General features: G+C 46.8%; 17 protein-coding genes and 7 non-coding genes across 25 annotated transcripts in view; 10 read left to right on the plus strand and 14 right to left on the minus strand.

The window, feature by feature from the left end:
* Positions 1–2,922, minus strand: part of LOC128272367 (anosmin-1) — a 4,273-nt gene extending 1,351 nt beyond the window's left edge. Inside the window, exons 1-4 of the mRNA XM_053010163.1 lie at positions 2,499–2,922; positions 903–1,061; positions 208–763; position 1 (exon numbers count right to left, since the gene is read on the minus strand). The exon at position 1 is cut by the window's left edge and continues 217 nt beyond it. Coding sequence (XP_052866123.1) covers position 1; positions 208–763; positions 903–1,061 — 716 coding nt within the window. The 5' untranslated portion in view covers positions 2,499–2,922. The remainder of the gene's footprint in view (positions 2–207; positions 764–902; positions 1,062–2,498) is intronic.
* An 11,358-nt stretch (positions 2,923–14,280) lies between these two features.
* Positions 14,281–14,911, minus strand: LOC128273782 (uncharacterized). Its single transcript, XM_053011820.1, has 2 exons — positions 14,747–14,911; positions 14,281–14,665 (listed from the first exon to the last, which is right to left on the minus strand). The coding sequence occupies exons 1-2, from the start codon at positions 14,831–14,833 to the stop codon at positions 14,351–14,353; spliced, it is 402 nt and encodes a 133-aa protein (XP_052867780.1). The 5' UTR covers positions 14,834–14,911; the 3' UTR covers positions 14,281–14,350.
* A 3,371-nt stretch (positions 14,912–18,282) lies between these two features.
* Positions 18,283–23,237, minus strand: LOC128272729 (hamartin). The gene is made up of 5 exons (XM_053010595.1): positions 23,116–23,237; positions 19,166–22,543; positions 18,943–19,100; positions 18,758–18,872; positions 18,283–18,665 (listed from the first exon to the last, which is right to left on the minus strand). Exons 1-5 carry the CDS (start codon positions 23,207–23,209, stop codon positions 18,391–18,393), a joined length of 4,020 nt encoding a protein of 1,339 aa, XP_052866555.1. The 5' UTR covers positions 23,210–23,237; the 3' UTR covers positions 18,283–18,390.
* Positions 23,238–24,209: 972 nt separating this feature from the next.
* LOC128273187 (zinc finger protein Xfin-like) lies at positions 24,210–27,650 on the minus strand. The gene is made up of 4 exons (XM_053011114.1): positions 27,601–27,650; positions 27,229–27,527; positions 24,994–27,051; positions 24,210–24,912 (listed from the first exon to the last, which is right to left on the minus strand). Exons 1-4 carry the CDS (start codon positions 27,648–27,650, stop codon positions 24,542–24,544), a joined length of 2,778 nt encoding a protein of 925 aa, XP_052867074.1. The 3' UTR covers positions 24,210–24,541.
* A 474-nt stretch (positions 27,651–28,124) lies between these two features.
* On the minus strand, positions 28,125–28,877 carry LOC128273421 (ADP-ribosylation factor-like protein 6-interacting protein 4). The gene has a single exon (XM_053011377.1). It carries the CDS (start codon positions 28,844–28,846, stop codon positions 28,181–28,183), a length of 666 nt encoding a protein of 221 aa, XP_052867337.1. The 5' UTR covers positions 28,847–28,877; the 3' UTR covers positions 28,125–28,180.
* Positions 28,878–29,292: 415 nt separating this feature from the next.
* On the minus strand, positions 29,293–29,364 carry Trnah-gug (transfer RNA histidin (anticodon GUG)). Its single transcript has one exon. It is a non-coding gene; the product is annotated as a tRNA-His (tRNA).
* Positions 29,365–29,581: 217 nt separating this feature from the next.
* On the minus strand, positions 29,582–45,196 carry LOC128272353 (rootletin). Its single transcript, XM_053010144.1, has 11 exons — positions 44,582–45,196; positions 37,440–38,185; positions 37,186–37,351; positions 36,563–36,772; positions 35,780–36,499; positions 35,544–35,695; positions 34,111–34,792; positions 33,068–33,938; positions 32,802–32,987; positions 30,228–32,709; positions 29,582–30,151 (listed from the first exon to the last, which is right to left on the minus strand). The coding sequence occupies exons 1-11, from the start codon at positions 45,179–45,181 to the stop codon at positions 30,070–30,072; spliced, it is 6,897 nt and encodes a 2,298-aa protein (XP_052866104.1). The 5' UTR covers positions 45,182–45,196; the 3' UTR covers positions 29,582–30,069.
* Positions 34,006–34,077, plus strand: Trnag-ucc (transfer RNA glycine (anticodon UCC)). The gene has a single exon. It is a non-coding gene; the product is annotated as a tRNA-Gly (tRNA).
* On the plus strand, positions 34,922–34,993 carry Trnah-gug (transfer RNA histidin (anticodon GUG)). The gene has a single exon. It is a non-coding gene; the product is annotated as a tRNA-His (tRNA).
* On the minus strand, positions 38,762–38,868 carry LOC128275801 (U6 spliceosomal RNA). Its single transcript, XR_008269339.1, has one exon. It is a non-coding gene; the product is annotated as a U6 spliceosomal RNA (small nuclear RNA).
* Positions 45,197–48,819: 3,623 nt separating the features above from the next.
* LOC128274106 (uncharacterized) lies at positions 48,820–50,589 on the plus strand. The gene has a single exon (XM_053012194.1). It carries the CDS (start codon positions 48,820–48,822, stop codon positions 50,587–50,589), a length of 1,770 nt encoding a protein of 589 aa, XP_052868154.1.
* A 1,421-nt stretch (positions 50,590–52,010) lies between these two features.
* On the minus strand, positions 52,011–53,528 carry LOC128273514 (zinc finger and SCAN domain-containing protein 5C-like). Its single transcript, XM_053011494.1, has 2 exons — positions 53,410–53,528; positions 52,011–53,329 (listed from the first exon to the last, which is right to left on the minus strand). The coding sequence occupies exons 1-2, from the start codon at positions 53,433–53,435 to the stop codon at positions 52,204–52,206; spliced, it is 1,152 nt and encodes a 383-aa protein (XP_052867454.1). The 5' UTR covers positions 53,436–53,528; the 3' UTR covers positions 52,011–52,203.
* Positions 53,529–58,128: 4,600 nt separating this feature from the next.
* Positions 58,129–58,200, plus strand: Trnag-ucc (transfer RNA glycine (anticodon UCC)). Its single transcript has one exon. It is a non-coding gene; the product is annotated as a tRNA-Gly (tRNA).
* A 512-nt stretch (positions 58,201–58,712) lies between these two features.
* On the plus strand, positions 58,713–58,784 carry Trnah-gug (transfer RNA histidin (anticodon GUG)). Its single transcript has one exon. It is a non-coding gene; the product is annotated as a tRNA-His (tRNA).
* A 1,619-nt stretch (positions 58,785–60,403) lies between these two features.
* Positions 60,404–60,486, plus strand: Trnal-cag (transfer RNA leucine (anticodon CAG)). The gene has a single exon. It is a non-coding gene; the product is annotated as a tRNA-Leu (tRNA).
* Positions 60,487–60,933: 447 nt separating this feature from the next.
* On the minus strand, positions 60,934–86,784 carry LOC128269648 (cytadherence high molecular weight protein 2). The gene is made up of 6 exons (XM_053007027.1): positions 86,596–86,784; positions 83,190–83,330; positions 65,339–67,892; positions 65,057–65,260; positions 61,631–61,906; positions 60,934–61,537 (listed from the first exon to the last, which is right to left on the minus strand). Exons 1-6 carry the CDS (start codon positions 86,782–86,784, stop codon positions 61,212–61,214), a joined length of 3,690 nt encoding a protein of 1,229 aa, XP_052862987.1. The 3' UTR covers positions 60,934–61,211.
* A 716-nt stretch (positions 86,785–87,500) lies between these two features.
* LOC128274166 (ADP-ribosylation factor-like protein 2-binding protein) lies at positions 87,501–88,006 on the plus strand. The gene is made up of 2 exons (XM_053012273.1): positions 87,501–87,602; positions 87,668–88,006. The coding sequence occupies exons 1-2, from the start codon at positions 87,501–87,503 to the stop codon at positions 88,004–88,006; spliced, it is 441 nt and encodes a 146-aa protein (XP_052868233.1).
* Positions 88,007–88,105: 99 nt separating this feature from the next.
* Positions 88,106–90,883, minus strand: LOC128272720 (nuclear pore complex protein Nup93-1). Its single transcript, XM_053010586.1, has 5 exons — positions 90,723–90,883; positions 90,466–90,646; positions 90,096–90,392; positions 88,327–90,015; positions 88,106–88,242 (listed from the first exon to the last, which is right to left on the minus strand). The coding sequence occupies exons 1-5, from the start codon at positions 90,881–90,883 to the stop codon at positions 88,123–88,125; spliced, it is 2,448 nt and encodes an 815-aa protein (XP_052866546.1). The 3' UTR covers positions 88,106–88,122.
* Positions 90,884–91,323: 440 nt separating this feature from the next.
* LOC128273079 (mRNA cap guanine-N7 methyltransferase) lies at positions 91,324–92,713 on the plus strand. The gene is made up of 2 exons (XM_053010993.1): positions 91,324–92,492; positions 92,564–92,713. Exons 1-2 carry the CDS (start codon positions 91,415–91,417, stop codon positions 92,635–92,637), a joined length of 1,152 nt encoding a protein of 383 aa, XP_052866953.1. The 5' UTR covers positions 91,324–91,414; the 3' UTR covers positions 92,638–92,713.
* Positions 92,714–92,826: 113 nt separating this feature from the next.
* Positions 92,827–93,508, minus strand: LOC128273412 (UDP-N-acetylglucosamine transferase subunit ALG14 homolog). Its single transcript, XM_053011367.1, has one exon. The coding sequence runs from the start codon at positions 93,495–93,497 to the stop codon at positions 92,829–92,831; it is 669 nt and encodes a 222-aa protein (XP_052867327.1). The 5' UTR covers positions 93,498–93,508; the 3' UTR covers positions 92,827–92,828.
* A 476-nt stretch (positions 93,509–93,984) lies between these two features.
* LOC128272113 (protein arginine N-methyltransferase 1) lies at positions 93,985–96,276 on the plus strand. Of its 2 annotated transcripts, none has more exons than XM_053009850.1 (3): positions 93,985–94,277; positions 94,521–94,999; positions 95,088–96,276. In XM_053009850.1, the coding sequence occupies exons 1-3, from the start codon at positions 94,275–94,277 to the stop codon at positions 95,710–95,712; spliced, it is 1,107 nt and encodes a 368-aa protein (XP_052865810.1). In that variant the 5' UTR covers positions 93,985–94,274; the 3' UTR covers positions 95,713–96,276. The 2 variants fall into 2 exon arrangements, with proteins under 2 accessions (XP_052865810.1, XP_052865811.1); XM_053009851.1 differs by lacking the exon at positions 93,985–94,277 and adding an exon at positions 94,310–94,441.
* On the minus strand, positions 96,277–97,548 carry LOC128272114 (uncharacterized protein C18orf19 homolog A). Its single transcript, XM_053009852.1, has 2 exons — positions 96,721–97,548; positions 96,277–96,651 (listed from the first exon to the last, which is right to left on the minus strand). The coding sequence occupies exons 1-2, from the start codon at positions 97,316–97,318 to the stop codon at positions 96,407–96,409; spliced, it is 843 nt and encodes a 280-aa protein (XP_052865812.1). The 5' UTR covers positions 97,319–97,548; the 3' UTR covers positions 96,277–96,406.
* A 339-nt stretch (positions 97,549–97,887) lies between these two features.
* Positions 97,888–100,099, plus strand: LOC128272574 (glycerol kinase). The gene is made up of 4 exons (XM_053010403.1): positions 97,888–98,020; positions 98,137–98,823; positions 98,885–99,698; positions 99,766–100,099. Exons 1-4 carry the CDS (start codon positions 97,937–97,939, stop codon positions 99,975–99,977), a joined length of 1,797 nt encoding a protein of 598 aa, XP_052866363.1. The 5' UTR covers positions 97,888–97,936; the 3' UTR covers positions 99,978–100,099.
* Positions 100,100–101,165: 1,066 nt separating this feature from the next.
* LOC128274609 (major royal jelly protein 1-like) lies at positions 101,166–102,929 on the minus strand. Its single transcript, XM_053012852.1, has 3 exons — positions 102,106–102,929; positions 101,837–102,031; positions 101,166–101,763 (listed from the first exon to the last, which is right to left on the minus strand). The coding sequence occupies exons 1-3, from the start codon at positions 102,927–102,929 to the stop codon at positions 101,166–101,168; spliced, it is 1,617 nt and encodes a 538-aa protein (XP_052868812.1).
* Positions 102,930–114,221: the final 11,292 nt, after the last annotated feature.

Consider the following 114,221-nt stretch of genomic DNA (forward strand, 5'->3'; position numbering starts at 1 on the left):
TCTTTAAATATATGAAATAAAAAAAAGGTAAGTAGAATCTCGCAGTCATGCTCAAGAACATCGAATGAATTGTGTCGCAGGAATCAGATTTTGAGAATTTTAAAATACACCATAACCAAAAACTCGCTGCATAGACTAGTTTGACAACAACGGTATTTTATGATGGGTGGCGAAATTTAAAGGATACTAAAAAATATTGCTGCATACTTTTACTAAGCTGGAAAGGCCTTGAATGTAACGAGTATCCACGGGTTCCCATGGCATTGACAGCTGCGACGCGCACCTGATACCAGCGGCCTGGTTTGAGCTTGAGGTCACCGATGTAGCGTTTGAGGTTTCCTAAGTCATCCTGGATGAAGCTGCCAGGTCTGTGAAGTTGCCAGTCGTTTTCCATTTTGTGCTCTGCATATATCGTACCGATGTGGAATCTCGATTCGACGACGTAGTATGTGGGACTGTTTTCTTCCTCCATCTTCATGTCCCAACTAATTTGGGCGGCACGATAGTTTTTTCCCTTCTCCAGCAGCAGCACGTGTACGGGTATTGGCGGCAACCCTTTGATCTTATCTAAATCGTGTGGGCTTTGACAGCTTTGCCCACAGGAATGCGCACAGCACTTCTCCACTCCAGGACACTTATAGTCTAAACCATCACACGTGTTAAGACATAGACTATCGAGAGTGCTTGGAGGGTTTGGAGGGCAGTCTCCATACTTTTTGTAAGCCGAATTCTCCAAATAGTTACGCAAACACTTGTTGTGGCACTAGATCATAAAAGAACATATACAGTTGTAAGTTAAACATCTGCGTACATGAAAAGTTAGTAAATGTGGTTAGTACATCTCATTTGTAATGTTCTATTGTTTATGTTGAATTACATCCAAATGAAGTTTCATCCTGTACCTGTTTGTCGTAAGTACAATTTGATCGACATCGTGCTATCAGTAGGTAGTCGGTTCCATTTGTGCTGGTCAAACTTGCTGCCAGCACGGCGAGTGTTATGTACACAAAACAATGTTGAAATATTGCTAGTTTTAGCAGATAGATCTTACTTCGGCTCATCTGGAAGGATGGGAAAAGAACCACTAAAATAAATGAACGATAAAGAACACTAAATTACCACAGCAAGTTCGCATTTATTGTTTTATGGTTGAGATATTTATAACTATGGCTTCATATGCCGCGTTTGCAAAGACCATAAGGGGAAATTAACCTAAAATGCACATTGTACAATAACCGCTTTATGCATTATTAATATCAAATTATGCCACATTGATCATTGTAATCTTAAACAATTTTGTGTAAGATTATAATTTTCGAGTAGTGCCCATGGTCACTTGGCTGACAGCTCATGTTGGGGTATCTTCGCTTCACAGAATTAACTTAAGCCGAACTTAAATATGAAAAATACTTTGTAAATATTGCAAGCATGTACTTTACGTTGTGTCGTCATACACTAATGTTTTCTGATTAGCTCAGCTTCATGAGTTCAACACGTTAACCGTATTGCAGTTTGTTGCAGTTGTAAACTCCTCTTTTCTAACGAACTTTCAAACGCATTTTTTTGTCGATGCCAGAAAAGTTGCTGTGGGTTTTCTGTTACGGGAGTTGCTTTATTTTTCAAAATCAGCGTAACGTAACGGACTGGGAAGGTAACGAGTTATGATGAAAAAACCAATTCGTTCGAAAGAATACAAAACAAAAATATACTGCTTTAAATAAACCAAAACACAATGGCTGCGGAAAACTCTTTAAATTTAAAAATAAAACATCCAACTCCAGCACAACGGTAAATGTCAAGCGTAAGGTGAAACGGTACAAAGGTTAACTTCAATAGCCACCGGGTTTTCCATCATTCGTCAATGACTAACCGTCTGCCCCTCTTAAATAAATTCTTAAAACGGAACTGTGCCTTCGCTTATCGTTACTCCGACTCCAATATGTTCTTCCGGGTTGTGGCTCTCGTGTGTGTTACGTGCATGACGAAGTTCACAGGATTATAAAAATAAACAAACAAGTCGCTAAAACTGAAGCCATTGAAACCCGTACTAATGTTAAACAGGGTTAAACAGGGTTGCGCGTGGTTGAATTTTTTGCTACCGATGCATTGGCACGAGCAAAGTACCAGTTTTGCGCGAAATTGACTAAATACAATGCAAGCAATTGCGACATGCTTTGAAACCAACGCGTCACGCATCGTTACTGACGATAAGGCACTTGATATCGTTTGGTGCTGTACAATTAAATGTATCATTGTTTCACACATTTGATATCATTTACACAAAGATATCAGTACTAATTCAATAGGCTTCAAAATGATTTTATTGAACACAAGACTGAAGAAAAAGAGCAAATAAACATTTGTAACTATTTACTGTATTCTAAAAGTGTTGCGTTTTGCTTTTAAAACTTTTCCGAATGCCAAAGCTTTTAAGTATTAAGCCAAACCAAAAGAATGCGAGTGCTAGAAGGTCGAATGAAAAGAAAGCCATCACTTACCTTGACCTACTAAACAACGACAAGCGCCCCGTTACGATTCAACGGTAGTAGTGCTGCGTTAAGCAACGACTATCGAAGGATGAAGAGCAGCTTTCTTTCGTCCTGAAGTGTGTGCCTCGTTGGCATCGGATTGGCCTTAACACCACGTTCGGCAGCAGCAATTCAGATGTACGATGTTGCAAGTTTGCGGCGTCGATCAATTTCCAATCTTCACAATCTTCGACCGTGGACGATTTCGGTGTTGACAACGTTTACCTCTTTTTAGCACTGGTGTGTTATATGGCAAAACTTACACGTAAAATAATTTAAATTCTTTCGATCGTCACCTACGTTCAATTATTGCACATGAACACTCGGCAAGCATCACAATCACAAATCAGTGCAGTGTGACCGATAACCACTTTGGTGGGTGCATCGCAACTCACGGCATAACGGAATCTCTAATTAATCGAACACAAACAATACTTCCACTCACTGTACACTTCGGCATGTGCATTTGCTGTGCGTGTGGATTTTGTAGTAGAAGATATGCTGTGCGGAAGACCAACACCAGAGATGGCTCTTCAAATATTGAAGAAGTTCGGGGTGAAGGATTGCCGATGCATCGAGCAGGTTTTGGTTTTTTTCATGCACTAGCGTGAAGTGCATACTTGCAGCGCATTGTACGTAGCGATGATGGTGGCTTTGGACTTTGGTTTCACTGTTCACACTTTTATGCTAAGATCACGTCGATGGACTCTCTGGATAGCGCAGACACTGTATGCAGAGTAGCTCCTGGCAAGGCGCCGGTTTCAGCTGCCCACAGCCAACAGCAGGATCCCGTAGAAGCTGCATAAGCACGATGGAAGCAGTCTCTCGACACGCCGCTGAGAGGTTCGTTCGATCGTTATCTGCATCGCAACTGGAACCTAATTACTCATCACTCGATGGCGCGGTGTCCCCAGCCGCCTGCTAGCGAGCCGTTCGGTCACGCATGCTTTCGGCGATGCAGTACACACCCCACCGAGAAACACACGGCTTAACACGCACGCCGCCGACCGAGCTAGGATGCAGAAGTGGCGACCAGAAAGAAAGGGGTAAAAGCGGATCTCCACAGATTCCACTGCACACCGAACTGCACCACGACGACGGGACCGCGAGCGCACACCGCACAACCGACCGACAGCCGTGCCGATTGCGGAATGAAGCCTTTTCCCTCGAACGCCGAGCTTTGGTGCGCCGCTGCACTCAACTGCACTCAAACGCAGTGTTCGGTAGAAAACGCGAGAACACGGGTTCGCTACTCTCCGCGCCTGGCATCGGGGTGTCCTGTGACGGCCTCTACACGAAACGAGGGCGACGGCTCGATCGTTTACGCAAACATGCGTGTGGTGTGTGGTTTATGTGCAGCACATTTCGCTACGCTGGCGATCTCCAGCGTGCCAGCGTGGTGTCTGGCTTTGGCGGCGCGGATAATATGTCAACGCGTCTCGCACTCGTCAGGAGCGAGAGTGCAATCGGGAATCGGGACTAGGTTTGGAACCAGAACCGGAAAGGAGGTTCGTGAGTTCTCGTGTATCGTTCAGCAGCTTCGCGGAATTTTGCTCTAAATTTAATATGCCTAGCCGGCCCCAGCATTCTTGACTCTGACGCAAAGTTTAACGAGAGTACGGTTCTGTTTGAAAACAAAAACAACCTCCTTTAAACGTGAAAGTTCAGCTGTACCGCTGTAATGAACTAAGCATAAATCTCAACCTTTATCCATGGATTCGCCATGTGTACGATAAATTACGTCTCGTTCGATTGCCACTAGCCAACGGAACCTACACCCGAAGAAGAATTTACAAACTTCTACTACTTCTACACTTTGTTTGGTATTATTCGCAAGAAGCTGATGTGCTATCGCACCCCGAAGCCGTCTTTTAAGATGGAGTAGACCAACGACGAGAACCAGCAATTCTACCAACCTGCGGGCAAGCTCAATTGCAATTTGTCTAGGAACAGGGTGGCATGCTGCTTAATCGATTCCGTGGCTGGTGAATAGTCGTTGACCGGCAGGACAAAGTGATACTTCAGCGTTCTGCATTGTACAGCAACCTTGTTACAGTTTGAATAAAATCATATCAATATGGTGTTGCCATGTTTAACAAACCAACTGGAAAATTCAGTACACATTCGTCATCATTGCGGCACAATGACTCTCTTTAACCCATGCCAGGGCCGTCGTGGCAGGAGTAAGAAAAAGCAAACACCTCTGAGTCCGTGAGACGTTACTTTGCGGTTATAGGGCGTTACGTCAAGTCGTATAAATCAAACACGTTTCTGACCCGACACGTCTTGTCACTGCATCTTGTTCGTTCGTCAGCACTAAGATCGAATCAAGTAGCCGCAATAGGAGCGGGCTACGGGCAAGAGGCCCTTCCGCCGTGGGTCCCTGTCCACTGCTGCTCGTCAGGCTGCAGCTTTCGTGTGGCTTAGCTGCTACAAAACTAGGCGAAGCGAAGTCCACTCCGTATTCGCTTAGTTACGAAGTCCGCCCCTTTGACGGCGCCGTATTAGCTTTCGATTTGTTGGTCATTGACAGCTTCATCACGCGGGAATGCTCAAACATGGCACATGGTCGGTGCATGCAACACACGGAGCCATTACCGTGCAATTGGCAGAAAATCAACAAAGTATGTTCCATCCAGTATGCACTTATTGTTTATAGCGCTTCCCGCTTAACTAAGTGCACGCAGTACTTTGGCAGACGGTTTTCGATAAGTATAAATAAAATCGTCCTTCGTGGGAGGATTTTATTATTGAAAATTAATAAACAATAAAGCATAATGTTTAGCAATCAAATGAATTCACACAAAACAGAATATTTTTTTTTCCGTAATATGTAGCAAATTTTTCTGTTAGATTAAAGCATCTGAACATGTGGCTTTAAAAAGTACAGATATTATTTCTCTCTCGTATTTATAGCAACTTATGAGGGCGGGATTCGGGATCACTTGCACGCATTTATTTCAACTCACCAGGGAGATGAACTAGCGATGCTTGAAGGTCTAGCTACCGGTCCGGCCAATCGTCAAACGAAATTGCTTTTCAATCAAAATCCTTCCGATGCCTGTACATCTGGGCAGAGAAGTTGGTTCTGGCCGTTCGACCTGCGCATATGCCTCTAGGTAAGGAACCGGGTCACCGGAATGGTTTATTTGTGTGCATAAGGAAATTAAACGATTCCGAAATGAATGAGCATAAATTACCGAGTACCTTCGGAGAACGTTATTATTGACCACAGCGAATGCGTCGGGCACCGAGAGATACGGCCAGCAGTCCTCGGCAACTTATGGATTCCATTTCAGTTTATGTTTTGCTGGCATTCATGATACCAGAACCGATGACCGTGATATTGATGATGATGGTGCGATTTGTGCAATGAAATGGATATGATTGGTATGTGAGATTGTAGTTTCTGTTGCGGTTTTGCGGCAATGACAAATATGAACCTTCTTTCACCAGTGCTTTATCGGTCGTTCGGTCACAGAAAATGTTAGAACGAATACGGAGCAAAGGATAAATGGAGGCGATGGAGATTCCTGCCAAACTAGGACGCCAACCGGCTGTTTTTGTTTGGTTTGTTTTCGTATCTGCATCATCTGAAAACGTGGCCACCCCAGGCGTCGATGCCAACTAACGTTCGACATAAGGCTTGCATGGTGGGTGCACCGTCTGCATTATGCTACGTAAAGCATCTCTGTTTGTTCTATATGTCTGTCGCAATATTGAACTAATGTCATGTGATCGCTTTTATTGGTTTTTCCAAACAACGTTTTTATTTGCAGTTTTTGCACCATATTATTTTATCGCAGGCCAGCACATAGTGGACTGTCAGCGCGTCACGATGATGATACCGTAAATCTTACGTTTTTTTTCAATTTGGGACCAGTTTCCAGAAAATGGAACAAGTTACCGGACAGTATCTCTCTACACATTATTTTAAACAAGTTCACTAGCGAGTGAGGATCAGTATGTTCTATAATGCTGCCAGCAATTTTTGTATTGCATTGTATTTAATAGAACCATAGAGGCCTAGACCTTTGTTACATTTCTTAATCATCTAACATTTGTGAAGCGCCCCCAATAACTACTTGTCCATCTTGAGAAACTGTCATGAAGTGATAACTTATCAGTAATAATGTTTTAAAAACGCGCTATACAGGGTCTGCCAACCAACATGGGCTCGTTCTGGTGTCCAGACGAAAATTTTAGAAAATGAAAAGATGAAGAGAAAAAAGATGAAAAATCGCTATAGCGAGTTTGAGGTTCATTTACTCAAAAATTCATTTACTCATGGAACGGGAATTCGGTTTATGAACAATTTGACAAAAACAGAGCCTTGTGCTACCTGTTGTTGATTCTAAAACAAATAAAGTCGCAATCTATAATATTACTCTCATGGTATAGTCTGCTTAATTTGTTGTGGTTCAATTTGTTATCACCCGGACCGGAACAATTTGTCGTTGCGGTGTGTCCTGCTCCGAGTATTCCGATGCTGCAATGTGCTAAGTGTAGTTCACCTCTAGGCGTAATCCATTTGAACATTTTGCATAACGTTGATGGATTCTAAAACGACGATCTTGCCAAAGATCTTACTTTTGCGATTCGTAGAAACGTTGCATCGTGTGCTTTTTGAAGTGTCCTCCGCGTGGCAGGTAAGTTTTGCTGATGGACGTCGGGTCAGGTTAAATTACTAGTGGCTAGTGGTCACACGATATTCTTGTCAGCACTACGCCAGCCAAAAATAGTAATTAGCTGTACAGCAAATTAGAGAACATCGGAACCGCTTAGAAGCAAAAAAAGAAACCAGAGCAAAGAGTAAGAGACAGATGAAAAGTGGTGACAGAGAGTGAGTGCGAGACACACAGGGGAGAAAAAAGTCAAGAAAAAGAGCCATGCAAAGAATCGGGACAAGACAAAGCGCAAGGATCGAGAAGATCAAGCGGAAGAACCACCACCACAGTGCGAAGATATTAGAGAGTTAGAAGATAGTTAGCCTTGAACCCGAAACCCTGCTGCACCGCAACGGTTTGGGGGCTTTTGATCGAGCATTGCCACCAGAGGAAATAAAGGAGAGCGTGGAAGGATCCGCCGTGCGCCGTGCTGAACCTGCGTGTGCAGTCCGCCGCTGGGATCAAACCGAAAGCTCTGCCGTGAGCGCCACATTCCAGCGCTCGGCTTTTTAAAAGTTCGCTACGAAAATGGACCCTTTGCTCTGTTTCGATCTCTATTAACTGTTCGCTATGGCCCGCATGATCAGAGATTGTATTTGAATGCAGTTGTGTGGCCGGGCTGGCGCTGCCCTACGCGCTTAGAGAATGGGGCGCCCTCCCTGTCAAGACAGTGTCGAATTGTGGCGGACAACGTCCGTCAGTGGTCAGTGTATGATATGCATCCGTTGCAATCTCGCATACTCTGTCTCGTGTTCTTTTTGGGTTTCTGCTCCGCCAGTTTTTGCTTTGTCTTCGGTTTCTGTCGTTTTTGCTTGTACTGCTCAGAAACGCTTGCAAGTTGACGCGCGATGATGAAGGACACGGTCAAGTTGCAACAGACCAGATACAAACGGGCATTAAAAAAAGAAAAGGGATTTTAAAGAAAGGAGAGGGGCAGAGGCCACGAAAGAGAAAGAGATGGACAGTATATATGGATAGAGAGAGGAACTAGAGTAATGCGAGGTAAAAGGAAATATTTTGAAATATGAAATTTTTTCCAAACTTATTTATTTTTATTTGGTTAAGCAGTGTACAAGAGAGTAGGTCGATAATGAATAGACTGTGTCGAGAATAAAACTATTTGCTTGATCTTGTACTAAGGTTGATTTGGGGTTTCGAAACTTTGATTCATAAACTATGTCTTGTTGTTCTACCGCCTCATGCCGAACACCGGTTACTAATAAATTAAAAAATATTAAATATGAGGTGACGATCTGCTCATGTTACTACTACTGTAAGGTACCCTAAGAATTAAAACATTCATAATATGGCTTACAACATTTGGAAAAACATTTGGGAAAAAGAATTATATGTTGAATTCCTTTGCTCCACCAAAGAAGTATACAGGTGCTCTGTGTTCCGATAGGAATGTATGAAAAGCTTTGCTTCCTGACTTGCCTGGCTTTGCTTAGGGATATTCGTCGATGTTCAATAAAAAAACACAAAAGTCTTTGACAAAAGTCGTGAAAAAGTCTTTGCAGAACGAATACAATACTTTTCTGTGCGTAGCCCAGACCAAAATCCCGGCGGCGAGCACTTTAGGATGTGCTGCAAAGGAAGTATGAACTACATTTTAGAATTAATAATGACTTATTTCGTCTTATGGAAGTGCTCATGGTCAGAAGCTGCCCCGATGTCCGAGGTCCGGACCCGATGTATTTCTTCAGTGGATCTTCTGTTGCGGTTGCCGGTATCTCTCCTCCTTCGATCGGCCACGGTCCACCGTTGTCGTACGGTAGACGCAATCGAACGATCGCTAGGGCTTTTTTTTGTCTACTCTACCATGATGCTGTGCTCTTGTCGTTCGGTTTGGGCAACACATCCTTATACAGAATTAGCACCCGTTTCTCATGTTGGTGTGGCTCAGGCAAAGTGAACCGCATCGAAAATACAGAAAACAACCCAAAATAAAATGCAGGCTATTCACCTTTGTTGCGCTCTTGCCAGTTTCCAAGACGATTAGGAAGACGCATTTCGGAGGCCGTACGGTGTCGTGCACCTTTTGGCGAACTTGGCGCGCTGGCACCAAAACGCCAAAACGAGTTACAACAAATTCGTTGCCTTCTCTTGGTTGTCTTTGTGACATGTTTTATTTAGTTGTTGAACGCCCACCCATGCAAAGTAACGTTAGCACATATTTTCACAGAAACCATTGAGCTTTCTAAATGCCACTTATCATCAAGGTATGCTAAAGTTCTGTCAGTCGATAAAAATTCAGATCCGCTGTAATATTTAGTTCGCAGGTTTTGCTTTCCCAGATTCCCAGTTTTGTACTGCATCTCTATATCTTCGTTTGTAGATTACTGGTAAAATGACATACCGACCAATATACGACGTTTTTTCAAACAATTAACATTTGGAAATTAACACATTATTTCTAGCTTTATTTTAAGTTAAGGATATACAATTGACTGCTAGTGAACGACGTTGACAGTAGTTGTAATGTGTTTTAGACCTTCAAAATTCAAATACTAGTTTTGCTTCTCTTGCAAATAGTTGTTGCTATCGACACCAACACTTCTTTCAAATACTGGTAATATAAAGTGCACGTCCACAGAAAAGATAAAGTTACAGTCTTTTGTACGTATCGAAACTAACCCTTAACCCACGCTGCAAAATACAGGGCGTGCTGAATAAATGTGCAAATAGCAGTTCAACAAAGTTTGGTAATCTGTTTTTTTTTGCGGTTTTTGGGGGCTTGGGGGGTTTTCAAATTCTTGCAATGCAGTGAAAGGCTCGTATACTTTTCTTCGCACTTAATCCTACTAACGGAACCCTAACGGCCCCATACCCCATACCTGGAGTTATCATATTGCAAATTTAGTTTTTTGGGCGAACATTAAACGGAACATTGGCAATGCCCGCACCGTTTCACGCGGAGCTTTAGAAGGTGTCTCGGTCACCTACTATTAGGCGGTGTTGTTTCTTATGTTCTTATTGCCTTTTTGCACATATTTATGAAATGTAACACGCACAGTTTCGGTAAAAGGATCGTTGGGTGAACGTGGTTCATATTGCTGCATTCAGGGAAAGGTGCCAACGTGCAGCCACACGAGCGCGGTGGCGTTACGATGTGCCAATGTTCATTTGAACGCGGTTAATGCTTGACAGAATCAGAAGAAGCCCACGGAAATCAAACCTGTGCGGTCTTCGTGAAGCATCGCCATGAAGTGGCAAGAAGGGAACGAACGGGGGCTCATTCTTGCCAGTTCCCTAGTGACATGAGAACTGCTTTTCTTGCATATGTGCAGAATGCAGAATGTACTCTACAACAGTTTTTAATAATTTATATACGGATTCAAATTGCGTTCATATGTTTTTACCTTCCTTATGGTAAAATATATTAAAATGCTTAAGAAGTGTAGTTCTACAACGTAAAGTAAAAACAAGCATAAATAAATTCAACAGGCTCTTCAATGTGAAGTATAACGTTTCAAGCTACGAATTCTGGAAGTGTAATTCTAAAAAAAACTCACACGTAAATAATATTGAAACAAATCGTGTCAAGGCTGTTAGGTTCGGTGCACAAACTAGCCCACACTGATTTCAATACTTCTTTTTGCGTAGTAATATGAGATCATATCGTATGTTTTCTCTCCTTTTTTTTCTTCCAGCATAAAAATCCATCAGCCGTAATACATCAGAAAACATCGAACGAAGCTGCCAAAGAAAAGAATCAAAACCACAATCGGCAGCCGCCTCTTGGCACAAGGCGCCGCACATTTAAATAAGACCGCCTTTTTTCCAACGCAGGAACACGGCGTAAGTGTTCCTATAACGCCATTCCATCCATTTTCGGTGCGTACTGGTTCGGCCTAAGTTCAGGTTTGTGTTCGTTTCGGAACGGTTTTTCATGTCCTTCTCTCTTGTTCGGCGGGAAGAGATTTTCGCTGTCCCCTATCACAACCCAATCAGCAGCGACGGCTATTGTGACACAACACAGGAACGCGGCAATGCGGAGTTGTCTTCGAACTACTGAACAGGCATCCTCGAAAGCAAAACGAATGTCCAAAAAATCTTACTACGTACGAAATAAGAAAGAAAATACGGAAAAGCCGGTCCCGAATGAGTGTTCGATCTCGTAAAAAACCGGCATAAATCAAAAGCATACTACGATCATGGCGTTTGTTAAGTTCTCGTTTGCGAAGCGCAAGAAAAATGGGAGGATGCGGAGTATATGAAGCGCAACGAAGGAATGGGTGAGAGAAAACAAGCGAAAGAGACAATGAAAGAAATGAGTGTGAGACAAGGATCGACATACAGGAAGATATAGATAGTGAACCGTAATACAAAAACAACAAAAACACATCGATGCATTTATGCACTGATCGGCAAATTTACATGCAATCACAGCCACTTTTAATTCCAGGAAACGAAACAGAATGCAACGAAATGCAGCGGCGTTGGACGAACTGCTTGGTTTGCTTTGGACGCTTTGACCGTTACGGTGCGTGAAGTAGTGCGTGCAGGAGTGGCTCTGATGTATTAATGTGCTCTGCTCTGTAACGGTGCGAGGGCTTCGGCGGAAGGCCGAAGCAGTTGACATTGGCAGTTGTTTGAACCTACGGAATAGAACACTAGTTTAACATATAATTTACGGCCAGGTCTTAGTTTTACGTTGTTGGTTGGTGTCTTGCATTGTTCGAAATTTGAATCAATATTTGAAAACGAAAAACAAAAGCCTTTGTAAAATATGTGAAAAATACAGTTTTTCTTTAAGTGGCTTCATTTTTGTTTTTTATCTATTGAAATGGGTTCCTTAAAAAAGTAACTTTCTATTTTTTCGTTCAGGCGGATAATACGCGGAAGACGGAAGTTGGGATTATTTGAAAAGTATGTTTATGTTTAAATATCACATTATTTTTGAAATCTCTATCTTCAATTTTCATACCATCTTTACGATATTGCGCCCTTTTTCGTTCGTTCATTAAGCGAACTTAATAAACTTTTTTTATATTTTATTTATTGGTGTCATTGGGAATGTTGCTTACATAAAAACATTTATACAAACATTGTCTTGGTTGGCTTGTGACGCACGAATAAATTCATTTCGTTGTAATTACCACAGTTGATAATATTTTAAGTGGATTATCATAGGACGACCACACCGCGTATTGTTATAAATATTATGTTAAAAAAACTTCATCTAAGAAACCATTTAATTGATATTACAATAATTATTCTGTGCTTTTGTTAAACCAATTTATTTTGTTTCATAAAGAAAATAGACATTCTTATCTATTTCTCTTTTGTCCTTACACATAGAAATTTGAATTCATCCCGAAGGTTAATGATAACATAAAATGTTTAGTAAACAGCTCCGCAAAAAGGCAGTTTTGTTGTCACGTCGCTACTGGTTTGGAACACTGCTTGAGTTTATGCGCAGAAGATCAACTAAATACATGTTTTTCGACCCATATGATCTTCCATCGGTGTTGCTGTTGTTCCGCTGTGAATTGAACTGCTTCTGTGCCACAAAATCCAGAAACAAATTCCAGCTTAGCTGATATTTGATACAAAGTCGCAAAGAATCGCTATCAGTACGATACGACAACCGTGCAGCCATCAGACGATAAAACTCTACTTACCTTCCAGCTAACCGAAACGTCGAGCCAATTTGCTGCAGTGGCAGTATGGCCACAGAGGAGCCATCCAAGTGCAATGAAAGTAAACCACTTTTGCGTGCTGTTCATTGTTGCTACTGAAATAGGGAATCTCTGGACTAGGGCAGGTTAAGCACGACGTGGTACGCTACTTCAGTTTGAGTACTATGATTTGTCAACCGGGTCACCCCTTATAACCGTCTTCACCAAGTTTATCGGAGCTTCGAGCTTGCGACTAAGGTTGATGAGTAACGCAACACCATCGTTCATAAAACTGAATGATTACTCATCGTTTGTTCTGTCTTTTGCCAAAATAAAGTACGAAGAACACTTCTTTGTTCGTTGTGGAAAAGCAATCATAGAGTGACAATAATATATGCTTTTTAAATTGTGATGAACTTGATGATCAACTACAAAGTGTACATAATACTTGCTCTAGATTCAGTATCTTCGAAGGCTGAGAGCCACTGAACGAATAGAACTTCGGCAATAATCAAGAAATCCAGAAAAGCAATCCAGATTAATTTAATTGTGCTGGAATTTTGACATATGGCCACTAGCAATAGCATCTAGTCACAGCTTCTGTTTCCAGTGAGTTATTTAAAGCGTTATGTTACTTCTCTTGTGTGTTACTTATCTCATGACCATATGATCTATTTTTGCATATGTAAAGTACTTATGGCCAAATAACGAGCTAATGCTTTGTTATTGCGAAGAATAATTAAAACTATTAATTTTAATCAATACCTTATTGCACTAAACCAGTCTACATGTTGTTAAAATTATAAAAAATTTCAAGATAAAGCATTCATAAACCTCCAAAGCTAGACAAATTTTTCAAAACATCGAATACTGTTGCTTGAAAACGCTTTAAGAATTGGAACGATATATTAAGTTAAGAAGAAGTTAATACCGTGTACCATAGGAAGTCCCTGCCAGATTATTTCCACTTCATGCAACACACGCCCAGTTTAAGCAGATGATACTGACTGACAACGCTTTAGCTTGGGTCTTGGTATCCAAACCGGCTTTGCTCGATGATGTCAGGGAGCGAAGGACGACATTTCATATTTGTAGTATATCTTCTATTTACGCTTAATTTATGATTCCGGCTCTTCTACCCATTTCGTTTACGCAGGGCGGACCGGTAGTGCTTGTGCGCCTGTCAACGAGAACAGGCGCCGCTAGCAAACCCATATACAAATGCAGTTGCATGATTATTCCCTTATTGAGAAGGTGCAGTCGATGCATTCCGAATCGGCACCTTTGTGTTGATGGACGGATGACACATTCCGACGTGCTAATGGCGCAAAATGGAAACCAACATTGCCTCATCATGGTACGCTATCTATAAATCGCTGCTGGGAAAGTTGGGAAATTGTTTTGTGGATAATAAAAGAATCAACACTTTTCGGATTTTTTAGTTAGGTTAAGCTTGCTTGTTTTTAAAGAAACAACACTTTAATGTTTTCTCAAATCGTTTAGTTGAAGAAATAGGAAGCTGCTTGTTATACTAGACGGTGGTAGGGTTATCACTATTGACAGTGGTACTAGTGGCATTAGTATTTGATATAGTAGCCGTAGTAGCGCTAACAGTTGTGCTACCAGCCTTATTTCCGTTGGGAGAACTCGATGGAGCACTAGTGGTGGAATGTGATGATCCTGGGTCGCTCATAGTCATTTTGATACAGTTGTTGCACATCACATTCAGCGTACAGGGTACATTGACGCAATCAATTTTAATAGTTGCATTTTTGTTGTGAACTTGCACCATCTCTGTCGAGTCGTTTTCCTCCGAATCTTCGAAGAACAACGATAAAAGATCATCCTTAGAAGGGAAGTAATGAGTATTATAAAATGTTTTTCAGTAGTTTACACGAACATGTGAATCACTTTTCGTTCAACTTACTAAAATGTCGCCAAATGCAACCACTTTCTGTACTGTAACTAGTGACAGCATCAAAACCAATACTACAGCTCTAAATGGTTGCGCCATTTCGAACAAAAGACTTCACTTTGAGCGACGAACTCGATTGTTGCAGAAAGATGCAGCAAACGAAACTAGCACAGAACTGATTAGGTTCCCCCAAAGCGTTGCCTTATATCGGCTTACGGTTGCAGCACGCCTGAGCCGCAGTAGGTCATTAAAATACTATCACGCGTTCGCACGGTAACCTATCCGGAAAGTGTCAGAGTGCCTCCTCTCTGGTCAATAATGATGGTGTGCGCGCATAAAGAAGTGTACAAGGTTAAGTAGACAATCGTCAATGAAAGCGAAACGTGCTGACAACAAAACGGTTCTGAGCTTTGTTTTTACAAGCACTTCGAGTAAGACTTTCCGGCGAATAAGGTTCGAGGTTTTTTTAAGCATTGCTGCAACCAATATCTATAAGTCATTCTAGAGACCTGACCTGACATATTGGTTCTGCATCCATAAAACGGTTGATGACAACAAGTTGACATGTTAGGCGCCGTGCAGTTGGTATTAGGAGCATCACCGGCTAGTACACAACTGCATAAACACCCAGGAAGGTTGATCAAGTTAATGAGGACGAATTATGCAAAGCGAGAATCGACTGCCTACGAACGCCTCATGGTAAAGCGTTTGGAATAAGTTCGATGCAAATTATGTAGCTTAACCGGATTCAATAGCTGCTTCGTGCGGCCGGACTAGCAGTGTGAAGAAATATGCAAATGATCACACAGTCACAGACGCTTGCGCATTAATTAGCAGCAGTTTTTTTTACTTATTTCAAAAAGTAATTTCCAGATTTATGATAAAGCCACAGTAACATTCAACAATCAAAATGTGTCAACAATTAAAAAAAAAAAACGATAAGTAAACTATGTTACAAAGTGTGAAACAAAGTGTGAGCAGACTTGTTGTTTGCAGCTTTCAGGAGAGCATCTATAGCAGCAGCACCATTATGATGGAGAGAAAGATGACGAACGCCGATTGGGATATAATTTAATTACTGTACGTTATGAAGATTATGCTGACTTAATTGATCAAATTACGCTAATCGTTATCATTTGGCAGTTTAAGTTAACGGCTATCTATGCTTAGTATTAAAAGTAAAGCAAGTATTCTTGGACAAATTTGAGGTATTTTTTATGACATCCTCATAAAATTCACATATTTGCCATCATAACTACCCTTCAAGTACGAAAGTTTTACGAAGAAAAAAAATATATCGCTCATCTAGTATATTATCTTATTTTAGCCTTTCTAATGAATCGTTCCGGCCGCCAAGTTCCATAAATGCTTATTGGCCTTATGAGTCAGCTTGCATAGGGTATCACTTATTTTATAGTTTTATTAACTGCACATTGCATGACTTCGTTCCACCAAACGCCCATCTCGGCAGAGCGTCGTTTTCCATTTCGGGTTTCATGACGCTATAGCGTATCGGGAACCGTTGTGATCACCTTTGGCACTGCCAACTATAGCATGTTGTTACAGTCCTTCAATGAAGTGATGAAATGGGCCGCGAAACTCGTGTCGAGAATAGGTTAGACCTGGTCGGTTAAAGACCAGTACATAAAATCGCTTGCTTGTGCGTTTAACGTTCAATTTTATATCACGGAAGGGCGGACCGTAAACAGTTGTAAGAAAACGCAATTGAGCACGGTTCGACCCGCGCAGGATACACTTGACTATGAGACTAGTTTGAACCTCGAACCATTCGACCTTACCGGCGCAGGATGGTAGCTCTATTTACCCGTTAAAATGGGCACTATTAGATAAGCCTCTGCACTGCTACGGCCGTGTGTTTGTTAATCGGTAGGGAGCGAGCCGACGATGGAGATTTACGCAGCTGCAACTTGCAGCAGCAGAAATCATACCGGCAATCCACATACTGCTTTTTCGATATTCCTATAAAAGCACAGCACAACATGAAACATCCCTTCGATAGCCCGTTGTGGGTTACGAACCGAGATGGGCAATAGAAAATAAAGAAAATGACAATCAAGGCAAGTGACTAATCAAAAACCGAACAAGGAAAGGGACAAGTGCTACGAATCGCACAACATTCACATTAGTCCGGTAGCAGATACCAAGATGGAAGAGGTCGAGAACTCGGAAGAATTTAAAGAATTTCTTTAAATACAATGTATGACGGTAAAATCAGAACACGAAAGAATAAGCCATCAAGAATAACGATTTGGGCTTGTTTCGATAAATGAATTCGGCCTTAAGTGCCATTCCAACAGCGCGATTGTATATCTTCGCCCAGTTACAGCCCAGTCGTAATTTGGTGCTGTCCGGCATTCTACTGGGAGCGGTTCAGGGGCGCGTCTGGGAAAGACTTGCGGTCGAACCGTTGCTCGGGCGTGTTCCAGTTTTGGTTTTTGGTGTATTTCCTTATGAGGACCACATGTCGGGAGTAAAATCGAAGCTGAAAAAGATTCCCAAAAATGATGGCAGATGAAGTTAATGTTTTATAACCGTGAGAAACAGACACCTTGCATGGGAATCCTGGGCAAGGGCTTAGCATCGATCGATGGCCTTTCTTGAGCGCCTTGAGCGAGGAATGTAACGACACGATTCGACAAATGCAAATCCAGTTTGGTCCACATCACATGGTAATCCTCAATCTTTATTGTTCATTATTGTGGTTATCATTTTTCGCACGAGCCCTCGTTTCATAAGATTTACCCGTGTACTATACCAGGGATCTAGCTAACGTTACCGATGCCTCAACGCAATCAATTTATCGCATTTAAATTTAGTTTCTTCTACTTTATCTCCTTCTTATATCTTCGTTTTTGTTGTGTTTTGTTAATTCCGTTCTAATGTTCATTGATGTGATTTGCTTCATTCTTCGTGTATCCATAAATAAAATGTTTCTCGTTCGAGAATGCCAGTCTCATAAAGAATGATGTTGATCGCTTCTTATTTGCAGCATTCCAACGAACATAGGTGTGTAAGCATTTTTGCTCCGCTTTCTGCCAATTTGAATGCCACCGTGTACTTGCCAAAAGTATGCTAAACCCTAGAGTGTACAAACATTTACGTGCTCATATATATTTGTTGTTCTTTTCAATGTTATTCTATCCTCTTTTACTTTTTACTAAAACCTTTTCTTTACTAAAACCTTTTTCCAAAATTTGAACCGAAATGTTGAACAGAACGAGCAAACAGACAAACTATAACTATCATCATTGACTGCCATTGTTAACATTAATAGGCCTTTCGTATATTCGCCCTGCACGGTTTGCTTTGAAAAAAAATCGTAAGACTACAATAATCCACGGCAGCAATGAGGAAAACCCTGCCAATATAACCCCCTCCGGGCAGAGTAATCGCAGCGCACACAAGAACTGGTTACAATCGTTTAAGCGTGTTTCGAGCCGCTGTCCAATGTAAAACTATCAACAAAAGCAACACTTTAACGCAAAACGTTTCAACAAAAAAAAAACCAATGCCAAGGACGACCGACCGACGAGAGACAACCAACAAACCGTCACGGTAAAAACTTACTCTGTCGCCGCCGATGTTTATCTCAAACAAAACCAAAGTCCTCGGCGAACCTGTGTTTCAGGACAATGTTATGGATCCGGCCTTAAGTTACCTCCTGGCGGGCCGCTGCCACCGACGGCATGGCCGCTAGTCATCGGTATCGGGTGGTTCAAGTCATGATTATCTGTGCTGCTGACAGTGCTGTTAACCATGCTGGACAGTACATTCCCACCACTCATCTGAGCTCCAAGACCTGCCGAGTTCGGAGCAACCAGAGCCGAGAGGTTACGGATTTCCGACAAACCCTCGCTGGAGGCCAAAGAAATCGATAGCGGTGAGGTGTGGTCTAGCGAACCGACAGCATCTGCGATTAAAGTAAGGCCATTGTACACGGTTAGTTGGGTTGATACTTCTTTTGGTAATAATATTTTTGTATTGCGAAAAGAATCAGCGTACCAGTTCGATCGGAATCCGGTGATTTCGCCGCACAGTTGTTCCCCCGCAGCTCCTCAATGCTGTCCTCCATTCGAATAATGATCGCTTTTTGTGATTCGTACTTGTTCTCCAATGCCTACAATTCAAGAAAATCGGCGTGTTGACGCGATCAAAACGAAACAACTATTTACGGGCGAGTACCGTACTTTAAACTTTTCCTGGTATTCTTCTTTGACCGTTTTCAGCGTACGCTTCTGGTGGGTGATCGTTTCTTCGCGCTTTATAAGCTGTTGCTCCAATTCTGCTTGTCGCTCTTTGGCTGTGTCGAGCTGGGCCGACTTTTGCTGCAGTGCAAACTTCAGTTCTGCAATAACGGAACAGGGGGACAGTTAGGGGCAATTTTAGTTCTCCATTCTCACATTGTTTTACCTTTCCACTCCTCGTGGTAGTTTGCTTTCATAAGCGTTATCTCCGCTTCCCGGGCACGCAATCGATCTAACTCGGATAGCTTTTCTTTAGTTCGGAGCTGCACCTCACCCATCATGATGAGCTCCGATTGCAGCCGTGTTAGCTCATCGCGATACTGCTGCCCAAGGTCGGCTTTCCCGAGTGCCTGTCGCAATTCGCTCCGCAAATCGAACAGGTCGCCCTGCGCCTGCTCGAGATGCGCGCCAACGTCACGCCGCTGGCGCGTTTCGTCATCGATCGCCACTTGCAGAGCTTCAATCTTCAGCGTCAGTTCCTTGCCACGTTCCTGCTCCATGTACAGTGACTCCTTCCAGCGCACACACTTACGCGACGTATCCTGCAGCTCGAGGTTCGTCTTTCGCCGGACCGCACTGAGCTCTGCGTTCAATTTAGCGATCTCCGTCGTTAACCGGGCCACCTGATCCTTGAGGGCCTCGTTATTTTGCTCGAGAGCGCGAATTTTGCGGCTCTTACCTAGCAGTCGTCGATTTCGCTCGGCGTGTATTTCGCGACGATGCCGCTCGTACTGCAGCTGCAGATGAAGCAATCGAATGTGATCCTGATAGTACGATTCAGGCAAACGACCCCCGCCGGCTGCGGCACTCTCGGCTAGTGTGGCACGCTTTTTGGCACACATTTCAATGTACTGATCGAGCAGCACGTAAGGGTCCATTCGACCGCCGTATCGCTGCGTTTGCTGATCGCTCTGCTGCTGGGACGCGTTGTTCTTGAAGCGCAACTCTTCCTGCAGTATACCGTAGAATATCTGTTCGTACGGTTGCGGCCAACTAATCACCGTCTGTGTTGCCGTGGAAGTCCTTTCTTGTTGGTTGCTTGCACCATACGCAGTTATTTCCTGGCGATCGCCACCATAATCCGTTGTGCGGGCAGCAAGGCGTGAGACCCCCACCGATGTTGAACCTTGAAACTGTGAAGCTGTTTGGTGACGAAGCACGGAGGGCGGATGGTGATGATGGTAAAAATTGGTCGCCGTAACGGGTACCAGATTGGACCGGAGCTGCTGAAAGAGATGCCGATTGCGTGCCACTTGTTCCTCGTTGGATCGTTGCTCTTGCTTTCGGTGAAAATGAGTCGCCGCCGAAATAGCTTCCTCCTCCGAGGGGCTACTGTCGGCATTGCTACCGTCCGTCGAGGAGCCCGCTATTCCTGGGCCACCGCCGCCATTCGCTTCGGCATTTGACTGATCACGGCCGCTGACAAAAGTTGATTGGCGCTGCTTGGCGATCAAACCTAGCAGCAACTTTGGTTCCACCTTTAGCGTGTAATGTTTCAAGTCTGGCAGCGAGTGGCGTCGCTGTCCCTGTTGATACACACCATGATGATGATGATGGTGATGGTGATGATGGTAATTATGCTGTTGGTGCAGATGGATCTGATGCTGACACTGATGGTGGTAGTGGTTAAATTGTTGGTGCTGCTGCGGCTGGCAGACTTGAACCGGAACCTGGTGCTGGACGGTGCCGTTATCACCATCGCCAGCAAACACGCTACATGGCGAAGTTGATGTAACTGCAACTAGCTGGGTGGCCAAGGTGGACCCGTTCCGCATAAAATTGCCACTAGTGTCGGCGGGAGAGGTCCCGGTGCTGTAGTAAGGGTCCGAGTCAACCAAACAGTGACTGTGCAATCGCCGGCGCGTATAGTTGATGACCGACTGGGAGTTCTTAAAGTGCAATCCTCCAGCCGAACAGGGCGAACCTTCGCCCTGCTCATGATCGTCATCTCCGCACAAATCGCGTATGGGTACGGCCGTACCGACCGGGAGGGACTGAGAGTGATGCATGTGCGGGGCGTTGATGTCGTTCACTTCCTGATCCTCTTGGCTAAGATCGTTAGTACGTGGGCCACCCGCACCGACTATTGGTACCATGGGCGACTCATTGCGATTGATGTGAGGTGTCGCAGCGAGCTGCTGTAGCTGCAGTGGCTGATCGATGGGCAGTGGGCTAGACGGGACACTGTTGCTAGTAGTCGAAGTTGCCGTGGTGGTCGCCGTGGTGGCCCCTGTAGCCGTGGTATTTGTATTTGAAAGCTGCAGTATCGACTGATTGCGATCGTTCACTACCCGCAGTAACTTCTTCGAAGTAACAACCGTGAGAGGAAAATCGTAATTGAAATGTGATTGACCGGCCGGGTCCTTCTTTACTGGCGACGCAGGCTGCGACGGAGTCCAGATGGCACGGGCCGTAAGGGGCTTTACTGTCGTCGGATAGGCGCGGCTTGGGGCCAGTTTAAGGTCCTTCATTGGAGTCGTTTCGGGTGTGGCTTCTACTGCCGCTTCAGGTGGCGATGCACCATCCGCCGCCGGTGGCAACGGTGCCGGATGCTGGGGGATCGTATAGTTTGGTGTCGGTATTGAGGTGTGCGGCATGGTGCTGGTTGGCGGTGGTGTTGGTTGCATAAGATTGTTGTTTGGCGACCAGAAAGAGTTTTGTGCCGCGATCGTACACAGTTGCTGATCAAGCGACAGCGTATTGAAGAAGTTCACGTTCGCCTTCCAAGGGAACTCAAGTGCGCCGCCCGCCGTGTATTCGTACGGTTTGATCGGTGTCATGTAACATGGACACTCGCTATTACTACCACCGGATACCATCAACTGCGAGTGCGAATCGAGCGGCTGCGGATCTTGAGTCTCCAGCGACATCCGCGAACACTCGTTTACCACATCGTGTGGTTCCATGTTTTTCCAGCGTTGTTGACTCGTTTCACTATCTCGATCGGAGAGCACCAACCGTGGATGAATTTTTACGGTATCGAGCAGGGGTTTTATCGTGTGCTGAAACACGGCCTGCCGTCCACCTGATGCGTACTCTTGCTTCAAAAAGGCAACAAAATTGCACGGATACATGCCGTACAACCGGGTGAACAGCTCGTACAAACCGAACTGTAGGTGAATCAACTGATATTCGGGTAGCTGAGCTTCATTCTGTTTCCATGTGGCAAGATAGTTAAACACGTCGAAAAGATCCTGCACGAAGCTGCCCATTGCCAGTGGTATGACCGGCAGCAAATCGATAATGCAGAGTACCGCGTTGATCAGGGACGTAATGTCCTTTTCCAGCTTCGATAGCTTCAATACGTCTTTTACCAACTGATGGTTGCCGACTTTGTATAGCCATAGCGGACGCTTCTGAATGATGTGTCCAAACAGGGTAAGTCCGAGTACCTTCGTGCCTCCACTGCGAATCCACTCCGAGAGTTTGTCGAAAATGTATTTATCGTGCGGCTGCTGAACCTTCACCAAAATGTCTACTATTCGTACCGAAGACGTTTGGCCAAAGTACTCCATCATGTTGTACGCCAGCCATGATTCTTTTGCTGAAAGAAACAAAATAGAGGTTTGAAAAATTGACCGAATATTTCCTCTGAACTAAGGTGTCAATCTAAGCACAAAGCTTATTTATGATCGTTAAGTTCGATTCCTTCCTAGACAATGTTTTAGTTTATCTTTGCATTGAAAAATGCATTACACAAAACCTAGCATAAATCACACTCTCTCAACACATATTCGCACTAGACGCACATACACTAGACGCAGGTTGAACGATAAGAAACAAATAAAAGCTAATCGCATCGCGTTTACCGGCGCTTTCACTTTCATTTGCGACCATTCACTGCCGCACCTAGTGCCGCTCTCTCTGATGCAATGGATTCGCTGTCAGAGAATCGGTATCACTGGGTATTCGTTTAATGTACTCGCGCGAATATGTAGCAAATGATTCATTACTATAGAAAAAATGACATAAAGTGACCAAATCCCGGTAAAGTGATAAATGAAGGCATAGAATGATCAAACAAAAAATTTTTTTTAATATCATATAACGTGTCTCCCAAAAGTCAAATCTTTAGCAAGCTTTGAGTGAGGTGTATGGCCAAACGTGTTCACTTACTGGAGGTAAATATCTCCTGAAACTTTCGTTTCACCTCATCGACCCGTTCCAGGTTGTTCGACTCGAGGTCATCGAACAGCTTGCCCACGTCCATCGTGGTCTTTGCTTCAGCTTTGTGCAGAGCTTCAAAGGGTCACAGCAACTGGCGTGTAGCTTGCACAGATTTTCACAAAGCAGTTTCTTCTATTGCACGTGGTTTGGGGAAATCACTTTTCGCAAACCACAAACGCTGCAGTCCTTCAGCAGTAAGGTTAGGGGCGAACACACTTTCCTATCGCTGTTCGTCGTCTTCGTCGCTGAGGCTGTAGATCGCGATTAACCTGTAAAATGTTGCGCACATTGTGCTCGACTAAGAGTCAGGTTCAGAGCTATTTGGTAATTGCGTTAAGAGAACACCTACCGGATAGACATCTACAGCCGAATAGCTTCCTTGTTATCGCTCGCGATGTGAAGGAAATTTCGTTAACCTAACATTCAACTCTGCCGACATTGACCGGACAGGTGACTTTCTACTTAGGCGATCGAACCGAACACAACCTACATTACATGGTACAACAACTTTTGATTGGTTTTCTAACACCAGGAACATTCCATTATGAGAGTGTTTTTAAGTTTTCATCACCGGATGATATTGAACCCCTTGTGTCGCACCATCAAATGCACACGCACGCATGCAAAGTTACAGTAAATCACTTTTGACGTTTCGGTGGTTTGTTGCACCGATACGTTTGGTCAATCAGTTACCATTACATTACATTACGGCAGGACACTTTTTAACGCGATGTGTCCGAGTACCTTTACATTTACATTGCGGACCCAGTGGAACGTAATAATCCGGGTCGATTCGGGTCTCGCACCATCGTAAACAAAGCCCTTCCACGATAAAAAGATCGTACGTGCGGCATGGAAAACTGACAGCAGTAAAACGGATGGTGTATAGCTTTTTCTTCGGGCGCTTGCATAAACGGTGATAAGAAGGCCGTTGTCCAACGATAGAAAATATAGATAGTTCCAATTTTAATGTGGCGATCTTACCACAACAGAATTCGGGTAATTATTTAAACACCATTCTTTACTATTTAAAATACTTTTTAATTTTGTTATTATAATTAAACACAAATCGTTGAAATTAATGGCAATGTACAATCTTGGCAACTAAACTTGACGGAAACGCGTTGTTAAATTTGAAATCCGTTTTCTAAGCTCTAATCGTGATAATAATTTAATCCGAATAGTTCCGTATGATGATACTGCTAACATCACTAGTTTCATGTACGTATCGGCCGTACGTGCTCGTTGAATTACTGACGTTCGGTTGCAACTACTGCCTAGTGCAACGTACATTATTAAGGATAATTACGTATTGACAATTAGATCGAAAACAGAAATGTTTCTACGCATGATAAACTCATAAGTCTTCTGTGGCTCAACTGGAAGGAAATTCTTGCTTGATGTTTGCCTTGTGCGCCAAATCGTTACAATTGCTGTTGAGAAGCATCTCCGAAAGACTACCAAACTCGTGGGAGAACAGGTCCTGTTCATCTGTCGTGGGTTCTCTGTCCTGTCCTTCTCCCAGCTCCTGTATGGCCTGGGTGGATTGATCTGCGTGTACTGAAACCTGATGAAAGTTAACATCGCGCAAGCGTGTAAACATTCGTGGACAGTAAGAACACTTATGCAATCCTGCCTGGGGCGCCGCGGATGCATCCTCCGAATGGTAGCGAAGTTTGTGCATTGCCAAATAACGGTACCGATCGTACATAACACCGCACTCGTTGCACGGAAAGCGTAGCTGCTGCGTATGGATGCGAAGATGTGACTTCAGAGTAGTACTGTGAATGAAGACTTTCGGACAGTACGTACACTTGTGCATTTTCTTCCGGATAAACTTTTTTCGTCGCTTCAAGCACTGTTCGCAGTGATGTGGTTTAATGTTCGCATGCTCTCGCAGATGTTCGAGCCAGTCCTCACGCTTCTTCCAAATCGCCGTGCAAATGTTACAGCGACAAAGTTTAACCGGTTTCATTGCCTGCTCGCCGCCGGCACCAACGCTCCCGTCCTGGCCATGTGCTTGGAGAATGTGGCGCTCGCATTTGCTGTGCCGCTCGAACGAGCTGGCACAAACCTGGCACCAGTACTCCTTCCGTTTACTTTTTTTACGCTGTTCCAATGAGGGCGATACGCCGTCATTAGCGAATACCTCCGCCGCCCGATCGCGCCTGTGAACCATGAAGTAATGGCTGGCAAGATCTTGCTTACGCAGAAAAATCCGGGGACAATAATCACAGCTATAGCGATTTACTATCGTCGGTGCGCTGTCACCATGGTACCGTGCCTTATGGAAGGAAAGCTGTCCCGGACGCATAAACTGCACCCCACACTCGTCGCACCGAAACGGAAGCTCTCCGGTGTGGTACATTGAGTGCTTCCGCAGGGCCTGCCGCGTTTTAAATACTTTGGGGCAGTTGCCGCAAGGATGCAGCTTAATGCCAAGTTTGGTGCGTTGTGTTAGGGCCACGTCACCATCAGTCTCGTGTGGCGGATTCGGCGTAGTACTGTTTTCTTCCTCCTTTGGCACGATTTCGATCAATTGCTCCGTCTCAGGTGCCACCTCAGGCGTCGTGTGATAGTACTCATCCAATTGCCATTGGTAGGATGCAAGCACTTCCTCTGGCAGCCGGTCCAAAACTACCACAAGCCGTGCAGGACAAAGCTCATCAATCAAAGCATCATTGCTGATTGCGTCATTCGATACGCTCGACAAGTTTGCTTCAAAATTTGCTGTGCCGGTCCCGGCATCTGTGTCCATATCACTTTCCGATTTGGTTCCTTCCGGTAGCACCTCACCGCGCTTCAGGTGGGTCATGCGTTCATGTACCTTCCGATACCGCACCTTGTCGAATTGTCGTGGACAAAATCGGCACTTGTGTGCACCCATCACGCTTTGGTACTCTCGCGGATGCACCCGCAACATATGTGCGTTCAAATAGCCGACTCGACTGAAACAGGACGAACAATACTGGCAGTATAGTTTTTTCGCCCGGTTGTGGTGCATCATTGGGTGCTGTATTTCGGAGGCAGGAGGATTCACTGAACCCTGCTCAGGAAACGTGTGTTGATCATCAATGTGCTCCGCGTACATATCCTCCGTATCAAATCCCATTGCACACGACTCACAGTAAAGTGTGGGATTTGGTTTAACTGAGCCACTTTGACCACTTCGCTCCGAAGCCATTTCCGAGCATGGTTCCTCCTCCTTTATCACCATCATCGGTTCGTGTACGTTCGGCGGCAGTAGTTCCGGATCGGTCAATCCCTCGCTGTCAGCCGGTGGGCAGTCTTCTAGTAATCCTGGTACGTCATTCTCATCATTAGTACCGTCGTACTCGGGAGGGTAGTTTGGATGCATTTGTTTCATGTGGCATGTGCGATCACACTTCCGCAGAAAAGTCCGTGGACAATATCGACAAGACACCCTTTCGTTGAGCGCTACCTCGACGGCGTTCGGTCCATGATAGCGTGCTTTGTGCGCAGTCAGATAGTTGACATTGTAGAAACCGCTACTACAAACGTCGCACACGAACGGAAGCTGGCCACGATGGTTAAGTAGGTGCATACGAAGGGAGTAGCGATACTTGAAAGATTTCGAACATTCGGGACAAACGAACGCACTCGGTTCATTCTTGTTCTTGATGGTCCTCTTTGGATGCTCCCGTTTTTCGTGTACCGTTCGTCGTACTCGCGTACTGAAGGAACGCGGACAGTGGAGGCATTGGAATGGTTTTTCCTTCCGCTCGCTGTCCGGTTCATGCGTCTTCAAATGCTGAATGTAGTACATGTTGCGCGTAAACTTGCGCGGACAGTATGCACAGCTTATGTTGCGTTCTCCGGATGCGGAATACTTTACTCCATTGAACGTCCGTCGATCGGGGGCCTCTTCTGAAGGAACTCCATTCGTCGTGGAACGGCCGTTTACGTCGGTGATTTGCTGCAAACGCCGATGTGATGTGAGGTGCTGATTAAGGTACTTTTTCCGCTTAAACTGCCGCGGACAGTATTGGCACTCGAACACGAGATCGTCTAATGGCGCACAGGTTTCCACATGATTGCTACCATTCTCCAGCTTGGGGGATAGCAGCTCTACCACGGGCTTCGAATCTTGCCTGCATCGACGAACGACTGCGTCGTATTTAAGGCAGCGATTTCGAAAACACTGAAAGTCCCCCAACATAAGCGAACACATGGAGCAGATACTGCTCGGATAGTCGTCATTTCGGGTCAAGGTTAATCCTATGCACTCGGATAAACGGGCCAGCAGATCAGTCTTTGTATTGTTTTCCTCCGAAAACAGTGACTGAACGTCTATTTCCGAAAAGCAGAAACGACAATACACTTCAGGGTTCTGGTTCGGACTGAAAGGACGGTAATTAGAAAGGTAAATCAGCTTGGTAGAGAACTAACCATTTGTAAGTGGCTGTAACTTACACCTCTGTCGGATCACCACTGACGATCGGTTCATCATCGGCATCCATCATTGGGATGCAAGCGATCGAATACTATCCTTCCCCGACGCACTATTGTTGTTGTAACCAAAGAGCAGTTCACAAAGAGCCACCTTCGAAAATTCAGCCGAAATATCGAGGATTGGTCGTAAAGCTTGACGCCTTGCGTCTCCCTCGTTTGCCGGCCGAATCAATTTATACCTGTAAAACTGTAGAACTTCACCGAATTTCACACTGTTCATTGTACTCAAACCCTCCACCACAACAGAAACTTTGCTCTTTTCATGCCGCTTGCAATAACCATCCCTTATTTTGTGTTTATTTTCTGGAACTTATGCTAATGATGGTTGGCACAGTGCTTTCACGCAGCATCTTTCTGCACGCTGTCAAGTCGTTGCGTTGTATGTAGTGGTGTGGTGCTGCGTCCAAGGATGTGTTTTCTTACGTATTTTTACACCTGTCAAAAGCGATGTCAAGGAGCCGGAGACAGAGCGGGATAACGTGATGTTTTTTTTGTTTTTATTAGTTTACAGTCAACTATGGAATATCGTTGCGATGAACGATCATGGAACATTAAATCCCACCGTGCGCCGCTGAAAGTCAGCTCCGTCAGCTGCCGTCGCTTGTCGATTTATTTCTTGGCGGCGTTCTCGGCTTGCAAATTCTTCAATGATTTCTCCATCACCCTTTATCAGCCGAGCGCGTCCAGTTACTGGATCCACAACTCGTCTTATAATGGATTGTCGAGCTTCGTACTCTTCTTTCGTTTCCGGAGCCCTAGCCTTTCGATTCATCAGGCCCAGTGGTACGCCGCAATCTGGCGTTGGAACATCGGCATGCTCGTTTACTGTCCGGCTGCTTGTCGGAGCCGATTGCGATTGTTTCGCGCTTCGAGCTGCTGCCTTTCGTTCTTCCTTCAGTTTGCGCTTGGCGTATTTTTTCTCTAACTTTTCCTGCAATCGCCTGGCCTTTTTCTCCTTCTTCAGTGCCTTCTTACGAGCTTTTTCGTCCTTTTTCTGTTGTTTCAAAAGCTTTTTCTTCGTTTGCTTTTTTCTACGCTTGCGTTCAGAGTCGGTACTACTGCCACTACTGGAAGATGCATCCTGCTTCCTTTTTGCACGAGAAGGATTGTTTTTGCAGCTACTACTGGAACTACTGCTGCTACTGGAGCTGGACGAGGATGACGAACTGTCGCGTCTGGATTTCCTGTGTTTCTTGCTTATTTTCATAGCATTCACTTAGAGCACTTTGTTTACGTTTTGGTATTGATGCCAAAAAGCATTTGACAGCTGTTTGTTGACAAGAGGCGATTGAACTTTTAACACGCGAGATAGAAAACGTGTTTTCTATCTATTTTTCTTTTGCATTTCGTTCTAACATGCTAAATGGGCGGATGTATGATATTGGCGAAAAACAATGGATGAGATAAAATTGCAGGCACCAAGAGCAAGTAACAAGTTAGCGCTTCTACTGATAACTAGTCGTCACTATGGATGCTATATGAAGGTAATGTGCATTTCAACACAAATTATATCTAGTTCTTGAAATATATTTTACTTTAAGTTTGAGAAGAGCAGGAGGTAAAATAACACAATGTTAGACAAAATTGGTATTAGAAAATATAAAAAATCACACTCTTCCGTGACAGTGTTTATCCTCTCTCTGAGGCGTACACTGCCGTGACCAGGATTCGAACCTGGGTTACTACGGCCACAACGTAGGGTCCTAACCACTAGACGATCACGGCTATCGAGTGTTGGTGTTAAAAGCGTGTTTAAAGTACTACATAAAAGAGTACACATTTAAAACGTTAAAACCTTTTGTAACGTCTAAATTTTGCTTCAAAATTGCTGATCTAGCTTATTCTCAGTTTAGTAATTTTATTAACAACGCCGTAATACTTTAAATTGTACCATCAAATTTTTATTTGAAATGATTGATAAACCATGGTTGGTTTCGTCATACTTAAGCGAGTTATTCTTATACGACCACGGGACATCTCTTTCTATTAGTTTGATCTAAGATAAGCAGTGGTGCTGCGGTGTTTTGTTTTCCAATATTATGCGTTTGTACACCAAACTATGACGTTCTTGGTGGAGTTCCAAAATGACATGTTCGTACACTGTCGTATCAAACATTTTTTCTTAATTATTTCGATTGCAGAAGTACGTGTCTATTGACTTTAGTTCACAACAATGTTTTTAATCTAATGACTTTCTGAATAATGATTAGGCTGGTTAAGGCAACTGGATGTTGACCTAAGACGTAAAACCCTATCAACAAACTCCGTGCTACTGTAAATCCAATTCCTTACGTACAATGGGGTAAGCGGTGGAATTCGCATGTGATGCTGTGGGAATCAAAAATCCATATCTAGTTCTAATTCCTAAAAATGGCAGATTCACTGTCCTGTACGTGGCAGTCGTCACCCTGGCAGTGTGGAACATTTGCCTTAACGATAGGTTGGGCTAAGGCTGCGGTCATAGTCGCGCCCTGTAGCCGGAGGAAGGCTCATCGAGACGGCACTATCGAGTCTGTTAAATAGAAAAGAATTTCACGGTTAACCTAACGCATTAGCACCATTTCCTGGCCATGGCCCTGTGTACTCACCGACGCGCTTCACTTTCCAACAAACTCGTATCGAGCGGATCCTGGGCCACGTTGCGCAACGAATCGCCGATAGTTTGTCGGAGCTGCTGCATTTCGCGCCCTGCACGTGAGCTCCGTAGAATGTATTGTTGTCGCCGTTTTGCCTCCTGTGCCAGTTGCTCCCGTAGCATCGATACTTGGTTCTCAAGCCGAGTCACTTGTTGTCGGTGCGATTGTTCGCGAGCATCGAGTAACCGTTCCGCTTGAACCTGTGCGCTGCGAAAGCGTTCAATATCACCGGCACCACCCAGACTACTGCTTTTACTAGGCGATTCGAGCAGCTTGGCCTTAGATCTCGCCAGTTCGGCTTCCTTTTCGGCAAGCATTGTCTCGAGACGACGAACTTTCATGCGCAATTCGCGGCCCTCTTGCTCGATCTGTGCGTGGTCAAGGCCACAGTTGAACCGAACCGTTGCACTCGATTCCAGGTTGGTGGTCGAGTCTAGTCGGTTGGAATCGTACTCTCCGCTCTTTTTCTCCGACCGGTCGTACAAGGAATGGCTGGCAAATTTGCTGCCGCCGTTAGAGGTACGCTTTTCGTGCTCCAGAGTGCGAATCTTCTCACTAAGCGCTTCCACCTTGTTACGTAGCTCGGTGCGCTCGCGTTGCATACTAAGCATTTGACGGGCGAGTTCTGTGTCTCCGCCAACTGCACCAGACCCAGAACCAAGGCCACCGGTGGCTGCTAGTTGATCACTGGTTTCTTGATTCCACTTTGCCAACCGCAGTTGACTTTCGAGGGTAGACTTTTGCACCTCACATTCGGTCAGCTGCTCTTGCAGCCGTGTGGTGCTGTCCTGGGCGGATTGATGATTTCGACGCAACTCGTTGATCGAATGCTGAGCAGCATCTAACCGTTCAGCTAGCACGCGCCGCTCGTTGTCGCTCTTTGTAAGCGTTTTCTGTAACTGCTTCAGTTTGTCTTGTTCGAGCGCGACCGTTTGCCCTTGGTTGGAATGCTGACGGTGTAAGCCAGCAATCTCGCCCCGAAGTTCCGTCTCCGTGATGGCAGCCGCCTGTAGGCGCTCCTTCAGTTGATCGACGGTACTCTTTAGAGCTACACAGCGATCTTCCAGCTGTGTCAACGATCTTTGCTGATTCTCCAGGCGCTCTTGCTGATTGCGTATCGTGCAGTCCTTCTCCTGCATGGCCATTTGCAAACGCTGGATGTCTCCCTCAAGTGCGACCCGTTGCAGATCAAGCTTAGAGGCGCGACCCTCGGTGCGACTCACTTCGTCCTGCAAGTGGCGCTTGTCCGACTCGAGACGGGCACCTGTTTGGCGACATTTTTCCAGTCGTTCTTCAAGATGCGCCTTTTCCTCGGTCGTGCTACCGAGCGATTGTTCTAACTGGGCGGCCTTTTCACGCACCGCCGTTAACTCTTCCGACTTTTGTCGCAACGTTTCCTCCACCGATTGGAGTGTGGTGGCTTTCTGTGCCAACTGTGCCTCTAGGTTGGTTTTAGCTTCGTGAATTGCACGATTGTGTTGTTGCAGTTTGTTGATTTTCGTTTCCAGGCGCAACTGGCCATCGCTAGCCTCCTGCAGCTGGTTACGTGCAGTGCACAACTGAGCCTTGTAATCATCTCGTTCGCGCTCAATGTGTGCAATTTGTTGCATTAGCGTACGTATACCCTTGCGAACCATCTCCGGATCGACATCGATCAGCACATTTTCGCCGGATAAACTTCGCGTATCGTGCTGCTGTCCGTGGTGTTGATGGTGGTGATGATGATGATGGTGATGGTGCGGCGGATACTCATCACGATCCGAACGGCTACCCCGGGCGGGACTGTAGCGCCGCGAAGGGCTCATCAACCGGTACGGCTGACTCACTGATCCGTCCATCTGTATGCCAGCGATCCGGCGTAACGTGTGACCGATCGAGCTGAGCTTGTTTTCAACTTCCTTCTTTTGCCCTTCGAGCTGCACCAACTGCTCATCCAGTGCTCGAACACGCCCCTCCGCTCCGCCCAGCCGTGCTTTCAACTCCTGTATCTGCTGTGTGGCGTCGGCCAAACAGACTTCCAGGTTGTGCTTCTGATCTTCAAGGCGTTTTTCACGACCGCGTCCTTCTTCCAAGCGAGTGCACAGGTCTTGCTCTCGCTGATGGAAGCGATGCTCGTCTTGATTCGCCTTGCAGCGAGCACGGCCCAGCTCCTGGCGGGTGGCACACAGAGTGCTCTCAAGATCGGCCATCTGCTTCTTGATCTGATGCAACTCCGCCAAAACGCGCTCCTTCTCCTCGTTCTCGTTCGTCAGCCGTGCCTGCAGTTCCTTTTCGCAGGCATCTTTTTGGCTAGTGTCCGTTTGGAACTTTTGTATGTCCGTTTGAGCCGTCGATAGTTCTTGGTTCAGTTTGCTCATGTTGTTGTCAGTTTCCTTCAGTATCGTTTGGAGACGTACCTTATCTTGCTCGAGTGCGTTACGAGTTTCCTCCAGTGCTGTTGGACGGGGAAGTTACAGTAATGATTCATCAATAATTTCCGTACAACATTCAGCATAACTGAAGGCAGCTTCCCGTTCGTGTACTTACACGAAATCTTTGCAACAGCATCCTCTATAGTGCGTGCCTGCTGCCGTCGCTGTTCTTCAACGCGCTTCACATGATCTCTTAGTTCCTTGTTACTGTCGGCGTACTTGTCGCGTTCAATGTTGCTGTCAGCCAGAGTGCGCCTCGTATCGGTCAATTCTTTACGAGTACCATCGGTGTGATTTTCGGCTACAATAAGAAACAAAATAATAGTCGATAAGAAAATATTTGGGATTTAGTAGAAAGTGCGTCTTCATGCAATTCCTCACATTCTTTCAATTTTCTCTGCGTATCCTGCAGCTGATGGTTTAGGCTATCGCAGCGATCTTCCGAAAGGCGTAACTGTACCTTCAACTCGTCGCCATCCTTTATTAGTGTATCCTTTTCCTCCCGTAGTGCTCCTGCAACAACCTCGAGACGATTAAGCTCCTCTTCTGCCCGTATACGCGCCTCCTCCATCTTAGTGCGCATCTTGCCAATCTCGTCCCGCAAGCACCCGATCGTTGTGCGATCTTTGTCCTGTCTGGCAGCCATCTCTCGCTTCAAACGATCACCATTTTCCAGTTCGTTCTTCAGCTCACGGGCGGTGGATTCCAGTTTCTCAATAACTGCCTGCTTGTCACGGTGGGCCATCAACAAGGACTGCTGTTTATCGTTTTCCGCCCGCAGAATTACTTCTTCATGCTGCTGGTTCAACGCTTCCAGGTGCAGCTGCAGCGTTTCGAACTGTTCGCGCAGCTGCTGAATTTCCACATCCTTGGCATTTTCCAATCCCTGTAGCGCCTGTTGCATGCGCTTCTCGAGAGTTTGGCGAATTTGTTCCTTTTCTTCGTTTAATTTCTTGATGTTTTCCTCACTGAACGTGCGCAGGTTTGACAGCTTCTGCAGGAATTCAGCTTCTTGGTTGGCCGCCGCGTTGGTGAGCTGTATTTTGATATCTTGAGCGCGCCGCTCAGCATTTTCAAGATCTTTGTTGAGGCGAGCAATTAGTGCCTTATGTGATTCCTGCTTTATCAAAAGATCCTGGTTTTCGCGTTCTAAAACTTCTTTTTTGGCTTCAGATTCTTCCAGTGACGTGTTGGTGTCGAAGAGTACGGCTTCAAGCGATTCCTTTTCACTGCGAAGAGAAGCTAATTGTTCCTGTAAAGTAAGCACAGGGCAGGGTTAGTTAGTCTTAGATTATATTTTAAACATGCGTCACACGAGCGCGTCGGTGGTGTAATGGTCAGCATAGTTGCCTTCCAAGCAGTTGATCCGGGTTCGATTCCCGGCCGACGCACAGAAACTTTTTTCCTTAACGCTAGTCGTTTACCTGCAATCTCTGCAACTCTTTTTCGTGTCCTTCAATTGACACCGTCTTCTCTTCACTTTCCTTTACTAGCTCTTCCAGAGACCGATTCAATCGACCGTTCATCTCGTTGGACTGTTCGAGCCGTTGTCTCAAGCGCATCACTTCTTCGCCGATAGTTTCCTTTTTACGAGAAATGGCCGCCAGTTGGTTGCTGAGCTCGTTTCGTTCTCGTGCAATGCAGCTTAATTCCTGTTCGATTTTATCCTTCTCCATTTCAAGACACTTTAGACGCTCGCTAATGGCTAGCTTTTCCGAGTCCATATCCAAACGCGCCTGCTCTGCACTGATAAGCTCTTTTTTAAGCGACGCCAAATCGGCACCTTGGTCTCCGGTCTGTGCTCGTAGTTTACCGCGTTCCTCGTCTAACTGAGTTAGCGTGGTTTTCAGTTGGCGTATTTCTTGCTCTAAATGTTCGTTCGAGCAATTACGCTTTTCCAGCACAGTCTGTAACTCGTTGCGCTCTCCGGTGACACGGTCCAGATCGAATTCCAAGTCCATTTTCTGTTTTTCCAGAATACTCAAAAGACCGTCTGACTCAATACGCTGCTGCTCGAGCAGGTCGCGCGAAAGGTACAGTTTATTCAGTTCCTCACGCAAAGTAATTGTTTCTTCACGTAGTCGGCTGCACCGCTCCTCTTCCGCTCTAAAATGTGAAGACGTAACGTAAAATATCAGTATGCAAACATTTAAAATTTTCTTAAGATAAAAAGCAACAAAAGTGTACTTGTGATATATAGCTCTTTAAGCACGCGAATTAGAAGGAAGCCTCGTAGCCGTGATCGTCTAGTGGTTAGGACCCTACGTTGTGGCCGTAGTAACCCAGGTTCGAATCCTGGTCACGGCAGTGTTTCTACGCATACGCGTATGCAAAAAACACTGTCACGGAGGGGCCAATCGTTCCGCGAACATCTTTTTCCCAGACTCTTTTTACGTTTTTTTACAATTTTGCAAGCATTTTAATAGGCAATACTTTCTCAAATAGTATTTTACCATGAGTTGATCAGCTAAAATGCTTTTAATGCCCCCTTTATGTATTTCTCTAATTCTTCCGTAACGAGTTCTGTCAAAAAACTTACCAGCCAAATGAAATGCCTTTTTGAAATGAACACAACTTTGAATTGTGGTAAATGCGGAATTTAATAAGTGTTATCTTTTGCCTTCAAATGAGCAACTTTGCAGAGCAATCTATACAACTACAATCATAATCATGAATCATTATGATTGGCTTGTAGAAGAACAAAGCCAGTAGCTGTTTTAAATAGGTGTTTGGAGCTGAGTTTTCCGAACGACCGTGTGGAAGATATTAAGGATTTTGACTATGAGCCCCCACTGGGAAGTGAATTGCCGATAATCTCCAACAATACTGAAATGTTGAACAGTTACATTGGTCTTACCTTAAGGTTAACTCTTGTAAATCTTTATCTTTGTGAACACGTTGTAGTTCCATTTCGATCATTTTCTTCTCTTCCTCCAGCGCATCGTACATTTTTTGCAGTTTGCTGTTGACGTTTTGCAACTTTTCGTAATCCGTATTCAAACTATCAACCTGTACCAATAATGTAGAGGGGCAAATAATGAGTATCACTTCTAACGAAAATGTAGCTTTCCCAGACGGGTGACCAAGGCTTACGATTGAGTTTAGTTCCGCTTTGCCGCGCTCCACCGTATGCTTGTCGGACCGCAATCCATCCAGCGTCTTCTGCAGACTGTCCCGCTCTTTGTACAGCTCCGAGAGCTGGTGGTTGGCCGAGTCCAGTTTTTCGCTCAGCTCGGAAACCTTAGCCGAAAGCACACCGCGCGTATGCTCGCAGTTCTCGAACTGCTTCTTCGTTGCCTTCAAGGCTTCGTTGTTTGTCTGCAGCTTCACCTGCAGATCGTGTATCGCCAATTGGTACTTATGCAGGGCAGCCTGGACTGCCGAGATAGTGCCTTCGGCGAACGCTTGTGACGTTCGCAAACCGGTGCTGCCCCCGATCCGCTTGGGAGACCGAGGGGCACTCGGTGCCACACCCGAACTGACCGGCTGCGATAGGTGCAGATGCTGGTGTCCTTCGCTCAGCTCTGCCGTTGCCGCGGCATTCGTTTCTGAATCCTGCACAACCGCATGAGCAATATCGCGCAGGGCGGTCTGAAGTCGCTCCAGCTCTTCATTCATCCGATGTGCTTGGGCCGCCTGATTGTCGGCCTGCGAGTAGCGTTCGTCTAGTAGCTTCAGCTCCTGCGCCATCTGCTGGAGGCGCTGGTCGCGGTGGCCTAGCTCCTGCTTGGCGGCTTCGTGCTGGAGCCGCAGCTCGCTAAGCTGTGATTTGAGATCCAAATTTTCCCGCTCGATATGCATCTGCTGCGCTTCCTACAATGCGTTACTAGAACCATTAGCCACTTTTAACGGGCCAGCCGGCGAAGAAAGGTTTACCTCGAATTTGGACGATTGCTTCAGATTCACCGCAACGCCACTGCAGGCACCCGAGGCCTCGCGACACGTGCCGGACAGCTCGAGATGCATACGGCCGAGTTCCACCTTGGTCGTAGTGGTCATCTCGTTGAACATACGGCGCACCTGCACGACTTCGCGCCACATCTTCAACAACCGCGTGTGCTCGTTATTGTAGTAATCGTTGAATGCCTAAAGCAGGGTGAGTTGAACGTAATGTGCGGAAATATCCTATTATACACCTGTTGCCGTTGTTGAGAGCGCCCATGGTACTGTGAAAAGCGGGTTCGTAACCAGGATCAGATTTTACCCAAACCGACCACAAAAGTCGTAACAGTTGGGTTGGCTGGCCGGAATCAAGCATCGAGCGCTTGGGCGTACCAATCATCACTTCCCGTTTTTTGAACCTAGCGAAAATGAGGTTTGTTCGCCGTTTTTAACCCCTTGCGTACGCGTTTCTTTAGCGATGTTTAAAAATGGCCAACTTGTTTCCAACCCTGAGATACATAAACACTTGCTGTGCTTCGCTTTCATGCGGAGTGTGTGTCTATAAATAGAACTCCCCTTTGCTTCGGCACGGTGTTCCATGCGGTTCCTGCACTTACCTGCTCCTCTTCCTTCCATTCGTCCTCCTTGCTCAACAACTCGTCGCGTAAACATTCCCAATCATTCGTCAGCTTCTGCAGATCGTTCGTTAGGGCTTCGTTGGTACGATGAGACTCTTCCAACTGCTGGCGCAGGCAGGAGTTCTCGACCAGAAGTTTTTCGCATCTACGATTGCCAGAATGACACACAGTACGGATTGTTGAAAGAACAGAACAAGAAACAATGCACACCGCGTGTGTGTGTATTCTCTTACCGCCTTCGTTCCTCGTCTAGCTGGTGTCTAACCTCGTCGTGCGAACCGTCCGAGTACTTCCGGCAGGGAGACTGCGACCGGGAACGCGATCGGGCGCGCTCCCGCGCAATCACGGGACAGGCCGTAGTCGGCAGACTCATTGGACCGCCAGCGTCGATGGACGGGCATACTCCACCGCCGCCGCCGCCACCAGCCTGTGGTGGAGACGGTGGCCCGTAATGATGGCGCGAGGACGGTGATGCGTCCCTGCTTGCCGCGCTATGATATCGACCACCAGCACCAACACCACCGCCACTTCCAGAACAAACGGCCACAGGCGGTGACGACTGCTCCAGATCCGTGCAGCGCTGTTTGTACTGCAGCACCTTCGCCTGTAAGCGACTGACGAGGGCCGCCTGATTGTTCTGCGCCTGTTTGTACGTATCCAGCCGTCGCCGGTAGTTGTTCGCTTCCTCCTGCAGCCGGTGGCGCAGTTCGTTGTTCTGCCGAATCAGAGCACTAGTGTCAGCCACACTAGGACCCGTCCCGACGCTGCCGCTGCTGGACGTCATCCTTGGAGCCGTTGATGTTGGTGGACCCGCAACGGCCGCACCGACAGCGGACGTGTCCAGGCGGCTTTTGTTGAACGGTCTTGAGAACGGTTTTTTCGCTCGATCACTCGAACTACCGAACCCGGCACTGGTTCCTCCTCCGCCGCCTTCCAAATGTCGCAGGCCTACACTCGGAGCACAATCCTTACCGCTCAACTGCAACAAAGCGAGACAAGATGGTGAAAGTACTTGATGAGATCCATCTTCCTATCTAGCGGAATATCGATGAACGATCGCCAGGGAACAACCTTGAACGAAACAACTTTCTTCATTCTAAAATAGACCACCGAATGATAGAAAAAACACGACCATCCTTTACACTACGACCACGCTCGACTGAGCGCTCACCGTGAGGCTGAGGTCGGAACTGCGGCAACCAGAAGTCTAATCAAAACTAAGCTCACAGAGAACGGTCAGTTGTTGGGCAGAAAATCGATATCCAGGACCCTTCCGAATGGGGGGGACGCGGTCCCCTATGCGGTGGTGCACACCGGCCTGTGGTCAGGTGAATAATTACGACAACATGAAACACGCCGTCGGCGAAGGGGTGCCGAATGCCACACGCTGTAAATCCTGCCAAGTACGGAGGAGGGCACATGGTTGAATGACCACCTGTCTGTGGATTGTGTCACGTGGCGTGAACATTTTCACGTGAGAAAATGGTCACTGTCCCACTTGAAACAAAAAGCTAAACGTAGGTAACAACGAAAAGGATTGATAAAATTGAAGGAAAAAAATGTGGAACGCTTCACGATTTTGCGTGTCATCCTTGCGCAGGGGCCATGCTAATCTTCTCTGTATCGTTCCAATTTTAGTATATGTCCAGCCGAAGCTAGGACGAAGAACATGCTACGGCATATCGTATATATACAACCGACCGCTTATTTCTGTTCTAGTGATGCATAAGCGATATTGATTTATAGCAGCGCCATCTAACGAGCATTTGGTAGCAGCTCGACGATTGGGCGTTGACGTTGTAGGGTTCCGTGTTTTGTGTGAAGAGATGCCGTTAAATGTATGAAATCAATTCTTTCCGCTTCTTAATTCTATTTCCATTGAACGACGCATGGCCGGGAAGGGAAAGCCTTTGAATCAACAAACTCGAAATTGCCATGGTTGTCACTTCAATTTGCTTCGTTTGATTATTTAGATGTTTCAGGAAAATAGGCGCACATCAATCATCACAGAACACTAATGGAACGCTAACTTGACGACAAAAGTATGTTTCCTTACAAGAAAGTTTTAAGAAAGAAAGTTTTGTTGTAAATAGCAAAGCAGAAACGCTTTTTCTACGATCGATATGTTGCCAAGCTAAGGTCAGAACATTAGTTCCATATACTGGTTTAGTAAACAACGCTACGAGATTTTTTCTTCGAGCAACATCGCATTCAGTTCAAGAATTAGTTCATATAATTTCCCTCTGACGCTAAAACCAATGGCAGTTTATAGCGGCATTGAGAATCATTCTTTCAGTCATTCCTTCTTACATACTGTAATGGAGTCGTAGTGATGGAAAATGAGAAAAGTTATGCTTTTACGTAGCAATTATATTTTAATGGTAATCATTACCTGTGCGGGAGACACAAGGGGGACTTGCTATAGTTTGGGATGGTGCCATTTTTCCCCCTAGTTTCTGCATCTTGTCCCAATAAAACAAACAACGATTATTCATCGCCAAGTGCATAAATAAGCGTTACCGTAGTAAATAAACTTACATTAAAACCATCCCCCCTATTTGGGTTTATTTGCTGGCCGCAAACACGATCGAATCGCGGTTTGCATGAGGGAAGTATCCAATTTAAAGATACGGAAGTAGAAACAACATAAATAGAACACGCTGCTCAATGAAGGCATATCGTCATGGTTGATTTGAAAATGAAAAAAGAAAGATTTTTATCGAATACGCTGAACAAATTCCTCTTCCTTATGACCACAGCCGTGTTTCGTGGCACGATTGACGATATTTACGAAAACCATCGCTCCCGTTCACGAGGCTTTTGCTGGATGTGGGGGACGGCGAGTTAACGGAACCCGGTAGGCTCGCGGTTCGCACAATTTTCCACTTATTTATTCACTTGTTTACGGGCTTTATTGAAAGGCACGCTAGAATGTTTATGATTATTTATGACAGGCGCGACTCGTTCGTGCATGGTTTCTGCTGGCGGTCTTTTGGGGGTTACACCCGATACTGAGGCATACGCAGGATGGCACTAGGATGATGTTTGTGCCCCTTTTGTGTGCGTCTGTCTCGTTTAGTCATTTTGTCCCAACCATTTTCAAGAAAATATTTGCAAACCCAATGTAGTAGCTTAGGGCAACGGGTCCTGGGAAGCTATTGATGGTTTCCAGCGACGGAACCTACACGGGAACCGTATGCTTCCGTGCTACCACCGCAGTCAACAGTCAGCAGCCAGCGCTGGGACGGTTTTGATTTATTGCCACCAAGCACTGTAGCTTCGCGGCCCTTTTGCCTGTATTAACTGAAAGAGTAGTAAAAGTTTTGCGGGATCGAAATTTGTAGTAAACAAAAATCGGTATATAGGCCAATCGCGACCACCAGTTCCGGTTAGTACGTTTGTGAGTGTGGTGGTGGTTTTGTGGACGAATTGGTTGCAAAATTTGATCGATAGAATAGAAAGGAAGCAAAGCAGCGTGGCATCGTAAGCCATCGAGTAGTCCGAAGCCTAGAAGCAGAATTGTTCTTTTACCAATACCCCAAAATGACGTCAACCGTAGATCATTACCGATTGCACAGATTGATCGGCTCCAACAATAAAGATGTCAGTGGCAGTGCATAATGTTGCGTGCTAAAGTTTAAGTTGATGTTAATACGGTTCTGGCAGATTAAAACATTATGTAGATTGCTTTCTAGCAGATTGAACAACAACAAAATCGTTCTGCTACATATTGAATGATTGCATGATTCGCACATGATATATCTGGTTTAAAAGTCGAATCAGGCATTGAAATACATTATGTAAAAAAAAATATTTGAAATCTCCTAAACAACAACTAATCAAAATTATTCATACCATTGTTTTTATCACCTTCAAGAACCTTTCGGAGATCATAAGTGGCAAAGGTTATCGAATTTAGAGCCTCGTTCAGTCATCAATAACAAAACGGCGAGACCATCTAGTTGCTTATCGCCAAAAACAATGTTAATTCGATGATTTGGGCTGCCTATTGCAAAGCACTCCGACGTCCCGAGTAGAGCAGTAACCCTGCTAGAAACAGGAGCACATACCCGAACGGCACCGATTACGATGCGTCTGCAAAGTTTTATGAATGTGCTTAACCACACAGTGGCCAAAGACCCGCGCAATCGTTACGATGCCAAGAACATGCCCTATTGACGGGTGTTCCGGACTCTTTGTATATAACGAACCCAGATTTGCGGTCAAACCGGATGTAGCCCCATGGTACGCTGAAACAGCGATTGACGTTGCTGTCTTCTTTAATTAGCGCACCAGTACATCGCGTGCCAGCTCGGCGAAAGCAATCATCGCCAATCAAAACTATACCTCGCACAAGCGCCAGCGCCCTCGGCTTCAACAGTCCTGTTTCCCCGTCCCCGTGGGAATGCTCCGCCCGTTCCGCCACTAGAGTCACGGACCATCCATCGGAGGCCCCGGCATTCTAGACCAGACCAAATGGAAGGATTATTTTTGACAGTTTACTGACAGCATTCCCGGGGACGAGCAACAGGTAGCAGCAGCACGTTGGAAAAAAGTCGATTTTTTCTCTTTCGCTCGCACCATTGCTGGGTTTTTGCAAAGGACCAGATTGGCTGGCGCCTACGGCTGTGTCGGTCGCGGGGAATAGCGTTGCTTTGATTTCTCATCGGATGGTTCGCTGCCGACTCAGTGCGCGGACGGTATTGGAATGGCGAAAACGAGGAAAGTGTAGCAACAGAGAGGCAGTGGCCACGCTTATCAGCAAATCGAAGAAACCACATTTAACCGGTTCTACTGCGTTGTGCTCGGCAGTTTGTTCGCAGCGCAGACGATCATCAAATCATCTCCCGCCTATCCGGCAACCGCGCGAATCATTAACCCTAGCGGGGGTAAAAGTTAGTTCAGCATGTTTCAGCATCGAACTACGGACTTTGAACTTTGCGCTGGGTAGTCCATGGTTGCTGCGATGGAATTTGTATTGTTTTGGAATTTCCTAACTTACAGCTAACATGCTTGCCCATCCTCTCCAAGCAAGTGTTCCAAAAGGTGATGCAACATTAGATTCGCTGGTTGTTTGCTTAATTAGAACGCTCAATCGAATTCCCATGGGAATTAGGTATTGGAGCATTTGATTATTTTTGGTTAATTGGGTGATTGGATGAATATTTACAATTACACGTAGTTTATGGAGATGTATAGAAAAGTATTTGCTGTACAATGTCTATCCAAGCTAGCAAGGTAATCAGAGTTTGTTCTTTGGAAAGCTTAGTACTCCTTATACTGAGAGTCTGAGTATAATTACTGGCTTTTTACTTACCAGAGTAACAGTGAGCGCAACATTGAGGTTTTAAACCTTCACAATCTAACAGCGCTAGTTTGAATGTTCATTTCAATCAAACAAAATATCCACAAATATGATTTCTGTAGGGTTTTTTGTATACTTTAAGTGTCAAATTACAGGTTTCCACACCGCATACCGCATGCATCTTTAAAGGAAAAAGATGCATTCAAGATGGTACCCGTCTAAGAACCATTCCCGGAACGATTGTGCCTAATTAGAGTTATTACTACGGATCTGTCAGTAGCCAACATTTGTGTGGTCGTACTGCAGGCGATCTTGGTCGGAATCTCTGCTCCACGAACGGCCGTTCGGGCCAATCTGTTAGTGATGCAATTTTACCTTGGAAAACGACTAGCTCGTACTATGACAGGCTTATCTGGAAGGAGTAGCAACAAAATAAAACAAAAAAAAACCGTTCCAACCGCGATGAGTCCAAAGTGTATATGTTTTGTTACGTGCAGCCGCTCAAGTGGAGCTCCAAAGAGTGGACCAAGCCTTGGGCCGGCCACGGTGCTCCGGTGGCATTGAGAAGAAGGAGCTCGCGGTCCGCGCGATTTCATCAGCTTTCGCGTCTGCGTAGCAACAAGAATCTCTCCACCAGGATGCGCGCCACCCGCTCTTGATGGGCTTGGCTCGATCGGAGAAAATCTTGGCTCAAAAGCCGGAAGAAACAAGATTCGCTTATCGTCGCGCCACGCGCACTTCGCACCGTGTGAACAGTGCCGCCAACATCTCGTTCTCGTCGCCATCTCGTCACTCTCTATCATCATCGCCATCGTGTCATCATCGCCGCCCGCATGGCGATCACGTGCTGGTGGCGGCGTTGGTGTGTGCGCCGCCCATCGGCAGCATCGTTTAGCGCCACCCTACAGAACATTACGAACATGGCGACCATGGGGCTCCTGGGACATGCGAAGGAAGCTGGTACACCGAGAGGTTTAGCAGCATCCGCGACAGCTCCGGAACCGGACCACCTCTCATAGGCATGGCTTACTGATAGCTGCTGCTGTGAGTGTTCGAATTTTGTCAGTGATCCGACGCTCGATCGATTCCTTCACTGCCGAGAACGTCCAGCGTGTTTCGGGTCCGGTTCGCACTGTAGTGCACACCGAGCAGCAACAGGAACACCCAGAGATAAGGGATCGGTGCATGTTCTTCGGACCTGCTTCATTTGCTGTGTTTGCCGCCAATGGTCGCGGGAGGACGGCACCTAGCACGTACGGTCACTTATCAGGAGGATTTTGCAGTCATGCAATCGAGAGCTGATTTGGTAGACCGAACAGGATCCTGCATTGACACACATCGCCTACTAGGCACATGTGGCTGTGTACGCTGACATTGGTTTGTTGCCATCAATAACCAGCGACCAACTTCCCGGTCACTCCCGCCACTGGCCTCCGTCTAGAGTGGGGACCGCACCCATGTGCCACGCTAAAACAAAATAAATCACCTGCGTGGAACCGTGGAACCCACCCCACCTCGAACCTGGTCCCTCTCCCGTTGGGTCCCGACGTCAATGCTGGGAAAATAATAAAAGGTTACTACGATCACGCTACTCCTCGCACTGGCTGACGCCCAGTAACATTTGTCAACCCGCATGAAACGCCTACACGGGGTCCGGTGGGGTGTCTTGCAGGATAAAACGGAGTGTTTCTGGTCCCATTTTGACAACGTACCACACAGCACAACATAAATTCGACTTTGAGTTCGAGTTGATAATCGATACACCGACGAAATCGACGCGGTGCTTGGTTTCGTGGACAGGTCGGTTCGGTTCGTGTTAGATGGTCATTGGGAGTGGTCCATTTGGAGTGGTCGCTTCGTTCTCGTACGCAGATGGAAGAGCCACAGTCACTCTCGTCCCGGCAAGATTAAGATCGGTCATCTGGCATGCCAAGAGTTTGTCTCTGCAAGCGTGATGTGTGACGTAACCCGCGTGGGGATGGTTTGCTTGACGTTTAACATTAGAAGCGCCCCGGGTTTCCGTGACAAATCCACCGATCGACACCCGCAAAAAACCAATCAATAACTTACGCGCGACATCACGCTGACGTTGTTGCGAAACTTTTGGAAATGCTCCAGCAGATACACTCGGCACTTGACACAGAACTGCTCGAAATGCTGCACGCCACCACCGGCAGGGACGGCTTGCGTCGACGGAGAACGTTCGAAGATGAGTCTAACCGTGGCCTGTTCGTCGCGGTCGGTCGTCGCACTGGCCGCTGGCCGAAGAAAGCGAGATGCCGCGGTCGGCTTCAGCGTGGCCGCACCACTACGGCCCGCTGCAACCGGCGGAAGCTTCCGGTTCCGGTCGTGGGGCACTCTCAGCCAGCCCTGACCATCGGCCGCGAGAAACAGATAGTCCAACAGCTCACTATTATCGACACCAACCGCGGCCACAATACGCTGCTCTGCCTGCGCTTGCTTTCGGTCCGCTCCGGATGACAACTGACGAGGAACTGAACGGTGCGAAGATACATCGGCCCCTTTTCTAACGGGCACCCCGTTACGTGCGAGGAGCGACTGTTGGTGGTTGTTGTTGCAGAAGATAATTTGTTTATCGTTCACCTTGGTAGCGAAGCACAGATCGCCGATTTCGACAAACGACACCTTCACAGCGCTACTTCCTGACATGCGCCGTTCCAGCGCCACGGCCTGCTCGAGCAATTCCAGGCAGCGGCTTCCGGCCACCGCGGATGTTTGGCGCGCTGTTGACAACCTCGCCGGGGCTCGGTTCTCGCTGGCCCGCCCCTCGCCATTGGCCGTCGGTCGCGGTAGTGAAGATTCCGGCGTTGTACGTTCGTGTTGCATTGCGGACGAGACACGACCCAAACCGGGGCCGAAGGAACGGTTAAAAAAGTTCACACAAGCCGTGCTTTGAAAGTAATTTGAAAACTTTCAACCGTCACTGTGTACAACACAGACCGACCCAAATGTTGCAGCGGTGAAGAACACGGCCACTGGACGCGAAACAGACTCTCAGGAATCCACTTGAACTAGCGCTGGCCGGAAAGGATATGTGAACAGCTATGAATCCCGTCGGGCCTGAAGGTTCGAAAGTCCACCTAAGACTGATGCATTGGAATGAACCTATGAATTGGGTCACCAGGGCCATCGCCTACGCGGCCAACGGTGGCCTACCGCTGCCGGAAGCGCGGGAACTCCAAGGTGATGATGATGAATCAGCAGATAACACATTCGCTCTGCACGCTCGCCGCCACACTCCGATACTCCGATGGTCGTCCCTGGAGGACTTCACACCATTTCGCTTGTACGCGACGGCGCGCCACATATGTCCTGACACATATGGTCAATATGCTGCTCTGAAGTCTTATCAGTTCCATACGGGTGCCGGGGATGTGTAACATTACGTTTAAACATCCCCTTCGCTGGCGGAACAACGCGCTGGCCTCTAGCATCAACAAAACAACCGTGCGGAGAGCGGTGAACAACAACGGCCGTGCCTTCGGAAGTTGGCTTCCGTTCCTCGCCTGGTATCTGGTACTACCGCGTACATCAGTTTTACTTCCATTTTTGTTTTCTTTGTAAACCACTGATAATCCAAATATAGACAATATAGACAAGAGCGACACGCTTCCAACCGGGGACTTTATGCCACAAACAACCAATTTGGCTGCGAAATAAGTCCCGCAGCATAACAAACGGTCCGGTTGAAAGTTCAACGACTCTTAGAGTCACTCGTCTGTCGGAACGATGTTGCCGTGATGCAGATGAGGAGTACAGTGAAGCTTAGACAAGCATATTTTCCTGCCAGTGGCACTAATTGCGGTAATAGTAGACATTGGAAAAGTTACGTCTAAAGGTATAAGTTACTCAGGCAGATAAGAACCAACCAGAAGCAATTGAAGCTAAACGATCTAAAAATCGCCCTTTATTTACTTTCTGCGACGACCGAAAAAGGTTCCAATGCCTTGTAGAGGTCATGGATGGTCAAAAATGTGCTGTAAAGATGTTATTCAAGTTCCTACGCGTTTCCAACTGATTTCCGTGAAGAAATATCGTTAGCTTCCGCAGCTTTTTGGTGTCTTCTTCCATGATTCGATGATTCGTTAAAGGGCTAGATTTAGGAACTTTCTTGGGGCTGCGCTAACTACCAAAAGTCACATTAGTACGTAATTGTAGGCAAGAAATGCAAATAATTGTTTCGACCGGTCCGTTGCCAGTACAATCGGCTAGAGCCTTTATAAGAAAGTAATAGAAAATGATCGAACCGAAAATGGAAACCGAACCACATACGCCCTCAAAGGGAGGGGAGGCACTGAAAGTGTAGGGGTTTCGTTTGAGCCGTTACCACGCACGCAATAAGAACATAAAAAGCAAACAAACGCGCTCAATCCGCGCGCAAATAACCCACGTCCCACGAAATGATGTTGATGGTACTGGCGCTCTGTCGTGCACATGCAAAGTTTTTCAACCACAACCCAGAACCACCACACCGGAACTGGCGGGAACTCCTTCGGGCGCTTCCGTTTGCCGGAGCGCGGAGAACCGCACAGAAAGCGCACTGCCGGTGAGGCATTGCCACACCGAATTCTGGCATTACCTACGTCAGTTTATGGCGCTACGAAGAGAATGGATTCGGCTCCCCGCTATCAATCGACTGTCCTACGCAGTACCGCACGTCGAGGGGTCGCTCGCTTGTCAGCTCGAACATCAGCCCCAAACACACATGATGATAACCTTCGAGGCCGATCCTTGAGACACACTGTTGGGGACGTTTCTCCAAAGAATCCCGGAACGGTTTGCGCTAATAACTGGTACATGATGGCACCAAACGCATCGTAATGCCGCACGATAAATGAGGCTGGTGTGCCGCCAGTAAACAATCACCGACGTCGGTTCACCGGGACGGAACGGTTCTTCGCGTGGGCACGATTGAGCAATCCGCTGTCCAATGACGCAGATAACGGCAGCGGCAACTGCAACTGCTGCACGAGGCTTCTCAGAACACGAAAATCTGGCCACAGGCGGCGCCGTTTTCGAACCGTTCCTTCTTCCGGTCCGGGACGATAACGGGCGGGTGGGGGGTGTCCGGGTAAGATTCTTGCAACGCCCCAACCTCATTCCGTCGAAACTGTGAAATGTTTTCATAAATCGAACGGCCGTTTTTTTTCGACTTATTTTTTGACTCGGCCAACCGACCAACGGCCAAAGCATCGAGAAACGATGGATGGTGGACAAAGAGGGTAATCTTTATTTTTTGTAAACTTTAGACCTGCTCTCACACGATAAGCGCACGGAATTGATTATTCACCTTCTGGTATGTAAACACCGGCGCACCGAGAAGCGGGGGAAAATGTATGTCCCGCTCGCTCGATCGCCGTTGTATGTTGTTGCCGCCGGTGACCCACGAGACCTGGCTCCCGGGCTCCTATCCATTCCGTCCATCTATTCGAGGCTTTACGGTCACTGCCAAGGACAACGCAAGCCGTGCAGAGCCACCGTGCCGGGCGGTGCTCAAAACAAGTCTAAATCGGGCACTAGTAAACTATCTTCTGGGCCGGCGGAGGACCGGACCGGACCGAATCGGCGGCCCCGGCACCGATCTCCGTCCAAGGGTCAATCCGGGGCCTCACGCTCGCGGTGGCAACGACCACGATCGCGGGGCGTGATCGAAACTGTCTATTATTATGTCACCGGCCAGCAATCGCCGGCCAAAAACAAATCAATAACTTCTGGGATTTGCTCCCGACGGCGGCGGCGGCGGTGGTGGCTGCTGCAGGAGCATGCAGATGGCCGCTGGTTACTCATACACACGTAGCCGGTAGTGATAGGTCGGCGGTACCTGTGGGACCGCTACACGCGGGGCTCTACCACTCTACAGCCGCTCCCGCGGACCGATTTGTGATAACGGCCGCCGCGTACGCCGCGTGAAGTAGGCAGCGAGTAGCGCAGTCGTTGAGGATCGGGCGCTGGGATGTGATTCCGTGTGCTCGCCCAGCCAGTCCGGCCAGAGTCTCGCCTATCATCCGCGGACGAAGGGAGCGTTTTTAAATAGACTTGGCGATTCCTGGTGCCCACTCAGTGTAGGTTCGAACGTTGCCGAAGAACTTTGTGGAAACGGACGCAGGACGAATCGGGCCATCGCTAGTGCCCTTTGCCCAGGGGTGAGGCTGTTGCTGCTACTGCTACTGCTACGGTGTAGCTGAGCCGTTTCCGTTCCGTAATGTACGTTTGAAGTGACCATTTCGAAGAGGATAGCTACCGCCGGCTACCGGTGAACTCTCTCTCAGTGCGCGCTCGGTGTGACCATGCCGTCCGCGAACAAGGACAAAATATTCGGCGCATGGAGCCGTAGTGACAGCACGGGAAACGTGTACTTATCGAACAACAACAGTGCGGACAGTTTGGCGAAAATGTTCTCCCGCACGGCTCCCTCGAGCCCACGATGGACACCGTACGGTTCGAGGCACAACTCGCCCCCGATGCCGAGCTCTCCGCTGTCGTCCTCCCCGCCGACGACACTGCGGCGGAACTATTCGAGCACCTTCACGCTTATCCCCGAGGACCGGGCCATCGATCCGGTTTCGCCAACTGTTCCCATCCGGCCCGCCTCGGGAGCGGCGCCGGCACCACAGCATCGCACGTCCAACGGGCGTATTCTGGTGCGGCTGGTGCTGTGGTGGCCGCTGCTGCTGATTACCATCGCCCAGCGTGTCCTCGGTTTCTGCATGCACCTGGCCTGGAAGCCGTTCCTGATGGCGGCCCCAGCCTTCTGGCTGTCGGCCTGCCTGTGGATGTTCTGGAAGCTGATCACGCTGCCGCTGGCCGGGCTGAAGTGGGCCCTCGTCTCGCTGCACACACCGGCGCACGAGCGAAACCGCAAGAAACGCACCATCCTGCTCAGCTGTGGCAGCACGATCCAGACGCTTCATCTGGCCCGCAACTTTTACAAATCCGGTGCCCGGGTTGTGGTGTTCGAGTTCGAAGGCCTGTTCGCGCTGGCCCGCTTCTCGACCGCCGTGAGCAAGTTCTACACCATCCAGCGCCCGACTCCGGAAACGGTCAACGAGTACATCGCGGCTCTGTGCGAGATCGTCGAGAAGGAGCAACCGACCCACTTCATCCCGGTGTGCGCCACCAGCCCGGCGCACTACGATTCGCTGGCTAAACCACACCTGGAGCTGCGCGGCTGCTCCAGCTTCATACCGGGCGCCCAGGAGACGTACGTCCTAGACGACATCCTGCAGGTGATGCGCAAGTGTGACGCGAATGATATCGTGCTGCCACCGCACCAGGTCGTGAGCTCGAAAGAGGAACTGCACCGGCTGTACGACAGTGGCTGGCTGTCCGGGTTCCGGAACGTGATGATTGCGTCCGGCATGCTGGGTCTGCTGGAGCGCAGCAAGTACGTACTGCCGGTCAACCGGCGCGACCTCAAGCTCGGCTACGAGGTGAGCGAGGGCCAGAAGTGGGTCGTCATCCGGGATGTGCTCGGTTCGCACTACGTCACGTGCACCACCGTGAAGGACTCGACGGTGATCGCGAACGTCACGTGCGCCATCCAGAGCGACACCCGCAGCCTCGTGCCGGAGGAAAATGCCGCGATCGAGCAGTGGCTGAACGAGTTCTTCCGCCGGATCCGACTGCAGCGCCCCATCAACGGTCACATCAGCTTCCGGTTGGTGAAGTGCCAGTGCAGCGGTCAGATTCTACCGCTCGGTATCCGGGTCGGCGTGTCGCTGCCCTACATCTGCTACACCGGCGTCCACTCGCGCGTGCTCTGCAAACCCTGTCCGCACTTTAGTCGCCAGAACTCGGGACCACTGGTGCAGGAGGGTGGCCGCTACTGGATCCACGAGACGGTCATGAACGTTCTGCGGCAGCCGAGTGTAGACACGGTCCAGCAACTCATCGGCACCGTGATTGACCAGCGGGAGGCTCTGTTCGTTTACTGGGACCCCCTACCATATTGCGCCTATTACCACTTTCAGCTACCCTTCAATTCCGTCAAACGGTTCCTGCACAAACGGCAAGCCTCGCGGACGTCCGTGCCAGCAATGGCCGCACCGGTGCAATGAGCTGTGCTCGCCATGTGCCACGTGTGTGTGTGTTTGTGAGTGTGAGTGAGGACCGATGGAGACGCACAGAAACGTGCTGGCGAAAACGAAGCCTGTGGAAATATGTGGACCACGGATCTGCGGCGTGACAGACCGATCAATGCTTGGGTTCGAAGCTTGAACTGGAGAGATCACGCTGGAAAGCACGTGTACTGTTACCAGTGGCTAGCCCTTAGTGGCCGTGGAGGCAAAATTCAACCACGTTGGATTGCGGTGATCTTGTGAAAATAAACAATCGATACTGCGGCGAGGGGCACCACCGCCAAGCGAACCGGAACCTCTCCGTCGGGCCACGATGACGGGCTCAGCGGTGATGAAAATCAGCAACAGTGATGAAAACAAGTTAAACGAAAACACACCCATGGAGAGAGAATTACTAGACTTTGATCACACAATCTGCTGCGGGACGGGACGTCGAAGGAAGGGGCCCCCGGAAGGTGAAGCAAAGGAGATAGTCGGGCACGGTCCCGGCCACGGCGGGTGCGCAAGGTCTTATGCTGCGGGATGTTTGGGCGCGTGTTAAACTTGAAGATCAAGACGTGCGGAAGGTATTTGGGCCGCATGACCAAATGGATCAGCAGCAGCTAGTAGAGTTAAGTGAAGAGTGCGACGAAATGTGCCGATATAAAGACAGACACCAGAGGACAGTTTGAGGCCCACATTGCTGCGCAATGTTGGCTGGAATACGCAAAATACGGCGAAGTTGTTGTCAAACACAGTAACAGTAGCATTAAAGTGGACTCAGTAGGCATAGGTCGTCCTTTTCGTTATTTGTCCTTTTCTACCTGATCAACTACTGTAGAGCCAGAGTGATCGCCACGGCTCGCGCTCTTATCGGTTGTAAGTTTGGCCCTGGCGTATGGTAGGGCGAGACCAAATGAGTCAATCAAGAAGTAATCAGGGGTTTACGTGTACATATAGCATTTGAGGTAAAGGAAAATATTAATCTACGGGCGATAACGCAGAGTGGCGACAGCAAATCTATGTGTTTCTATGTGTGTGTGTTTGCGCGTTCATTTAATGGAAGTTCCCGTTCTGCGAATTCGCTGGAAAGAAATCTTTGCGTGTTGCCAGCTGTCATGCACTGTCCATCACGAGGCAATAATCTCAACATTCAGCCCCCCGGGGGTCATTGAACGAGCACAGCATAATGGCACAGCTTATGCGCTTATGCTGTGTCGGAGACAGCGAAGGAGAGCGCGCAAACAACATTCCCGCAAATCGCGGATCGCTGTGCAAGGATTTCGGATGATTCGTACCGAATCGTAGAGCACCATAGCGAAGTGACACCAGCATTATACTGAACAGAACAGGAATAAACTGTACAGACTTGTTATGCTTTACACATCATTCTTTTAGTTCATAGTTTTGCCTATATACAACGACCAGCGTTTGAACGCAGTATCTAGTGAAACGAAAAAGGATGGTACAAATACAAATGAATACATTTACACACAACATAAAATTGCATAATGAATAAAATTGCATAATTTAAGCACATGTAGTACTCTATTGGCCTTCCAGCTTTACAGGGCAACCAGTTTCACTCGCTACCGATCTGTCTTGGCACCCTGCTTATAACCGTTGAACCATTCCGTGTCCAATGATTTTTTCGCAGTAGCTCGTCTGATGGCGCTTGAGATCGAGAATACGATCAAATACCTTGCTGCAGAAGCTGCACCGTCGATCCTTTTTACGCATCTCGCGGTGCACGCGATACATGTGGTTACGGTGCACGCTTCCGGACGAGAAGCTCATCTTGCAAATACTGCATACAAACGGACGTTCGCCCGTGTGGTAGCGCATGTGGTCCTCGAGCGTGCGCTTGCTCTTAAACATTCGACTAGGCTCGGTGCAGATGGGACAGCGATAGCTCCGAACGTTTTCGTGCACAGTCCGTATGTGGTTTTGCTGTACATATTTGGTTTTGAACTGTGCCAAGCAGATATGGCACTGGAACGGCCGTTCAATGGCGTGCACGGTCAGGTGCGCCATCCACACGTCGCGCGATTGGAACTTTTCACCGCAAACCATGCACCGGTTCTCCTCCGGCCCCTGACTACCGGAGGCCCCCAGTGCCTGAGACCGTCGCGATATTCCGCGACTGTGGGTTTTCGTGGAAGCTGCTGCTGCGACCGCCGCCACCGCTGCCGTGGCACTGAAAATGGCACTCATACTGAATTTGGGTTCCTGCTCTTCGTTCGCCAAAAGATTCGGTGGCATTTGCTGGCCATCTTGCTGTTCCTGCAGCTGCTGCAGCTGATGCTGATGCTGTTGGTGAAGCTGCCGCAGCCGACCCAGAATGTCGACCTGATCGTCACGAGATTCGTCTGCCGTCAGGGTACTGCTACTGGTACTGTCCCGCTCAGGCTCGCAGTCAAATGCAGCGTTATCGTCCAGCTCTTCTTGCTTGACGATTATGACCTCTGGTTCGATTCTAGGCAAAATTCTCGAACGTATAATCTTATCGTATTCCCTAGCACGCCGCCGGAAGTGCTGGAACTCTTGCATCAGCTGCAAGCAGCTTTGACAAGCGGCCGATGGAAAATCAATTTCCGGCTTCAATAGAATGCCGGTGCAATCTGTAATGATCGATATCAGCTCCAAGTTGAGCGGCTCACTGGTAGTCGGATGAAAAAGCGGTACGAGACTTGTTTCGCGGAAACAAAAGCGACAGTACGTGCCAGGCATATCACTGGGGCTGGGGTGGTGGTGAAAACAGAAAATTACATGAATTTGAAATGGTTTTCCACACCAACCAATTCGCCGCGTTCCACTTACACATCGTTGTAAATTGTTAAATCCATTCACGGGGGGAGTGCGATTCACGCGGATTCACTAAATGCTGGGCTGGCTCAGCAGTGGTTTGGAAAAATTGTGCGATTTCCTAGAGGAGTAATTAGATATCTCCTCGGAGTTCGCAGTACAGCGGGGCAACCGTTTGTTTACATTATACACTGACAACCATTTTCCCCCTTTTGCTGCTCTTTCTCCACAACTTTAAACAAATACGTAATGCAGCCCATGCGGCAGTACGCAGCCTTCCCCTCGAAAAATACCCACGAATATACAACCTAGTAAAAAAGCTAACGATTATCGAAACACACATGTCAGCTGAAGTTAAACTTTCATTTGTATAATTTTCCAGTCAATAAATACATCGCGGAGTATCCTGAGAGTGTTTTGAAACAAATATAAATATCTTTTCTACCCTGAGTACAATATCACATCGACACGTCGAGTACATGCAGACGAAGCGCATGCTCGACAGCGCCATCCGGGAAAGCAAGCGGCGGTGCGCCCGCGAACTCGCGGACTCGGTGGAGGACGACCCCTGGGGCAACGCCTACCGAACGGCAGTGGGCTGGCTGACAGGCGGAAGCTTGCGGCAAGAGGACGACCACGAAGTGCTGGGACGCATCGTGGACGAGCTGTTCCCACAACAGCCACCGATGGACTGGCCCGATGCAGCGCGACCAGAAACTGCCACTGGGGCGATCCGCGGGGTAACGGAGGAAGAGCTGATGGCTATTGCCAGCAGCCTCAGCCCCCGCAAGGCCCCTGGACCCGACGGCATCCCGAACGTTGCCGCAACCGCTGCCCTGCGAACATACCCAGCTGTGTTCTGCAGCCTATTCGGACGGCTCCTCGAAACAGGCTCCTTCCCAGAGGAGTGGAAGCAGCAAAAACTAGTGCTGATCCCGAAGCCGGGGAAGCCAGCGGGGCTGGCGACGTCGCAGAGGCCGCTGTGCATGCTGAACGTCTTGGGGAAGATCTACGAGCGCATCCTGCTCACCAGGCTCAATGACCAGCTGGAGGGCAGCGAGGAACCGCACCTCTCCTCGAACCAGCACGGCTTCCGCCGGCAGCGATGTACCCTGGACGCTGCCCGGATGATCGTTGAGGAAGGAGCGGATGCGATGCGCCATGGTCGCACGAAACCAAACACACCACGCATCTGCATGGTGGTGTCACTCGACGTGCGCAACGCGTTCAACTGCGCCAACTGGACGTCGATAGGTGCTGCGCTTCGTCGGATGCAGGTACACCCGGAGCTACTGCGTGTCCTCGGCAACTACTTCACCGGGCGCAGGCTGTTATACGAAACCAACCGAGGACTGAAGGTCCGCGACATCACGGCGGGCGTTCCACAGGGCTCAATCCTCGGACCGACCTTGTGGAACGTCATGTATGACGGTATCCTGAAGCTTCCACTAGGAACGGGCGTGAAGAGCGTCGCGTTCGCCGACGACTTGGCGCTGATCATACGGGCCGACGACGTGGACGCAGCTAGAGAAGCCGCGGAGACGTCCGTGCAACTGGTACAGCGGTGGCTGGAAAAACACTCCCTCTCTCTGGCTCGCGAGAAGACGGAGGTGCTCGTCATCAGCAGCCACAGAGGAGGGCGGCAGCACACGAGCGTCGATGTTGGCGGCGGAATTATCTGCCAGTCGAAGCAGACAATCCGCTACCTGGGAATACAACTGCACGATCACCTGCGCTGGCGACCACATATTGAGTATGTGGCAGAACGGGCAGACCGAGTGACGCGAGTTCTACGGGCGTTGATGCCTAACCGTTCCGGAGCGACGAGCGACAGACGCCGACTGATCGCGAGCGCTGTAACATCAATGATCCGATACGGAGCCCCGCTATGGGCAACGCGGCCTCACGGCCTCGAGGTACAGAGCAACTGTCGGCGCCTGAATGGAGTGCAGCGCAAGCTAGCGCAGGGCGTGGCAAGCACTTTCCGCAGCGTTTCGTACAGCGTGGCCACGGTCCTCGCCAGCATGCCGCCCATCGTACTGCTGCTGCAGGAGGACGAACGCTGCATCGGGCGACGATGGTCAGCGAATGGACAGGAAACGGAGGATACCCATCCCCCTCCGGACGCGACGGCCCTGCGCAAGAGAGAGCGTTTGCGCACCATCAGCCAGTGGCAAGAGCAGTGGGCGGCTGCGGGGACGCCAGACGCCAGTCGATACCAGCGCTGGACCCGCAGAGTCATCCCGGACGTCACGTGCTGGGTCAGCAGGAAACATGGACGTGTGGACTTTCACCTGTCCCAAGTACTCTCGGGACACGGATTCTTCCGAGAGTACCTGCACATAAAGACGTTCGCACGATCCCCTGACTGCACCTGGTGCCCCGGCGCCGCGGAGTCAGCGGAGCATGTTATGTTCCACTGCCCGCGGTTCCAGCGGGAAAGAGCGGAGCTGCTGGCGGATGACGGCCGCACCCCCCTCACGCCGGATAACCTGATGAGCGAGATGCTGCGCAGCCCGGAATGCTGGCAGCGCTTTGCCCGGGCCTGCCGAGCCGTAACGCAGCAGCTTCAAGAGGCGTGGCGAGAAGAGCAACGCTTGGAGGCTGAGGCTGCAGCTGCTGCTGCTGCTGCAGCTGCTGACGTAGCTGCCGCTGCAGCTGCTAGGCGAACACTTCGCTAACCGTTTGCTGTTAACAATGTTGTTTGTTTACCACCGGTACCGTTTGTTCCTATCAACCGGCTGTGAAGAGCAAGAGCGGATCGCGACGGACTGACAGCTCCTCGTAGCGGAGCTGAGAATGTTTATACGCGTATATCCGCGGCTTGTGTATGTGCGTAATGTAATGTACCATAAGTATAGTCCCTATATGTAAATATGTACTATGTAAATATGTAATAAAGGGCGATGATACATCGCGCTCCTGCCCCTCCACATTGCCAGACAGGCCCCTGGTGGGGGGGAGAAACAGGATGGTTCCCGCATCGGGAAAATATTGAAAAAAAAAAAAAATATCACACCGACACTAATCGTGTAATTCCGTCTGCTGAGAATTGTGTGTAATTCCGTTACCGTTGGCAACAAAGAGCAAAACAAAAACAACGGAAGATCGCATAAATTAAATTACATATTTAGAATATCACTCTTTGTCACGAGCCCCAAAGAAGATAAAATTAAGATACAACTTAAGAACTAGGCAGTAATACCAAGAGATTCGAGAGATATGAAGTGCATAGAAATGTAGAACATTTAAGACTCACCGCTACCGGCCGGCACCATCAACGCATCATCGACCAATTTAAACAATGATTATTTTGTTGTAAACACTTTACATTGACACGGAAATCGTTCCATAGTTTATTCTGTTATTGAACTACGGTTTACTTAAGCAATCCACTAAATTTTGTAACTTTTTCACATTAAAACGCAAACATTTTGCAGAAACGGTGTGCGGCAGCACCACCCCAGAAAAAAATCTACGCTCCTTACAACTTCACAACATCCAAATGTCATCCGTTGCAACAAGAAATAAAAAAGAATATGAAGAATGTACACAAACAACCGGTGTGTGAGGTTTTGTTCTATAAATGTCGAGAACATGTCGTTACCCAACCGGCTCTGCAGATATTTTGCGTCTACCGCATCTCCGGCGAGAAAAGCTAGGTAACATGAGATTTTAAGTGCCTCACTGTTTTCGTGTACATAGTTTCAATTATACGTTTCTCCGACAATTCCTAGGACCGCTCTGAAGGGCGTCATTGGGCTCGAGGTTCATGCCCAACTAGAAACGCAATCCAAACTGTTTTCCGGTGCTCGGGCAGACTTTGGTGCGGCAGTCAACACATGTGTTTCGCTATTCGATGCTTCGATTCCAGGCACATTACCGGTTTTAAACAGAAGTGCGGTGGAGTTAGGCATAAAAACAGCACTGGCTCTAGGATGTGAAGTGAATGCGATGTCGATGTTTGATCGCAAGCATTATTTCTACGCAGATCTTCCTGCGGGCTATCAGATAACACAACAGCACGCTCCTCTTGCCACGCGTGGGCTCCTTTCTTTTCCAGTGCTTATTCCGGGAAAATCAAAAGCGCCATACTACAAAACGGCTAGAATTCACCAGCTGCAGTTAGAACAAGATAGTGGGAAGTCTCTGCATGATCCTGTAGAGCGTAAAAGTCTGGTAGATTTGAACCGTGCCGGTATGCCACTGATAGAGATAGTGTTCGAACCAGATTTGGAGACAGGAGAAGAGGCCGCGGCACTGGTAAAAGAGTTGATATTGATTTTGACTCGCTTGAAGAGTTGCTCTTGCAAAATGGAAGGTAAGTGTGTTTTTACTAGAGCCAAAAAAATATAGATGAAATAAGTGATAGAAAATTGTTATGCGTCGGTGGTGATGTGGGGGTGATGCGCCCCGGGGTTGATGAGGCCCAATTCCCCGGGGGCCCGATCGATAGTTAAACCTCTTCATTCGACCGGACCTTAAAAAGTGTGCGAATCATAGCGAGGCGGTGCCCGAACCAGCAGGTACTGATCTTCGATAATAAGAAAATTTGAGTGAAAAGTGTTTATCAATCCCGCGGCAATATACAGAATTGGCTGCGTTTTGCCACTATAGACTTTTGCTCAAGGAAATCTCTCAAATATATTAAACGCCAATTTCAAAAAGTTTGCTATCGGAACTCACTAAATTACTACAGTTTTTAAGCTCGCTCAAGTGAAACCCTTCCATCGCGCGTCGGTGGTGTAATGGTCAGCATAGTTGCCTTCCAAGCAGTTGATCCGGGTTCGATTCCCGGCCGACGCACTGAACTTTTTTTTATCCTTAAATCTTATGTTAGCACTTTGATTATAAATATTTCAAATTTTTGTTGGAACAAATTACAGTAATTCGAGTAGGGGTGGGTGAATGGTGAATTTGAGTAGTGTAAAACGAAGTTTTTTGATGTTTGAAGCTTGAAGATTTCAGTTTTTCACATTAAATTACTTCATCAAAGACATGGCGATCTGTGGATATTTTAAGGTGCTGGCATGTAAGTGAATCGAATGCCAACTAAAACATGATGGAAGATTTATTCAGTCCTGTCGGCTTAATAAATGCTGCTTGCTTATTGGTTAAGCATTCACCCTGCTATATGACCCTGGTGATACAAAAAAAATCGGTTAGTTTTATAATTATTTATTGTAACTGAAGCGTTCCGTTAAATAATTATAGTTAAAGAAGAGAAAGGTCTTGTAAATGAGTAATGAAATTGGTATTTAGTGAACAAATGTTGTTCTTATCTTTATTTTGTTGTCTGCTGGAATCAAGTCTCGATAGCCGTGATCGTCTAGTGGTTAGGACCCTACGTTGTGGCCGTAGTAACCCAGGTTCGAATCCTGGTCACGGCAGTGTGCTTTACACTGTCACGGAAAAGAGAGCTGAAAATTTTTGGCGCTTACGTGAGAGAGAAGAGAGTTAACAAGCAAAATCCTTCTAAATGAAATAAAGATCTGTCTTTTCGACCAAATAGCTCAAACTTGCTATTGGCCAATCTCTTGGAAGGTAGAGAGAAAACAAGTGATTAAGGGTGAGAAGCACCTTTGACAACCTTCAGGATAGCTTCTCAATATCACTGTAACATATTTTTTCGTAATGATTGTTTCTAGAGTCTACGATTAGAGGGATATAATGCACTATTTTTTATAATAACATGTTTCTATTGGCTTTCAGAGGGTGCGTTGCGAGTAGACGCCAACATATCTGTCCACGAGCAAAACACTCCACTCGGAACGAGAACGGAAGTGAAAAACATTGGCTCAGTGCGTGCCGTAGCACAAGCCGTTGACTATGAGATAAACCGTCAAATGGACATACTAGCCGTTGGTGGAATAATTCAAAACGAAACTCGCTCGTGGGATGCAGCCGGGCGAGTGACAGTACCGATGCGAGATAAAGAAGTGGTGCAGGATTATCGTTTTATGCCGGAGCCTAACCTTCCGCCTTTACATCTTAAAGTGAATAATGAGAAAACCGATGCTACCGCGGAAGATGGATTGATAGACGTTCAAAAATTAAAACAATCCCTTCCAGAACTACCAGAACAGACCCGACAAAGGCTAATGGCAACATACAGTGTTTCGCCGACTATCGCCATGATTCTTGTTGTAAGTAAGAACTTTAATACTATTTGCTATAGTTTTGTTTGATATGTTCATTGCATTATGTATTTCAGAACGATACTACGTTGAATGACCACTTCCACAGCATTGTTGAAGAAGAGCACCGAAATCGTCCCCCGAAATTGGTGGCAAATTTTCTTATTAACGAATTCTTAGCCATTTTGCATCGGAATAAAATGGAACCAGCAGAATGCCGCATTCAATCAACCCAACTCGCTAAGATTATTGATATGATGCAGCAAAACCAAGTTAATGCTCATTATGCACGACTCGTCCTGCACGAACTATTAAACGCTGAGGATGGCCAAGATTTACTGAAATGTCCAATCGAGATAGTCGCGTCGAAGAACTGGTTTCTAATTACGGACGAGTCTCAAATCAATCAGCACTGTCAGCAGGTGGTCGACATGAATCCCAAATTGGTGAAACAATATCGAAGCGGGAAGGAGAAAATGCTTTACGCACTGGCCGGAGAGGTAGCCAAGACGAGTGAACAGAAGGTTGATATGGTAAAGGCTGTGGAATTTTTGAGGAAAATGTTAAAATAAGGAAAAACCCTGAGTAGAAAGTAATTACAAAATTTTCAGTATGTTTGCTGTAATTCTTATCTTAATAAATTGTTGATTTTTTATATCTTAGAATAAGAGACTGGGCCATATTTATTAAATTGTTGGTTGTCACATCTGTTTTCTTCATCACTGCGCTGGTAAGATAAAAGCAGGCAGGCAGATTAAATATTGGACATTTAAAGTTTTTGATAATTAGTAGATTTGGATTTTCTTTGGACCAAATTTTTCCATCTCATGGCCGACGTAACTGTTTGACTTTAACGCAACTTTTGTTTGATAGTCAGGATGGCCGAGTGGTCTAAGGCGCTACGTTCAGGTCGTAGTCTTCTCTGAAGGCGTGGGTTCGAATCCCACTTCTGACAAACGATATTCTTTTTTGATTATTTTTTGAACGCTTGATTTACAGAACAATGAAAAATACATTCGCAGGATCAAGGGACATGACACATAAAAGTAGTTTCAATAGTGTCTTTTGATAGTAATGTTTCAAACAATAGCCAAGCTTGTCCCACTCACGCTATATGTGGATGGTAAAGTACAACGCCGCTAATAAGAGTCATCTGGATTCGTCTTGAAAAGTGGCGAAGGCGTGAATATGAATTATTGAATACGCCGTTAGTGATAATACAACTATCATACGTCTTCAAACTACGATAGCGTAACTAATCACATTTTATATCTTTTATACTATCGTTACTCCTGAACCACCTAAATACTCGTCACTTTTCGGGTCGGAAAAAATTTCTCTTATTTCCACCGTAAATAATTTCTGTGTATGTCATCTTAATTGAAACAGTCATGCTCTGCTGAACGGGTATCGTTATATTTTTTGTTACATTCGGCACTCACATCGATAGTTGTTTTTCAATTGCGATTCGCAGAGAAGCTCTAGATGCCTTCCTAGACCCATCAACCTTACGAAGATGCACATTGCCGTGCAACGTTGACGTCAGCAGTAAAAGAACATAATAACATAATATATACACCATCGAAGCGACAGCGAACCGTCATACCGCGCTTTCCTCACAGTCACCTTAGCGAACCATTTGAGCGAGCGTTTCTAGTAAAACGGGTGATCATAGTAGCATCAGGAGTCACTTAGAATATCCTTCAGAATGGAACTGGAACTTCGCGCTGGCTGGAAGGTGGTCTGTTGGAGCATTGCTTCGGGCAGCAGAATCGGTTTCACTGTTGTGACCATATTCACGGGGTTCGTCATCGAGGTCGTGGCCGTTGGCATCGCCGTTCCAGCCGGCGATGATGACGCTATTTGAGCTCCACCGGCAACAGAAGGCGGACTTGCAGTGGGAGCTACGATGTTCAAGAGACTAGAGCTGTCCGTGGATCTCGGGGCCGATTCCTTCTCCAGGAACTTTACGAACGCCTCCGTTAGCGATTCCTTGTTGTAGTTGCCTGCCAGGAAATGAAGAAAAACGGAATCAGCATGATTTATCCGGTTTCGTGTTTCCAGGGGCAGACATGCAAAGTTCGTGTTAACCGCCGTACCTTCGGCACCGCCGCTGGCACTACCCAGAATGGTATTCAACCACCCTCCCGCACCGGTGTTTCGATTAAGGCCAACCTTGGAACAGTCCGCTTGATCCATTGTTAATACGGACGAGATGAGTTTCATAATCTGCTGTTTATCGGCCGCATTTGGAGCGACGACGTAGCCGATGATAAGATTTTTTAAAAGCATCTTTTCCACCTTGTCCGCCTGGTTGGCTTCCGTCTCCTGAAGCCGGTGCTCGAGTGCTGAATACTTTTCGTCTCGTTTGGCCACTATCAAAAGCGAGGTAGAAAAAAACGGAAGGATATAACAGCCTACATGGTAATTTGCTGAGGCTTCAATGGTTGGGAAAAGAATGATTCGATGATCAGTATAACAAGGGTGGGAAGGATAAGAAACGGTTTTTTTTAAACTGAGTAACTACAATTTGTTGAGCATACGAAATACTGCACACGCGCGCACACACACACACTCTCTGACCTTTCAATTTTTATTTTCCGTTGAGCGTCACACTACATGGCACATGCGCGAACCAACAAGGCGTATGTTATCGCACCGACAAAGCGAGTATAACACAAGTACTGATAGTCGTGAGGGCTGGCCGTGGTACCCGCGGTAGCCCGTTAAAATCACACCAGTACCTGATGTAATACTCACTCCGGCGGTACGTCGGTGTTGTTAATGGTCGTGCAAATGCCTATGAACGTTCAAAAACACGTGCAAATGCATGGCAGAGGCCGTACGTGGATCCGTCGTTTCCATTCACCCGTCGTTCAGGCGCAACACTATTGATGCAAACTGCACTGATACTTATTAACGCATGCTCTAGAGCTTTGTAGCCGAGTGTAAAGGGTAGTGTTTAGCGAAGAAAAGGTTGGCGAAAATGGTACAACATTTTACGAAGCGAGAATTAAACGATCTTTACACACTTCACACAAATGATCGATGACAAAACAGTCCGCAACAGTCAAGCAACAATGCACGACAGTGAAAACCAAACAGGACATATACAATGTATACAGAGTAGCAAAGAAATTGGCACACTTAACACACACAGAGAGGATGCATAGAGATACGATGAAAACTACTTATACTTGGAGATACTTGCACCATGCATCCATTTAACTCTCGACATTGCTTTGTAAACAGTATGGGAAGAACTAATCTGGTCCAGAGCCAATTAGAAGAATTGAATGGTTGAACTTGTAACAGACGGCAGAAGATATCAAAAGTCTGCAAACTTAATCGACCAAATACTTAACAAATAGTCAAACAGCAGTAGCAACAGCAACACATCAAGCAAAAACAGTACAGCCTACACGATGAGTTGGCCATGCTCGGGGGGTAATCTCAATCTGCAACGTGTGTTTCGGTGAGCACGGTGCTTCTCGGTCCACACCGGTCCACTGTCAACAGTGACACACTGTTACAATTTGAGATTGCCTCCAATCCATGCCGGCAATATATTTCGACTGCTCCCGTAGCCATTATACGATTATTTAGTGCTCTTTGACGAGGCCTGTCTTCACTGCAATTGGAGATGGAGAACTCTCCTGTTCGATACGATACTGCGCGTTACTATGACAAAATGGTGCATTAAGGGATGATAAACAGAAACTAGCTTGATAAATGATCTGCGTTAAATGTTACATGAAAGCCGCGCACAGAAGAGATCATGCGCGAAGAGATCAAGCCGCGCACAGAAGAGAACGTGAATTTTTAAATATAAAACATGAGTTTGAATCGCAATAAAAGAATACAGCACTACACTGTACCTACAAGCGAGCTTACACAAAGTGTTAAGTATGTACGATCGGTAAGGTACACGTCGTCCGCAACATTACAAAGTGCAGTACCAAATATCGGTCAAAAGCGGTTACAGCAAGAAGAACTTATACTTACGTAGAAAAAGCTGCACAAGCACACACTTTGGGGCACACCTGATTGCGCGTGAAACGCATATTTTTGGTTGTGCCACACCACTTAGTTTTAACAACAACTAACAACCATTTATCACCAACATCGAAGCAAACACAAACAACTCGTGCAGTTTAAAACATAACAAAAGTGCATTCTCGTTCAATTCGGGTGCATGATTTGTGTGATTCTGTGACCATTAGAAATGTGACTTGTGATTCTGTGACCGCAGAAGGTGCATTAGAAAGCGGGGATAGTCGATGCGAAATGGGTTGACGCTTGCATCTTTTTGTGTAATCAAAGACCTATCATTCCGGGGGTGTTGTTCAGCAGGATCTCGAAACACAGTGTTATTTATAAGCCTCTAGTATATGAATGATAAAATGTCGGTGTGCTGTTGTTTGTTGTCGAATGTGGGTTGGCTCCTACACGCTTCTGTTTCTCCCTGTTAGACGAAGAATTTGTGTTTTCGTTTTTCATCATTCATCCACTTTAGCCCGCCGACCTAATGTGAGAACAAACTTTGTGTGCCAAATTCTCGACGGAAAAGTGGATATCAGCTGAAATTCCGGGGTGCATGAAAACGAGATAGCCTAGAATTACCAGCTGATATTTACCTTTCAGTCGAATGCGTGTGGTTCCGCTTGCTAAGTACTTAGACCTGCAACTATTGGTCTCTGTTGGATTTTGGTTTGTGTAGGAGCAGTAAGTTATTATATGTAGACCCGTTTGCCCGACTTTGAGCTACACCAGCGTTTTGAATGCCATGAGGAACGTTGTTTTAACATGCATGGGAGACTTTACGTTCGCACTTTTTCACACGCAACGCGCTCCGCCTGTATTTTATGCCTCTAGCAACCATTCGGTCCGTATGAAATGAAATATTGGCCAAACACCGTTTGGAGATGATCTTTATGTTATAGCTTGTACAAAACACCATCGTTTTGTGCCGCATTGTTCGAGAATTGAGCGCTTTTTGATGATGACACTGTAACGAGTGAAGCTTAAAATGATTTGGTTGTTTTAATTGATTTGTTTTGCCCACATCAATTCTATGACAAATTCCGGACGAAAGGAATTAAAATACGAATGCTTCCAAAGTACACAGCGTCACGCCTTTTAATGGTTAAACTTGTAGATACTGAATCGTTCAGGGGACCCGATGTTTAGAGTGTTGTTAGTTGATTGATGCAGCATTGAAAAACGTAAGGCTATGTCGTTAGTGTTAGCTTAAAAACATTGTTTGCGAGCGCGAGGGACACAGTGAAGAGTACTGAAAGTGCGATCGGTTATTGGGTGAGTTCCTCGTTAATTTACGTTAAGTGAAAGTACTTAAATCGGCAACGGCATATTCGATTGCACTGGAAAAACCAATACCCCTTGGGGCGTGGTAGCATAATGGTTGTCATGCAAAGATTTCTTTTGCGGTTAACACACCAAACAGCTACGAAATGTGGATAGGTAATGAATTTGGCAGGTGCTTAGAGTGTGCTGACTAGACTTACGTTCATTTTTTAGCGACGCCACCGTCACTTGTGATATTTCCAGCTGATCCGATATGCGGGCCGCTGCCAGAAGTCCATTTTTGGCGTCGATAAGGTGTTGCTGCAGTTGCTTTACTTCCGCTTTCAGTTGATTTTCACGGCCCCTGGCCCGGTCCAGATCATTGCGGATGTTGACGGTTGCCAGTTCGATGTCCCGCTCTTTATCTGTGAAAGAAATGAGATTTTATCAAGCCGCAAGTTTCATACCCACACGCCCATCCACACACACACACACACACTTACTCATCTGGAATTGCTCCAACGCGCACTGCAAGTTGGTCAGCGAAGCCTGATTCTTCTGATCCCGATCGTCCGCGCTGCTAAGCTTCGCGTGAAGATCATCGCGCTGCTGTTGCAGCAGCTGATACTGGGTTTGCAGCGTTTCCGCCTGCTGGTTGGCCCGGATGCTGGCGGAAGTAAGCGCATTGGTGGACTTTTTCACTTCCTCCTCGAGGGTGAGTAACTTGTGGCGGGTCTCGTCGTAGCGCTGCTGCAAGTCGACCGTTTCCTGTGTGTGTGCCTCTTCGAGCTCCATCAGGTGCTGCCGCAGGCGATCAAGATCGCGTTGCAGGCCATTCTTCTGCTCCAGCAACTCTTGCTTTTCCTGCGCCACCATACGCTGGTTGGTTTGCTCCGTCATTAGGTTGGTCGTCAGAATGCCACACTTTTCGCGCAGAAACTCCATCTGATCCGAGATCCGCTCGTAGTCCTGCACTTTTTCGCGCAACGGAATACATTCGGAACACGGCTGTGCCGCCTGTTCGCTCTGCTCCTGCAGCAACTGGTTAAGCCGTTGAATTTCAGCATGGTACTGCACACTTTCGTTGTGCTTGGTTGTTACTAGCTGCACAAGGTTTTCTTTCTGCTGGGACAGATTTTCGATCGTATCCTTTTGCTTCTCCAACTCACCCTGCAGCTGTTCCTTGGCGTCGGTCAGCTCCTGAAGTCGATTGCGCATCGTTTCCAGCTCAGCATCGGCGGAATGGACGCCAAGCGTGGCTTCGCGTGCCAGCTGAATATCGGCTTCCTTCGCCTCCAGTGCCAGGCGCATCTCGTGCAGTTTGGACTCCCAGGAGCGTGTGCTATCGGATGACGACTGTTGAAGCTGGCGAAGCTTTTGCACCAAGCTGGCGTGATCTTCATTGATTGTGGCCAGCTGTGCTTGAACGCTTTCCAGCTCCAACTTCAGTTGGTCCGTCTCCTGGGCACCCGATTGACGCATTTCCTCTAACTGCATCAGCAGTGATCCTTCATTCGCCTGGCTAGCCCGCAGTGCCGGTTCCAGTTGCCCAACTTTCGACTTCCGATCATCCAGGCTGCTTTCCAGTGAAGCAACTTTCATCAGCAACTCTTCCTTCTCTTCCAGTGCCTCTTCCAGCTTGCAGTTCATCTCCCGGTACTCGTCCTCCAGGCTACGGTTGAGCTTGTGCGAATCCTCCAGCTGCTTCTCCAGCACGACGATACTGTCCTCGGCGTTCTCGTTGATCGTTTCCAGTTTATTGCACTTCAGGTTTTCAATCTCCGCAATCAGCAGATCGTTGTTTTTCACCAGACTAGAGCACTCCTTCTCGTACTGCATCAAATCCGCGTTCAGCGTGTCCTTGTCGTGTTGGATGCGCGAATTTTCCGATTTGACGAAATTGATTTCCTTCGTTGAATCGACCAACTTTTTCTCCAGAGCGGACAGCTTCGCATCCACGTCCCGCGACTGCTCGAAGCGCTGCTCGAGGGCATCAATCTGCGTTAGGTCCAGGCCGAAAAACTCGCGCACCAGACCGTCCAATCGGGGATCGATCTGACCAGCAGAGCTACTAGCGGCGGCTGCAGATTCGCGAAGCGCCTGGTTTTCCTGCCGCAGAACGTTTATCTTTTCGTCGCAATCCTTTTCCTTGGCATCCAGTTGAACCGAATTGTCGATAATGACACTGCGCAGCTCGTTTTGCAGTGCACCGATTTCTCGCTCCAACTGCCCGATATGCTCCGATCGGTCCAGCTCAGCGGTCAGCTTCTGCAAGTGGTCCCGTTCCGTACATGCTGCTTCCATCGTTTGCCTCATGTCTTCCAGTTCCGCTCGCAGTTTCTGCACTTCCTGTTCGTCCACCCTCGGTAACGCCACGAACGGTTCCTCGGTCGCCGTCTTCTGCGTAAGTTCTTCGTGCGCTCGGAGCAGCTCATCGTACAGTTCACTGGATTCGGCTTGCTCGCGGCGCTTTTCGTCCAGTTGGCTTTCCAGCGAAACTACCGCTTCCACGTTCTCGCAGACGATGCGCTCAAGTTCCGCGGTCAGCTTTTCCACCTCAGCCTGCAGTTTCGCATTCACCTCGCCAGTTTCGGTGTGGCTTTGTTCCAAGCGTTCCAGGCGTTCCTGCAGCAACGAAAGCTGTGCCTTCGACTCGCCGGCAGCTCGATTTGCGTCCGCTTCCAGGGCGGCACACCGTTCCTGCAGCTCGCGCTTGCTAGCGACCAGGTTCTCCAGCACGACTTCATGCTGCCGGTCGAGTTCTTCGATGTTTTCGTTCAGCTCCCGATTTTCACTACCGACCTGCTGCAGCTTCTCGTTCAACAGTGCGTTCTCCAGCTGCTGCTTCTTCAGCTGTTGGATTTTGTCGTTCAGTTGTCGCTGCAGGCGTTCAATGATTTCACCATCGTTGGCCGGCGGTTCCAGCGGAATCGTTGTCAGCTCGTTGCCGGACAATGGTGACTCATTGTCGTCTTTTTTGGAGGACGATGAAGTGGAGGAAACATTGTTCTCCGGGTCCCAAAACCAACTGTCCTCCAGTGCAGCATTCTGATCGTTCTGCAAAAATATGAAGTGACACACACGGGTACGATTTTAATTGGATAGTGTCATTGTGAGAGCGGACTTGATTGTAGCGAGACAACATTTTATGTTGCACGTTTCATGGATGATAAAAAAGGCGTTATCGGCCGATCAGCAACGAACCGCACCGAACCGCACCACACGCGCACCCAAGCGGGTGAGTGTGGCCAGAATCGACCCACCCGTACACAACAAACAACGAAGCTCGACCTTATCAGTTTGGGTCGGATAGGTACATTAACTTTCCGGTCGGTGCTTCATTATCATTATGGTCACCATCATTTTGTCATTATTTTCCGTTTTTAGTGCCTGTGTAGCAGCAAACCATAGCGAACCGACACAAAAAGACGCGACCCATCGTCAGGTGGTGCTATTCGCAATATCTGATGTCACTCATCGTTTCCTGGTAGATGTCGCCCCGATCGATCGCCACGCTGCCCTATAGTTAACGATTACAACATACGGCCGTCGGACGGTCGGTACGATTGCGCGGATCATGCTTCCTCCAGCCCATCAGGGCCACTGGGCACCGACCACGTCGTCCACGAGTTTGTCGTACGTGATGTGTGCGCGCGGTTGGGCTGCGTGCACAAAATTGCATGTTGCTGAAATGAGGACGAATGCACAACAGAGTTCGGTTCGGCTACTATCGGAACCGCTGCGGAGCGTTGCAAATAGCAAAGTCGTGGGACACGATCTGATGATGAGTTGCGCCGACATGGCGGGGGGGCAGACGATGGATGGATCGGATGTCATGCTCATGATTAATGACAGCCATTTTGCGAAATTAAATAAGCGCACTCCATCGTCGAAAGGAAATCCCATCCGCCCTATCGGAACTCTCTCCGGCCGCCCTCCGGCTGTTTGATAGTGTAGCGTATCTAATGCTGGTATAGAGGCGTATTGCGTCGGGTTCCCGTCGGCCTTTGCAGCTCCGAAAGGGGCCAGGTAATGACGATCGTTGATCGTACGATGCATACTACAATCATCAGAGGGCCATCCGCCATCGGTCACCGCACAACAAGCACAAATAAAAGCCGACACAGCGCATGCCCATCATCAGCATAATTAAATCATTCTTTCAGCTTGATTTTCGACACTATGTGAAACATGTTCAATACCCAAACCGGCAGCTTCTATCAACCAATTACCGGTGGTGAGTGGAACTGCACAGCTCCTACCGATGCTGACAACAAGACAATAGTATTGCAGCACACATTTAATGTGCTGCCGCCGCCGCGGTGTGGCACAAGGTTGAAGAGCTGGAAAATAGCAGCATGTGTGCAGCATGTGACCGACGATCAAACCAAAGACGGCGCACCGCGCCGTGAAGGAGACAGATTATTATGCAATACGTGTACGCATGACCAGCAGGAGGCCCGGTGGGCGGGTTCGACTGATTATGCTATTCAAACGGTTCGCCACAAGTAGGATAATAAACTCGGCGGTCGGCGAAAAGGTGTCTGATTCTGCAAAGACCTTGACGACACGTGACATGTGTACGTTGCCTACTTTTCTAGGTAGGGAAAATTGTCACGAAGCGCCACGACACACTTGTCGGTTCCGAGATGTGGCAAGATGAAACTAATTTACTGTTCCCGTATCATGGATCGAAACGGAACGGTACACATTGGCGCAATATTTGGTGTGTAGTTGAGAAATCTTTTGAATGCTTTTGATTCCTTGAACTATGTTTCGAGCGAGAAAGCTTCCAATGGCCCTACCGCAGTTGTAGCTTTACAGAAAAACGTCCCGCAAAAGCAGTTTGACCTCCACAGAGTCTTGCCTTCCAGTCGAATCTCCACTTCGCAGAGGTCGTAGGAACATAACTGCTTCGACACCGCATCAATCTCTTGTGAACGGTTTAATTCCACCATCGGACAGTACAAAAAATCAATAGCCACGTAAAAACGGCCACAACGGAGGTGTTGAATGCGTGAGCAGTAAATATATGCACACATTCAATAGCAACCGAGAGAGCTCGTCGAGGAACACAACAACGAGGCTCCAGGTGTACGTCTCGAACCCCAGACGTGTGCGTGTCTGGGTTGTTGAAATGCGTCACAGCTCAATTGATCATTGAACAGCTGATTAAAATGTGGGACAGACCCACCTTATACGGATCGCTGGGTACCTGTTGGGCCGGGTTCTCGGGAATCTTCCGACACTTCTAGTGCCATCGGCCGAACATGTTTGCGTCATGGCCCAGAGTGCTGGCCCAGAATCTTCCAGCAGCTTCACGTGCGCTGCCACACGGCTGTGAATCGTCGAAAGACGAGGCAAAATGGCGAGCGCCGTGAACGTGACTGATCACTTTATAGACCTCACTATCTACAAACAAACCACACGAACGCGGCCTGCAGCACCTCTGCCTCTGTCGCTCGGTAAGTTTTTTTCGCTCCTCACCGATGTGTGTGTGTGTGTGGTTCTCAAGGAACCTTGGATCGGTCATCGGATTGACTTAGTTGCAGTGAGTAATAATGCACATCACAATGCTTCTCCCCGAAGGGCACTAGTGCAGCAGAGTGACGGAGGCCCCAGGAGTAGTGCTTAACCTGCCCAAACACACACACACACACACACACACGTATGATTGGTCAGGAACAGGTGTAAAAAATCTAAAAATCTCTAAATAGTGTCCTTCACTGTTCTGCCTGAAGTTGGAAACGGGCAGCTCGGACACCACTCACCGCCTTCCGGTGCCAGGTGCCAGGTGCCAGTGTGTGGAGGTCGAGAGGGGTCGTACTGTGGGCAGAACTGAACGACGGAAAACATTGGCCTCTTTTAGCCACAGATCGTCCAGTTGCAATGGTGGGCCGAGTGCGTGCGTCGATAAAATGATACGTTCGTCTCACCGCGAGCATTGAAGTCTTTCGTTGGCCAGTACGACCAAACACAAAATGAATTAATAATATCGATGTGATAGCAAATACAGGAATCAAAAAATTGAAAGTAAATGATAAAGTTAAATTAAAACTAACTAAATTATCTCGCCTCACATTCTTCGTCACGTTCTATGTTGAAATAGCCAGCCCCACGTTCACCTTTTTGCGCCGGCTACACTACATCAGAAGTAAATGCATAGCTAGAGCCTGGGTCAAATGAACATGCGGAGATAGGCACTTCGAATTGGTGCTAGTGAATTTGCGTTCGAACAATTATGTAGCATTGATTTCTGTGTAGAAAGATAGTTTATTATGGTTATGGTTTTCCCCGTTAAACATTCCGAGGCCGGCTCCCTGGAACAAGCTCGTTAGATAGTTTTCCACAAATATTCTAGATAAACAGTTAAAAACACACGAAATTTTTCACAATTTGGCGGACACTGTTCAGATGACATCCCGACGACCCGATATTGATCGTCGAAGTGTTCTCGGGCTTATCGAGAACTAATCTCGTGGACTGTTCCGCGTGGCAAAAAGATCCAAACGCATCACCCGTTGCGCAAGAAATAACCGTTTGTATGCGATATTGATTCTGCACGTGCGCCTTTGCGTGGTGTCTTATCGAACCGAGCAATGGTGGAGCAGTTCTAACAAACAATAAAGAGCGTTTAGTGGTATTAGCGAGCGATGAAGGACAACAACGTTTTCGAATCTACGGTCATCGCAGCAGCAGTACAATTGGCAGGTTGGTGGTAGTGGGGCCACAGCACGACGGTCACAGCACGCACTTATAGCCACCTGGTCCCCGTAAGTGCACTTGCGACACTGTAGCCCGCCGCCGCCGCTGCGGAGGTCATCATTTTACGATCGACGATGTCAACCACACAAACGTTCGGTGGGGAAGGTAGCGGCGGGGGGGCTCTGCCCGGCGCATGTGGCCATGGTTCATGGCGTACGGATACTGCAATGTTGTCTCAAAACCGCACTAAAGAGAAGCGCAACGGATCATTATTTAATCGCGCTGCACTTTCCGTACCCTCACGGAACGGGCGGGAAGGTAGCGCCCCCTTCAACGTGCCGCTGGACACACACACACCTGTACACGCACCCCCGATCACCTCTGCCCGATCGCCATCGGGACCGAGACACGACAGATCGTCGCGTCCGTCTGTCCGACGATGACCGTCTGCGAATCTGTGCGCCCTCACGTTTCGCTTTATCGTACAATGTTCTAAGAATTGGCCCGCGCTAGGGGGAAAAGGCCCCTGAAGATGATAATCTAGCGGTGCAGTGCGGTCACACACGTTTCTTTGCGACATCGTCACCGTCACCGTCGGAGCATGATCGCTGAGACGATGTCGCTGATGTTTGATCAGCCAAACGGCGGGGCCGAAGGTAATTCAATTTTAATGGAATGGACAGTGAGTGCATTGCATGCTAATTCCTTCTGCCACCGCGTGTGACGTCGGATGATAAACGGTGACCAAGGATCCACGGTGGGGCAGATGATCATGCAGCGGTCGAAGTAGAAACAATTTGTTTGAATACGATACGAAGTTTTCAGCCCTCAACACCACGGCGCTAAGTACCGCGGCTTCGGGGCAGAGCAATGAGAGTTTCACGTACGCGCCAAGGCGTTTTAAACCCAGCTCGGCGCAAACAACCAGCATCAGCCAGCTCGGACACGGACACACTTAAAAGGGTTTGGAAATTAGAATTCCAAATATCCCGGCGTGTCCCCCGGTGCTTGCGCTTGCGACGAGCAGCAGCAGCTGCTAAAACTGAAGCTGCTACTGAATATGCCCAAGCTACTTAACCCACATTCCCAGAGCACTTCCCGCGGCGGTGGCAGCGGCGGCGGAATGGGGAAAACGCACCGTCCATCCGTCCGTCCGGGCGAACCCAGAACGTGAAACAGTGACGATTTGTCGTCAGTTACCGGCGATTCCCTCAGAAAGAAAAAAAAAAAAAAACGGCTGACAGTACATGGACGATATAAGCGGGCACACAAGAAAAGCGAAAAGTGCAAATGTATGCTAAACTCGACACCACATACGGATGGATACGGGCTCTGGGGGGGTTTTGTATTCGAAGCGGCGCATGAAGGAACCGTCGCCGGCGAGCGCCTTTGGACGACGGGCGAAGGAACCACATCGCCCCGGCGGGAGGGAAGGGAGCCAGGGCAAGGGCGCCACATGCAGCAGAAACACACCCGGTCCGCGCAAACCCAGTCCGAACCCAGACACACAACACGCGGAGCCCACCACCCGTTGGGGTAAGGTGCCGTTGTGTTTTTGTTTAGTGAGTACATGTTAATTAGAATGCATCACGAGTTCGTACGGGTTATATAAATTTTCATAAACATACATACATTTACCACGGCGTGCGGATGACAGCGCCGGGAAGGCGATGACAAACAGGAGAACCCAGCGCCGACCGATCGACCGACCGGTGCGCTACCGAAGATTTGAGCGTATTTTAAATAATTCATAACACCACCATAAGGGTTCCCAGTGCCACCGGCGCAGTCGCCGTTTGGTCCACGATGGCCCCGCGCATAGCTAGATGGGCATAGATCTCACACCTCTTCGGGGTCGTTGAAAGGCGCGAGCCACACACACCCAAACCTACTGGAGAGTTCAAAATGCGTGGATGACCGTTGGGAAGCAAAACGTGGCGCAGAACACAACGTGGTCCGTGGTCCCTTACGCTAGTGATACTAATTTCAAAATGGCCCCAAACACACACTCCACTTCTGATTCATCTGTTTGCCTCCGCTGAGCAAATGGATTCACTAGTAAAACCGTCAGATTAGGAGCGGGCCGTCCCGAGATGGATTGCGCAAAACAGGGAAGAGATACCGTCCTCGTTCGCGACGCGACGGCGAGGGCACGTTTCGCGCGTTACGTCACTCGCTACCCGCAAGTCTCGCAGGTCTTCTCCACCATGAGACAGCGCCATTCCGGCGGCGGCGCACGGGGAACGTCACCTAAACGACGACGGCGTGCTGCGTGATTATCGTGACTGCCTGCGATTTTTTACCTTTTTGCGCCCCCGGAACCCGTGGCCCCGTACCCCCTTCAGGCGAATTTCCGATCCAGAATTGCGGCGTGGCACCGAGCACCCCGCACCACGTGGCAAAAAAGCGGTTCTTCCCAAACGCGGACGTGGCGATTCGCGCACCATCACTCTCGGCGGTTGATATGAGTTGAGTCTACTTACTTGGGGCCGCGTGTGGTGCGGTGCTTCCTCCTGGCACTACTTGCCACGATAAGGCTCGCGTCGTTCGCGCACGCCGCACACTTCGACAAACAACCGGGCCGGGATTCACCGGGAGGCGATGACGCGGCCCGCTTCCGGGCCGCGCATTTACGGGGTGGCTTCGGCGGTTCCGTCAGGATGTCCAGGCCCTTCGGTTTGTGCCGCAGGTTATCGGTAAATAGCCGGCAAATAGGATCGTCGTTTTGAGGTTGGTCGCCGCACCGCCGAAGCGCGCAGACCGGAACTCTCTCACGTCGCCCGTCCTTATCTTTATGGTGTTTGCACATCGATTCGGTGTTGTTTTCTCGTGTGGCCATTTTGTGAGCTGGCGTTCCGTTCTTTTTTGTCCCGGTGGTGTCGCCACCTGGACTTTTTCGACTTTTCGGTGCCTTCGGTTCCAGGAATTTAGGGTTCGAGGTTCAAGTTCCACTCCACCTGGGTCTGGGAACTGTATCTCCAACTCGGAACAAACACACCACCCCAGAAGCTGGCCCGGGGCCAGAGACTCGGTTCTAGGGGCACCACCGTACACGAGCACGCTCAAGTCGCTACTAGCAGGCGGACTGCGCCATCGTCTGGCTCAAAGTGCTTACTAAGCTTTTTTTTTAGCGGGATCGACGCGACACCGCCGCCGCCGGAACGGGCAGAACCGATTGTGTGCGCGTCGCACACACGCAACACACACATGCGCGACATGTTGAACGTGAAACCGTACCTTAGACCGTGTGTATGTTTGAGCACACTAATGATACTCTCCTCTGTTCCCGACTCCCCCCGCCTGACTGTCGGCCAGCGTCTGACAAATTGACAATTGTTCGTTGCACACACACGCACACAGATGTGGGGTCTGATAAAAAAGGGGACACCCTCGCACAAACGTGTGTGCAGAGAGTGTCACACGTCATTACTATCGCTGAGTGCGGAACAATAAACATCCCCCACCAACGGGCGATGGAGCGATGTGGCTACTACCACTACCACACACACACAGGAACAGGGCGGCACCACCCTCCAGGGTCTGAGCGGGGGGAGACGGTTGCTTATCGGTCATTACATTTCGGTTACACCGTTTCCGTGCAACATTATCGTTGCACCGGCGGGGGATGCACTTTTTCCTCGGAGGCACGCAGGGAGCAGGAAGCAGAACACACTACGCGCGGATCACGACGACTTAAATATGAGCACCACCGGCGCATCGTGGGCCATGTTATATATAGTGTCGATCGCATTCGGAGCTGGCTGAACTGAAGTTGTCACCGGAAAAAGAGACACCCCAATGCGCGAGCCAATGAGTGAGAACGACGCACAGACAGAGAGAGAGCGAGAGAGCGAGAGTCTGTCTCGGGAGGTAAGAGAACCGAGGCATACCCCGGGTGCAGTTGTATGTGCGATATGCTTTATGATGGTATCAGTGCGATATGTTCCGTGAAACGAACAAACATAAGAATGCGTTGTCGCCGTCGCCGTCGGCATGGGCAAAGAATTATCATAGCGCGAGAGTGGGACACACTATGCCGGGGGGCCTCGGAACAGTCCCGGTCTCCGGCAAAAAACACCTCACCTGGCCCGAGCCCGAGGTCAGAGAGTGAGGCTCGAAGATGACAGATCGAGGGCCGCGATGCGATGCGCCCCGAAATGCAAGACTCTTGGAGCAACGCACCGCAAGGCGCACCACTTTTGGGTTTTGTCTCCACCACCGCACCGCACCGCATCGAGCGCCGTTTTATTTATCTACCCGCTTCTTGCCGGTCTGTCCACGAAAACAGGGAAGCCTCTGGCGCGTATGTGGGCGATGGGAGAAGAAACCGCGGTGGTGTTGCGGGCCCACAGCGTGAGGAGCGTGTCGATCGGTCGGTGACTGACACGTAAAAAATGGGTGTCCGGCCGTACACCGTTGCATGCCCGACGATGCAGGGCGCAACTTGTGCAAACAACGCATTTTACACACTTCCTCACACACCACCGACCGGTGCCAGGCCTGTGAGAACGGGTGTTAGAAGCGCGTCTAATAATATTGCGACCACGGTATCGGGAGTCCCACATACGCAAACATCCTTTCCGGCGGGGGAGAGTTTGCTTTACGAATTCCGGTCGAGGATTATCAGACTGCACCACCTTCACGACCGTTGTTGCGCGTGGAACGAAATGGATCGTCATCAGTCTGGTTTTGGGAAGCACAGGGAAGTTGGGACCAATTTCTCACACTTTTTGGGGGGACAAATGTTTGAATCAAAATTTCATAATTAATCAATCGTATCGAAGTTGAAAAGTTGACAAAAAGTGAACAGAATTTCAAACGTGATGTGGTGCTGTAATGGGATTTGTACGTAGCGGAGATCGTGATCTGCTACATCTTAGTCTAATGGCTAATTCTGGTCTACTTCTGGTTCACAGTTGAATAGTTTACCAAATAGGATGAAAAAATAACTAAGTCGATCATTTTTTTAATCAAACAACGCAACTCTTTAACAACGCATTTCAAATCAATCGATCATGTTATATGAGATAGAAAAAAGTTCCATTTAAAAACTGAGCTCGGAACGAACTAGTTTGTCTAGTGGTTAAGCGGCTTCAAGAGAAAGCGGGATAAATGGGATCTTCGTTGCAAAATGTTACCAATTCTTAAAAGTCTACCTATTTCTGAAATGGCTTAACCAACCTAAGCACATTTCTCGCACAATGTGCTTCAGGATATTTTATGTTTTCCCCACAACTTGTACTAAGCTTGCGAGGCATTTGTTTGAACAAATGTGCCATTGGGCGAGGCAAATATATTATGGCTACAGACACAGACCACCTTCTTTGTGTACTGATCCGTGTTTACTGATTTCGAGATCGCACCGTGACAGTGCTTGTGCAAGGTCCCTACGCGCTCTAGCGACTCATAGCGTAGCTAGAACCAGATACAAGATTCGCTAATTTTAGCCTTGTTAAGCCGTGTCCTTTCTTTTGTTTTTACAATTGGTAGTGTACCGGTTGTACCCTAAGTGAACCAAGTATTAGTCAAAAAGGCGTTAAATCTCTTCGGGAGACACATTTGTCGCTTAAATCTCGTTCATGAAGCTTCGGTTGTGATGGTTTTGAAATCGAATCGAATGATCCATTTTAAAGATTTCTAACAAACGTCACCTTTTCCGTTATTGTACTACCTATATTTAAATAAACGTTCTGAAAAGCTCTTGGTGAGTGCAAGTAATTATTTTGTGTATTAAAATCAACAGTATCAATGTTTGTTGGTTTAGAATTGATTCCTTCTAAAAGTTGTAAAGTTACAATTATTGCATAAAAAACCAACATTATATAATAGCGACAACGTTTTATAGAAAACATTTTGTAAACTCATGTTATTGCATCTTACGCTGTAACAGCCTCATAATCTATTTTTCCAAGCAAACTGCAAGCGATCGTAGGCGTACCATAATGGTTGCCAGTAAAAGCTAAATTGTCGCCTTTAACGTCTTCCCAGGGTGCTGCTGCTGCAGCTGGTATGCTGTGTGTGTTCCGTGCGAGATAACAAATGATACTTGCACCTGCTGCAACAGTGCATACCAATGCACGGCGGCGACTCCGGCAGGGACACCGGCACTGGCACCGGAACGGACGACCGGTGGTGTGGTGTCCATGCGGATGTCTAACTTTCGGCACAGAATGCGAAGTCATCGGAGGCCGGGGGGAGCGAAATGTTTCGGTTTAGGTTTAGACGGCGAAGGTTAGTTTACCATACGGAAGCCATCAATCGGTTTGCCAACACCATTTGCAAACTCGCAGTATCTCGGCGGTTGCGTCCGCCGGTGATGATAAATGGCCCTCAATCAATGTATCAACTAATTGCAAAGGGTCAGGTGAAGCGTTTGAACACAAACCTTGAAGCGGAAACCCTTTTGCCGGACGGCAGGACGGAGTAGGACGGCCGGCAGTAAAAAAGTGAATGCATCACTCCGCTATCGGTGCCCAGCGGGTAGTACATAGCAGCGATCAGTCAAGTTCCATTCAGTTTTATGTTGGCCGTGTGGTCTTCGTAGCAAGCGAGAGCTATTTGAGCTCCCCGTGTTGGAGCGACCGGGAGGGACCAAAATTAATATCGATATGCTAATTTGCCGCAGCAGCGCGAGAGATCAAACCAGAGCAAGCGAGATGAACTGAGGTTGAAGCCTGCGTCTAGTGGTTCTTCGCACACGACGCACGATGATTCATAGGGGCGCATCGACCACGAACCCCGTGTGCCGCAGTACTACACTTTATCACGGTTTTTGAGGTCTTAACTGGATGTGGTCTCGTTGGGTACGAACAGCTACGCGACTTTTTATGCTTTTTAAGCGTTTGTGGTGGGTAGCAACGTATGAATCGGTGTGTGCGCAGCACCGCTATGCGTTCGGCACCTTTGTGGCAAAGGAAAAACAAACAAAACTTCCCGAAAGGTGAAAAAGGCGAACGGAAACGACAAACCTGCTACAAACAACGGCGGGCGAACCGTGGCGGTGGCCTCGTTTCACTAGCCGACCGTTCCACATGCACCGCGCCGCGCGCACCGGCTCCACTAGAGAGGAACAAGGCCCAGCGCTTACGCACTACCGATAAAAGCCCTGGTCGAAACTTTACTTGGAGGAGACCCTCGGAGACCGTGGCGCATCTGTCCCGTCGGTCCCGGCGCAGGAAGCTGAGCGTTAAACAATATTTCAATACTTTACAACCGAATTCCACACTTAATTTGGGCCATTCGCTTTCCATTCGCTACCGAGTGCGCCGCCTGACCGCGGGGCAGGGCAAACGAATGGAGCCCATGGAGGTGGGACCGCTCGGTAAGTAGCCGTTCCGTTCTTTGCCCTCCTAAGTACACGACGACGGCGGGACAGATTAGAAAAAGATCATTGTACAGAAACCCCGTGCAATGGCTGCTCCAAACGCGTGTGTTGGACCACTTTGGATCGCTTTTTTTTTTGTAAATAAATAGGAGCTTTGTCGAAATTGGTCGGAGAAGCAAGTGTGCCGTTGAGCCGTTGCGTTCCATGGGCCCGACGCGACTAAGACCGCTCGGGCGCGCGGTCGTTTCCAATGCAAACGGACTGCTTTCAAGGATAGATACAATCGTTATACCGAAACCTCACCATATTCCTTCTGTTTATTCACACCACACGGAGACACAACAACAACCGTGGGGTGCAGACCAAGCAAGACATATTTCAGTTAGGGAGTTCCATAACTTGATGACAGAAACGTGAAAACATACCATGGTAGTCCATTTTTTGTGCAAAATTCATAGAACAGGTTCTTCGGTCATATTGAGGTCTAATCGGCGCTACCGTAAAACGAACCAGTTCCATCCGTATGAGTCAACATTAGCTTCGCTTTGCGACGCATTATTGTATGTTCACTTAAAACCTACGAAGACTTAGCGGCCGACTTCGGCTCTTATCGTCAGGTCAGTTTACTGGTGGTAATGTAGCATGCACACGTTCATTCCGTTGCATCATTGCCTTTTAGGTACAGTTTCGACCTCATGGCTACAATGAATCGAGCCGGAACAACTCAAAATATTGCACCATAAGAGAAGGATAACAAATTGCCGCAAAACACCATATTGCTAACTAGTGTCGCAAGACTCTCGGAAACAAATTGTAACTTCAGAAAACAGAATGATTGTGCAAGTGCATAGAACCTGTGGCACAACAGTGAACGGTTTATCAGCAACATAAATGAATAACGAATTACCGTTAAATAACCGTCCGAACACACCACATTGTACCACCACAGTGTAGGTGTTGCACTTTATGAAAGGTGTTCCAGCTTACCATTTCTTGCCAAAAAAATCTTCATTGGTGGTCCACTCGAATAAGAACCTTTTCATGCGGAAGAACAAGTAAAGCCACCTGGTACACCTTGGCAAAAGATTCTCCTTTAGCAAAAGCGAATATTGGTCCGCGTACATCGTCGGTTGGTAAAACAAAAACACACAAAAAAACTATGCGGAGGCAGAACTGCACCCGGCAAGACCAAACACCAATTTGGTGGAAATATTTTATGACTTTTTGTTTTATTTTCAACGTTGCTGCTTTGAGACGACAACTGGTTGCACTTTCCAATGCAGAAAAGGGCGAACAGTAAAGTTCCGAAACAAATGTTAACGGAAATTCTTTCGTTTGTCTTCGTACTTCTCGTAACCGCTTTTCCTTGCACGATAATCGTCAAAAACACATTTGGAAAAGGTGCTAAAATGTAACATGAGCATGTTTAAAGACCACACTTCACGAGGCAAAGGATTCGCGAAGCGATAAAAAGTTCGCAACGTGATCCCGTCGCAACCTTTGTTTTCTTTTTCCCCCTAACAGCAAAAGATTAGTTCTACTATGCGCCAATAGTTTTCCTTTCGTGCCAGAGTCATTGCTTTATTTACTACAATGTTGTGGTAACTTACTTATTTCATCAAAGTAAACCTTGTAGTCGAAGCTTCACAATATATTATTGTTTCACTACTCACGACTATAGCAGGTTTAAAACCAACGAGTGCCTTGAACTTAGGTTGACAATAATAACTATATCAAAGGGTGACCATTCGCCCTATTTTGTTGATTGCGCTAGGTACCCCGTGGCTAACGTAGTTTTAATACCCCTAGTAGCCGATTCCATTTTTTCACGCCAGCTAACGGGGACTGTCCATTCTTTGAGACCCCAATTTCACACTACTAATCACGATAACCGTCTATCACAAAAATGTCCACCGTACCGTGGCGGTACGGTGCACACCTACACTATTTTGCCTCCCATTTTGTTCTGCTGGCTGGCTGACCGATCGTACTAGATGTTTAATGTGACCAACAGTTTCCCTCATAAATACGTTCCGCGTCTTTGAAAATGAAAAAAAAAGAAATATTTCCTCCCTCAAGTGATCTAACCACTTTGCACTTTTTGTCCGTCAACGCATCCGGAAATTAGTGAACCAAGTGAGCGTGTAATGCACTTCATACTTTCGGGTACAATAGATTCCCGTTGCTGCCGTTTCGGTGTTGCCTGTGGACACTCATGTTCATTAATAGAAAAATAGATGTGTAACCAGAATTCTAACCAGAATATATAGAAAAAGAAAATATAAAATGTTGACTCATGCCTTATGCAGACTCACATACATGAGTACAAAAACTCCAAAAACTGTGGTTCAAAATTTAGTGAAACTGAAACTAACATTTAAAACACAAAACAGTTGAATCTTGGATTTGTTTAATAAAAACATTGATGAAGTCCTGCTTTGTGGAAGTAATCTGAATTTCGTTTTTTGGAGGTTATCTGAATGACTTATGTGCCTTGCCTCCATGCATATTAACCAAAAAATGGGATGGCACAACGATGACACACCGAAAAAAAGTTTTACTGTAGGCTAGAAGCCGACATGTTTCTGATCGAAACATGCCGTACACCTACAGTAGCCATGGACGATGATCTCAATATTATCCTTACGATACGTACCTAACCTTTTTCGGGGCACCCTATCGTGGGGATGGCAGAGTAGCCAAGTCTAAACCCGGAAACACAGGATACACAAGGAGGCCACCAACGCTGCTCTGCGTGTCAATGCGATGCTGTACACTTTCTCACTGCACTTACGTGTTACAAAGCACGAAAAGAGCATGTGGATCGTTTTTATAGACGACCAGTCATTGCTCTCGTGAAACGCTCAACACAGGTTAGGGGTGGTTTGATGCTTTGTGTTATCGGCGATCATCGATTGGTGGATTAGAGCGCATAGATAAGTTTCGATTCTGCTCATGCGCAGTACTTCGAATGCAAATCAAGTATGAATCGATCGATACATTTGAATCAATCGACGAGGAAGTCAAAACTAGTAAAAACGAACCGATTAGCGTTTAGTATGATTGATACATTTTGATTCGTTTTGAAAAAGGCTTGAGCTTCACTTATTCATGTGCAATGCGCTTCGATCAGCTTACCTTTTGAAGCCGGTTGCATAAATCCAATTTTTAATAGCTAAGAATTCAAACGAAAGACGATAATGTTTCAATTTGGTACATTTCGAGCCGAGTTCAAGTCTGGGCAGCGTTATCCCCAAGGAAAAAACTATATAAACATATAACCATATAGTGAAACAGTGTGTAACCATATTTTTGTAAAGCATTGGCAGTATCAGGAATGTAGGGCCAGGGTGCTTGGCTTGATACACAATGTTCGTGCCCGTGAAGAGGTTAAAATAACGTACAAAATGCAACCGCCAAAACGAAAGAGCGAGAAAGTATTACGCCCGGCTAATGGTGATAATAATGCGCAACCGAACGCTGGAAGGCATATTAACCACTGTTTGCGTAAAAGATACGGGCACCACTTTCGATACCTAGGGCCCAAGTTTGGTGTGGTCTGTTTGGTTTAAACTGCCCCCGATGGCTACACGTTGGCGCTGGCTAGCCAAGCCTGGCACACATTTATTCGAAATAAAGCATGCTTATGCTGGCCAATCCCTTGCGCCTTGACGGCATGGGGAAATTTCATCAAAATTATACTTATGTTCGGCAAACTATGGGCTGCACAATACCAATTCCATCAGCGTAGGGCTCGTTATCAGTTTACCGTGTAGCAAAAGGTACTAGGCAAGCCTGTGCCCCTTTCCTTTCCGTAACACTTTCGCGCTCCACCTCGAACAAATATTAGTTCTGATAACGATAAAGGGCAAAAATAAAAACAGTTGCTCTTTGATACTGGAACAGGAACTTCGATCGATAAATGGGAATTGAGAATGCCGCGCAAGCACCAGCGCACTTATATTGAGCATCCGGAAAGTATAACGCCCCGCTCTGGGACCGCGCAGCCACAAGTGCCGCGTTTATGGTCTCAAAGACGAAAGCACACACCGGCAGCATGGCTATGCTGAATTTTCACCGACATCCAGCATGGCCGCAGGATGTTTGGTGAAAGGCGACGGAAGGCGCGTTGGCTGCGTCTGTGCCGTTCGTGGTGTGGGTCTCACTTTTATACCCTCTATTTGCCTTCAGATAACGTGCTCGGCCGTGTTGGTGGATGTCGAGGGCAGAATCATCCCTCCGTCGAATTTTATGTACGAGTAAAGTTCCACTAATGCTGTCCCTGTCCCTGGAAAAGAATAAAAGCACCAACCAGATTCACCTACCACGATCTTGGCCGTCGCTTCGGTGGGGACCTTCGACGTCGACGGTTGGCTTGGTCCGGCTTGCTGCGATGTTTGGTGAGGATATTGGTTGTGTTGCAATTGTTGCTGATAGTCGGCGACTTGTTTGCGAAGTGTCGCAATCTGAAACGAAATGACAGTTACAAACGGACATTAGCGGTTCCGGCGTGAGACCAGTGGTCTTATTGGTTCGTTTTTTCTTCTACTTCATTCTCAACACCCGCGGCGTATGGGGCGGGCAGTGTGTACCGTACAGCAAAAATGTGTCTTAATTATTTTAGTTTTTTTGATTATGAATTTCGCTTTCTTTTTTCCGACCACAAGCGTTGACTGCACAATGGCCATGGTAGGTTTGACGGTGACAAGCGACAAGAGAGGCACCAACCGTTTTCCACCAGCGTTGAAACTTCATGCAGATAGAGCTATCAGGCTTTTGGAGGCCCCTTAGGGCCCCTCCCGCGGCCCTGACGAGGCAGTGCGCTGAATCAGAGGGTAGGCTGGTGGTGTATAACTACTGAAAGTTCTAACCGGGCAGCCCTCATGTACGATACGCAATCAGGTAAGTTCGTCCCCAGTGCCGGGAGCTTTGCGGGGGCCATTGTCATAAGTGCACACCGCGTATCGCTGCTGGCGGCGGTTGTCTGCACCAGGGACGTGGGAACGATGCACATGCTAATCGGTTTTGGTTTTCTCCACACTGTCCCACGGCCACCGCCGCCATTCGCGCAAAGCTGGGGGCCTGCAATTTACGCCGCTATTGAGAGACTCCAAAACATTCAAACATTCGAATAAGCCTCGACCACACCGCCGGGGTGATACCGGTTTTTTGGGAACGGAAGAAATTGTTTTACGATAAACGTAGAGCAGTGTAGTGGCAACGGTCACAGCCACTGCCTCTGCGGTAGACAATTTATTTTTCCTCAGCGCCAACCCAACGCGTATCGGGGGTTTCCCTTCCCAGTCATTGTTTCGTCAAGCAACTGTTGCCATCGCGTGAACGATGTTTTTCTACATACATGTTCAACATTATGGTTGAAAATACCTACAGCAACCTGGGGAACAATGTTGCGGAGTTGTTTTTGAGTTTTGTCTTACTTTGCTGCTTACATGCAACATTACTTACTTGTTTTGTCGGAATTTGCGCGCAACTATGAATTCATTACGATTTACTACGCACGATCTTAGAAGAATACTGCATTCGCTCATTCAACTACTTTTTAATACGAAAAAGACCAATTGGACGAATTCGTTCCTATTTGGGGGTGCCTTAGGAACGTCTTCAGTATGATGAGCCATTGTTGGTGAGAAACGAAAACTCACATCCCATAAAATGTAGAAGAGCCTTATTCCTTGAACTAACGCTTTTAAAAGTACGTTTTCTTGTTTAATTTTTTCATCGCAGTAATAATAGTTTTTTTATTGACACGATAAAAAAAATGTGTAAGTGCTTGTTCGTGATATCATTGTTACTCGTTACTTGTTCTGTTTTATTGGTTCGCCGGGTGATACATCGTGCTGCGCATGCCGCTGATAAGGACCGGCGGAACTGGAACATCCAATCGTCGACCAATATGAGCTTGTGGCAATAATGACGAGCATGGTTTAGCTGTTCAAAGAGTGAAGCCCAGGCAATAAGCCCAGGGGAAGGTTAGCGGGGAAAATAACTAACATCCGCGATCGAGCACACTTGTATCTACACTCGAAGCCACGTTTAAAATGTGTAAAGCACAAACCGAGGCCTGCGTACGTAGAAAACAGTAATGTCTCAGTCACTACTACACCAACTTTTTCGAACGTACGATCACGAATGTACGATGTCACGTTAATGAATATGTATTTGTAGGATGTATTTTCTTCAAACGAAAATTCTGTTTGCGTTTAGTGCAAGCCGTGCAAAGCACGATTAACGGTTGATACCATGAAAAGTTAATCATGCCACATGGATCCATCGTTAAATTTCGGTAGAGTTCTTCTCCTTCATTGGAACATTTGGACAGGTTTGTTGGCCCCAATGAGGAAAAGGATAGACTGTGTTGTAGCAAAAATATAGAAAAGTTGGCATAGAAATGTGGCAGCCGTAGCATAAAAATTGTGGCGTTGGTTCGCCGGACGAAATCATTCGCTACCTGAATAAAACAATATCGTTACACAACGTGAAATCACGTTCTATTAAACATATTTACAACCAATTTTCTGAACTTTTCATGCGCTACGGTAACATTAAACATTGCTTCTTGGGCCATGTAATTTTAACCGTATCAAGCCAATGTGTAGCCGACACTCTTCGGCACCGGTAACGAAGGGCCCGAATCTCATTGGATGGATGGATGGCATCGTGAGCAATTCTAGCTAGCGATAATTTAGGAAACGGTACTTGGTAATCTCCTCCACAATTGTTCACAGTGCCAGCAAACCAAAGCAATTGCGTATCGGAACTATGCACATCCACTAGCGGTAGTGATCGTATGGACCACACGCTAGTCACTCTGTACGGTTCCGGCTAGGGTCGAACCAAAGCGATAAACCTTGGGCTCCATAGTGCAAGCACGATATGCAAGCAATTATGAAATATTGTTTGAGCCATAACAACAATGATGATGATGATGTTGACAAGTTACGACAGGCAGTCGCGTTCTCCTGGCTTGTGGTGGACAATGTTCAACGCTGAGGCTCTTCGTAGCTTTGGTGAAAAATCGCAACTGTAATAACCACAAATGGACACACCGGAAAGCACGAGCGATACAGTGCCGGCTACGATATCCTATGTAGCGGAACGAATGTTTCATCTAGATTTTGTGTTGAGCTTTGAAATGTTGATTGATGATTGTAAAGTAGCATAGGGAGCTAGTCGGATAGATTTTACAGCGATAACATTGGATAAGAGAGTGAGATGCTGCTAAACTTTTACTCGCATAGGATCTTCATGGTTCAAATAAGTCAGAAAAATGTATACACGTTGTAGGAGTAATGTAATAAAAAGCAAAGGGACGAATAGTTTTACATAATTCACAAAAGTACTTCAATAGGATAATATATGACCATCAACGCAACTTCCTGTGTCGCCAAACCGTTCCAAGGAAGCGTGTATTTGTTCTCATTCTCATTAGATATTTGTGTTCTTTCTTTACCAATCGTCACTGAAAGTATCAGCATGCACACGATCGTAGTATCAAGCTAGAAAATCCGGGAAATGGTTAAAAGAATGAAAGACTAAATTACCCACATAAACAGTTTCGACGATTACTTCATAAGTACTTAATACGGTTTGCCCACAAAAACAACAATTCATCAATAACAAGGAAAACCGAAGCAAAAGATCACATTATTGTTAACCATTATGGACCAGACATATGTAAAATATTGTTAACAGTGTAGAGATGTTTCTCACCTCCTGATCTTGAGTCGAACACAGACTCATGAGTTCATCAATTTTTTCCCGGGAAGCAATGATTTCCCGAACTGGATTGGGTTCGGCGCCATCGTCGTCGATGATTCCTTCGGCAAACACTTCCTGAGTAAAAGTGGTAATAGAACCCTTCACTTTGTTTAGACTGTCGTTCAGTTTTAACCAGGCCATTATATTCTCTGTTCGTTCACGGCCGCAAAGAAACACGTATGCACAGAACGCAGATTTCAAGAAATGGCGGTTCACATTACAATATATTACACGATGCTTTTCCACAGATCAGATCATTACGGGTGGGAAAATTCTGATTGAACAAATTGTTACACGTATCCTTTTTCGAATATACTGATGATCTGTGAATATCAGGACAACCACGGAATCAAAACAAAAACATTACACGCAATGACAGCAGCAGTTTGACAGCACATTGGATTTCGTGTGATGTCAATATGCTGTAAGAATTATGCTGTAAGTTTGTACACCGTGAAATGCTTTGAAACTACTGTGTTTCTCAATAAAATAAGGCTCTGAATCACATGTTGTACTCTGCAAATGCGTTTAACTTAATAAATAAGATGACGCTGTTGTTCAAAAGTAAACAAAAACGTTGTTTAATCCATTCTCCTCGGACGTGTAGCTAAACAATAACATGCTCATTATTTAATCTAAAGTCTGTAGCATGTTTTAAGGTGCAAATTCAGTGCTCCAAGTTCTTTAAAGGCTTTTAATTATTTTAGAAAATCTGATATCTTCTAACTGCGTCCAGAAATTTGTTAGAGACGAACCTGTTGCTAGTCATTTGTTTCCATGGTCACAATGTCCTAACAGCACTCGCTTGACAACGTATGTTTTTCCGGAGAGGGCTCCGCCAAGACGCCTAGGACGAAATGGATTTCGAAGAAAATTTTCTCAGGCGACAAAGCTCCAGTGAATATTTTGACACAGTAATAGGACATATCGAGGATATCGTTATTGGGCAGGAATTTCAGGTAAGGTTATCTCTTGCTCAAGTAGCACTTACCAGGCGAGCACCTAATTGTTTCAACTTTTGCAGAGCATGGTGAACCAATTCATGGAGTGCTACTACTACGAATTCGAGGCGAGTGAAGAGAACAAAATAGTCTACACAGAGATTTATCAAAAGTATACCAACATGATCGAGGCGCACATCGTCGAAAATCTCAACCAAAAGATGAGTTGCTTCGATATGGATTTGTTTGCGATGGAGTTGGAAAACAAAAAGACACAACTTGACGGAGAAATATTTGAGCTACTCTACACCTTGACGGATTTTCTTGCATTCAAAGACATGGTTCTGGACTATAAAGCGTTCAAGGAAGGAGCCTATGATGATCTCAGCAGAGGAATAAGTGTGACTGGCTTGCAAAAGTAAGCGGGTGAAATCTTTTGTGATGGACGAATTGAAACGTACAACGAAGGGTTAAAGTACACAAACGTGTTTATTGTAATTTTAGAGGTATATAATCAAGTAGTGGTTTTCGCTTCCTCTTAATGCATCAGAATTTCTGTTTGGATAAGTCGACTGTTCGTGTCGCCGGGCATACGATAAGGCACCATCGCCGCCATATTTGTGAGCGCCTTTGCTTGTTCGCGAAGATAACTAAAATGCTGTCGGAATATAATAAAGTTCAGTGATTAATTCGGCTGAATAAATCAACTCTCAATTAGTAATGTTTGTTTTTGGCTACTTACATCTTTTTTACTATGATCGTCAAATTGAGCGACATCTTTTCCTTTCAATGCTTTGTATTTGGTAAAGACGATGTCCATCGTCGCCAGCAACAGATCCGGTATAACTTTACAAACTTCTCCAGAGAGACGCTTGAAGTTATGGATCGATGCATCTAGATCTGACAACCGCAGTGGAACCAGTTTAATGCGTTCGAGAATCTCCATAGCAGGTTGATGATTTTTGCTGTGGTAAAAGTCGAAGAAAGCGGCCAACTCCTTCAGGATGCTGAACGTTGACCAAGTCTGGGAATCGCAATTTTTCTCACCCCCTACATAACGCTCTGTAAAATCATTTGCCATTTGCTGAACTCGCTCACGCAAGGAACCTTCCTTCTTGGCGTGATGAACTACTTGTGACAGCAAAATGGACGTGTAGCGCAATGCCTGCTCGTGCTGTGATGCCAAATCGAACATCCTTATGGCATCTTCAAACATACCTTTTTTAACAAATCTTTCTGCAACCATTTCGCAAATTGTTCTAGTATCAATTTGTACATTTTCAAACTGATCAATCAAGCCCCGCGTTCGGATTCCGTCACGTTGCATGCGTCCAAACAGCAGATCGAAATCACGACATTCAATGGCGAGATCGGCGACGCTCACGAGGAACAAGTTTCGGCCGTCGCTATCTTTCAGATTGCGCAAGAAGTAGAAGTAGTGCAGCGCTTCAGAAGGGTCAGTTACTTCGAATTTCTTAACGTATAACATCAAGAGCCGAGCCAAATTCAAGCGTCGCATCGGTTGCGGATCTGCACAATCGACTGAAAGCAGTGGTTCTTGTAGGTTACGTGGACCACCGATCATGTGCAGCTCATTAAGGGCAAGCCCTATGTGAACCGCATGAGCACGATATTTTTCGAAGCGAGACAAAAATTCGATGCCTGCCTCGTACTGACCCGTAAGAGCCAGCAGTTGAAAATATAGATGAGGTTGCTCATTGGCATTGTAATGTTTCTCACCGTATTGCTCGAGTATCATACTTTGCAGCCCAGAACAGGTTAAATGCTCTGAGCTGTCGTCGCCCTCGATGCGTATCAAAGACAGCTGGATCCAGAGAAAATCGTCCGTTGTCTTCGCGATGTCAGCGTGCGGCTCCTGAATGTCGCAGCATCCAATGATACAGTACACTGCACGCTTGTAAGGATCCGTTGCATTGCGTATCTGACGCTTGTACTGCATGCGAATCTGTAGCTCTAACCGTGGATTCGATTTTTGTCCAGGGTTGTGACACTTTTCCTGAAGTGCGGCAACTAGATCCTCATGTCCGTGGCCGGCTTTTTCCAGACACTTCAAAGCCGACGCGCTATCACCACAGCGTAAGCAGTAATAAACCATAGGCCACAAAGGTTTGCCATCAACTTGAGCATCTTGCAAACCCATGAACGAAGAATTCAGTCCTTGGCTATTGAGCTTCAGCATAACAAAAGAACCTACAAGATTGAGAACACTGGGAACTCCACCACGACGAGCCTCGCGAAGCTGCTCGGAGATGACAGTTTGCATGAAGAGTTTGTAGCGGTTCTCTAAATATCGTTTGGCCTGTTCGATAAACAAGTGTTGCGAACAACGTATTTTCAGCGGATCTTGTGTTCTGGGAATAGGCGTCACATTGGTCATGTATTTCATCACTTCCCAGATGTCATTAATGCGCTAAAAATGAATAAAAGCATGTTACTTTCAAGACATTCTAGTTTTACGATTATCGACAGCGCTAAGAGTTGATGGCTCACCGAGTCATTGAAACTTTCCGCTACTTGAGCAAAACGTTGCACCAGGGAAGGTCTCATTGTTCCCTCGCAAATTAGCTTGTTGTAATCATGCACCTCACTGGCATACGCCATTTCCTGGCTATTCAGCGATGACCTACCACCGAATGTAGTTTCATTCAGAATAGTCTGCTCTGGGACTTTTCTGATATCGATCCAGTTTTGCGAAGGTCCTATCAAAGCGTTCATTAGCTTTATTTTTTCCAGCTTCCAATCGTTCATCATGTGATCCCATTTTTGCGTTTCAGCTGCGATGTTGGACTGTAGGAACACAATTTCATTATGTTTTGTTGGAATGGGGCAAAATAGTAGAATAATATATCACAATACGAACATTCTTGTGAACTTCCTCGATGACTGCCAATATCGCATTCTCCTTTTCATTGCGAAGGAAATTCTGTACGTCTGTTGTAGCAATGGGATCGAGTGGTTCGAAGGTCTTACGCGAACTCAGCGTTTCCAACTTTTGTGAAATTTTAGGCAAATCGATACCGTTAGACCCCAGCAGAATGTGCCTAAGACAAAAAGAGTATTAGACGCTTAGAACACATCATCGGTTCAAGGGGAGCAACAAAAAGGAACACTACTCACGCTTGCATATCCTGGGCGCCGGTTTGTGTAACCCTAGAGTGTAGTTCCTGCGTTGCTTGCAACACTTGCGGTAGTGTACGCTCTACTCGGGGCAAATCATCTGAAACTTGTGTTTCATGGGTCAGCTTTTGAGCCTGCTGGAGCAGCGCGTTGAAGTCCATTGCTACAATATTTCGCTTATAGTTTCTTGTGTTCCAATTGGTATGGATGCTGCTTGATCCTAACCTCGAACCGGTACAAACTATGACAATTTTCGCGAGTTGAAAGAAACTTTGAAGAAAACTTTCGCACGTAATCTCTTTACCGAACGCTTCTTAGTTTGAAACGTTAGATAGCAATTAATTTACTTGTTTATTATGCACATTAAGCAACACTTTACGCTAGCACGGTTAATGTTTAGGCGGTATTTACGTGTAGAAAGACAACCACGAAGATCGCTTGGCTTAGCTGCTGTCAGTGAAGTGAAAAAGATGCTGTCATTAGTGAAAATTCTCATGTGAAATATTTCAATACCTCACTTTCGTGCGAAAATTCCTGTCTGCGTATCTCATTTACCGGGTCACTATGTGAGATGTCAAAATACCATTCCGGCAAGGGAAAATCAGTCCTTGAAAAATATAAGTTTTGTTGTCCAACATAAATAGTATTATTTCACAGTTTGTGTCTAACTTTGTAAGCCATAAGTAAACAAGATGGTGTCAGACGTAGAGAAAAACGATGATTCCACTGATCAACCAGAAAATAGGACGACGGCGAGCTCGCTAGATACGGCTGCAAAGGATGCTCAACATAGCACTGTTGTTGCATCGCATTATAATAAAATAGAGGACCGTGGAATATTCGAGCGGAAGAAATCGAACATATTTTTCATGCGCAACTTTAATAATTGGATTAAGAGTTGTGTTATAGACAAGTACAGCTCATTGGTGAAGAACCAGATGCGTACAGGATCGCCATTTCGTGTGCTTGATCTTTGTTGCGGTAAAGGAGGTGATCTTCTTAAGTGGGACAATTTACAAGTAACTCATCTAATATGCACCGACATTGCTGCAGTGAGCTTAGAACACTGTGAATCCCGGTGCAAACAAACGTTTGGCGCGAAGGAAGGGTCCAGACCTGGTCGGAAGGTAGAGTTTTTTACGGCGGATGCAACGATACAGCAGCTACGAACGAAGTACCAAGATCCTTCAATGAAATTACAATTGGTCAGTTGCCAGTTTGCCTTCCACTATTCGTTCGAGTCGTTTAAGCAAGCGGATTGCATGCTCAAGAACGCTGCAGAGTGCTTGCAAGAAGGGTTCTACTTCATCGGAACGATTCCGGACGCAAACGAAATCATGAAACGCCAGCGCACCGCTATGTCTGATTCTTTCGGGAATGCTATTTACAACATAAAGTTTCTCTGCGACACAGACAAGCCACCGTTGTTTGGTGCTAAATACAACTTTCGATTGGACGACGTAGTGGACTGCCCGGAGTTTTTGGTTCATTTTCCAACGCTGGAGAAGCTGGCACTGAGACACGGTTTGCGATTAGTCGAGAAGAAACGTTTCGAGGAGGTTTTTGAAGAATGGAAAAGAGACAAACAATTTTTGCTTGAGAGAATGCAAGCTCTTGAAACGTATAACTCACAGGATGTGAGACAACAGGACGAACAGATCAAGTCTCTGGATCAGTATCATCACGTTGAATCTGGAACGTGGAAAAATGTGTCCGGCGGGCAGCATTATAGAGTGGGAACTCTATCGAAAAATGAATGGGAAGCCGCAAGTATGTTCCTCAAACGCCCTATACCGATGCTTCGGTCATTTCATGTTTCTTTCTCTACCTTTCATTCCCAGCTCTATATTTATTTTTTGCATTTCAAAAGATGAAAACCAGCTATGACGCCAACGGTAGACCCGTCTACTCTTGAAGTATTCTGTAGGAAATATTACTTTAAAGAAAAAGGAAACGAATAAACATCTATTGAACCGACAAATTGTAACTAACAAGCCTATCCAGATGGATCATCTGTTTCTTTCCAAATAGTAAAACATGTCAGGAAAGGTTACTTTTACGTTCATTTTATAAAACATTTCACTGTTCATATTAAAGGTCTAAATCCTACAAGCGTCCGAAACAGCGAACATCATTACGCCACAAAGTCGTCTGTTGAATCAGTTCGGGCCACTGCACGACAAATATGTCCACGATGAATAACAAAATGCGTCCACTTAACGATATACTTCGCACTCGACAGAAACTTTCAATAAACACTATTCTACACTTGGTATTAAGAAACAAAACTCGCGCCAGGAATGCAACCAAACAAATGGGCACACACGTGCCAGGACCGTTTGTGAGTATCAAGTCAGGCTTAGCTTTCAAAATTATGGGTACACAGTTAAACACAGCGGAAATAGTAGTCATCACAGAGCTGATGTAGGTTTGATGCACTTCTCTGCTCCGTCCAATGGTAGTGATTTCGTACATTTGCTTCGCTGTGTCCGGTTCCCTGCGTACCTCGCTTTCGATAACTTTCACTACGCTTGTTTTGTCCGTGTCCGCGATAATATATTGCCGTGGTGTGTAGCGATTGCAGTCCAGGCGTTCAACAATACGCAACATTTCTGCAGTGTGACCACCCGACCCCATAACGATCATTGTACGTGCTGGATTGGTGCGATGGGCGAGTGATGATTTTTGGTTTTTCCGCACCAAAATGAGAAGCTGAACGAAACGCAGTAGAAACAATACGGTGAAGAGAACGGCAATGTATAGTAGCAACTCCATACTGCTTCGTAGTACGTAGTATCAGCAAAGTGGGGCGATCTTTTGCTTATGCCTGCTGACACACTAATCTGCAATCTAGTAAGTAAGTAACACTAGTATGACCTTTTGTTTACATGGTTTTCCTATCCATTAGGATTGAGGCACAGTTTCTTAGTGAGTGCTGGAAAGTTGTAAAACTTGATTTTGCTACTGCACAAATCAAACGCGTCTTGCTAATGAGTGGAATTCAATGAGCTTCTTATTACCACGCAGCATAATCCAACATTTCACCTTGGGAGGGGGGAGAACTGACAAAGTATCGATGTGTTTGCATTTGAGCGCTGTCGCATTTGATTTGACTAGCAGGAAGAAAACTCTTGTGGTCCGGAAGTCTTTTAGCTCATGGGATCATCGTTTGACACTTCAAAAACTGCAAGCGTGCTTCTTCTTCTTCTTCTTCTTCTTCGTGCTTCACCGTGTTCCTCGTTCTTTCCGCTGCGAACACGAGAGTAGGATCAGGATTTGCAGGTGTTTGATGAATGGGAAGTGAATAATCCCAACGAATACTCCAATCACTCTGCTCTTCCTTCCCGCTGTGTGTGCAGTATCGAAAGATACGCGGAGACTTGGCTGAAGTTATTGATTTTGTGTAAGCTTTTTCGGTGCGGTTCCACCATTTTATGTGCGCCCAGTCGCTGAAAACCGGTGCCGTGCTAATTCGCTAAGATAGATCGTTCACATTAACTCTGCGAATAAATAATCCGCTCGTGAGACACCTCGTGGGTTTTATTGTACAAAATGGTAAGTGTAAATGAGGTTAAAGGATTTGCCTAGCATTCATCGTCCGCTGTCGGCGAATCGGGCAAACCAAGCATCTACGGGGGGAACAGAGTCGGCCAAAAGCGTTTGTTCTGAGAGGGAGACGGATATAGGTGGTGTGTGTGCAATATAGAGACAAACGATAAGTGAGCAATGTTTGAGGTTATGTGACGCGACGGAGTTTTCAATGTGTTCCTGTCATGTTTTTACAATCCTTTTAATCAGGCAAGTACCAGTACAGACGTTCCGATGGAATCCGTAGATCCCGCAGCTCCGCCTGGTGCCCTCAGCCCCAACACAGTGAATGGAAATGGCAACGATTTGGCCACTAACGCAGATGATATGACATCGCGGGATTACTACTTCGATTCGTATGCTCATTTCGGCATTCACGAGGAGATGCTCAAGGACGAGGTTCGCACGTTAACCTACCGAAACGCGATGTACCACAATAAACATCTGTTCAAAGGGAAGGTGGTGCTGGATATTGGTTGCGGCACGGGCATACTGTCGATGTTTGCAGCGAAGGCGGGCGCGGCCAAAGTGATCGCCATCGATTGCTCGAACATTATTGATTATGCACAGAAAATTATTGAGGCCAATAATCTGCAGGAGACAATTACTCTGGTGAAGGGCAAGGTGGAGGAAGTTTCTCTACCGGAAGGGTATGACCAGGTGGACATTATAATCTCCGAGTGGATGGGGTAAGTAACGAACGCTCGCGGAAGGTGGGAGCTCACTCAATATTCCACACGTTTCACCTACTGTCGTTTGGTATCGTTTCTCCCGAAGGTACTGTCTGTTCTATGAATCGATGTTGGACACGGTGATATATGCTCGCGACAAGTGGCTTAAGAAAGACACCGGGATGATGTTCCCGGATCGGTGCACTCTGTTCGTGACGGCAATCGAAGACCGTCAGTACAAGGATGAGAAAATCAACTGGTGGGATGATGTGTACGGTTTCAACATGAGTTCCATCCGGAAGGTGGCCATTAGCGAACCGCTGGTGGATGTCGTTGATCCGAAGCAGGTCGTGACCACAGCCTATATGATCAAAGAAATTGATCTGTACACGGTAAAGAAGGAAGACCTGGAGTTCGAATCGTCATTCCATCTTATGGTGAAGCGTAACGACTTTGTACAGGCGCTGGTGACATACTTCAATGTGGAGTTCACAAAGTGTCACAAGCGGCTGGCATTCAGTACCGCACCGGACGCGACGTACACGCACTGGAAGCAGACTGTGTTCTACTTTGACGACTACTTGACAGTAAAGAAGGGAGAAGAAATTTACGGAACGTTCAAAATGAAGCCGAACGTGCGTAACAATCGAGATCTGGACTTCTCGATCGATCTTCACTTTAAGGGCGAGTTGTCGCAGGTCGATGAGAAGAATCACTACAGGATGCGCTAAGGAAGAACACGTGGTCGATCACGAATCATCATTGTGGGTCTTCCAAAACTGTTCGTTCTTCAATACCACCAACTACTACTACCTATCACCACCACCACCATCACCAGCATATTTCGTAGTATCCTTTTTTTAGCTTTGGTCGAAGATCGTGATCGTGTGCTGCTGTGTGATGATGACTCACAGTTATATTTCCATGGAATACGTTTGAGTTTGAAATTGATCGCGAAACACCGTGGAAATATTTTATCATTCAAGATAATTATTTTAGTGAACACTTATCCCAGTCGTTTAATTCTTTGAAAGAAGATGAAACATCTAAACAGTTTCGTGTAATAGTATTGCAAAACTTGTCCATTCTCTACGTTGCAGTGCAGTATCAAAGATTAGAACCAAGAAGGGATCGAGATCAGTGGAACTGTTTGCGTGGAGTGAAGAAAGACAGAAGTAGCAACAAAATATACGAACAAACCATCTGACGAACGAAACGCTTTTGTTTGCTTGGTTTTTCTTTTCGGAAAAAGCTTCGGACATTGTAAATATCAGAGAGACAACAAGCGGTTTGATGGAAACTTTAACAAATTACATGAGCACCTGTATTCCAATGGAGCGAGAAGACAGAAGAACTATCGCCCCTTCACACTTCTCTTGCACATAAAAAACCACCAACACCTACCTAACTTTTGCACGCACTACGCTATTTGTCCTCTGTCACGTTGCTTGTTGTTTTATCATCCTTCTTCGTTTTCAAATCACTCATCAAATTGTTTTTCTTCTCCGTCAGTTGCTGCTTACGATCCTGAAAATCCTGCTTTTTCTCGGCAATCTTTTCCTGGATGTCTTCCTTCTTATCTTTGTACATTTGCACCAGCTGCGCCTTGGAAGGAACCGGCTTAATGTATCCCCACTGTTCCAAATATTTGATTGATACCGTTGTTCCACCTGATCTCAAAATAAAAATCTGAGTTAACAAGAGCCAGAGAAGTAAATGGTTAGTGTTCCAATACGTACCTAGCGTAACGGTGTATCGAGCCGGAGTGGCAATTTTGTAAAGCAGATAAGCAATAGCAATATGGCCAAGACTCGAATCTCGAACCGGGTTGACGAGAGTTTCGGAAACCCCCAGCCATTCGAGAATCCCTATTACATCGACCCCACTAGTGGATGCATAGTAGAAACCTCCGAACCACATCACCGAAGTTATACAGTGCACAGGAAGGAGCACGTACCAGTATTCTTTGTACATCTTTTTGAATCGTGCAAATAAACCAAGCTTTTCCGTAGCATCGGGCGAGGCAGATGCTGGTGCAAGCCGTTCTTGTTCGTTCGGCGCATTGCGTTGCTGTCGCAACACTGCACAATGCGAAATCCTACGTAAAGTCGTGTCGTTGAGTTGGTAACAAGTTGCTGGTCTACGGTGAAGCAGATGCTGAATGGACAGATATCGATCTCTCCGGTGCCATAATCCTGCATCGATTCCGTAATTCACGCTGTAGCAAGAGCTAAGCACACTGGAGTATCTGCTAACTTGTGCCACTGGTACGGTTATTTTGTTTTTCGAAAGCCCATTAGCAGCAACTCGGGTGAACCCGAGAACTAAGGCGGACATTATGGATGTGTTTTAATCACTTTAAAAGAATTCCAACTATGCTTGCATCACCCGTGCTACACTAAATCCCATGCGATCGTACGATGGCAACAAAGGGACTCAGCATACCACCGTTATTTATGCAACATTTGCTGAACAAAACTAAACTAAAGCAATGCACACCAAAATAAATATGTTTGATTCGGTAGTTGGGGGAAAACTATTTACGTTTTTCAGTGCCTTTCTACTGAGCACTTTCTCCTGTGTGTTGACAGCGAGCTACTTTCTCTTTTTGTGCAAAACGTCAATTTGTACGCCGGTAAATGACGAAGTAAATATTAAAATGGGATCATAGAAATAGTGCCCCGTGAAATAATTTGATTGGCTTGCTTTTTGTTTTTAGCTTTTGCAGCAACCGAGAATTACAAGAGCTAACGGGCCGTGGATTAAAATTGCATAAAGTCGAAGCGTTTTTATTGGGGCGATATTGAAAAAAAAAACGCTTGGTTAAGCCCTAGGCTGTCAAATCAGACTGCATAACACAATTTTGGCAATCAGCTGTGCGTGTCCAACAGTAGGCAAAAGGATGCGGAAAAGTGCTTCAAAAATGATGTAAAATTTATTAATAGGCAAGTAACGATGAGTGCGAGTAACCGATCTCGAAGTAAATTCGGTTCGCTGATTGGAGTTCTGTACGTTGGGCATACGAGTTGTAAGTTTTTGGTAAGAACAATCGTGTCCTGCACAGCAGATGATGTCCTGGATTTCGCTCCGCCAGGACCTTTTTCAAGGCTAATGGTTTTTTATTGATTAATTTTACGCACATCTTTGCATTACAGATTTACGCAACCCGAAATGCCGAGATACTCACATGCCACGAGTTACCCCTGCAATCGATTTCACCTCAATCAGGATGGATAGAATTTGAACCGCTGGCCATCTGGGCAACAGCACGCACTTGTTTGGAGAACTGTTTACAGAATCTAATTATACTGGACATAAATCCGCTCGATATTGTTGCTATAGGAGTGTGCAACCAGCGCGAAACAACGGTACTGTGGGATCGCACGAACGGAGAACCTTTGTGCAATGCTATCGGCTGGTGTGACACGCGGACATCGGCTGTGGTCGGCGGAATTTTGCAGCGAGTACGTGGGAAGAAAAACTTCCTGAAATCAGTTTGCGGTCTTCCGTTCAGCAATTGCTTCTGTGCGGTGAAGCTGAGATGGATGATCGAAAACGTAGACGGCGTACAGAGCGCTATCGATGCAGACAAGGCATTGTTTGGAACATTGGATAGTTGGATCATTTGGCTGCTCACAGGCGGCGTTGATGGAGGGATTCATGTTACCGATGTGACTAATGCATCGAGAACGATGCTCATGAACCTAGAGACCTGCGAATGGGATGAACGATTGTGTCGGTTCTTTCGAATACCGAACAAAATACTGCCAGAAATACGCAGCTGCTCCGAAGTGTATGGTTACATAAACGAGGGCCCTCTATCGGGAATACCGATTGCAAGTGTAAGTAGCACGACCCACTCGCTGTGGCTTCCAACGTTCTAATTTCATGTCAATTCTGCAGTGCCTCGGCGATCAGCAAGCAGCGCTTCTGGGGCAGATGTGCCTTAAAGCAGGACACATAAATTGCACGGTGGACGAAGGCATGTTCATTCTTTTCAACACTGCCCAAGAAATCATTGATTCCGACCATGGGCTCCTTTCTACCGTGGCTTACCAGCTCGGTGCCCGCGGGGAAGTTTTTTATGCTTTGGAAGGAGCAATTGCCCATGCCGGTTCTTCGATCAGTTGGTTGAAACGCACCCTGGCGTTGCAGACACCAATGAGCGATTCAATGCACACGAGTAGCAGCACGGGACTTCTACCGGACGGTTCCACGGCACAAATGATGCTGCCGATATGCTCTCCTGGAGGAGCGTATAGTAATCCTAAAACGGTGAATAGCAAAAAACTGCGCGTCGACGTTATCTTTGTACCTGCATTCAGTGGCTACTACAGCCCTTACTGGCGTTACAAGGCTCGAGGGATGATGTTTGGCATCACATTGCAAACAACGCCGCAACAAATACTTTTTGCTGCCCACGAAGCCATTTGCTATCAGGTGCGTGAAGTATTGGAATCGTTGGCCAAAGACTGCCCTACCTGGCCACGGCTGACGAAGCTAACCGTCGGTGGCGATCTCAGCGAACAACCATTCCTGGTGCAGATGCTTTCTGATTTAAACGGCTTGTCTATCGAACGCCCACAAACTTCGACACCGGCCTGCCTGGGGGCCATGCTGGCGGCCGGGCTGGCAACAGAAGTACTTTCCATCGATCAGTTTCGTCAGAACTGCATCCCTCCGATCGATGTGTTCAATACTGCTTACAACTCTAGTCGTAAGTATAGTTCGCTCTATATATTTCGTACGTGCTCCATTTTTTTATGTTTTACTCATTTGTGCAGAAAGGGATATGAAATTTCGACGATGGAAAATGGCCGTTGATCGGTGCTTAAACTTTGATTCAGTTTCGGAGAGCGACCCTGTGAAGCTGATATTCGATGGTCGAGATCCTGACTACTATGTGCGCTGTGCAATCCCCGGTTCGCTGTTCTTCATTTCCTCGTTCGCGTTAATTGTGATTTCTCAAATGCTCATGCAGAATGGTATCAAGTAGTTACCGTCGATAGTTACCGTGTCCGACTATTTTTGAGCCAATATGCAACATTATGCACAAGTTACGACCGTACGCTATGCTTACAGCCACAAATGACGAATGTTAGAAGATTAAATAATTACAATCCGTTAAATTAGTCGAAGAAGGCAACTGAGTTTCTTTTTACGATATCACATCAGAGAGCGGCTATTTCTCTTTGCGAGCCTTCTTATACCATTCTCCTTATCATATTTATTTCGGTTTTGTTCCTGAAAAGACAAAAAGGAATCAAATATTCACATAAAAAGATAAGATATACCTGTGATGATTCCAGCACTTTTTAGTTTGCTGGTTGGTTGCTATTATCGGAAAGCATAATTTATTGTCCTATATCTAGATCGTATTTATTTAAGATGAATTACTTACAGATGATAATTGAGTATTTTTTCAAAGGAATCTTTGTGGTGCCTTGCCAGTTTTTTCGTATTCATATCAAGCATGTTGTTGTGGATACTCGTAGCTTATTTAAAATACACAAATTCGGTAGCCGTTGAAGAATGATAACGGCAACGGTGATTTCTGTTCGTAATTTAATTCTCCGTTACAATGCTTTGAGTTTCTTGAAAAGCTACAAACTACGCACGATGTATAGCGAAACTCAACATGTATAATGCAATAACTGAATATGGCAGAGCTCAAAATTGAGCGCATACTTATACGGAAAACTCTGAACGGTGAACAATGGTTTGGGTCTTTGCATTGAAAAAGCTTAAGCTAAGCACTTATTATGTTAGAAGAAATTGTGCAGAATTGTTGGGTTTGGAATCTAGTATTGCTGATAACAGGTATCCGGATTCTTTTCTTTTGACTTCGTCTAGGGAGTATCCGAAGAATTGGAAAACGAACGGAAAAACTGTTCCAGTTGCTCCTATCATAAGGATTATATTTTGCTGCGTCCGTCTAATCGAGTGCGTGTGTCCGAGCATGTGCGCTTTCTAAGCAATGTAGACTTGGTGCTATGCGTGCCAGAAGCGATGTTCTAAGACGTGACAAATGATCCAAACTGTTGGCTAAGCTTTCAATGCTTATTTAATGAGCGATCTATGTACATAGCAAGGCGGAGGGACCATGCATTGTTTAGATAATGATGACTTCTGATGCATGTTTATACAAAAGATTTGGTGAAATCTTCCCGAAACTATTGCTGTGTTAAGTAGAGTAGCTCAAGCGTGCACTTTTTGGGTACCGCAGCCCATTGAAGTCGCTAAACTGTGTGTTGATTTTGGGTATGAATATTTCTCCATTCAAACCAAACTCTGGTCTTGGCATGTGCGGTGGAGGGAATGTTCTTTCGCCACTGTTTAGCACGAAGAACGGATTGATGGGCTTACTTTTATCGACTACTGCCAATGGCTCGTACGTGTAAGGTTGTTTGCCGTAAAAGTTCTGGACGAAAGATGCGTACGTTTTGGCACCAGTAGTTGGCAACAGTTTAGTCGTATGGTAAGCACTTGGTAAAGGTTTGTAGGAATTCGAAGGTATTGTGGACGGTTCGTAAAGGATGCTAGAGACAGGTTCATAGTTTAGGCCGGGCGAAAAACGATGGTTTGAGATTGATTGATGAGTCGGGGTTGGTTTAACCACTCCGTCAATACGCAGGATCCGTGTATTGAACTCGTGAGGGTCGAGGTTCTTGAGGAAGAATCTGTGGAATCTGGAAGTCAGTACGTACAGTGCCGTCGCGTCGCGATCTGGTGTGCGTAGATCGGCTGCAAACTGAATCTTTTCCTGATCCTGCGCCAGAATTCTGTTGTTAGATTGAATGAGACAAAAGTTTGTTAGGACAAAGCTCTGTTCATGCAATTCAGAAAACACGTTACCTATGCTCATTTGTGCGCGGGTTCCACAAGCCTACGGCGGTTTCGGACAATGGTGCGTAGAATATGGTTCCACCACTGGGAGCAGCCGCCAACCCTATGCCTTGTGAGGATTTGCGACCCACAAGTTTCACTGGTAGATCCTTGCCGAATGGAAGAGGACCCGCCCGTAGCGCGGAGGTGCTCACCGAAAACAAACTAAAACAAAATTTAAGTATCGAGCACATTTCGTCAGTCATGTTAACTCCTTGTGGCAGTTTGACTAAATTTACCGATCAGTAGCCAATGGCTGGAAGTACAAAGTAGCTGCCTCGGGATCAAACGCCAACCCAACAACACCATCCATCAGCGTGAAACGATGCTCCAGAATCCTAGACTCGGCAAAGTCTGGATCGGGATACATTGCTGGGTGAGACAGGCGCCAGGTGAGGTCTTTACCACTGTCGTACACAACGATGCCGGGCGCAACTGTATCAGTAATGTACACAAATACGTCGTCACAGTTTTTTTCCGGTCGCGAGGTGGTTTCATCGACGATTATGTTGGTGTACAGCGATTCGCCCCGTATCACTTCCGGCGGGAAGTCAATCCTTCTGACCACCTGGTCCGTTTGCAAATCGTAGATCAGTATTTTCGGAGGACAGGTAACTTCGAAGTCTTCGAGTGAACGCGACACGCCGGCATCTAACGCCCAAAGCCTGTTACACGAATCGATCCGTATGCGATACACCGACACGAGTCCGATGTCCGAACAGTTGTAATCGTTCGTGCCCGCTCGATGATGGCTCCACGAAGGATAGGCTTGAAGGGTCGGCGAGTCACCGGAAGTTCCTCTTGGGATGGAGGAAAGTGTTGCCGGGACACCGGCGAACAGTCGTGGGGTAGCAATAAAGATGCGATCGTAACCGACCTCTAATCCGGTGGCAACGACGTTTTCCGCGTTATAAAAATTCTTATTCGACACCGGATAATCCCAAGGAAAATTGTAGCTCAGTAAGTTCCATTGCTTCACAGTTTCAAACGGCGGGTGCTGGGCACCGGCCAGCGCCGATACGCAGACACAGCCCAATGCCACGAAACACCACATTGGCAACATTTTCACTTTGCTATGTAATGTGTATCGAAAAGGGAGAAGAAAGAAAAACGGAATGGCAACACTTGTTAAAGCATTTCATAAATCGGTGACGACCTTGGCTAGTAATCGCTGTCGTTGAAGGCCCAACGATGGGCCGCCTCCGAAAGTGGCGATCGAACCGAGCGAAGAATAATCGATTTGATCGTTTCTGATCGGTTCATCTCGTGCAACTGCCCCACATGAAAAGTGCGTGGCTAATGGCATGTCTTTATGCAAGGAAATCTTTTTCTTTTGTTTTGTGCACCAATCCTGCCGGCCGATTCGTTGCTTCTCTATGCTCCACATTCATGCGATCGTGCAGGTTGAGGGAGCTACCAGTGGATGGGGTACGAAACAACGCGCACAACAAGTACAGGTCTTATGAGACATGTTTTATAATTAGCCTAGTCACCTTTGTTGCACTGGTGCCCCTGCATATCGGCATATCGGGGCAAACTGCAAACCTAGGCAATAACCGCAGCCGTGGGGATATGGGGATACGCATGTGGGGATATAAAACCGCTAATTTGCAGCCTTTAATTGATTATCATTATTATTTAGCAAACACGTCAACTTTCACGCACAAGCCAGGCAGCATCCGATTTTATGCAATGCATTTTATTTTTATGATTTTAATTTTATGCAGCAGCTATTTATTCAGCGCACATTTGACTAAATAATCACCTTAAACCAAACCACTTGGATAGATAACTGTTGAGTATTTTATCAACTCGCAAATTTCACTAGAAAAATACGGATTTTAAAATCAGCAAACACGTGTTTATTATGATTCGGCATACATAATATTCCTCCAATCACTTTTACACCAGCACGTGTTTTCTGTAATACATTTTTTTCTTTTGATTTGGTAGAAAAAACAATATATGTTTCATTATAACACATGCCTTTAATTTGCTTTCGTTTCACATGACTTGCGCACAGTCACCATTTCGCGGTTCGATTTAGTTTTCCGCTTTCCTTCAGTGAACCATAATCATCATCTGTTTAATCGTTTCGTGTTGCGTTTGTGCGTGTCCGTTTCGTAATAGATGCCACAATTGATGGCGATGGCACAAAAACACCACCCTTCTTTCAGACAGTACCGACTTTAACAACGGTTTGCACTCACCCAATCACGTTTTTAATCACTGTTGCACCGAGCCTAAGAGAACTACTCCTTTGGAAATGAATTTGCGAGCGGTCAAGCGACGAACCCGCTGTAGCTCTACCACTGCGCAGCGTACAACGCGTCCCGACGGGTCGCCAGTCCGAGTGTGACTGAAGTATGCCCCAGTGGCCCCCAGTAGAGCCCCCAGTCTCCAAAGGTCTGAAGCGTGGTGACGATCGTCTGAGGGAGCCGCTCCGTTGTGATCGAATCAGGTACTTCCACCACCACTAACCGACGGCGGGCGGCATGGTTGGGACCGATCAACCAGCGAATGCGTCGAACGTTTCCACGTGGAGGACAGAGCGATCGTGGGTAGGATTGTATGTGATGCCGTAAAGGTTTTCGGAGAGTCGGGTTTACCAGGTCTTAAATTTGGTCCTCTGTCGCGTGCTGCAAAACATTACCGTGCGGTTTTATGGGCGCAGCTTTGGTCCTAGGTGACCGGTGTGAGAAATCGCAAAGGATTTTGGTTTCATGATTGCTCCAGTGAGCGGCACGCAAAACATAATTCCACCACGTACCGTAGAAGGAAAGCAAATGAAGGGAAGATGTCATTCGATATGGTACAACATTCTCCCGGAATGGGTGCCGATCGTGACAGTGATCTTCCATCGAAGGAATTCCTGTTCGGGCACGCGGCTCGGCACGATTCGATTTGCGCTTACATTTGCAGCATCGGATGAAATTGATCAGACGAGGAGTCTATCGTCTGCTTTGGAAGGCAGTCGGCCGTTTCTGAATGAAGCTGAGACAAGTTCATTGTACGGTTCAGTATCCGCACGGTAGGGAGAAGACTCTACATTGCTGGGGCCAACTATGACCACATACAATTGGAAAGTGAAGAAGGAACCACTCGATGAAAGCGAAAGTGAAGAAAACAGATGGTGTGGACTCTGGAGAATGGATCTTGCGAACTGCTGATGCTTGCAGTGTGGTTTTCGTATGGGTTATAAGATGAGAGCCCGAGTAGGCAGCATTCTTAGCAGCAGCTCTTTAAGAGATTCCGTTAGCGAAGTGATGTGATGAAGAGAACACATATTCATTGTCGTTAATATAAGCAGCTTCGAGAGAGCAACATAGATAATCCGAGCATATTTCCTTGGCTAACCATGGATTGTCACTCAGAATCGGCCAAGGCTGACACAAATGATGGACGTAGACTATCCCACGCCGATGTTGGGCCACTTGGCGATGACATTGAACTTTGCACTAACCACGTCATCATTGGTTAACATGGGCTCATGGGCTCACTGTTTGTTACGCAGCATTCACTATCCAACGGACAGAAGGACTCCCTTTAGGCAGTGGTCGACGTGGCTCCCAGGTTGTTTTGCTATGAGGTCCATATTTTAGCGCTGGTTTACCGCGGGCAACCTAGAGCGGAAATTACTGCGCCGGCATCCGAAGCTTGGGTTTCCAGCCTTGATACCGTTTTCTACTCGAAAACAGTATTGTTTGTAAGCGCAAGAGTGCTTCATTACTTTTTCAACACGTTTTTCTTCTTCCCAAAACAGTACTGGTCGAGTTTTTGCAACCCCGTGCCCAGTGTCGCTGCGAGATCGCACTTAGTTTTTGATCACTAATTGGTAGTTTTGCGCGCGATCAGCCACTATGCGTTGCCATTCTAAAGCCCACTCCTCCTGTGGCGACCGTCGATCGATAATTGACATTTCAGGCTCGACCGTTTGATCTACTGCCAGCGATCGCGCTGGTTGTGCTTTTTGCTCAGCAGCAGGGACCTGCCGTTCGTGGCGCCTTTTGGAGGTAAGATAACGCTTACGGTGGCCGGGCACACTGTGGCGCTGGCTAATTAAATAAAATTTATTCTTAAGGTAAATTTTTTTAAACTGCTGACAGGATGTTGAACACGCAACCTGAAGGCTGTAAGAAAACATGCATAATTTTGTGAAAGTTGGTCCAGCTGTTGTTCCGATGCAGCAGAACTGATTGCGAAGCGTTTTATGAGCCATTATGCGATACTAATGATTAGCTGCAAGTGGCTTATCGAGATTTTGGCACGGTTTTATGCGCACCGTTCTTATCGGTTTTCCACTACTGGAACATGATTGAGTGTTGATGAAGCCAAACGAAGCAGATTGCGCAGCACGATTACATCGAACGTTTAGATGAGCCGAAAATGCAAATGGAATGGTGCAAAATAAGGTTTCCATCCCTGGGCGATGGAACTTCAGCACAACCCAGCAAAGCAGTGAATCCAGTCACTAAATAAACCGCCCAATCGGCAGCCGGCCGGGTTATTCATAGTACTATTTTGTCGTAAAGGCCTTTCACCGGGCCGTGTGGGGTGCGCCCTGGCGAAGCACTGCCGTCGATCGGTGCCGTGATATCGGTTACGTCCGCCGGTCATGGCGGTTCCGTACAGGGGGTGTATGCCCTCTTAGTTCCAGCGCAAACACCTTTATACCTCTTTCGGACAGAGCGGCCGGTAATTGAATAATGGTTAAAAGTTGAATTCCTGTAGCCCAGCGCCCAGAAGGGCATCGACAAGGTACGCGGACCCACTCTTTACGGCACAGTGTTGACCGTGAGGTCGCTTGAGGCAGCTAGCCCCGATTCAGCTCGACTGACTACGGGCACAACCACAAGAACACTCAGCTCAGCTGTTGGCGCAAGAGTATTGACATTTAAAATAGTAAGAATCGTTTAGCACCGGGTACCCACGTTCTAAAATGCAATCGGACCTGAAGTCAGCGTAACGGTGCCGATGCCCGGGTCTTGAGTACTGGCTGGGCGACCGTGCTTGTGGCAACTAGTCTTTTTGCAGAGCTGTTCGGAACACGGGTAACGTTGCAAAGTGACCCATTTATTCCCTGGCGGCCAGGCCTACCTTGCAATCGTGGTGCCAGACTCCGGAATGTCATTCTGTCGAGTAGCGGACAGCTGTGCAGCTCGTAAGGCGGCGGCTGGAACTAGTAGCTAGTCCTTTCACTTGACGTGCACTGCCCAAAAGAACACGCAAGACACTTCCGATTCGAGTATTGCATAACAACTAATGTCGTGTCGTTCGAGTGGAACTGTTGGCCAAAACAACAAAAAATGGAAGTTGAACCAGTTTTCGACTCCAATGTGTTGTTTGTCTGCCAACTTGGAACTACTATTTGTAGTGGACTTTGTCGGTTATTGGGAAGTGCGAGTTGTTTTGCAAATTCTTTTGAAGGTAACGCTCCCTTTATTGCATGGCCTTGGTAAACGAGATATTCGTAGTCCTTTGTGACCGAGCTAGTTTCACTACGGAAAGACAATAAGGTCAAAAGCCAACCGCATATGTGCATGTAGGTGGCATTGAACGATCAACTAGTTTTGCAATATATTTTTATTATGTCGACGTGAAAGGAAATACGTTTTTTAGCATGCTCAGCCCGAGTGGGACAACGAATCTGCGCTGGGTCTTATGTAACAGCTACATATTTTCGTCAGCTGCTCATATATAGTTGGGAGAAAGCTATCTTTGTTTTGCGTTTGTTTTAGTTAAATCTCGTAAATGTTGGTTCTTTGGTGGATTTACATGATAGAATATAAACAGGTGCACAGTCGTCCGGGAAGGAACAACATATGGTAATAGGACGGGTTACGTCTATTTACTAACAGTAAGCAATACCACAACCAGTCCCTAATTGATAGGGATTACACTACATCTGTTCGGAACATTATACCGATGGGATGAAATTGTCAGATTGCAAGGAAAACCTTTCTTTTTCCGCATCGTTTGGTGCAGTTTGCGAAACGCTTACGGCCACAGATCGATTCTGTTTTTGGTTGGCGACAGCATAGCACAGTTACCTTCCGCAGGTCAGGCTGATAAGTTGTTGAAATGTAAAGCAGCCGGTGATGTGTGGATAACGTAGCGCCGATCACCACGAACACTCGCGCGCAGGAGAAAACGTAAGATTAAGGAAACCCGGTCGAAACCGGGACTTTTGTCCAGCGTCAATCTGCCCAACCCGGGAACCCGGGACGAGCGGACACGAAACTGGCCCCGACCGGCATTACGTAAGCGTTGGTTGTGTGTCGCGTGTAATGGGAGCTTGGTTGTCGGGTTTTAACTGAAACAAAAACAGGGTTTCGTTTACATATGCGTGCCACGGATACGGTACGTACACAAATCGACCACCGCCAGGTCGCCAGACGCCGAAGACAACCGAATCGCGATCGTATAAATAATGCCAATATTTGCCCGGTGTCCATTTTGCATGACAATCAATTTCAAGCGGCGCGTTAACCTGCGAAACGTACCCTATGCTTTAGGGCGGTTTAGTGTTTTCCCACCGGGGCACGAAACGGAAAGCAGTGGGATCGCGAGCAGATGCTCGGGGCCAGTGTTTTCGTACCGCTGATGGGCGATTGTTGCCACTGTTACTTCATCGCTGCGTCATCGGCACCCCCAGCAGGGCAGGCTCACGCCGCTGAGGAACTGGTGGGCTACTATTATGCTTGCCGGGTGCATCTGTGGCCCAGTTTTGTGGAATGTGCGCAAGAATTAGCGAACTGCAGAGAAGTAACCGATCGGTACCGCGTGCTCAGCTGATTGATCTGGGGGTGCGTAATAGGGTGTTTATCTGGTTAATAGTCTGATCAATTGGCGCATTGCCATTGCTTTGCCACGGTGTCGGCTTACGGTGGAAACAAATTCGCATGCCTCGGCGACGGTTGGTTCAGAGGTAACCTTCTAACCTTTGCATCGAGCTCGCGTAACCGCTGCTCCAATTCGTAGTACTTTCAACAACGTGTCCGTCAAGGATACCACGATCACGCTCTTTCTATTGCTCTGTGATCGTAATATCGATTACGCTGGATGCAAAGTAAGCCATTCTTCTCCGGTATAAAGGTGCTGACTTAGTACCCATTATTTACCCCTTTTACAGCTGTGGTTGCTGCCGTTGAATTAGTGGCCCTTCGCTATTTGCACCATTCTCTTCGCGATCAGGCGATGGAATGAAGGAGACATCTCTCGATAGTGTACGGTGAGATTTCTATTTCAAGCGGTGCCGTGGATTGTTGGCTGTGCCCATTGGACTCCACTTCTTCACTTGCTGGACGACGATGTTGCACGCATCCTGCCATCGGAACCTTTCGGGGCACGAGGCGCGTGGCATTAGATTCTTACAAACGTGCTGCGCGTGGCTTATTAGCTATGTTAATGATCTTAAACCTTACGCCACACCGGTGGCCCTGCGGTGGTGCTCTTGCTGCTCGCTAATTAATTGCTCACGCTTCTTGCCTTCGCTCGGCGGGCGTTCGCCGGTGCATGCGGTTATGCTGGCGGTAAGGTCCGCGTTGATGTGGGTGAGATTTGTGTGTCGTCACGATGCAGCCGCAGCATAGGTCAAGTCCACGCCGGTCGCTAAACCACCGGCGATGGTTGCTTCAAACAACAACGTTTTGTTATGTGGACCCACCGGCGGTGCCCAATTTTTGATGGAAGGTTCAAGAGCACGGAGCTAAGTGATGCAGTAATCAACATTTGGCAATACTTAATGTAGAAAATTGACAAATCAATCGATTGCGCGTGGCGGCCAGTGGCGTTTGGCGCGGCGCGTGGCATGTGAGATGAAGGAGAGAGCGATTTATTTTATTTCCGCAATTATGCCCAATGATGTGCAGACGATCTGGCCTCGCTGCCACACCGATGGCCTATTGTTTGGTGCTCTTTCTTCGCCGTGAAATTGTTTGTTTTATGGCGAGACGAAATAAAATGGTGCACCTTTTGAAATATGATGCTCACTGAAGCACGATTGAAAACAAACGGTTGTTGGTGCATTTCGCAAATGACATAACGCGCGCAGTTCACTCTCTAGCTGGCCAGCTGCAGGTGTGAGGTATTGACAATATTTTTCAAGGCATGGATTTCAGAACCGCGTTACATCACAGTATCATACCATTTTTCGAACCACGCCATTCGAAAGCAATCGATGAGCCTGAAGGCTTTGCTGACAGGAAGCTGCGAAGAAGCTGTCGACGCGGCCACAAAGATTGAACTGCCGTCGCGTTTCGCCTACGGGAAAATCGTTGAGCATAAACACATGCAACGGCTAATCGCAAAGCAAAATTGCCGTGGTTGGCGCGGGACCAAGGCGTGAGAAAAGCTATTAATACGTCGACATAACGAGGCATGCTTCAAACCAGCGTTGTGAGCGATGCGCTGTGGTTCGAAGATTGTTTCACTTGCTCAAGCAATTGATATTATTATTATAGTATTAGTTTTTGATTCAAAAGAACTGACGCTATTTGTGAGATGAAATTTCTATGTGTGGGTAGTTTACAAAGGGAGTTTTACTTACAAAAATACCTCATTACTTGTTCCGCAGTTCCATGAAATTATTCACTTGATATTTAATATGATGTTACACAAATATTTCCTATCGTTAAATATAGTGTAAAAATGTAAGTACGGGCAATTAGGAAAATAAATTCAGATTCAGAGGCAGATGTTGTGAGTTTTCTAACAAAGAACCAATAGTCATCACCGAAGGAAGTTATAAATCACTAAAACACTAATCAGCCTTGTTGCATAAAGAAAACTGCTGACTGATTACGGTCATTCCTGGTTCGACCATTACGTCACGTCAAACGTCGCAGTGACAAATGATCGGCGTGTGGTATTGTGTGAGAGGCGTCGTTTTCTGTGTAGCCATTGTGAATGGCACAAGTTGTAACGGAACAATAGAGCATTAAACAACTGACCTAATTAGTAAGCAATAGACGAGGCAAGTTGATAGTTCAGATTTTATTGATTTATGAAACAAACTTTATGACACCAAAACATGACACAAAACATCCGATACATCCGTTTGTGCTGGCAATCGTTAGCAAGCTTCGCCAAAATTCCAAATATCCAGCGAACCGTTACAACGTTTGCAGTTTTGGGTCAGCTGCTTCACTAGGCTCGGCCACTCGGTTTGCAGTGATCGTTTTAATACGGGTGCGTCACCGATGAATTACTGTTCCAACTTTCGCTTTGCCGGTATACGCCTCCAGTAAGACGAAAGATTGCCTACACGTCTGGCATCTTGGCAGCTGGTTATTGTCTTAAGTCGTGCGTTATACTAATCATTATTGCCAGGTCAAACAGACGTTGAATGTATAGCACGACTATTTGTGATATCTCATATTTCTGTGCATTGTTCCTCTGATATGCTTCTTACCATTTTCCGATAAACCATTTCATTTCTTGCCATTATACAAATACTGTCATGATTTCTAATGAATGTTACAAGTGTTTTAATATGCAAAAACTACATTAGTTCATTTGAAAAGAAATGAATGAAACTTTTCATATACAAGAGCATAAAAAAGGATGGAGTTTGATGAAAAGAAGTTTAAATTAACTGAATTAACTAATTTTTACCGGTGAGAAGAGCTTTTCCTAAAAAGCTCCTCCCACCTCCCCAACACAACAAACGATCGATGTTTTTTTTCGATGTTTGCTCATCATGTATCGCCACTCCAAATCAAACATTCGAGCAGTTGCCACCCAATTGATGGACGAGCAACTGCTCGAATGTTCCTTGTATACAAGAAACGTTACCAACTCCACTCGGGATTTTGAATTCAAAATTTGGTGAAAATTTTGGTTTAGAAAAGATATTTTATGTTGTAACACGCAACACGTTTTAACTTAACATAACCTTTCACAGTCAAGTGTTGATAACGTACATTGCCGTTGGACATCTATTTCATATTGCTTGTTTGGCCAAACCTTGTGTCTATTAAAAGTAAGAGAATTTTATAATTCTATTGGCGGAAATTTTTGGAACATTGCGTTTTAAAACCACTCAAAAAATAATACTCATTACTTTCACTATCATTCAAACTTTTCGTGTTGGAAAGAGTTTGGAAAGAGGAAAAGAGGGTTGAGGACAGGATTCTACTTTGGAAAATCTTAAAACATTTCCCATATTCATATTATTTCCCACAGTTTATATTACAAAATGTAAGATAAACAGTATTGGAAATGCGTAATAGTTTGATTGTTTTTCATAAGTGTTTTTTTCTTTAATATTTCTCCGTAAAAAAATCAATGTCAATGGCTTAACATAAATTAACAAAATAGTCTTTCAAAAAATGAATCAACTTGGTCTTTTAGATCCTCTAGATGTTATCGTCATACGTATGAAGTACCGACAAAAAGTAAACGGAAAGCATCAGTACATCTCGAGGCCCTTAGGTGCTACCTTTCTTCTTTTGTTATTCTTCGCTTGAAAATGAAAAACATATCAATTACTCACTATTAGGCTGCCAAAAGCTGTACAATGTTCGTACTTTCCATTCAGCACATTTTTGAAGAAAATACGGGCGTATACTTAGAGACGAAAAGAAAAACACAAATAGCAGTAACCGAAGACCGCCAACTGTGCCAACTTGCGTAATGCTACATGCCGTCGTCGGTAAGGTGCAATTTTCTTTACACAATGATGCCGAAAACTTGACCTATCTTGAGGAGAACATCTTCTGAGCTGAATGAAGACCAATTGAATAGAGTCAGCAGCTGCTGCGGCCTGCGGCCCGCTAGATTGATTGATTTCTAGACAAGGCTCCAAACGTCGTGTAACGATTCGTTCCTTTCTTGTTATTCGAATGTTACATCTTGTTTCCTGTGCCGCCATTGGGAAGCATTTTTTATGGCCCTCTTCCCGTCAGCACCGCTGGGCCGGACTTACATCGCCGGTTGGGTGGCAACGATGGGCATTCCTTTCCTGCTGCGAGCGTTCCAACTGAGCGAATAATTTACCGTGGCATTGTGAGACGGTGTAACCAATGGCTTGAAATCGATAAACACTACAACACGTCACACACAAGCCATCGCGCCTGTGCGCCTGTGATCCTCAGTCGAAGGGATCATCGCCGGTGTCCGACGGTGCACAAAAACGGAAATACGTTTGAAGTGGCGCAGGTTGTGTGAAAATGTTCACTCTCCATGTCAAGCCGTGCGTTTGTTTTAATGAAAGATCAATTACTCTGTAGTAGAGGCGCTAGGATGTAGTTCCTGCGAGCTGTTGGGCGCGAACTAGTTCGTTTCGAGTAATTAGCGTCGACGCAGGCGTACACCTTTCGCCTGCGCCTGAAAGTGCCCCAACACAAAAAAATTATGAACCGTAAGACCTACCCCATTTTCAATGAGTGTTATTCGAATTTTTTTGCGGTTATTGGCGAAAAGCTGAAACAGGGCAGTGAATTACCGAAAGTTTCGTGCGCGCCACGACTAATACCGGCGTAATATAGAACGACGGAAGCGCCTCCACCCTGTCCACCCCGCGTGTGTCTGCCGGGAGAGGTTGTGTGATGAAATAAAAGAAAAACGCGCTAATTACGGCGCCGGCAGCATGCCAGAAATTATTCGTGAGCGTTGGTGGAAAGTATGTTAATTTGTTTCCATTTACGGGCGGCCTTTATATTCCGCAGCCTTGTTTAACATTTTGGCTGCTAAATCGTGTCCATGCGTGTGCGTGTGTGGATAAGGTAAGTGAAGAAGAATTTTTCATTGTGTGTTTCACATTTTCACAGCCAAAATAGGAGGAGGCAAAAAAACGGGAATGTTATCGGGAAAACTGGATCTGGACCAAAGCAATTTTTTTGAGCAGTGCTCCATATTGCACCGGCCGCCGCCCGGTCGTGATAAGCGGTATGGAAGTCGGGGCGAAAAGGCAGCTCGTACTTTGGCCACAGTCCGCAAAGCAAAGAACTCTCAATTGACTCATTTATCTCGACCGGTTTTCTCGATGACGTCATGGTACATGTTCTACATTTCCCAAGCTGCATTTGATGCGAGTTGGTTGCCGAATTACAGAAACCCTCGCGCACACTTATCGGACGATCGATGGGGTGGAAACCGTTGTAACCACACCGATATGATTACGGCGTACCGCTACGACCATTACGTACTGTACAATCGTTTCCGATGGACGCGTTTCAACCATTAGTACGGTTTTCGGTCAAATTTGAAACCTTGGCGCGGCCATGGATTGACGTTGACTTCGGGATAACGTGCATTCCGAAATCGCGGACTGATTGCGGTCAAATTGCATTTTGTACGGTACCGCACGCCTCGGAAAACAATATACGCGAGCTCTGGTTGTGGTCAGCTGGTA

Source organism: Anopheles cruzii, chromosome 3 (genome assembly GCF_943734635.1).
Source record: "Anopheles cruzii chromosome 3, idAnoCruzAS_RS32_06, whole genome shotgun sequence".
NCBI classification, from domain to species: Eukaryota; Metazoa; Arthropoda; class Insecta; order Diptera; family Culicidae; genus Anopheles; species Anopheles cruzii.

Bases quoted from the DNA above. Each gene is read 5' to 3' on its own strand.
- LOC128273782 (XM_053011820.1), bottom strand. From the start codon at position 14,833: ATGGCGCAACCATTTAGAGCTGTAGTATTGGTTTTGATGCTGTCACTA. The intron at 14,666-14,746 runs GTAAGTTGAACG...TTCCCTTCTAAG, and splicing joins TTGCATTTGGCGACATTTTA to GATGATCTTTTATCGTTGTT.
- LOC128272729 (XM_053010595.1), bottom strand. From the start codon at position 23,209: ATGGACGTGGGCAAGCTGTTCGATGACCTCGAGTCGAACAACCTGGAA. The intron at 22,544-23,115 runs GTAAGTGAACAC...TGTTTCTTTCAG, and splicing joins TCAGGAGATATTTACCTCCA to CAAAAGAATCATGGCTGGCG. The intron at 18,873-18,942 runs GTACGGTACTCG...CTTGAATTGTAG, and splicing joins AATACCAGGAAAAGTTTAAA to GCATTGGAGAACAAGTACGA.
- LOC128273187 (XM_053011114.1), bottom strand. From the start codon at position 27,650: ATGATGGATGCCGATGATGAACCGATCGTCAGTGGTGATCCGACAGAG. The intron at 27,052-27,228 runs GTAGCAATCATG...TTCCTTCAGAAG, and splicing joins ATCCCCCAAGCTGGAGAATG to AGGCCCCCGATCGACGGACG. The intron at 24,913-24,993 runs AGAAAATGCACA...GCATCCATACGC, and splicing joins ACGAAAAAAGTTTATCCGGA to AGCAGCTACGCTTTCCGTGC.
- LOC128273421 (XM_053011377.1), bottom strand. From the start codon at position 28,846: ATGAAAATAAGCAAGAAACACAGGAAATCCAGACGCGACAGTTCGTCA.
- LOC128272353 (XM_053010144.1), bottom strand. From the start codon at position 45,181: ATGTCAGGAAGTAGCGCTGTGAAGGTGTCGTTTGTCGAAATCGGCGAT. The intron at 38,186-44,581 runs GTAAGTTATTGA...GCTTTGTTGCAG, and splicing joins ACGTCAGCGTGATGTCGCGC to TTGAGCGGTAAGGATTGTGC. The intron at 37,352-37,439 runs GTAAGAGAATAC...TGGCAATCGTAG, and splicing joins CTAGACGAGGAACGAAGGCG to ATGCGAAAAACTTCTGGTCG.
- LOC128274106 (XM_053012194.1), top strand. From the start codon at position 48,820: ATGCCGTCCGCGAACAAGGACAAAATATTCGGCGCATGGAGCCGTAGT.
- LOC128273514 (XM_053011494.1), bottom strand. From the start codon at position 53,435: ATGGATTTAACAATTTACAACGATGT. The intron at 53,330-53,409 runs GTAAGTGGAACG...CCACCACCCCAG, and splicing joins TTAACAATTTACAACGATGT to CCCCAGTGATATGCCTGGCA.
- LOC128269648 (XM_053007027.1), bottom strand. From the start codon at position 86,784: ATGGCCTGGTTAAAACTGAACGACAGTCTAAACAAAGTGAAGGGTTCT. The intron at 65,261-65,338 runs GTAAGTGTGTGT...TTTCTTTCACAG, and splicing joins GTTGGAGCAATTCCAGATGA to ATAAAGAGCGGGACATCGAA. The intron at 61,538-61,630 runs GTACGGCGGTTA...ATTTCCTGGCAG, and splicing joins TGCCAGCGGCGGTGCCGAAG to GCAACTACAACAAGGAATCG.
- LOC128274166 (XM_053012273.1), top strand. From the start codon at position 87,501: ATGGATTTCGAAGAAAATTTTCTCAGGCGACAAAGCTCCAGTGAATAT. The intron at 87,603-87,667 runs GTAAGGTTATCT...CAACTTTTGCAG, and splicing joins TTATTGGGCAGGAATTTCAG to AGCATGGTGAACCAATTCAT.
- LOC128272720 (XM_053010586.1), bottom strand. From the start codon at position 90,883: ATGGACTTCAACGCGCTGCTCCAGCAGGCTCAAAAGCTGACCCATGAA. The intron at 90,393-90,465 runs GTTCGTATTGTG...GTGTTCCTACAG, and splicing joins TCGAGGAAGTTCACAAGAAT to TCCAACATCGCAGCTGAAAC. The intron at 90,016-90,095 runs GTGAGCCATCAA...ATTCATTTTTAG, and splicing joins CGGAAAGTTTCAATGACTCG to CGCATTAATGACATCTGGGA.
- LOC128273079 (XM_053010993.1), top strand. From the start codon at position 91,415: ATGGTGTCAGACGTAGAGAAAAACGATGATTCCACTGATCAACCAGAA. The intron at 92,493-92,563 runs GTATGTTCCTCA...TTTCATTCCCAG, and splicing joins AAATGAATGGGAAGCCGCAA to CTCTATATTTATTTTTTGCA.
- LOC128273412 (XM_053011367.1), bottom strand. From the start codon at position 93,497: ATGGAGTTGCTACTATACATTGCCGTTCTCTTCACCGTATTGTTTCTA.
- LOC128272113 (XM_053009850.1), top strand. The intron at 95,000-95,087 runs GTAAGTAACGAA...TTTCTCCCGAAG, and splicing joins ATAATCTCCGAGTGGATGGG to GTACTGTCTGTTCTATGAAT.
- LOC128272114 (XM_053009852.1), bottom strand. From the start codon at position 97,318: ATGTCCGCCTTAGTTCTCGGGTTCACCCGAGTTGCTGCTAATGGGCTT. The intron at 96,652-96,720 runs GTACGTATTGGA...TTTTGAGATCAG, and splicing joins TCGATACACCGTTACGCTAG to GTGGAACAACGGTATCAATC.
- LOC128272574 (XM_053010403.1), top strand. From the start codon at position 97,937: ATGAGTGCGAGTAACCGATCTCGAAGTAAATTCGGTTCGCTGATTGGA. The intron at 98,021-98,136 runs GTAAGAACAATC...TTTGCATTACAG, and splicing joins ATACGAGTTGTAAGTTTTTG to ATTTACGCAACCCGAAATGC. The intron at 99,699-99,765 runs GTAAGTATAGTT...TCATTTGTGCAG, and splicing joins TACTGCTTACAACTCTAGTC to AAAGGGATATGAAATTTCGA.
- LOC128274609 (XM_053012852.1), bottom strand. From the start codon at position 102,929: ATGTTGCCAATGTGGTGTTTCGTGGCATTGGGCTGTGTCTGCGTATCG. The intron at 102,032-102,105 runs GTAAATTTAGTC...ATTTTGTTTTAG, and splicing joins CAGCCATTGGCTACTGATCG to TTTGTTTTCGGTGAGCACCT. The intron at 101,764-101,836 runs GTAACGTGTTTT...ATCTAACAACAG, and splicing joins CCGCGCACAAATGAGCATAG to AATTCTGGCGCAGGATCAGG.